The sequence below is a fragment of the Astatotilapia calliptera genome, chromosome 9, assembly GCF_964374335.1.
Source record: "Astatotilapia calliptera chromosome 9, fAstCal68.1, whole genome shotgun sequence".
Taxonomy (NCBI): domain Eukaryota; kingdom Metazoa; phylum Chordata; class Actinopteri; order Cichliformes; family Cichlidae; genus Astatotilapia; species Astatotilapia calliptera.
In genome coordinates this window covers 14,097,986-14,242,164 of record NC_137430.1, presented here as the reverse complement: position 1 = coordinate 14,242,164, position 144,179 = coordinate 14,097,986, and the positions used below count along the sequence as shown (strand labels likewise).

General features: G+C 40.5%; 1 protein-coding gene across 1 annotated transcript; it reads left to right on the top strand.

Moving 5' to 3' along the window:
• Positions 1–37,739: 37,739 nt before the first annotated feature.
• On the top strand, positions 37,740–113,515 carry ofcc1 (orofacial cleft 1 candidate 1). Its single transcript, XM_026180920.2, has 23 exons — positions 37,740–37,757; positions 41,997–42,067; positions 42,448–42,623; positions 45,009–45,113; positions 45,762–45,845; positions 47,936–48,160; positions 48,489–48,586; positions 49,984–50,070; positions 50,159–50,229; positions 51,476–51,602; positions 56,131–56,373; positions 59,452–59,600; positions 59,910–60,024; positions 60,847–61,144; positions 66,908–66,999; positions 68,793–68,938; positions 81,749–82,003; positions 84,048–84,300; positions 84,683–84,846; positions 89,983–90,142; positions 107,307–107,507; positions 112,782–112,914; positions 113,110–113,515. Exons 1-23 carry the CDS (start codon positions 37,740–37,742, stop codon positions 113,181–113,183), a joined length of 3,345 nt encoding a protein of 1,114 aa, XP_026036705.2. The 3' UTR covers positions 113,184–113,515.
• Positions 113,516–144,179: the final 30,664 nt, after the last annotated feature.

The window sequence follows — 144,179 nt, the reverse complement described above, 5'->3', positions numbered from 1 at the left end:
GAAGAGTGAATCTACAATAGGCAAGCAGCTTGGTGTGAAAAAATCAACTGTGGGAGCAATCATCAGAAAATGGAAGACATACAAGACCACTGATAATCTCCCTCGATCTGGGGCTCCACGCAAGATCTCATCCCGTGGGGTCAAAATGATCATGAGAACGGTGAGCAAAGATCCCAGAACCACACGGGGGGACCTGGTGAATGACCTGCAGAGAGCTGGGACCAAAGTAACAAAGGTCACCATCAGTAACACACTACAACGACAGGGAATCAAATCCCGCAGTGCCAGACGTGTTCCGCTGCTGAAGCCAGTGCATGTCCAGGCCCGTCTGAAGTTTGCCAGAGAGCACATGGATGATACAGCAGAGGATTGGGAGAATGTCATGTGGTCAGATGAAACCAAAGTAGAACTTTTTGGTATAAACTCAACTCGTCGTGTTTGGAGGAAGAAGAATACTGAGTTGCATCCCAAGAACACCATACCTACTGTGAAGCATGGGGGTGGAAACATCATGCTATGGGGCTGTTTTTCTGCCAAGGGGACAGGACGACTGATCCGTGTTAAGGACAGAATGAATGGGGCCATGTATCGTGAGATTTTGAGCCAAAACCTCCTTCCATCAGTGAGAACTTTGAAGATGAAACGAGGCTGGGTCTTCCAACATGACAATGATCCAAAACACACCGCCCGGGCAACAAAGGAGTGGCTCCGTAAGAAGCATTTGAAAGTCCTGGAGTGGCCTAGCCAGTCTCCAGACCTCAACCCCATAGAAAATCTGTGGTGGGAGTTGAAAGTCCGTGTTGCTCGGCGACAGCCCCAAAACATCACTGCTCTCGAGAAGATCTGCATGGAGGAATGGGCCAAAATACCAGCTACTGTGTGTGCAAACCTGGTAAAGACCTATAGTAAACGTTTGACCTCTGTTATTGCCAACAAAGGTTATGTTACAAAGTATTGACTTGTATTTTTGTTATTGACCAAATACTTATTTTCCACCATAATTTACGAATAAATTCTTTACAAATCCTACCATGTGGATTCATGGATTTTTTTTTCACATTCTGTCTCTCACAGTTGAAGTGTACCTCTGGTGCAAATTACTGACCTCTGTCATCATTTTAGGTGGGGGAACTTGCACAATCGGTGGCTGACTAAATACTTTTTGCCCCACTGTATATATATATATATATATATATATATATATATATATATATATATATATATATATATATATATATATATATATATATATATATATATATATATATATACCTTTTTTTTTAGTGGCAGTCACCGTGGTGAAAGGCTGTGGCAACTTGACAATCCAGTTCTGCATCCATGTGTGACAAGCCACACCAAAAGGTCAGTAACTTGAAAGCCTGGAAGCAGCTTCAAAGCAGAGCTCGGCACTTCTGACAGCTACATAATGTTTGTAGAAGTCTAAACCTGTTTGTGAGGTATGAAAATGGAACATTTTGAAATGGGTGGGTTTTAATGAAAACCTGCCAAGAATACCTATCGCTTTATCTTGATGGCTCAACAGTGGAAACACTTTCGTAACAATGCGTTGGGGAAAGGAGATGTTCAGTGAACGAGGCTTGTAAGTAGAAGCACTCAGGAACAGAATACTGCAACAAGTTTTCAGTTATATTCAGTAGATTTTTTCCTCATGTGAGCAGACATTATGACAAAATCACTGTCCCACTTTTGGCATGTACATATTTTAATTTTTAATTTTAGATCCACTTCAAAAATCCTTGAAAGTGCTTCAGATAATTCCCATTTAATGCAGGCAAATGTTCATCTTCCCAAAAACTCGTTATAAAGTTATTGCCTACCACTTTCAGAACAACTGGGGAAAAGCAATGGCCGTGATGCACTTGACATCCACTGACCTGTTGCCACTTTGGTATGTACTTACTTAAGGGGACTTGATTGACATCCTGATCTTAACACAAAATGCTCATAGATGCAGCCGAGCTATTCTTTACACTAAGAAGTAATCAGTACACAGGCATCAGCATTGGCTCTCTTTGTCTCAAAACTCTGCAAAGTCACATTAAACTTGGGCTCACACTTTATTTTTTATTTTTTTTGGAGGACTCTAAAAAATTAATTTGTAAGCCTGACACAAATAAACAGCTCATGCATAAATATGCCCGTAACTTTAAGACAAAAGGAGAACAGCTCTATCTTCGTTGCAAGGAAGGGATTTCTCTTCTTATCAAAGCTACACAGGGCAAGATTAAAGAGTCAAAATCCTCCCAATGTAGTGTGTAGTGTGTGTGTGTGTGTATGTGTCTGTGTGCGTATTTGCTCCTGCATGCCTGCCCCCGGATGTTCTCGCTCCTTCTCCTCCCTCCCTCTTGTCACTCTCCCTGTAGCATTATGAGCTAGCTGCCAGGCTCTCCTCTTTAGCATCCATCCATCCATCCCTCCATCTTTACCCCTTAAGGAGTCTGCATTAATCAGTTCTTTTCAAAGGAGGTCCTGCTATGGTGGCTGCTGTGTTTCCTCACATTTGTTTCCACACAGATGTGGCCTACAGTGAAGTTACACCAATTCATATACAGCGGAATCACATGGCCAGTCAATAACATTCAATAACAGCAAGTCAATTGCCTATTGATGTGTCCACTATTCAACCCAAACACTGTGTACATCCTGTGGATTTTGGACTGCATCAAGAAAAAAAAACTTCCATAAAGTAACTTAAATGAAGTATCAGTAGGGAGAGTGATAAGGTCAGTATTACAGAAAAGTAATAACAAATTTAACAAACAGAAAGAGTTGCCAATCCTCCCTGCAACAATGTTTAAGTATTAAAGCCTTTTCTTTATCCTGAAACAGTAATACAACACAAAGCCTCAGGAATTTTTCTTAACCTGAAGAAACTCTTTTGCAGGTAGTAATATGGCTGAAACATCTACTTAGAAGTCTGGAGGTTAAATTTGAAGTACTGTTTCATAATTCAGTAATGAGCAAAAACATTTTTAGTCCTGACCTTTCGTGATGTTTGCCATAGTTACAGATACAAACCACATGCAGGCACATCAGGTTTCAGCATACAGCAGCGGTTCAGGTTAGAAGCAGATTAGAAAGGGCAGTTTTGTTCCACAGCAGTCAATCATATTTGAATAAACTATATGTTCACAAGCTAATTATGTATATCTGAGTCCATTTTGTGCAGCAGAAATGAAGTTAAGGTCATTCAAGCATTGCAGGGCAGTTTCTGTCCTACTCTGGAATTTGAATAACTCATGTTCAAAATACTAAAACATACATTTGGTGTCTTCTCCTGAGACAACATGTGAACCAATTTGTGGAAAAGCAGTTCCAAAATAGTATTCATAGAAATAATCAAAATGAAATAGCTTTTGAGCACCTCCCAATAAGGCAACTTTTGGTTACCAAATTGCAGGTGAAATAAGTTATTTTTGTTTTGATTGTATTGATATGTGCCTTTTAATAACTGTTAAACCAGTTTAACATAAATAAATAAATAATTTTGCACTGCACACTGCACATGTGCAACCCTGTTACTGGAAACTATTTAGGAAAATCGAGTCGCGTCGTAACACCGAGGTCGGTGCTTGTTGATGTTTTGTATTTTTTCAGTCTTTTCTGACTAGATCGAGTATGTCAGTCTAACGAAACAAAACATATCAATTTCAGTTTCCTTACTTTATTTATATAACTTCATCAATCCTGTTACAAAAAAGTGTAACTTTAAAAAAACTGTAACAAAATGACTAATGAAAAGTTGGGCTTATCTAAAACTGAATGACTATGCAGTATCAGGGTAACTTAATGGTGATGGTTTATTCATAGCACACAGCAACTAAAATATCTTGTAAAAATGTGCAGTTAATGCCTCATCTGAGCAAGAATAACTTTTAATGATTTATTGTTAATGTCTTAAATGCATAATGGAGAATTATAAAGTAAAGGGTCTATTTCTTTTATTTCACCAGTTTTGAAGCCTAAATCATCCTCATTCTGGAATGACCCAGTAGTGGTTTGTCAAAAGTACAAGATGTAACACAAAGAAGTACCTGATGCTAAAGATAAGCCTGTTTAGACCCAATTTTTTAAAAAATGCTTATTTTTGCTATAGTTAGAAGATCCACAGAGAAATTTTTTTTATTAAAAATGTAATTTAAAGTAAAAAAAAGGAAACATAAGGGATACATAAATATACATAAAAATGCTTAAATATTGCCACAATCCCTAATGCCAGTCTGCTACTCTGAGTCCAAATCAAGCTGTCAGCGAGTGTGCCAACATGTCCAGAGGGCGTCACCACACATACTGTACTGAGCTACAAACAGACACCACTTCATGCAGTGGGTTTACAGTGGCTGCCAAAGGCCAGAGAGGAAAGGAGTATGAGGTGTGTGGAGAAAAAAAATGTGGGACTGAAAGATGTAAAGAGAAGATGAAGAGAGAGAGAAAGGAAAAGTGGAAGTGAGAATGGAAAGAGAGAGGAGAAGAGAGGATGTAGGAGATGGCATGAGGGCAGCATGAAGATTGCCCAGGACCTGACTGGCATATTCTTGGATAGCTAACAAACAGAGAAACAGAGAATAGAGGGAGGGGCGGGGAGCCTGGGGAAAGTTTGGGCCCTCAGGATGTTCTGTCCCACTGCCAGCCCCAGAAGTGTGGCTAGGAGATAGCAAGCCCACGTGCAGTGGTGCACCATACACATGCAGACATCCACACACATGGACTGACAGTGAAAATGAAGACATTGAGCAATGTATGTATCGGGACGCTTAAGGGAAAATGTCCCAAAGATACAGGGAATAAACTAAAGGTAAAAAAAAACAAAAGAAAGAAAGAAAAAATTGATGTTCACGTCTCTTGGAAGATTTTTCAGCTTCTGGATGACTCTGCATTAAAAATGATGCATTCTTCAAGTTTCATTCCCCAGAATTTGGTAACTCAGACTCTTTTCACATAGACCAGTGTGTAGTGCATCTTCAGTCAGGTCAGCTCTCTTTTTCTGCTACACTTTCTCCATCTTTATCCTCCACTCTCTCATTGGCAATGTAGAGTGGAGGAGCTTGAGGCCATGTGTGCAGGTTTGGGCCAATTATAGGGATTCTCATCAGTGCTGGGCTGTCTCTTGCTGCAGGCACAGAGCACACAGACCAGCCGAGGGTCCACATGGGTCAACCCTGTACCCTGCACATTTCTGCACAATGAGCATACCTGGGAGATGCAGTTTGGTAGACTTGATACATAAAAGACGGGGGAAAAAAACAGAAAAAGGAAAATTATTCTTGTTGAGCTCACGTACAAAGAAAAAAAAGGTGTTTTTCTTTAAAAACATAATACATATTGTATTCTAATACAACCAGACAAAAATTATGTAAACAAATGAAGAAGCTAAAAATGCTTAAATTTCCTAACGTGATCTGGTCAAAGTTATTTGTTATGTATTGTTGTCCCTCTCTGAAAAAGGACTGCTGTCACATAAAATAAAATCTAAATACAAAAGAAAAATCATGAAATTTAAATTCAGAAACACTAACTTCACAACGCACCTGTTGAAACATGAAAAAATGTCCTAAGAAAGAAACACAGAGAAGCTTTGTGTTAAAGTTGTGCCTCTAAAGGTTTCAAAGACACCATGCAAACATAAGAAGGATAGAGCAAAGATGTAAGCACCGAGTTTGACACGAAAACAGATGGATAATCCAGTCATACAACAAGACAGTGGGGATGAGATAATCTGCACACAAAGCATTTCCTCTTTAGTAAGTTATTTCTTCGAAATACGACATGTATTCAAATGTATTTCAGCTCTAATGAATTGTTATAAAATAAAAATAAAGAAAAGTTACACAAGCTTAAACATATGATGGTGTAGTAGCAGGAATTCTTGAAACAGAGCCTGTGGTTCACACAGTTCAGCCCCCCTTTTAGGCTAGAAGAAAAAGTAAATAATTGGTACCCAGTGAGTGAAACGCAACATCTGCTGACAAAGTGGTTAAAGCTCACTGTCCCAACTCCCCCATAACTGCTTCTTGCTGGACTCCTTAACACACTAATGTAGAAGTCACTGCCCTAAAAACAAATATCCACATCAGCAGATACCAGTCAATTAGGTACAAGTCAGTTTGGCTTTACCACAAAGCTAACATGGAAGAACAGGTCAGTGACTTTCTTAGTTTACCTGGAAGTAAACAGCACAGGTACGACACTTGGCTCAGGGCTTGACAACAGCAACGACAGCAATACTTCGAGAATGCGCTTTATTCAGCCGTAATTGCCAGCTTGGAGGGAAATTTGGATGAGAAACTGGATTAAGCATGACCAAATCTTCTTAAATGTGTAGAAAATCAAAGCGCAGTGAATGTTTGCCCCATACACATTGGCTGTGGGATGAAAGGCTTGGCTGAGGTTCGTGAACTAGTGCCGACACCGGGAAGGTTGTTTGTTGTCAAATTATCTGCTTTTATACTACCAGAACTTTGAACAGTGCTGGTTTGTGTGTTTGCTGCTGAAACAGAATCTCAAACATGGCCTAGAACTGTGTGTCTTGGAGAGGGAACCAAACTTGTGGCCTGTTTGGCGCGCCTGCAGTAGCGCAGCCCTTAAAGTGGATTTTGCTGGTGCACAGGATTAGCTGCGAGCAGACTCAAGCAGAGTGTGTACGTGTGTATGAAAAAAAAAAACTATGTGTGCATGTCTGTGTGTTGGCGCTGGAGGCTAGCGTGTGGTGAGGAGGAAAGATTCGCACCTCCATGCATGCTGCTGAAAACCTGCTAACCGTTGCATTTACAACTCTCAGTATGGTGAGGTAAACACATTTTTACTGAAACTGAACCCCCACCCTCCCCTCCACAGTAGATTTTTTTTTAAAGGAAAAGCAACAAAAACATATCTAAAATAGCAGTGCTACAGAGGAGGGATTCTCTTTGCCCCTAAAACAAACATTTTGGATTGCCAAATGATCCCTGTCATCCAAATGCAAACATTCCCAATACCATCAGTTGGGCTTACGCCTGCTGACAAAATGGAAAGCAAATTATGTGCGGTCACCATCTCTACAGAAACTAGCAGTGACATAAAAATATGCCCACTGAGATCAGCTAATGCTTTAAACACTCATTTAAGTGCTCTTGAATTTATTAAAACCATAATATAAATAACCATGGGTATTTTTTCACTCCTAAGAGAAGAAAAATGAATGTCAGACCCAGATTTCTATCCCAAAGTGCATTTTGGCTTGTTAGTTGAAGAGGAGGGAAGGAAGCTAGAGGAAGCTTTAAATCCTTGTCAAAAAGAAAGACATTAAGCCTGAGCAAGATGTTCATTTAGGAAACCTGGTCTGAAGGTAGGTACGACGGTGGTCCATTAATTACAATAATCACATCGTAGGTGTTAGAATAATTCATTAACTCAGATTTAGTTAAGGCTTCATTTAATAAGTCCTTGTTGGTCAGGAGAATAAGAGACAGGAGAGAGGAGGGCGGGAGGGAGACGGAGATAGAAAGAAACAAAGGGAGGGGGAAGCTTGAGAGGGAGATACAGGGTGCCTATTAAACCACAAGGCCTGGATTGTCAATTTGTGTTTGAGCGTTCCACTGGGGGAACTGTTCCATCCTTTTTAAGAGATATATCATTTTATAAACGACCAAAGGGAGGGAAATGGAGACAAAAACTGGGGGCTGGGTTGGGTGGGTGGTGGTGATACAAGGGAGGGATGGAAGGAGGGAGTTACAGAGGAGGGGGTGGTTGGATAGGGAATCAGTTTTGCCTACTATATTTAACTGACCCATAAATCTGTTTTTAAATTCCCCTCCATTAAAAAACGCCTGGGCAAACGGGAGAGAGGAGAAGGCAAGGAAAGGGAGGGCTTTTCTTTTTCGCGCCAGCTGTTAAGTACCACAATCCATGCATAGCCAGCGCTACATTTATCCTAACAATGTAATTGGTCCAGCTCCCTTGGCTGGTGGCTCAGTTACTGGCCCTCCCTCAGGCCCCCCAGTGTGTGTATGTGTGTGTGTGTGTGAGTCTGAAACTGAGGCCCTCCCTTCAGCCCTAAAATGAAGAGAAATCCCTGGATTCTACTGAGACAGAAAGTCACAGGGGGCTACGGTGGCTAGGCTAACCTTGGCTAATGCTAACATAAACTGCATGCACCTGCTAACAACCTCACTTCAGGGCTGTAAATCTGTGTGTATGAGTGTGTGCATATTTGTGCATGGAGGGCACAGGCAACAGATGAAAAAGCAAAGGAGGTATGAGTTAAAACACATATATATGCACACGCATACTTGAACAAGCTATCAGTCCTCCTACCAGCCTCTCCTTGTTTTTTTCTTTCTCTTTGACACATGTACAGTACACACACATTCACAGTCATCGCCACATGCACCCATACACACACACACACACACACACACACACACACACACACACACACACACACACACACACACACACACACACACACTGTATTGAAAGCCTTGGTGCAATTATGAGCAAAAGGACAAAAGCTTCATAGCAGCGAAAGGGTTTGCTCACTGTCTTACCTGGAGCTAAATATCTGAAGAAGAGTGGAGTAAGAGACGAGGGAGGAAAAGGGGGTGAGGACAGAGACATGGAGAGGGGGAAGAAATGGGCAGCAGGACAACAGGGCAAGACCAGAAGAGGAGGTGGTTAAACGCAACTATCGAAAGAATGGATATGATTTTTTTTTCTCTTCTGTTGTTCAGTTTCTGATTTTAGAATTTTATATCAGATTTTGACAGTGCTAAGAGTGTTGGGGAGCAAGTTTTCTTTAATCAGCATGAAAAATAATGTGAGACGCTGGGTGAGGGTTGGGAAAAACGGGGAGGTGAGGTGGGGTGGAAGAAGGGAGCATTGGGGATGAGAAAGGAGACAGGAGCTGCATAATGAAATGCCGGGCTAATTTAGAGAACTCCAGCTGGCTGAAGCCAGAGGGCCTGAGCTTCCACAACATCTGAAGCACCTTAATGCTGCACATGCACACACACTATAAACTACAAACACACACACACCCTGTCAGTAGGCTTGTGTGGCGTGGCTTTGTGTATGCCCGTTCATGTTGTTTGGTGACGGTTGATTTCATCTGGCTGGTATATGTGTGCATAAGTTTTTAGAAGGAAGCATGCTAATACTTGGATTAGAATTATTTACATAGAGTATCTTTGTTCTTTGTTTTGTGATATGCGTTTCCACGTAAACTGCGTGTCATGCAGATTTGTGAAGAATGGGAACACAATGCAATGCCATATTTTCCATTCAAAATACTTCTTCTGAATGGCTCACCATGAGATAAAATGCATATGTTTCTCTAACTGTGATTCTAACAGCAATGGCCTCAAGCTTTCCCAAAATTTCTCCCCCCAAAAAACTAAAAAGATATTCAAATTTCTTCATATCTTTTCATACAAACAAATGTAAGAGATACGGCGACACAATAGAGCATCATTTGTTGCATCTCGTGATCATAATATGGTGCATGGTATGTTTAAAAAAATGTGACAGTGCCATTGTAAAAATAAACTAACAATGACATTGACGATGAAAGTGTCAGTTACCTTTATGGTGCAGTCATTTTGAAACAATAACCCTGCCACTATTAATAATCCTGCTTTTGTTATTGATCGTCACAATCGATCTGACAGGTTCAACTTGAGGTTGAAGTAGTTCTGCTAGTATGGTTGGCCCGGCACACCTTTTCTGAACATCCAATACTTCTTTTTGCTCCCTGTCAACTTTTCAAATTTCCTCTGTTTGGGGCTCTGCTGCCTTTTTGACCCAAGGAATATGTTGGCCCTGAGAAGTCAAACGCACTTCGACTTAAGAAAACACCAGCAAAAAGAAAAATGCTGTAAAAGCACACAAAACACAACAGAAGTGCTTTTTGGAGACAATAACTTGAGTGAACAGCTGTGGAAGTGACAGAACATGCACAACACAACATGAAAAGGATTGTACTGAGACAAGCTTCAAAGGAGTAGAGCATTCACCGCTGTTTTGAAGAAGAAGATACAAGGAAGTGTTTGCTTTAATTGCATGAGTCATATAACACTGCAGATACATGTTTGCTTTTACAGTTAGCTCGTCCCGAAAAACACTTCCATCGTGTTTGGTGTGCTTTGTGTTTTTTTGGCATTATCCTATTTAGTACACTGACCTTTCAAGGACACCATAAACTTACTTACTTTCCTTTGGCCAGGTAGTGTGTACAGGTGTATAATATCTTGGCATACAAGATAACATTGAATATGTACAGTACTCAAAAAAGAGTAGTAAGGAAGAATATTAGCATTCTATTAAAACTAATAGTAATTATATTGTGAAAGTGAAACTTTTCCGCCTTCAGTTCCCAACTGCAAGGTTTGGTCTTCAACACACTGATGCCAGCTACATATGAGGCACTGAGCAGAACATAATTGGCTGAAATGTTGGAGTAAAATTCCTTTCCTCTGAGGCTACATCACAGTAATGGCTCAAAACACAGCTGGATTAGAGCCTTTCTGGTTTACAACCAATAAGGTTTCCCATCTGCAAACAATGCCCAACTATATTTTGTTGCCCTCCTCCATTTGGTTAACCTCAAGCCTTTATGGTTACCTAGGGGTGGCTTGAGGTGATGGCATTTGACTTAAGACTAGAGCCAGAGTGAAATGTTGACTAATCTGTAACATCTGGCAACCTTTACGAGAGAGAGAGAAGAGAGAAAGAGAGAGAGACTGATGTCAAGTTGGCAGGTGGAAGAGTGAGGAGCAGTCACTGTTAAATTTTTATAACCACACACGCACGCGCACACCTACGTGCACATGAAGCGACTAGACTTCCCATTGCCAGGGTGTGTTGGCTACCGATGCCAAGCAGCTCGACCTTGAAAGTTAACCAACACACATTTGTGCGGTTGTGTTAGTTATCCCAAATAAACACACCAAACACAGTCGTCATCTTAGATGGTCACTGAGTGTTTTACATTTACATGCATGTGCACGCACACACACACACACACACACACACACACACACACACACACACACACACACACACACACACACACACACACACACACACACACACAGATCATTGTGAAGTATCATGTAGTCCAACCAGTGTGTTTTGCAATTGTCGCCCTGACCTTTACTGCAAAGAAGGCACGGTGAGCCCGAGACCTGGGAGCTGTCAGCAACTCAAACACTCCAATAAATAATGTTTAGGCTTAGGTGTAAATGTATGTGTGTGGGTCTGTGTGCTACTTAGAAGAGGCCTACAGCACTGTTTCGTTTAGTTGATACTCAGAAACCATTTAATAAAACGTTAAAAAAATAGATAAATGCACAGCCGTAAGTACAAGTCAAAACAACACACAACTGGTCTATTATTAGAGTTCAGTGTTTCCTGGTTACTGCTGCTGCTGAAGTCCTGGGTTTGAATCCAGCAACTGGCCGAGGCCTTTCTGTGTGGCGTTTGCATGTTTTTCCCGTGTCTTCTTCTATGATCCAAAGACATGCAGTTGGTGGGTTTTGGTCAACTGGTGAGTCTAAAACTATTCCATAGATATAAATAGTTGAACTGTGGGGTGGGGTTTTGTGGCAACAGTTAACCATAATCTGAGCATAATTATTCAAAGCACCAGTAGGAATTGATACACAGGTTATTGTGGCAATGTTGACTTCACTTCTGCTTTCTCTACTGAGTATATGCTGTAAAACTGAAAGATAAACAAGCCTCCCCCTTTTCTCCTTGGCATTTATTAAGCATTATTTTTATTCAAGTAATTTTTCATATCAATTCTTAGCTAGTGTCAGGCTTGCAGTAAACAACCTTCCTTTGTGCTATAAAATCACCAAGCAGATCCCCCCTCTGAAATGTGATAAAGGTGGCACACAATTAAGTCTGTGTATATTATATTTTTCTTATACGTGTAAGATGAATAAGTTTGAATATGAATGTTTCCACACACACGCACAACGATGCACATGCTCTTCTTCAGCACAGACCTCCTGTCTTCCTCACACACTGAATTACTCTGATAATCACCGGAAAAATGAAACAGCTATGACACATAATGCAACATAAAAGGGAAAAACACATGCAACACACTTTACTCCATGTTCTAAGCTGTACCACGTAGCAATCACACGTTTGGTACGCACCAGGGTGAGAGGAATCGCAATAAATTGGATTTCCCAAGGATGATGGTGTGATGAAAGATTGTGTGTTTTTCTCATCTACCGCCAGTGCTGTTAGAGCAAGGCATGATTAAATAAAACCTTGCCCAAGTTTCAATAAATGCATTATAACAATTGCATTTCCTTGACAAAGATTTAGGGACTGGTGTGATGCGATTGGATTACTGGGGAACATTGAGCTTTTTTAATGCTGTTTTTGCCCTGCCTGAAGTTGAACGTACACCTCCACTTGAGCAAGTATAAAGGATTTCTCTCCTCTCAACATGTGGTTAGGGACTTTGATGAACATGATAGAGGTGGCTTTTGCTCGTTCCGTCCCCACCCTTTATGCAATGAAGAAAATAAATGACCACGCTTCTGCCTTTCACGCAATGATTTTAATTCCTATTTGTGGTTAGTGCACACACCAGCAGTGTAACAAGTCAACTGAAAGTTTCTCTCCCAGTATTGATTAAACCCCTAAAAGCTCATCTCTCTTAATCAAAATGGCATATTTAGAAGGTTTTGTTTGGTCTCTTTAAATGGACAAAATGTAACTCTACACCTTTGTAAAGGCAAACCTGTCTCTGCCTCCAGCTCCATCAACCCTCTCCATCTCTCTCCTCCATTGGAAGCTACACAATGGCTAGGTGTAGTATTGGTGTCATTTGCCATGCATGTTTGAACCAGAAAGCAATTCAAGAAATAAAAGGGTAAATTGTACATGGTTGTATGCAAACTTGACTGTGTCATGAAAGCTCATAAATCTGTTGTCGAGCCTTTCTCACGACACTGTGCAAGATGCCGGGACTGGTTCCACAGGAATTTTATGTTTGAAACCGTGAATGTCTGAAACAGGAGATTTTGTGCAGCTCCAAGTTGGGAGTGTTACAATACACGATGACAAATGTCAAACTTTTATGTATTTATTTGTTTTTTTTAATGACACAGCAATGGAGAAAAGCCTGGTATCCAAAAACAAACTTGTATATGCACCAAAAATCTTTTTGTGATTCTAGAACATAGCAACACAATTGATTGCATGGGCACATTCATGTGGTCTGTGCTGCCTCAGATGAAATATTTATCTGAAGAGTAGAGAGAGTATGAGTCATAGCAGATCTAATAGTACTGAAAGATTAGAAGCCTGTTACGCTGATGACTAATACGTAAAAGGCAGTGCATAGTTACTGAGGAAATTCAAAGAGATGTAGAGATAGGAAGAACACCCAGATAAACAAAAGGAGACGAGACAAGTTTATGAATGTGTGTGTGTGTATGTGTCACCTACCAGCGTGGGAAGATTGGGGTTTTTTTTAAATTTAAGGTCAACTGTCTGTCTTTTCATTAATTCAAGTCCACATGTTAGGAGATATAAACATACTCATGACCCAGCGCTACCCATCTGTGATTCTGGCAGGTGGCGACAGGTTTGTTAACAATACCACACCTTCTCTTTCTGCTTTCACCCACACAGATGTACAGAGTATACACTGATATATAGGACCTGTATGAACACATTACAAAAAAATTACACGCTTTAAAATCCTGCTGCTCTTGTCATCGGTCCATATTCTCCTGCCTATCTGGGTGTTTACAGGGGCAGAATAGAGGAGGACACATGACCTTGAGAGGTGTTATTGTCTTCAAAACGGTGTGGAGAATCTTTTTTGCAAGTGTTCAGGATGTTAGAAATGAAAAAAGCTGTCCAGGTTGTTCAGAAATGCCTGAACAGCCCGTAACTGAAACACAGTATTTTGGGATTTAGACTTTACAGCTTGATCATTTACTTTATGTGACCAAAATAAAAAAACACCTCCAAAGACAACATGATGTGTTAGGTAGGTTATTTTCTCTGTGTCAAGAATTTGACTCTAAATAATGGAGGTTAGTTCATATATACTGTCGGTGTTATTTGCCTTATGCTATTGTGCGACCAAACTCTGCGCAGAAAGGGTTCGTGCCATCCCTCCTCTTTGGTAGAATACGTAATTGGGCTCATAGCAAGTGTGTCCAGCGCCAAGATACATGCTAAAATACAGATCTTTCCTCTTTAAACCAGCCAAGTGCTATAGGAAACTTTCTTCACCAATACAACAGCCTTTTGACACCAGCACAGCCACCAAAGCAATAGAGATGTGGAACATGGAACATTGGTTCCCCACACTCTTACATAAGGCTTCAACAGCTTTGCAAGATTTGAAGAGATCCCAGATTACTAATTGCCTAAACTGACACTTTTATGATGAAACACAACGAGTTGGTCAGACAGTTCTTGCTGATCACACCGCAGTCCCATTCCACTGCCCAAGTGAGCACTGAAGGCCCCAATGGAGTCACGCCAAAGGAGTCCAGAGAGACGCTTGAAGTAGTCCCCCAACCCAAGAGTACAATGAAAGCACTGGAGGAAAGCAAAATGTATGGCCACTAAACCTGGAGCCAAGAGTACTGCAGTGTACACCACTGTGCACTGCTTCTTACCCAGGGCAACTCCAGAGACCAATAGAATCCAGCCTCTCTCCAAAAGATTGGCTCAAGAACTTGAACATTTAGGTAAATCCAAACTAGATTTAGCAGTTTTCTTTCAAACATAACTCACTTCTTCTTATAGCAGTAGTCTTGGAAAATATAAGTTTGTCTAGGGTGACCCTACAAGAGTCAAATTGCCCCAGACAACAGCTTGTAAAAAAAACTGCCTGTTTTTTTAACATTGTTTTAACTGGTTACATGTTGCTAATTCAACCAGTTCAGTTCCAGAATAAACGTGGTGCACCAGTGATTTAACCACAACAGTTTAGCACATCAGAGAATTTAAGCTAAAGGCTGAAACAAAGCGAGGAAACATTGCCTCTGGTCTTCTAAGTAAGATCGGACTAAATTCAAGTGATTTGAAAATGCTATAGATTAATTTTTAATGCCAGTAAGGCAGTGTAAACCATTTTAATTCATCTGTCACGTACGGGCGTGTGGCAAGCAGGGAGCGAACCCAGACACAGGACCCATCTCTTAATCTTGGCTTTATTAATGCTGGAAAAACAGCAGGAAAAGCAAATAGCAAACAGTGATAAGGCAGGTCAGGAACTGATTGACAAAGATCACACACAATTAAGAAGAACACAACAGAGAACAGAGGGAAACACAGGCAATATATACACAGGGGGTCAATTCAAGTGGTTGGGCTGTATCCTATCACAGCTGCCATAAGGTTAGAGGCAGGCAACACCGTGGACGCGTCAGCAGGTCCTGTAAAACATTCACAAATTACTAGTTAACCTAACATGCATGTCTTTGGACTGTGGGTGGAACTCAGAAAGAACCCATAGACAAGCACAGGAAGAACATTCAAACCTCGCATAGTAGGTGAATTCAAACCCAGGCAACAGTGCTAACCACCGCGCCACTGTGACGCCAACAACTACTTAATGTTTTTTAGTTTAGCGAGTGTGTGAATCTGCACTTATGTGTTGAAGATATTACATTCACAGTTAACACAAACCCTATTTCATTGCTTCATAATATGTAATAAGGTGAAATCTCATTTAAGCCATCGAGACAATGACGATTTCATAACACTAACTGTATATGCGAATACATTAATGTAAAAGTTCCTTATTGAGAGAAGCACAGCTGTACGATGTTAACAAGAGTGTGATGAAGAACAGCATGTTAAAGTGGATGGATGTTAAGTAGGCAATAGTGCAATATATAGCTTAAAAGGGGAAATGTAGGTTGTTTAAACAAAAACACTAAAGTATAAAGCTTAAAAAACACTTTGCGATGTCACATTCCTACTGACGCTTTAAAAAAAGCATAATGCAAAATATGCCTGGTATGACATGAATAAAAAAAATTGCACAGCTTTAAGCCTTAAAATTAAATGAGAAACAAAACATTGTTTACAATATGCCACGGTTATCATTATTTCAACAGGCAAATATGTGACATTATGGAATGTCATAAAAAAAAAGTGACATTGAGTGATAGCAAGAGCATGCAATTGTGTGCCACGGTGGCAAAGGCTGCTACGTCAAATCACTGCGAACTAAAGTGACACGCAGGTTCCTCAATGCAAAATAAAAATAGAGTATTATAATGAGAAAAAATTGTTTTATTAATGTTTCCCCCCTTTTCTCTTTTTCTCTCGCCGTTGGAGGCATCCAGGGTTCTGCTCAGCATACCTCACAGTTCCTCCCTACTTGCAGTCTCTCCTTGGAGGGAAAGTCAAAAGGTTTTTCATTTATCTCAGACTGAAGACAAAGCACAAAACATGACTCCCTCGAGAGACCCACGAGGAAACTGCGAACACCTTGCCCTAAATATCTGATCTTGGAGGAGCAGAAAATAGCATGCACGCATTTGTTTGCTGGGACGAAGACTTCCCTCATTCCCCAGACGCTGTGTTGTCATTGAACATTTTGCCTGTGTTTGTTAGGCATATAAAAATACATTTCGATTTTTATTGGGGAAAGAAAACACATACTACCAAGAACAAAAGATAATTGTATTGATTTGCAGAGCATGTGGAGCAGTTCAAAAAAAAGTATCTGTTGGTAATGTTTGGAGCTCTGAGATTGTGAATGTGTGTTATGTGTGCATGCATGTGTGTGTGTATTTGCTCACTTCTGTATCTGGATGTGTATATTCTATTGACCACATTTTTTTTTTTTTTTTTTACCAATGTTGACTTCCAGATATAAAAAGGCTCATTGGGTTGTTAAACTTGAATTTGAGAAACAGCTTTGAGGTATAAAAAACTAAGATGAAAGCTAAAGAGGTGGAGGCAAAAGCTTTAGAGTCCTTCTGCGGGTGTATCTGTACACTGTTCCTGCACAGTGCAGCTACATATATAGATCAGTGTGACACAGAGTTAAAGTTCAAAGCTGAAGGGAATGTGGTTTAAAGGCTGTCATACTCATTGCGGTAGCTTCCGTGTTTGTTAATGCAGCAGTAATATTTTGCACTTTGCATTCAAACCTGCATAAAAGTGCCGAGTAAGGGACTCCAATGCTTGCATTAGGCTTTTTATTGTGAAATAAAATTCGTATTTCACGCATGCTTTTCCTGCAGAAATTCATGGCTGCATCTGAACAAAGTCACAGACAACAGTTAATCAGAGTCACTGAGAGGAACTGGTAATGTCAGTTATGGCTCATGGCTCAAAGACATATTTTCTCATCTGTAGGCAAGTTAATCTCTCACTAACACACTCTCTTTTGCTGCAAGCTACACTAAATCAGATTTGCATATGGATAACTACTCAAGTGAAACCGTATGAATGTCCACAGAAAAAAAGAAAACAACAACCCCCCCAAAAAAACTAAAGAGCAAAATAGTTATTATGCTCTGTTTTGCTTTTATAATATATTCTGCCTGACTCGTTGTCTCGTTCTCTCATGTACACATGCAAAAATGTGTATCTTGTATCAAATGTTCGTGTTATTTTGCAAGATATATAAAATGAAGAAATAGAGGAGACAATGTAAAAGTCTGCCCTCTGCTGCAGCCGGAATGGCAGGCTCCTGTTTGTGCCAAGCGTCGAGTCTTGCACAGACTGGTTTGCTGCACCAAAGCAGTGCAACAAGTAATATATTAGATCATTAGTGCAAAACCTTCATCATGTGCTTTTTCTTGTGTGGGTGGGGGACCTCCGGGGAGGCCAAGCTTAGGGGGGAGACCTCCAACCTTTTCACAAGGAGGGTGACCTACAGAGGCAAAGGGGAGTAATAAGACCTTCAAAGGCAGGTTAGTTGAAGAGAGTCAGGGACAACCCACACTTAGTGCCCGCATGAATATGAAAACAAGCACAAAACTTGATGCAATGGAGCACTTAATCATAATGTTTGGGTTTTTAAAAAAAAAAATAAAAGGACATACAAGAACATATAAAGCTGGGAAAGAAATTCTCACTGATGCTACAGATGCTAAAAAAAAAACCCTCCTTCCTCTCACCTACATATCCACACAAGCACTCACATAAAGTTTCAATCTGGTTATCAACCTTGGTCTCTTGGCTACAGGGCTTGTGGGATATCCCTGCTTCTTGGCACTCATATCTAACACAAGCTAGAAAAACAGGCTTCGGGTTTGTGTGCGCACGTCTGCGCTTCTGAGTCATTCTCTGTGTGCGTTTTGTTTTTGTACGAGTGAGTGTATTTTCAGAGTACGTCTGTTTCTCAGGCATGTGCGTTTTAGACAGGCTTTTGTTTGTGGGATAACTTGTGCATGCACCTGTGCAAATGTGTGTGGATTACAGAAGGTAAAAACAGATCCACGACTAGATAAAGCTGCTGAAAAACATAAATGACACATAGAGGCGGAAACGGCAATTAGCCGGAGACTAAGAAAAGAAGAGATCCGAAAGCAACTGGTTTCTAAAAAAGCGAATCATTTCTTCTTCTGTCCATGCAACAAAAGGATTACAAAATGTTCTTGCAGAGGGCTTTTGTGTCGTTACTAAACTTTTAATCAAAGTGAAAGATAAATTTTGGATTTATATGTGAATGTATAAATGACAGAATCAAACAAAAAGCATAAAAATTTGAAGTCTTCATTCTTTTTATTTTGTTTGAAGTAAATTGCCTGAGGAGCAGAAAAAGTGTTAACATTTCGTGTTAACTCATTTCATGTTACTCAAATGCTGAATTCTGATTATGCTGCAAGTGTTCATGACAGAATTACTCAATTTACATCTTTCAACAACTATATTTTTTAGGTGTAGGCACAGGTACGTCTGTAGGTATAAGTGGGTGTTACTGTAAGTACAGGGTGTTTTAAAAAGAGTCATCCGATTTGAAAAGGCTATATTTTTCAAAGTAAAGGCGAGAGAAGCTTATGGTAAATTTTAAAATACGAATTCCAACAATATGTGTTTCAGTCATTACTAGTGAACGGCCGTGGAATGAAACCACTTTGTAATCGGATTATTCTTTTTAAAACATCCTGTAAATCTAGCACAGTTGAATTTGTATTATAAGACCACAGTAATACATTATAAACTATCAGGGTTGTGATCTCATTTTTGAGTCAAGGTTTGAAATCTCAGCAGAGATACACGTTTCCATCTCACTTACATGTTTTCCTAAGAAGTTACACATGCAACTCTAACTGCTGTTTTTACTGCCTCCTGTCTGGGCTTTGAGGTCACCTCTTACCTTTAATTAGCTCCATCCGTCTGTCCTTCCTTTCATCCATTTTTTCCCCAGTTTCCCTATTTAGCCTTTTGGACCTTGACTTTGAATAGTTCAGCCCAAGCAAGATGGACTTTAATTCTGACAGGTGTATTTTTTCCCCCACTGGATCACTTTAAATAAGGGCAACATTTATTTGAAAAATGTGGCTCTGATGATGTGTAACATCGTGGAGGATGATGCCAAGGTAGGATACATGTTGAATTATTGACGGTGTTGGTGGTAGAGCAGAGTAAGCAGATATTTGATGAAGATTTTGGATGAGATACCCTGAACAACCTGCTCATAAATGTAGTACTAAGTGCTGACGTGCCAGAAGCTCTCCTTAATTTTTTGATTACAAGCAGCATTTGCAAAGCTGCTTTGCAAACACACACACTCCCAACCTCATTCATACATTTAAACACCTAACTTGTTTCCCCCTTAATCCTAAGATAACCAGATGGTTTGCTTCTAGATACTATTTATCTAACAGCACTATTATTGATATGGATGGCGATAATGGGCAGGGGTTGGGGAGAGGACATGGTGCGGCAGCATTCCTGGTAGCCACTCAGCCAGCTGGAGAGTTAGTACTGCTGAAAGCAAAGAGACTTCCCACCCATTTTTCAGAAGATCTACAGGTACCTGCTACTGCAGCCAGTGTGTTTGTTTGTGTTTATACACTTTTTTGACTACATGAATAAGTTATTAAAAAGCAACCATGGACTAGTTAGACATAGATCTCAAACAACTGCAAGCAATGCCGGGATGTGTGTGCAAATAATCCAAATAAGTGGGCACTGAGCGAAAATAAACAAAGCAAGCATAAAATTACTAAATTTCACCATCAAAACACTGGTTAACATTTTATGACCGAAAAATCAGAATAAATCTGGACATAAAGGCACAGAATTACACAGAATTGTATTGTAATTAACCAGAAACATCATCTCATTATTATGAGTCATGGTCATGCCAATCAAAAAGGTCAGTCCTATAAAATTATATCACTTCCTTTTCTTTCAAGCAATACGAAAGAAACCGTTAACAACTGAGCTGTAGCCAAAACAAGACAGTAGGACAGTAAGATGTGAAGAAGCTAAGCGTTTCATTTTTGAGTGGAGTGTTGATAGAAACCTTTCCTCTCTTCTTTCTGATATGTGATGTCTCGTCTTTCTTGTGGACATGAACTAAATATAAATAAAAGGGCAGGGTGCACAGGTATGAGTCTGAGTAGAATAAAAATGGTAGACACATGCAGACAGATACATTTTTGATTAGCTTACTCACTGCACAGGCTGAATGGTAGAGAAGCTGTTGAATGAATGCTTGTGCATTGCTCATTTTCTAAAATTCATTTTTATTTCTCTACTCTATCACCACTGTTCACACATGTTGGTTTTCAGTTGCAATTTTTACTTAAAATGTTGTGGCGAAATTGTAGTAAGCAGGCCCCGCACCACTGGCCTCCTCTCCTTTAATAGACCTGGTTAGTCTGAAAATCTCCTTGACTCAAGTTGTTTAATGACCATGGCTAATGCTGCTGTGCTCCCTCCTCTCTTTGTCTTGTCTGTGTAGCTAGCCTAATCACTGCTGACAGTCAGCTTTGCTCTTTTATTAGCTCTGCGTCGCTTGCAATCAGTGACAGTGAAGTCAGGCAGCAGGAAGGGCTTGTGTGAACTCAACACCCACTCTGGCCCAATGTTCAGACTTGCACACACACAGACACACACATACACACAAATGTGTACACATGCATCATCACAAAAAAAAAAAAAAACCTCCCTCGTCAAATCAACAATCACGCAGCCTCTGACTTGCACACATGCAAATGAGCAGTGTATGTGCAGAGACACGCACGGCCATAAATTCATAAAAATATCTGCAGCGATGTATGTAAGCACAGACTTGTCCATACATGCATTCATACATCTACTTTCAAAATAATGGAACAGCCTTGACAGCCACTGGCCTCTCTGTATGTGGGTCAGGCCAATGCAAAGCTATATTGATTTTTTTGGCTGTGTGTCTAACTGCGTGCCCCCGTGTTCAAGAGGCTGACTGCTAACACGACAGCTAGCAAGCATATCTAAACGCGCACACACTCATTCACAGATGAGAGGTTCCACAGTTTGCTAGCCCTTCTCGTCAGTGCCCCACGAATTGGCAGACAATGAACTTATTTGATAAAGAGGAGGGCTGACATTCGAACGGGCAATTTGTGAGCGACAGGCCAGGAGAGAGGGATGGGGGTGGGAATAGGGGGTCAGGAATTTGCTTCACTCTCTTTAGAGAATGTAGCGTCACCCATATGTCCGTCTGCCATGGTGCATACTCGATGGAGTGGAAGAACAGGGATGTGAGAGTGCTCTCTCTTTTTTATTCTCTCTCTACTTCCAGCCTATTTTTGCAGGGCTGACAAGCTTTTCTCCCAACTCTGGTGCAGAGCGAAAGCTTAATGCTGTTTTGTCTATTGCATTAAACCATGGAGTGGCCATTTAGGCCACTATGTAGGCCACACAAAGCCAGAAAGAGACAACTTTCAAACCTGTGCCATTCGTAGCTGAGGTTAGTGCAGTGCACTGCTCTTTCTCAGTGAAATATCTCCCGTATTTTAAAACACTGAAATGTCACTCATCCTGAATTGCCGGAACGTTTCTTTTCCTAAAACGTGCATGCTATATTTAAGTGCTTTTCAGGGATCCCTTATTAATCCCCTTAACTGCAGGTTTGCACCTCATATTTACCACAGCTGACCTTTTGACCCTAGCCACCGGCTAACATCTAATGTTGAAATTGGCTAATTTGTGAAATGGCTGAATTTGGGGCTAAAGACCACTTAGTGCTAATGGCTGGCTCATCTGAATATAAGCGCCATGCTCAGGGGAGGGCATGAACAGGGCAGCACTGCTACCAGTGTTGGTGAGAAGTATTTGCAAGAATTTCCCATCTCAAAGAAGCTAGATGTGTCTCCCTCCCACATCAATCTGAATACCTAAGACTTTCACTGTTTCCATTATCTTGCCATTCGTTATCCTTGTGTGCTGTAGGCTTATTCTCAATTACAGCCATTTATGGTTTCTAGAGTAATTACATCAAACTTCAGTCAGTTACCTGTAAGGTGTGTTCTACTGTAAATTAATTTGGAAGTTTCTGTCTTACTTCCTTTTCATTTGGTAGTAATGGGCTGTACTTCTTTTTATGCAAGACAACTAGAGGGCTGAATGAATTTAGAAGCAGGAATCTGACCTCATGAGGGAAAGCAAAATTCCAAGAGTTCAGAACAGTTTCTATTAAAACCGGGAGACTGAACACGATATGTGACAAATGCCGCACATGGATGGGAAAAAAAGATGAGTCATTTGTTCTCTGTTAATAGGAAGATAATTTAACACATTATTACCACATTTTTTAATTAGAAACAGCTTAATTTGTGCGATGGTAATTGGAATGATGATTCAAATAGACAAACTGTAGCGTTGTGCAAAGTAACTAAAAGTAAAGTAACCATCTTAAAATAGTTTTATTGTAACTTCTTATAGTCCAGTAAAATAAATCCACTTATTGTGCAACCAAACTATCTACAGACCACCACTTATTCTAGGTACAGCTGCTAGATGTTCTAGGACAGTGGTGTCCAAACTCAGGCCTCGAGGGCCGGTGTCCTGCAGGTTTTAGATGTGTCCTTGATCCATCACAGCTGATTTAAATGGCTAAATGACCTCCTCAACATGTCTTGAAGTTCCCCAGAGGCCTGGTAATGAACTAAACATTTGATTCAGGTGTGTTGACCCAGGGTGAGATCTAAAACCTGCAGGACACCGGCCCTCAAGGCCTGGAGTTGGCCAAGTCTGTTCTAGGAGAATCTTTCCACAAGTCTTATGGGAATTTAGACTTTTTCCAGATATTTCATGTAATCCCAAACTACCTTTGGAGGTTGCAATCAATATGATAAAGTGTATATTTATTTATGGTCGCCTATCCTGCAGAGCGAATCTGGGATCAATCATACACCTTCCTGATGGTACGGTCCCTAAAACCTTATATTGCTGTATTCTGTTTCCCAAGATACAAACATCATCAAATACTAAGAACACTTTTGGAAGGAGTACGGTGCTTTTTCAGTGGAATTACACAGAAAATATGCATGATGACAGCTATACCTGAGAAAGCATATTTACTTCCAGCTTCTTCACTGTAATTTGTGTACTGGATGTTTCACTATCTCGGTTACCTTCAGCATATTTAGCCAGCCCTTCATTTGCACTCGTCATTTAGGCTAACAGCTTATTCAGCCTGTTTATGGATGGCCCCTCAGAGCTAAATTAATAGAAGAGGCTTTGGGGACCAGAGAGGAAAGTCATAAGCAAGACTGTAATGCTCATTTGCAACGCAGAGGCTAATTACCAATTTGCCACTCTCCAATCTTGTTTCATAATACTTTCACGACTCAACTTCTTTTGTGTTTTGGTGCCTGCGAGCGATGTATGACTTTTATACAACAGAGGATGCTTTGCTTCTGTCTTCTTTATAACTTCATGTGCTGGAGATATTGAGCTTATAGAGTTGCTCCACACAGGCCCACATTAAACACTGGCTCATGTGAGAGTGGTACTGTGATTGCCTTCAGATTTGACAGTCTTCCCTTCAGTTGCATTTTTTTTTTGTCTCATGAAGAAAAAGAGAGGTAGATGTGACGAAGCATCTGAGGGAAAGAGTGCAATTGGACATAAATCATCACTCTAAGCTATTCAGTGGTTAAACTTCTAAAAAGATCTTATCATTTCCTTTTGAGATTCAGAAAATGTGGATAATTTTACAGATAAGAATCTTGCGATAACAACACTTAAAAAACAGACTTTTGCAAGTTTTATTATAACCTATAGTTTACAGCAGGACAAAATGCTCAGATGTCAGGTAATCAGGGGTGATTATAAATAATAACACGCTTTTTAAAAAATATGTGTTTTTAGGGATCATAGACGCATGAAAAATATGAACTGACAAAGCAGTATAAGCACCCTGAGATACGTTACCTGCTTTTAAAATGCCTTTTTTCATTGAAGCCCTGAAAAGACAGACAGAAAAGGAATCTGGAGGGTTTACTGTATTTGACAAAAGCTTTGCTGAACACAATCCAGTCAAATAATTTTGTCAGATCTTAACAGAAAAGTGAAGTCTGATTTCTGAAGGACTCCGGGGTGACGTGTTGACTCAAGGATTAACAAACCTGAGTTATAACATGCGTTCACGAAATGAATGTTGACTCCAGCCTTTTATGTACTTTTCATCTATGGTTAAACATCTTCTACACAGTAGCTATTAATGCTGCTCATCTCACAGCAAACAAACAATGGATTACCCAGCTTTAGAGACTGCATTCTTGAGAATCCATCACTTATGACTTTTGGGTGTTAGCCCTGAAAGCGTTCATAAATAAAAATCAAATTATGTGTCTGCGTGAATGCTGTCAAGGCAAATGCCAAAACATATAGCATTAATATCTTGTTGTAGACTTTCACATTCCTATGAGAGCACATAATCCCCATTGAAACCTCTTTTTTTTGTACTGACATGAAGGAGCTGGCTAGCTAGCATATCTGGAAAATTAATTTGGGAAATCAAATTGAAAAGAAACTTGTGGTTTTCTCATAACCACTAAAGGAGCTAGCTTACAATCCTTACAGCTTAAATGTTACCTATATCCCAGTCTTCTTTCTGACTGCCTTTTTATTTGGGCTATTTATATCTGACTGCTCAGTGCTAGAAAGCTGCTAGCTTACTCTGTTACAGCTACTTGTAAAGATATGGTGTCCCTGCAAAATTAAACAATAAAGTAAACAACAAAAACCCACAAGAAGTTGCTGTGTGGGCTACCAAAATTTTCTTTGATATACTGTTTACTCACCTCTGCTATTGCCTTGAGATTAGCTAATGTTAAAGGTTATTTTGTAATATGTTCAAGATGTAAAGACACCGAGGTCATGTAGCCATATTCAAGTCACGTGTTTCTGGGAGGAGTCTTGACAGTGGTGCTCAAGCACCTGTCCTTTTGGCCTCTTCCTTGGTAAGTGCACTTTTTGCAAGACAATTTTTTTGTGGTTTTTTTTATTTTATTTCAATTTTAATCTTAAATTTTGCCCACAGCACACAATTCCCAATTCAAGAATGTAATTTCCAGCAACTATATTTTTATAATTTTGCCAGACCACACATAAGCAGCTAAGCCTGCCAATCAACCGCCATTATGTCTCCTAGCTGCTTTTTTCTGGTGAGCCAGGTAATGATGGTGTTTGCCCTAGCCTCATCCATGTGCTATCAATCAATATAATACAGCCAGCCAAACACAAGCAATGATAATCCACTTTTAGCTTATAAAAAGCAACGCGTGAGCTCAGTCAGTCTCTTTGCTTGATTGCTGAGAGAATTAGGTGATCATTTGTCTACACAAATACTTTTTAATAATTATCATTATTATTTTGGATGAAAACAACGTAAACACATCTAGTTAGAGTAGACAAACCAGGTGTCTGGTTCTGTGGGTGCTTCATGAGGTTGGGCTTTTGCTCTGAGTGGACAATGTAGCAGTACAAACAAAATGAAAGAATATATCAAAGTTCTCTGCAAGACATGAGTAGCAGCAAATTGCGTGACATGCTGCAGAGGAAAAAAAACAACAGAGACGACAGAGTTGATGCCCTGAATAGTTTGGATAATTTGCTCATCATCAGACTGAAATATTCCTAGCATTCTCCGTAAAAACATACAATTCAAAAATGCAAGTCACAAACCTAAATCAGTGTCGGTCACTGTTATCGATCAAATGTCTTTAAACCTTAAATGTTGCATATTCATTTAATGCTGATTAACCCTTAATTATCATGTAACACAGCGGTCTCCAACCTTTTTTGCGCCACGGACCGGTTTATGCCCGACAATATTTTCACGGACCGGCCTTTAATGTGTTGCGGATAAATACAACAAAATAAAACTAGTACCGGTACCGAAAAAAAGAAGATTTATTCATAACACATGTGAAAAGACCCAGGAAAACCGAGTTAACGATGAAAACGATAACAAAATAACGCTGAAAACCGATAAAAACCCTGAAAACCATACATTTCACACCTGAGCCTCAACTCTCGCGGCCCGGTACCAAACGACTCACGGACCGGTACCGGTCCGAGGCCCGGGGCTTGGGGACCACTGATGTAACATACTGCTTTTGTATTCAGCAGTTGCCACAATCCCAAGAAACAAGAGATTTGGAAAATGAAAGAAAGAGAACTACAGCAGGCAGTCCAGGGTAGCAGCTCACCTCTGTCATGGATCAGGCCAGCTATCAGTAAAGCGGTGGGAGGGAGATATATATTATCACCTATTAAACATCCTAAACAGTGACTGCAAAACACCACGCTCTGTGTGAAATAATATTTTTGTAGAAATCTGTTGATTTTTGATCTGATAGATGTTTACATTATTGTAAATAAATAAATCATTAAGTATGTAAGCCACTAAATGGTGTGATATTTTGTAGAACCTTTAATTATTTATTTTTGATTAATACTCATGTAGCCTTCTGTGGCTTGAGCAGTTTAGTTAGCTGCTGGTCTAAAAATGTGTGACAAATTTCAAGTCTTATTTTGAAAAGAACCTTTATATTACACACACACATACAAATTTCGAAATCTACAACATCTACAACAACATTGAGAGTGACACAAACAGCAAAATGCAATTTTACCCCAGAGAACTCCTAGTTCTCAATGTGTCCTTGCTTCCCTTGTGCGTTAATATGTCAGTGCACACACACAGCAGTAAACCGAGTGTTGAATCATTAACTGTAGGAAATAGATCATTAAAAGTTCAAAAGAGATCTAGGTTAAACTCACAGAGTGAACATTATACCCTTTAAAAAACTTAAAAGGCAAGAGGCAGAGGACACATAGTCTATGAATAGTCCAATGAGCTTGCTACTGCCTTCAGGGTCAGTGTTGCATGTCCACTGAAGACAAGCTAAGAGGAGTTGCTCATTGGACATTAACATTTCAAACGTACTCCTAGAAATTTAGACACACGTGTGGGTTAGCTACCAACCTCAGAGATCATGGTTGAACTCATTTGAGGCAATCAGCTGCTGTTACAGAAAGAGGTTAACCTGGACAGCTCAACTATTTCCTGGTACATTAATTAAAACAGGATATGTCCTTGTGAGCCTTTGATGAACTGATTTAAAGAAACTTCAGAAACCTTGCGTACAGTATTTTCTAGAGTCACTTTTTGAGATTTCAAAAAATTAAGCACACATCCTCTCTGAATATTTAATTAAGTTGTCTTACATGTGTGTGAATGGGTGGATGATTGTGTATAGTGTAAAGCGCTTTGGGGTCCTTAGGACCAAGTAAAGCGCTATACAAATACAGACCATTTACCATTTACCATTTACATACATAGGCATTTCTGTGCTACACAGCAGTTCTTACTGTTCACATTGAATGTGAAAGCATGACTGTCAGGAAATGATGACAGTAATGTATACTATGTATACTATCTGTCTATAATTTAATACAAAGCATCACAACATTAGAAAGTTGTTTGACAGGGTAAACTGTTGAATGTCAAGAAGAATGAACTGAAAATCCTAGAAAACCTGTTTAATAAATGATTAGACAAATTCTTAGATAAATATAAATTACTCTCTGACAGTTAATATGGATTCAGATCAAAAAGATCAACATCTCTGGCATTAATCGAATCAATTGAGGAGATTACAAATGCTATAGATCAGAAACAGTATGCAGCTGGACTATTTCAGGATCTCAAGAAAGCATTCGACACAATCAATCATGACATATTAATTAATAAACTGGAACGGTATGGGATAAAGGGGGTTGTACTGCACTGGGTGAAAAATTATTAAAGTGACAGGAAACAATTTGTGAAGCTGGGTGTCCGTTCCTCATCATGCTTGGACATTGCTTGCGGTGTTCCACAAGGCTCTGTACTGGGTCCAAAATTATTTCTTATTTTAATAATTTTGGCATCTGATATATTAAAATTAGTATCATTTGCAGACGACACAAATATTTTTTGTTCTGGAGGGAATATAAAGGAGCTTCTGGATACAATTACTTCAGAAATGTGCAAAATTAAAAAATGGTTTAACAGGGACAAACTATCGCTAAATCTAAGTACAACTAAAATAATCTTATTTGGGAATTCCCTTAGAAATGCACAAGTGCAGATTCATATAGATGGTGTGGAAATTGAAAGAGTACTTGAATATAAGTTTCTTGGTGTGATTATAGATGATAAATTAAACTGGAAGTCTCATATAAATCATATACATAACAAAATTTCAAGAAGTGTTTCGATCTTGAGTAACGTAAAACACATTCTGGAGCACAGATCCCTCCACATTCTCTATTGTTCCCTGATTGCACCGTATTTGCATTACTGTGCAGAGGTTTGGGGCAATACTTACAAGTGTTCGCTATCATCAATCTTTATATTACAAAAAAGGGACATAAGGATAATCCATAAAACTGGTTACAGAGATCATACAAATCCACTATTCTTAAAATCAAAAATTCTAAAATTCACACATGTGGTTCATTTTCTCACTGCACAAATTATATATAAAGCAATAAACAACCTGCTTCCTGACAGTATTCTAAAACTGTTTTCTAAAAGAGAACGGGGATACAATTTGAGAGGGGAATTAAATTTAAAACATCCTTGTATCCGTACAACATTAAAAAGTTTTTGCATCTCTGTGTGTGGAGTGAAGCTGTGGAACAGACTAAGTAAAGACATGAAGCAATGTCCGAGCATGGCTCAATTTAAAAAGTGGTTTAAGGATATGGTTTTTGCAGGGTACAGGGAGGAGGTAGAGATTTGATAGGGTGTCCTTGTCCAATATTTTCATGTGTGTGCGGGTGCACGTTGGTATGGGTATATATATCTGTAGGTTGTGTATCCTTTGAGGTGTTACTGGGGTTATTGAAAATGTGTATATGTGTGTATGTGTATATATGTATGTATGGATAGATATATAATAAATAAATAAATAAATAAATAAATAAAAATACATGTGACATATAATGTAATTGCAAGGAGGTATTTCTGTAGTCTGTTGATTACTAGATAGTGGAAAAGGGGTGGGATTAAATAAGCTTATGCTTCTTCCTGCTCCTTTTTGAAAGTTATTTGTAGTTGTGGTTGCTCGTTTTCCTTTTGTTTTGCTTTGTTTGTTTGTCTCTTTTTAATTCTATGTTGTTGTACTTTTTCAACATGTTCAAAATAAAGATTCAATCAAATCAATCTTTCAAACCCAACGAGTTAACAATTTTCTCATACAGTTCTAATGACAGTTAAAGTTTAAGATTGTGTTATTGAGGAAACTTTTTTTTCAGAAATGAAGTTAAACGGGAATACAGAAGGTTTTTCTAAGCAGAAGCTCGTCCAGCTTTGCAACTGTGTGTATATAATAGGAATTAAACTGTACTTAATAGGGAAAAAATGTCTGGATTTACTCTGATCTGCAGTGATCACACCTGATGTCAGGTTTTAAAACACAAGTAACTACTCCCACTATTATATATTATAGGAATAATTTAGTGTCATTACAGTACAGTTAGGATTGTAATTCAATTAGAATTTATTAATGAACATATTAATGTAATTGCACTTTTTATTGCACGCAAAGGGCATTAGATTGGAACATGCCAAAATATACAAGGAAATACAATATACAAGGCAAAACAGAGTTTGTACAATTCCAGCAAACCTTAACATCAATTCTTCTTCAAAACAAACCGAACTTTCTTGAACAAGCTTTCTTGTAATTTCTTTAAGTGGTCTTCAGGAATAGTCCTCCAGGCTTCTTTAATTGGCATTCAGAGCTCTTCTTCTTCTTCATCATCTGTGGATGTTGTCTGCTTATTTGTTCTATTCTCTGTCGAGATGATCCCACACTGCTTAAGTAATGTTGAGGTTTAGGCTCTGGGGAGGCCAATCCATGACAGATAGTCTTTCATTGTGTGTTTTTATATCCAGGTATGATTTTACTGCATTTCTGTGTTTGCATTCATTGTCATGCTGAAAAATGAAGCTGTTGCCAATCAGATGCTTTCCAGGTGGTACACACTCATTGTTGTACCTCTCTCCCGGACTTCTCCACATATATTGATGATTTGAACCAAAATTTTAAATTTGGATTTATCACTTTATAATTCTTATAAAGTGATGAATTACAAATTAAAAGAAAGTTTGGCTGCTTAAGACTTTTACACAATATTGTATGTCATGTTTTTGTTACATTTTTGATGTTTAGTTGTTCAAAAAAGTCAATAAACTTAAGCTACTTTAAGCTAAATATAACCAATCACCAAGCAGCAGTACGGTTTTATATTACATATTTCTTTTGATGTTTGCTGTGAGTCACCAAAGTTAAGTTGAAGCAATCGATAAAGCCAAACTTGTATGTTCACTCTTGTCTCAGACTGTATTTCTTATCGTATCCTATACACGCCAACCCTTTGAGCCACTAACAGAGTGCAGCCTCTGGCTTCCTGATCTTTAAAAAGAGATCATAAGTCCTTCACTCTGACATGTCTTCGCTGTATTTCAGAATAAATGGCAAAGAAAGAAAAACAATGTATTTATAGCACAAAGTTTCCTAACAATTGTCTAATTTCCTCAAGCACTTTGGGTGCTCATCAAAAGGGGCAGACTCACTGCCTGTCAAAAATAATAAATAATAAATTCTTGTCATATGGAGTCATTTGCATGTGAAAAGCCCCTTGTTGGTCACCAAAATGTTTCTCAAACACGTCCCTCTTACTCTCAATTTCTGTGAGATCATGCCCTAATGATGACCCTAGGCACACTTTTAATCACTATTTGCATTGCCCTTTTAAAAATTATTCCACTCCTCTGCACAATTTTAACCATAGAAACAGGAGAAGGATTCTTGTGATTAATTCCCTTATAGACGCAATCTTTTAGGGCCACGTCTGTTTTCTCTTTGACATTTGAGGCATTCAAAATAAGTAATGTGAAATTTTCACATGTGCTTATGGTGCATCATGTAAAGCAAGTTTCCTTTCTACAGCAATTTTTCTCGAGATTGATGAAACCAAAGTTGAGGTTTTACATGCAAGCCACTTTTAAAAAAAAATGTCACTCACTCCCGCTCTTATAGATCTACATGAACTCTATGGTGAAAGAGACAGCAAAGCGAATTCAGAAAAAAAATTTTGACAATAGATACAGAATTTTTTTTCTTTTTTGACAGAATTGCACTAACACTTACTCTTAGCAACACCTTTTCCAGTTTCACTCGCCTATAAAATCCAACAGGTCACCAATGACTCATCAAGGTTTAGGGTTACAGTTGGGTATTGTTTTAAAAGGCAGGTTTTTCTATATTAGAGGATGTTAAAATAAAAAGATGTCATAGATTTTGCCATTACAGTTTCTCTGTAAAAACGCACACAGACCCCAAACCTTGCCCTTAACACTGAATGGATTCCCAATAACCTGGTGGATGTTAAGGCATTATGTACATGCATAGGAGGCAGTTTCAGATAAACAGTATATAATACAGTTCAGTGTTTCATCCTTTTTAATTTTAACATTTAGCATAAAACAACAGGATAAACTTTTTTTTTTTTTACATCAGTTTCCTATACTTGGATCCAAGAAATAGGTTTATGGTGCTGCAGCGCCACATTCATGTTTGAGTAATCTACAGTACATGCGAATAATAATGTAGCCTTCAAGGTTTATATATTTTCCCTTCATGGGCGATGTTATTAATAGCCTCATCTTTCTTGCTGCCTTAAATACAGGGTGAAATATTTTGACAAGTCCATAGCAAAGGGAGAGAGGTCCAGGCCAAAGAAACATTTGTTTGAATTAATCATTCGATTGTGAATTAACGGTAGGTTTACATCTCGCTGGACCTTTCTCTGTAACTCTGACATCACCTTGAGTCAGTATGTGCAATTGCTCCTGTAAGTCACATCTGTGTCTATTTAGGGAAAATCTTTACAGAGATAAATTATTTTTGAGCAATGAAGGATGAATCTCTTGTGTTTTCTTTGACCTTGTGAGCAAAATACAAAAAGTAGAGCAATCGATCTCTACCCTCTGAAGATACCACAATATTGTATTTTGGAATGAACAGCGGGGGGGGGGGGGGGGGGGGGGGGGGGATAGAAGTGAAGCCAGATGAACAGCTGTATTGAGATAAACCGTCACCCCATATGCTGAGGGAAAACAATCTCTGCACATTACAGAGAGTGAAGATGAAAAAAATAAGCTTAATCAACTAACATTGATATTACTTCTGGCAATTAGGAGCATGCTGGTAATGATATGAGTTTTCAGCTGTAAATAATTATGCTGCCTGCGGGCCATGCTTTAATTCTCGGCTGTATCTATAAACAATAATCAAACCAACAGCAGCAGGCTAAAAGTTGGAGATTTGTGGTTTGCAGAGCAGCGGTTGAGGAGCAGCTTATTGGAGCCCTGTGGTGATGCTAGTAGTCAGGGTCACCTTCAGGTGCTCTCTCATCTGTACACCAGCGCGCTGTTCTATTGATCAGCCGGGATGTTTCAACACAACAGTTATACATATACAGCTGCACACAAAGCACATGCGAACGTATATGAAAGGTTTGTGCAAAGAAGTGCACATGAATGCATGGGTCCTCCTACCTATATAGTGTGTGTATGCATACTTTCTGTGCACACATGCATAAAGCTGGCATGCTTTACTCATTCTTCACATAGGATTTCCGTGGCAATGATTACAATAATACTAGGTTTAGGAAACTGACTCAGAACTAAACGTGCTTAACATGCTTGTTTACTTCAGTGCTCCTAAAATTAATACCAGTTTTAAAAGAGCAACATAGGAAAAAAAACTTTAAATGCTAGAGTGAGACTTGACAGGTAACTTTTACTCACTGTCACACAGGAAGCAGAAATCTGCTGATGTGTTGGGACTAAGATGAAGTGCATAATTAAGGAAACATATGAAAGCCAGCACCAGGCCTGAGATTAATTAGGTGTGTGTCAATACCCTCATCAATATCCGATTAGCTAATGACACATGGCCCAATGAAGGCTATTGATCTTCTTCAAGTATGCGGAGTTAATAGGTTGAAGCCCACACTCAAATGGAAAGCTGACAGAAAGCTGTAGAAACAGTTTCAATGTATTTGGGACACAGGGCCCTAAACACAGCAAAAATCTGAAATGTCCCTTCAGTCATAGACAGTCGGATCACATTCGCGTAATGTGGCCTCGTGGGATTGCAGTGATTGCTGTGACCACAACTGAACTTACTCAGCTTTGCAAGAATTCCCATTCTTTTAGTGATAATTAAAAATGACCCAAAGGATCCCCCTCCCCAAAATGAAAAAAAAAAAAAAAGACTCAATCTAGATTAATAGTGGTGGAATGGCCAACATCATAAGTTGGCCCTTTTATGATAATGATTGTAATGATAATAATGAACACTTGGATGAAGGATGAACAATCCCCTGTCCTGGAGTTGAATCCCTATACAGGTTAATTAGGTAAGATAACATCATTAGCCACTCTCATGCCTGCAAAGAGAATTAATTGGATAAGATGGAGATTTAGGTCTATATTTAATCGCATAAACGATCAATGACAGCTTAGGCAGAAAATGGGAGGTCCAAATCGGTGGGCATCTTATTTAGAATATATTTAACCAGCTTAATAAGCAAAAATAAAATTAAACAAATGTAAGTGTATTATAGATCCTGTAAATACTGCTTTTGATTCAAACATGCATTAATGATGCGTTGTTGTTCGTAGTTAACTTCTGATTGTTTTCGGCTTTGTTCATTAACCAAAGAAAGAGTGTGATACGGGTCCCCTGAATGAACTCAGAGTGTTCACAGCAGCTATCATAAACTTTTGATAAAACAAAACAGTGACTCCGTAGTGGCAAAAAACAAATGAGGGCTATTCATTGCTGATACATATGAGCAATCTCTCTTCCTCAGTTGAAAAGGCCACCAATGGCCTGATGGCTTTGCAGTCATAAATAAAACAGAGGCTGACTGTTTGTTCTAAGGGAAGCATTAGTAGTTCATGATCTGTTTTAAGGAGACATTAGTGTTAATATGCCTTATGCCAAACATGAATGGGCCAATCCGCTGGGCATTTTGTGACTATCCTTCATAGCAGCTGTAAAGCTTGCTTGGTTTTCTTTGGCTGAGAAATACATTTGTCTGCACTTTCCTTTAAATAATGCATGCAACTCGTGTGAATTGTCACATACTACATAATGGATGTTTACACAGCAGCACGAGCACTTTAACGTCAGTTTGGGAGGTTCACTGGAATCGACACTGAGCGATGACAAAAGGGGGAAGTTTCGTACTTTTGTTCAGGTGAAACTATATGTAAACATTTGTTTGAAGAAGCGCCATACTGCACTCCGCATTAATAATTCAGCCTTGTTGAGCAGTGATGCCATCTGTTAGATGAAACTATTACACAGACCAGACTTTATCTTGCCAGCTTAATGGTGTTGGTCATGGGTTGCCACAAACTGTCAGAAATGTCCTTCCCCAAAATGTGAAATTGGATAACTCACAGTTCCTGCTTCTGTCATTCATGTTGTATTCATGACAGTCATCTTGCCGCTCTCGAATAATGAATTGTGTGCTATCTTTCAAATATAAAAAGTTTAAAACCGGACGTGTGTACTTTCACCCAGAGAAAGTGAACATGAGGAGGTCATCTGACACCAAGTGTAAGGGCTTGCTGTTAGGACCTGCGTCACTATCGCCTTGGCGACTGAGGTGTAGCTAACCATAAAGAGGGAGGATTCTGACTTCACAAGGTAACATACCTCTTAATCCTAAGTAATAACAATATCTATGTATTCAGTTACTGTTATGGTGTGCTAGTTATTTGCAAAAGTTTGGCTTAATAATCCATTCAGATCAAATTACATAGTTTAGTGAAAAGCCTTCTTACCTGCTTTTAATTTACCTGAAGAGGAGCAGTTTGACAGAACTCAGAAAAAGGGATTGTTTCTTATGTTACTATAAATTTATAAAGTGCAAAGAGCACATTTAAAGTAAATATGCTGCAAAATGTTAAAAAGCCTGGCCCCTTTTTTGACTCTTATTGTCAGCCGTGTGAACTGTGTGTTTTGGGGGAGACTGACGGCTGTCAAAGAACAAGAAAAGGCTTCTGTCTGCAAGCAAATAAAATATTCTTTGGTGCGCGATGCCCTGTCTCTTTGTGACTATTGAATTACAGCCCCGATCCGTGTTTGTGGAAACGGGAAAAAAAATGTCAGGGAAGATTTCAGGTCACACCATGCCTCAAAAAAAGGGGAAGTGCCTTGTCTACTGCAAACACTGATCCCACTGTCATTCTGGATTAGGGGCTGATTGAGCTTAGCTGACTAGATGACAGAGGAGATGGTCTTTCTCAGGGCGAAAGAAGTAGATGGAAAAAGGTTGCAGGTCAAATATAGTGACATTCCTGAGGAACAATGCACACATTGCGGTATTTTTAATCAGTAGATCCATTGTTCATATTAGTGCTGTCACTATTTTAGACGTCTAGGGTAAAGCACAAGCTCCTTATTTAATATATTCAGTGTTTGAATTTATGTGAATAAAGTTTAACTCTTAAAAAGTTTTGAGAGAAAACCTTTAAAATGCTGCTTTGTGTGGAAAGGTCCAGAAAAAGTCGTGAAAAAGTTCTTTAAAAGCCGAAATATTTTCAGTTCCAAAATTTAAAACAGCAATCAATCGACGGCAGCGTTGTCTTTTTAAACTCTGAACCGAGCTGCTTGTTCCCACCATTTTGCTGTGATTGAACAGTTTTGTGGTGTGCAGGTCAAAAACAAATGCAATTGCAGGAAATCGTACATAGATCATTTAGCTGCACCCTGGCTCGTGTCGGCAGAGTGTGTTTGCATGGGTGTATTGCTCAGTAAACACATGAGTTAAATTAACACAGCAGAGAAGTCCAAACTTCTTGTCTTTTTTTTTGGATTGATACTAGCAAAAAAAAAAAAAAAAGTCCAGAAAGTGCATTAAACTTCCTGGACTTTTGGGGTTTGTTGTGCAGTGCTGTAATATATTCACATATGGCTGTTGACGGAAAGCAGAAAAGTGAGCCAGTCCTTTATATGGTTAACAACAGTACTGGCAATCTCAGTATTTGGCAGGGGGTGTTCAGTTTTAACTACTAATGGACTTATTTTTCTCACAGCATCACAATTTTACAGCCTGTGTAAAACGATTGCACACACACACACACATGCAAACACACAATGCCAGAAAAACAGTTCACCAAATTAAAAACAGGAATGTTAGGGTGTCTTTAATTCAATAAAATACACATGTACAGGAAATGCTACAAAGCACCTCTTTATCTAAAAGTATTATCCTTCTTCTGGTGATAAGCGCCATTAGACACAAATAGATGCAGCTGGAAATGTAGCTGAAAAGTTTTACTCTCCACAGTTGTTTACGCGATCGCTTTTTCCTTTTCTTTTTTTGTTCTCTTTTTTTGTGGGCCGTGATAAGGTGCATGGATATCCTGTGGTCTTTGCCTAGTCAATGTGCGCGGACCGCACACTGGCTCCGCTTTCACTGAGTTATTACGTCGAGTGTAATTTGAAACAATTACAAAAACACTGGCCCACTTGTTACAACACTCATTTTCCCTCACATATACAAACCACAGATTCAATAGCTTTACATGTTTTTCAATCACACCCAGTGGAGCAGTGTTCAGTGTGAAAAAGTATAGCATTTCATCCTAGCTCGCATGGTATGGGATAATCTTTCACATTTTGCCTGGGGTTTGTTTTGCTATTTCAGCAGAAACTTGTGCAAGCCATGTGAATTACCATAGGAAAAGACGATAAAAATACCAAATGATATTGTATCAGATGTAAATGAATAAACACTTTGAATAATCAAGGCAAATAATTTGTTATCTGTGATAATAAATGGTGTTTAGTGTCCTACATTCTCTGAGATGCATTGCAGAGATAACGGTTTTAAGCACACAAGCAGGAGGAGAGTGTGTAATGCTGTGTGTGCTGCAGTAAAGGCTTTCGTACACACATTCAAATAAACCTTTTTTTATAGCTCTAATAATATAGGCATGCTTTAAATTAAGAGGCAAATTTAACGTTTGAAATTAAGTCAATAGTAGCATCTCTGTGCTTTTTATTTAGTTTTTAGTTTTTCATGAGCCTCGGTTTAACTTTATGTTTTTTTCCACCATTTTTCACACATTCTGTTTTTTAGGCCTGGTCTAAGTTCAGAAATCAGGGTCAGCCAGTGATGATCTTTTGCAGTTTGTGGAGATGGACACCTTTGGCAGTGTGAGTACAGTTTCACTTCTGGCCCTCATAACAGTGTGACTGAACACAGCGAGGTCAAATCCTTGTACCTCCAGCTCTCCCTCTCTCTCAAGGTGCTGGAGCAGCCTGACCATTGACATTTAGCATTCCTCTGTGCTGCCTCTGGGTTTTCAATGGGGGGGGGGACTGAGAGATGCAGAGGCCAGTGCCTGGTTCTCAAGGGTAAAAACAAAAAGGCTCTTGAAAATCCCAAGGAGTTCCCATGATCCTAGGAAAGACCTTGATCCGACCTGTGTTAGATTTCCATTCCATGGATTAGGACAAAAAGAGCATATTTGGCTCATATTTACTGGCATTATTTTGGTATTTGTTTTGTATTTTTCCCTGGATTGTGGAATTGCAGCGTTTAGACGACTTATCTAAAATTTTGGCAACAATAAGAATTTACAGATTCTCTGCAGTTTGTTTTCACATCCATTCAGAATTCATGCCCTTCAATGACATTTCTAAGTCGGTACAAAAGCTTGTAGTGACATTTTATGGTAGAAAGTTTTCAAAGTCATTTTTCAAGGTTTTTTCCAGCAACATACATAATCTGTTAGCATCAAAGGAGCACACATGCATAAATAATTGACTAATTCACTTAAAGGGGGCCAGCGTAGATTAATTAAGCTTGAATACTAATTATGTTTTCTGTCTACACCAACTGACGCGGTTGTTGTTTAGAAGAAACTGTTTGGTGGGTCACAATTACCATGCACATATAAGGCTGCTCTATAAATTGAGACGGTTTCACATTTTAAGGGTAGAATTGGCTTTGTATGCTTTTGAAACAAAATGCTAACCTTATCTATACTCATTTAAATAGAGATGCTTTGTAGATGTTTTAATTATTCTTATGACATTTTATCAATATAACAATTTTTATTATGTGGATAGATAAAAAGAGACTTTGTCAACATGAAAACAAAAGTGGTCATTGATTTAGCAAGGCTCAACTTTTGCGTGTCACATCGTTTTATTGCATGGAGTTATGATGTGTAGTCGCACATATATGTATATTAATGACTTTACTCGCTGTGTGTATCATGCCCTTGGATTCAAACTGTGTTGATCAAGACAAATAAGAAATTATTTTTAGGTACAAGTTGGAGCTCAGTGAAGACACAAAACACATTATGGGATCTCTGTGTAAAGCTCTTAAAACTCTTGTCACTTCCAGAATCACTCTTGTCCCTGAATCCTTTGCCTAGTGCGCAGGGTGCTTGTCTGGAAATGGTAGCTTTAAGTAGCTCAGTGAAGACAAGGTTTTGCTGTCTACTCTCCCCTGGCAAGCAGCGCGCAGGGACAGAGGAAGACAGCTCAAAGCTGGGGCCTTGTTTACAGCTGTATGGGGAAGAAAACAGGCAGACGTAAATGAGGGTTGACGGTTTCATGAAGCACAATTGGTTGATGGCAGATTCAATGTGACTGGGCTGAACTGGGCGATGATCCGTACAGTATGCAAAATTCACTTTCTAGCTGGTCTGTGCCCACCAGCCCCTAGCAGCGAGCGGTCTTCCCCAAGCCCTTCTAGCTATGCCTTTGAATGCAACAAGAACTGAACAAGGCATTGTTGTGCTCAATTCCTTTTGACAACAATCACATTTAAAAAGAAAGAAAGGGAAAAAAGTCACGATTCTCCTTTTTTGTCACCCGTTGTAAATTATTTTTTTCCCATGTTGGCTGCAAAGTAAGCATTTGGTGTGCTTCACAGTGAAATGAGGTGGAGTGGGTGGATTTAAAGGGGCATATGTAGATGCCTTCAGATGGGAAGAGAATGGGCCTGTTGTGCTGTGCTACTATTTACAGTATGGCTGTTGTGAATGGTATAATACATCCAAATTTCTTGGCGTGTAATTTTGGTGCAGCTCCAAAAGTTTAACACATGTTTGTGCAAAGTCACAGAAAACAGCAGAAACTTTGGCTTGGGCTGGTTTTCACATTTCTCAGTGTACTGCATAGTAAGTCCTGCACCTGACCAATTAGTTGGCTTTTTTGTTTTTTTTAATGAGTCCTTTCTTAGCTTTCATGACAGAGAGCTTTACATGGCAGGATGTGCACCCAGAGTCTGGGGCTACCATATAGAGTCTAGGCTCTTTACTTGGTTACCTTATATTCAAATTGACACTTTTATTTGCAGGGCATGAAGCTATCGCACTATGCACAGTTAGAAACATGGGAACTTTTATAAATCAGAGTAATACAAAATGTGCTTTGAGGACAACCAGTGTAAAGACAAAGAAAGAAAAAAAGAACAGTGCCAAAAACCCTTCATGTTATGTGCTTAAAATGTAAAGTCTGCTATAAATTATGAAGTAAATGATATTGCAGATATTTCTAATTGGGCTATTAGCATAAAAGGTGGCTTCTTCTTAAACGTCCACTCTTCAGATGGTTTGTGGTTCAATCCCCAGCCACATGCCACAGTGTCCTTGGGAGAAACATTGAACAATAATAGCAAACATCTGTGTTGAAAGGACTTATATATGCAGACTATTAAAGATTATTTTCCTAGTCTGAAAATCAATTACAGTAGCAAACAAATCTGAAATGTTTCTAATCACAGTATGTGTTGTTAAAAGGCTGAACAACAAGCTTTTAGTGTCAAGGGGGAAAACTGTAGTGTGGATGGACATTATTTTATATTTAGTCATTAAGGATTTCCGAATTGGCTCTGAGGTTCCAATAACAATCAGCATTTTAATACCATATAAAGAATGCAAATACCATTTAGCTTGTTCAAATCACTGATTTAGTTTGCAGGATAATATTATTTAAGTTGTCTGGTGTACAAATGAGGAGTGTGTGCATTTTTCATTAGCAAAAAAAGAACTGTTTGATTAATTTTCTTCTAATTGTTGCAGGGAATGTCGATAATTTGAGTATGCACCTGAACATTAGTGCAGAAAGTTCTGTAAATTGTTTACTGAAATGTAAAAAAAAAAATCAGAGAGAGAGAGAGAGAAGAAGAAGAAGAAGAAAATGAAAGAAACGACATGGAGACATCTTCACCAATGCCAAATTTGTCTCTCATTTTTGTATGTGCAACTCAGAGAAAATGATTGGTACCCAGTCGAAAAGAAAATGGTTTTTAAATAAGTTACAATTAGATAAGCATTAATCTCAGTGGTATAAATGAATGTCTTGCTGTAGGGCTTGTTGAATGTAAAAACAGATTTACAAAAACTCCTCTTACCAGATTGGTCTGGAAGTAGTCCTCTGCTATTTTAATTGCTCTGTCATTTAGAGTTGAAATAAGCCCTCCCCACCCATTCTGCCCCTTGATTTTTCCTTTGAAATTAAATATTGTATACAAATACATGCTGTTCATGGGCATGAGCACAGTTCATCACTGAAATCTGCATAAAATGATGCTTAAAAAGCTCCATACGCTCTGAGCAACAAAGCTCTTTTATATGGCGCATTCTTATGTAAACATATCAATAACAAAAACAACTACTTATGCTTTTTACCTCGGCTTTCTTATTGTTCTGCTTGTCCGCAGAAATGAGAGAAATGTGGGAGTGCGGGGTTTGTTCCACATACTCTTGATTTCAAAGAAACCCATACTTTCTGTCTTATAGCCCTTCTTCTTTTTTCTTTCCACTTCATACCAGTGAAGACCACCTACAACTCCAAGTCGGAATAGTGTTCACTTAGCCTGTCTTTGTATTCCCCCTGCCGCCATTTATATTAAATTTGTGGCATCTTCAAGAATAAGTCCTTCATCAAAAATCTGTCTTTACCAAATGCAGGAGACCTGACATGATGTTATTTAAACACCACTTCTCTCCCTCCTTTGAGGGTTTTTAGGTTGAGTTCATGTGAATGGAAGTAATGAGAAGTGTGCCTGGATTTCCATACTCATTTGCACACCGAGACGGTGTACTCTCATGCAGCTTGTGCAGAAAAAAAGAAAGAAAGAAAGAAAATGCATAATTTTCCAGGCGCGAGTGTTGTTGCCCGTTCTTTTTAGAAACAAGGAGGGAGTATTTTAATGTGACCTTCATTACACATTCGTGTCAACTTTTCTTATCTATTTATGATTAAATTCTTTTCCACTCCTGTTGTTCAATTAGTGCTTGACCCCTTTAGCGGCGATGTAAATTAAATGACATTTCAGTGTCGTCCCATATTTAAAATACTGCGTTAGTTGCGGATCATAAATGATGATCTTCATTCTGCAGCTAATTTATTCATTTAACAATTTCCCTCCAGAAGTTACAGCAGAAGGCTCTGCAGCAACCTAAGCAGAAGAAATCCAAGTCGGCTGAATTTCTGATGGGTGAGTCCTGCTTGATGAGTTATTGCTCATAATTTGTGTAAGGATTAATTAACTAATTACAGACAAATGGCTTTGGGCTAAATTTTGCTCTTGCTTGTCAGGGCGCAATTTGTAATTATTTTAATCATTTCTTCTTCTCCTCTTTTTTTTCTCCTCCTCCTGCAAGATTCTGATTTAATTTTAACCTAATTGTGTTTTAGCATCATTCGAGGAGGATGCGCTTGAACATTTTGGGGCAGTCAAAGCACCAATAGAATTCTGTTGTTTATAAATATGCCTTGTTTTTTTCTTTTTTCTTTTAATGACTCACTTTGATGTAAGTGTTGTCCCGGCCCTGCGTGTCATTGTATTTTCATTTATGTTTCTATTTATTCTGTCAGGGAGAGAAGCGAGAGCTAATGTGGTGGGCATTGAAAACCCAGCCTTTGATGGAGAAAGAAGCACCGAGCGTTCCATTCCTCCGGTTTGGCTCGGGAGAGAAATTCGAGGTGACAGGCCAGATAGCACCCTTGCAGCTCACCAAAAAAAAATGGAGCCGCGAGCCCCTGCCAAAGAAAGAGGTGAAGCTTCATTCTTCATTAGCCTCAAATTTGTTGACAGTAGATGTGTTCCTGATCTAACCTTTCTCTCACTGCCTCTTTCCTTCTCTCAGTCTGTAGCTTTCCATTTGGGGGGCCCTTGGTCCCTGCATTCCAAAGCAAGCGTGTCCTAACAAGCAACCCTCGTATAACTTCTTCCTTCGCTGGAGAACGCTACAGTAGTGGGTGTTCTATCTCTATCTAGAAGTACCCTCGACACAATCAGCCTTGACTCCCACTCTCGGCTACATGCCTTGTGGTGGGCTGGAGTCATAGGAGAGTGCATTTACATACGCTACTACGCTATCGAGCCGATCCGCTGTCTGTGTGGTGTACTCACAACGCCCCCAAAACACAGCTTAAGGCCAATCAGGCATACGAATATGCCCCCTTATAATTCAGTATGTCAGAGAGAACTCTTGAGGAATGGGATGGTAAATTAGGATGTGTTCGAGGTTGTGAGTGTGCCAGTTTTCTCGGGGATGAGTCACATGTTAGATTCTTGATTTAATATGGTTTATTTTGCTTTCGCTGTGTATGGCTAGTAATTATTATCTATTTTGTCATTATTTTTTATGCACAAGAGGCAGAGCAAATCCTGGGTGGAAAATAAAGTTCATTCTCAAGTTGCTCTGGAAAAGCAATCATCTTTTTTTTCCTCTCCCACCATCGGCTCGCATTTGGTGTGAATTAAACACTGTCAATATCCATTATAAGGATTTGCAAGGTAGGCGACCAAATCTGGAATCAGAGAGCGAGCCCCATCCATTCAGAGAGGAGTGTTACATCTGACTGCCAGTAACTCAGAGTAGCGCTGCAATTGGACAAGGGAAGCCTGCTTTGATGGACTGCCTTCATTTTTACATGGACTTGATTAGGAAGGCAATTTATGGTTGCTGAAACACTGCAAATAAATAAAATTGAACATGCACTAAAGAATTTATAGGTTCTGAATCCACAAACTATGAATCAGTAGCACGCAATAAGCACTTCTGACTTGTGTGCCTTTACTGGAAGATCCAAACAGAAAATGTTCCATGTTTGTGACACTTTGGCCTTTTCCAGACTCTTTCATTATCTCTTGGTCTCTGCTAACAGTATCTCTGGCTGCCAAGAAGTGCTAGTTACAGATATTGTGCATGTAAGAACAGATAATTGAAATTTTCATTAGAGAGATGAATTGGAGGGCAGCCAGACTATTTAGGTAAATCACAGCTATGATTCAAAAGGCGATTCACGAAGCTACTACCATTATGCAAATTTGTATTTGAAAAAAGGGTTTCATAACCTCAGAGCTATTTGCGGAGAAATTGTTCAAACTCTCTGCTAACAATGTACCAGGATTTAACATGTGAATTTCACAGTCAATTTATGACACCATTGAAGAGTCATGTAGCAGCATGACTCTTAATAAGTATTTCAGTCTGAGTGTTTAAGTTGGAGTATGAAAGAGCAGGAAAACCTCATGCAGATATTTTACAAGAACACAAAAGAATTTCTGTGGAGTTTTTTGGGGGGTAGTGGCCGAGTGGCCAGTGGTCCTTTTATGCAAACAAACTCGCATTTTTATGCAACCAATCACTGAAGCCCTCAGACTTCTATAAACGCGCCTTGTGTGGAATATATAACATGACTTAATCCATTTTCCCCTCACAATCTGAGAAATACAAGTCAAGCAATTTAGATTGGAGCAAAATATTCAAGGCTTGCAATGATAATGATTCCAGGGGTTAAAAAAAAGCTGTAGGTGGGGTGTACCTTTAATAGAAAGTGCCCCTGAGCCAACTGATTCCCATAAACTCTGTGGAGCAGACTTGATACCCATAGGTCAGTGATTGCTAATAAGAAGTCAATGAGACATGGGCTCAAGTTATTTTCCTTTGGATCTGCTCCCCCAAACTTGCCTCCTTCTCTAGGCCGCTGACCTCGGAGTATTTAGCTGGTATTGTCTTTGAAATTCCAGGTACTTTTGGGCTTGTAGACTTTCTCATTAGTTCCTTTTGAACATGGAAAACATATGGCAGTCATATTTAAGAGATTGCTTGCCATGACCTTTTGCAGCATGCTAATTAGGCCCCAGAGCACCGCAGGCCGTGGAGAGGTGCACTGAGAAACCCAGGAGTCTTTTTCCCAGTTCTTTCTCTGCGCCTCTGAACTCCTGTCTCATCTTGGCTCTGCCTTATCTAGTAGCAGCCACTACCACTGCCCTTCGACAGTGTGGGTTTCAAAATTAACATTTTGCTTCATGTGCTTCTAATAACCACTAACCTGAACCTGTACAACTCCCTCCTTCCCCTCCCTTACCACCCCGCCAACTCCCAATCCCTCTTTCTCTCATTCGCTTTCCTCGTTGTGCACTTTCCACAGGAAATGAACGTGCGCAAAATTACTTTGACCCGTCATCGACAAGGCAGACGGACTCGGGGCATTGCAGGACGACTGGGGTCAGCGCTGAAGATGAGCTGGAATTAAGTATGCCATTCTCTGTCATAATGGTTCTCCTCGGTTCATTAAAGAGGGGTGAGAGAGATCACTAGTAACAGGCTGCCATTCGTGATGCCACGGCGGTCTATGTAAATACACCAAGTGATGGCATCACTAGATTGGCTACCCAAGTCGTTGTCATTGATGAAGGTCATGTATCATTGGTCAGTTTTCATTTCACAGTGGCATTTTCTCTCTCTCCCTCCCCCCCCCCCCCCCCCCCCTCAAATGACACGTGCAGAGCCATATCAGGAGTTTGCAGCCCCCTCCTAAAGTAGGCCTATTAAAGGCAAGCTCTTGGGAGCCAAGTAATATGCATGTTATAATGAAACCTGGCTATTAATGGAGAAGGCATTTCACCTGTATCTTTTGGATATCACTGCCGTGTAATATCAAAGGATCCACCAAATCAAATCTCATCACATGATGACAGGCCAGCTAACAGGCATGTTAATGCTCCCATTTCATTACCCCTCTACATACACTTGATTTTCACCCTTCCCCACGACTAATTTGCATGTTAAGATGCAGTTTCGATTGAGTTGGCTGATAAGCAGAAAGTAATTATTAAAGCACACAAAAAGAAATATATTTCTTTTTTTGGCACCATTCAAATATACTTGTTTGGATTTACAGAAACTTTCACTGCTGATGAAAAGAAACTGTATGAAAGAATAACTGCGTTGCTGGATGACGAAGACACCTTCATTGACTTACCTGGTATGTATCCCCTATTAGCTATACTACAGTGCCATAGTGATTTGTGGGTCCTTGATTTATTGTGATATTTAGCCAAATTTCATCCAGTTTTGCACATTTAACCTATGTGTATCACTTAAACTAGTTTGCATGTATTTTCTTGTATTGCTGGTTTAAATCATTGGTATAATTCACAGACATGCTGGTTAGTGTAGATAGTGCAGAAGCACTAAATTTGTTTTCAGACTTTAGAGATACATCTTTCTGTTAACTTCCATCTGTATTAAAATATCATTAAAAACACAATTTTGTGAACAAGAATGTCATATTTTCTTGTGTGTTCTACTTTCTAATGTTAAATGTAAATAACAGAAACCATCCACCCAAAAATATGATGCTGTATTTCCCACTAAAAGCAGCACTACCATAGAACAAAGAGTAAACTAGAAAGGGACGCTCACCAGCAGACGGTGCTTTCCAAGCAGCCCTATTGTCTCACAGTAGTCGTGCCTTTTCTCATTAGCTCAGTTTCATTTAAATATGTAGCCATCCAGGCAATACTGAGATGGTTTAAGCTTAGCATTGTTCTGGGTGAAGACAGTCATACCAGATCCTGTTGACATGACGCACATCTCTCTTGTAATTCCAGCGCACAAGTGATGGGTTTAGGCCCGCTTCAACACGGTAGAATTTAGCAGGCTTGTATTATTTCCTATTGTTTTGGATTTAGCTGTACCACCGAGATTAGCAACCCCATCCATTGTTTTGGAATGTTCATGAAATCCCACAGAGAAAGTAAAGAGGATCTTGGATTAAGAGTTGCTTCATGCAATAGGCTGAGAGAAAGGGAAGGAAAGAGAGACAGGGAAACAGAGAGAGAGAGAGCTTGTACTTCTGTACTGTCCAACACTACTGCCAGTTAGCACTTTACTGAGCTACAATAGACTTCAAGACAATGACCTTATGCAGTTGTATGGATGCCTCCCACCGGTGTAGGCTTCAAGTGTTCTTTGCAGAGGGCTCAGAGTATGTCAGTCCTGATCCTGACATTTTGTGACTGCTTCTCAGGCTTTTGTTTTGGCTTTTACAGCCTGTCACAAAGCACCATACACATTTCACAAGAAAGAACCTGAATAAAACAAAACATTAATGAAATGGACAGTGGCCAGTGTTGGAGCTTTTTTTCTTTCCTCTTTTAAGAAAAAAAATCCTGGAGAAGTCTTGTCTGTCTGCCTTGGATCTTCAGCTCTTCTTCTTTTTTATCTTGATGAATTCCTTTGCTTTGGCTTGGAGATGAAAGACCACAAAACTGGTATTCTGGTTTTCTGTAAGGCGTTAGGCGTCGCTATCAGCCTCTATGTGAAAAGCATTAAGCAGTTTTAACAGATTTGGCTCTTGCACACGTTGGACTGCACACGTTGAATATAGAGATTGTTGAAGAATACATCACATTTCTACCAATGAGCCAGCACAGCAAAACTGAAACAGAAACAGCGAGCATGATAAGCTACTGCAAACAATGCCTCTCTCCATTCAGTAATGATTTTTAGGTTACTAACTTAAAACTACTTTGCATATGTTTTTTTCAGTTTAGAGGCTTGGTCCCATTTCAGTCTGGGCATGTTAGATTAGCCTAGCCTGTAGAATGCCTTTTACTGAAATAGAGCAATTTGATGAAATGTGCTATATTCATTGATTCATCCTATTTTTTTTAAACTAACTAAAAATATATATTTTTGTACACCTCTTATAATAAAAAACTAACATTATAGGATTCAGCATTTCTTTTTTGTTCCTTCTCTAAACAAAGTCCTGCCTCAGTATAGTTTTAAGCCAAACATGTGGATGTGTGAATTGAACATGATGCTTTTTAACTGTTCACCATTGTGTTTTTGTACAAACTTCCACTTCAGTACATCATACTGTTTGCAAACATACACATATCTATCAGTTTGTGCCTGTTTCTGGATGTGCTAAATATGCTCATCCATCAGTATGTGAATGCATGTTCCAGTGTTTACGAGTGGAAATCCGTGTGCGTATGTGTGTGTGTTTGTGTATGTCTGGTTGTGCGTGTGTCTGCACATGCCCACTGATGCGAATCTCTCCAGGTACGCTGCTAGCCTCCAGGGATGAGGAGGTGTTGGAGGTGAAGGCGGGTGATCTGGTGCTTCAGCGGCGACTGCTGCTCCACAGTGGTGGTGATGCCTCGGGCTCCAGGCCCTCCCAGGCCCATACCATTGCCAAAACCCAGGCTGAGGGTAGTACTGAGCTGGGAGGAGAGGCTGGACTCGAAGCAGGGAGGATGGTAATGGGCAGAGAGAGCACTGTAAAAAGTAATGCTATCCTTTTATTCGTTTTAATGTTGATTGATCCTATACATATATACATAGTACTATTTTATTGCACTAAATTAAATGGATTATCTGATTAAAACAAATATATATTGGAGAGCAGAAAATGTCTCATAAAATCAAAGTTAAAAGTAACATGATATTATTTCAGCATTGCAAAATTAATTAATTCAATTCAGGGTTGCATGATTGGATCAATGATGCAATGGGAGACTTGACATAATATTCAAAGAATCATGCATGCTTTGGTAATCTTGTAGTTTTGTTAAATATTAGAATGCTTTTGCTGCCTCTGTAATATTTCTTGCAGTGAGGACAGCTGAGGAGGTGATCCCCCACTACACCCAGCAGCTGAAGGAGCGTGCGCGGCCTGACATGATCATGCTTGGCAGCCTTTCACTGCAGCAGGTCAGCGCTACAAAGAGGAATATCTGTGTCATCATCCCATATTCACCAGCACATCAGCCATGTCCATTATAGTGTGTACCAGTGGCTTGGCTAATGGACATAGAGTCTGTGCATGTGTGCATGTACGTCTATCTGTTTTTTGTCTCTTCACATGCCTGTTTGCAAAGTGAGTAACTTCCTTGGCTTAATTTTCTTCTTCTCATTTTCTATTTTTCTTCTTTTCTATGTTGTCCCAAACCTTCCCCCCCCCCCCCCCCCCCCCTCCCTTCTCAATCCATTTCATTTTCTTGGAAGATGGTCTCAGCTGAATGCACTCATGTTTCTTTTGAACAGCGGGCATTCAAGGTACTTCAGAGGTTAGATTACTCATTCATCCTTGACTCAAAATTAGAACATGGATTTTAAATCGATATTCTATTCTACATATGATAAGCTCAAACCATTAATTTATTTGATTTATGTAGACTCTCTTCTTCTCTCTTTCCACTTTGTTGTGCATTATTATGCATATTTGTCTCTAACAGAAGCTGAATTTCCTCGGTGCTTTACAAGTCTCACGGTCTTTTCAGGAAAAAAATAAAAGATCATGACTACTTTTCATTTTCCAAATGAGGATTTTCTGAACTAGCTTTAAGATCTGAAGCTTCTTTCAAAACAAGTGTTTGCATTCGATCAGACAGAAGAGAAATGGGAGTGGATAGAAGAACAGCAGGTTCTCATTGTGTAGGCAAATCTAGGTTCCAAAGAAACACATTAATGCATATGTAAACACAGGAATGCAGGACTTCCATCCACTGTATTTTTAGTTCTAATCCCATTTGAAAAGAGAGGAGAGAGAGTATCAAGTTACATGAATAGAAAGTAAATGTAACCGGGAAACAAAATACCCAACAATGACTTACTGTCACTCCGAAGTCACAGCAACAGTTGACTCATCTTTCCTCACTGGATAATCAGCGGCATCTACTGTGTACTGTATCAGTAGTGGGATCGGTGTTATCTTATTCGACAATAATATGTATGCGCTCTCCTACTGTTTCCACTCCCACCTCCCATTGAAAGCACATTATCCACCAGAGATTTCACATCTATTTTAAAAATAATAGCGTTTTTCTTCTTTCTCTATTCTGCCGCACAAAGCTGCTGCAGTGCGAGACATTGTCACTTAGCAGTGTCAATGTGTCTGAATGGGGAGTGTGAATGTGCTGACTGAATGTAAAACCGGCAGAAATACTCATCAAACGCTACATGTCTTTAGGGTCTGGCTCGGTATCGATTGCCTGCAGATTGCATTACAGTTGCTCCTTGTGCTTAATTCTGCCATTATGGTGCACTGCACTGTTTCACAAAGCTGCACCCAAAAGAACGCGTGCATGTGATTTTGAACATGTTTTCAGCAAGTGGCTCAGAATGGACCCCCGAAGAGAAGCGAGTGGGCAAAGAGAAAGAAAAGACTAATGGCTTTCTTCACTGGTGATTTTAAGGTAAATGATCATGTATTGTATAGTGCAGAGCAGAGATGTTGCTGTTTTGCTACATATGAGAACACAACATATCCACTTTAAATTAAAGGAGCCCGGTTCACAAAGAGACAGCGATGAGGCAGTGAGACCACAACCCATGATGAACACACTGCTTCCGTGGTAAAGTCCAGCCCATTTCATATTTCTTTCCATATGTAAAATTTATGTCACATGACTGTAATCATTAATTGTGTTGAAAGCATTTGTATTCCCACTGACGTTCGGGAAGGAATGTAATTCATGTGTCCCCCGCATGACTTCTCTTGTCGGCAGACATTGCGTTGTGGGTACTATGGCTCCGGGGCACAGAAATCTGTCCATGTCACTGGGCTCGGAGGTGCATCAATTCTTGGTCCATCCGCTTTATTCAGAGATCACACATCACATCTTGAAGCGAGAGCCCCAAAGGCAATCAGCTTAGCATGTTTAAGTTTTAACTAATTACGGACTACCGCGCCAGCTGACACGATAAAATCAAGACACCACTGTACACATCAGCATCTCGTCTCGCACCGGGTTGTATTATGGGTGGGTGGCAGTCGGACACCAGCCCTGTCAGATGAATGTGGTTTGGAGTTTAGCGAGATGACCTCCTCTCGACAGCCTTGAACCCTGTAAATTCCCTCTGATATCAATGGTGGGTGGCTATTAGACATGGGAGACTTTCTATGCATCACCTAGGGCTACATCTGCCTGAAATTGAATGAGAAATTATTTCACTTTCTCTCTCTCTCTCTCTCTCTCTCTCTCTCTCTCTATGCCTGTGAAAGAAAAAAATTAAAGAGCAGAGACACAGAGCTGACTTGTGGTTTTTGTAACAAATGTGTAATTCATTTGTTTCCACTGTTTCTAATTTAATGGAGGTTGAGTAATTGCATTAGGAAGCACATTGTGCCTTGTTGTGAACTGATGAAAGCACATGTAATACTTTTGATAGGCAAACAGAGAGGAGGGAGTGAAGGAGAGAAAGAAAAGAAAGAGTGCTCGCCTTTGATGCGCAGCATTTATTTGCTGAATTATCCTCCCTTTTACAAGCATCTTATCCCCAGTCACAGGCAGGCCAGGGCCCTTGTGATATTGCTTTATTTTGAGGAATTAAGAGAGGTGGCGAGGAGACAGAGCGAAGCAACCGCTTATTACATTACCACTGATAAGATTGAAAGGCAGAGAGAAGAAAAAGAGGAGGGGGAGAGAAAGACAGAGAGAGCGAGAGACAGTGGAAAGTGTTTTGTTGTGGTGTTATTAGATTGAGCCGCTGTTGGCTACAGAGTGGAACAACAGAGGGTCCAAAATGCAGGTGGCTGTTAACAGGGTTAGCCTCTTGTGTTTGTGCGCATCGCATACAAGTGTGTGTTTGTGCACGTAGCAGCCGCGACATCGAAAGCCCGTCACTCAGAGCGTTGGGGGAAGGCCAAGAAGAAGCGATGGCCAAATACAGCCAGATGACAGAGCTCCCAGAATCCTCCTCTGCAGCATCACGGCCCCTGTGGCAGGTAAGATCTGTTAGAGCGAGCCACACATTCACCGAGGACAGAAAGCATGTAAACAGGAAGTGACATACCCTTAATCTGTAAAAGGGTGGTCTCGCAGGAGAAGATATTGATCCTGAAGTGTTTACAAATAACCACAAAAAACAAAAGTGAATGATGTAATTTTGTGAAATCCTGTAACCTGTTAGAGTATCCAAAAAAAAAATCCTTTATTTTCTAGATTTTCAAATTTTGCTCCTGTATGTGCACACGCCTGCGCAAAGGCGCATATATTTGCAATACAGCGCTGACTAAAACAGTTTTCCTTATACAGCGTGCTAAATACGTAGTCACAATATCACTATATATTGACACAATGTATTTTTACGTAGCATATAAAGAATCTTTTTTCTGTGGGGATGGTGTCTTTGGTTTTTGCAAAATAAGTAGGAGGAAAAGGGAGCCTTTAGAGAAGAAAAAGGGGGGAACAGAGTTAGAGGAGAGAAAAGATAACTGAGTAGGAAAGAGAGAGAAGGGGACTGCAGCTTTAGTGGTAGCATCACCAGCTGTGGGAGGAGTGTGCTGTTGTGTTGCATCTGGGGATGAGGCTGCCATGCCACCGTGCTGGCTTAAAGATGTAATGAATCTTCAGTCGGGGGCTTTCCTTCCAGGGTGACAACTGGCTTTGAGGAAGGTTGTAAATGCAGGGGAGATTGTGGTATAATTCCTCAGACTGGCGTTTGTGCCCCCCAGTCACCATTCGATTATCTCCCAAATTGCTGTGTTTCACTGAGATAAAGATTTTTTATGGCTTGCTGACTTGAAACAACTAGCACAGGCAGAATAGGGGGCAAAAGAGGGAGAGGGAAAGAGAGAAAGAAGAGAAAGCAATGGCCAAACCTGCCACGCATAGTAATTTCCTTTGGTAAATGACAAAATCTTTGTTTATATGACATTTCCCTAAAATCACTGCAGCGAGATGAATCTGAAATATAAAATGTCACATTTGGCATGCAAAACTATGAAAATATATTTCTGTGCAAAATTCATGGAGGCATTTAATTTAGAACGTGTTTAATAACTAAGGCAGCCTGCATCAGTAATCCTGCCCGGAGGTCCCAAAAAGATTGTCATATTTATTCTCTCCTTTCTTCACCCCCCCCTCCTTCATTCCAAAGCCAAAAAATTTTAAGGGTAAATGTTCATTGTTAATTAAGATATACTAATTAAAATGAAAATAATTAACGAGAAAGCTTAATCTCTGAATATTAGCCCATACTTAGAAAGAAAGGAAGTTTTTGTATGTGGCATTTCCTGTCTCTATTAAGAGTGCATTTTGTGTGATCAGTCAATGTGTGGAAAGCCCTGAAAAGATATTTCAGTGAAAGGACGGCCGCTTGCCAGCAAAACCACGGAGGATCCCTCGCTGGAGCCTTTGATCTCATCTGTAGGAGTGCTGTAATGTTATGGCACTTTAGGCACAACTCAAGCTCGGGGCAAACAAACCACCTCTGATATGGAAAATTGGCTCACTTCACCTTTTACCTTCACCTTGCTGTCTCGACTGACTCCTGTGATGCCTGTGCAAGCATGTGGGCTTGATAATAACAATGCTTACAAATTGGACACCGGTATGACGTTATTATTTTTTATTCCAGTGCTTCTTTATGCTCCTTTCTCCTCCTCCTCCTCTTCCTTTCTTGTCTGCATGCATACATCTCGTTCCAGTGTGGGGGTTTGGAGGTCTTCATCCCCTCCTCCCAAATGTGAGATGTGTGGGCTAAACGGCTTTGCCACCAATTATACTAATTTCGCTTCTGCCTAAATTGTTTTAGTTGTTTTGGTATGCAAAGATGCTCACAGAGGGGAGATTGCGGGGCATTACTGCAGGGCTCAGCACACACACCCCTGCATTGCCTGGCAGAGCAATGGGGATCACCAGCCCTTGCTAGGTGAACGTGTGTGGTGCGTGACTATGAAATAGCAGGGAACAATCTCAGGTACAAACAGCACTGTGTGAAAGTGCGTGCATATGAGTATAGACACTAGCCCCTGAGTGATGCTATATCATTGATTGGAACTGAGGTCTTTAATTGCCAAGCATTCAGAATTTGCCCCTGGCGACTGGTTAACATGGTGTAAATTTGAGCACATAAAATAAATAGGAATTAGAAGTTGGACCTTAGATCATGTCAACACTTATTTAGGATAGGATAGGATGATATGTTGAGTATCACTGTGCGAATTGTATTGTGGATTTATTTACCTTCATCTGGCAGCAGGATTAGGTCAGGAGAGCTGCTTAAAACTTCAGATGGCAGCTTACAGATAGGTTACAAGTAGTTAATATTATAGCAATGTATCAGTAGTCTCATGGTAACATAACTATAAAGTTGTATTACCCGACAACTTAGCAAAGTAAGGACCAAATTTTGTGCCATCCTATGCTATAGGTTGGTAGATAAACAGTAAAATCTTGATGTTAATGCATAATTATTTCAATATCAAAAGACAATTAATCACATAATATTCTGTATTTGCAGCGGTATATTGTTGGCATGGTCACTTTTGACCATTAATACACTAATCAGGGTGAGTATTATTTACATATTAACATTCATCTTGATGCATGCTCAATCATCCAGGTAAGTAAATCTCCAAAAGTTGATTCTGTTCATCTGGATGAACATCAAAAACATTACGTCGAGATGAACAGAATCAACTTTTGGAGATATTAACATTCAGCCATTTTTGCCAACGTCATATAGATTTGGTTGCAATGGCCATGTACTCACAATGCTGTTCTTAATATAACACCCCTGCAATGACACAAAAATACTAGCCAAGAGTAGAGAATATATTAACAGAAACACAGAATATTTTCTGTGTTTCTGAGTTTCTGTGTTTAAATCTTTGCATTTTAGCAACAAAGTACTAACATGTGTGAAATATAGTGTGGTGGGGGGGGGGAGTTGCAATCCAGCTAGAAGCCTGCAGTAAATGATGTTATGATGTGAATAAGCAGAAGTAGATGGAGTCAAACTATAAGCTCAACTTTTCTTCTAGTTTTTTAAAAGTGGTATATTGGCTGATATATATATCACCAATAAGACAGTTTCTCCTGCTGGTTTTCAAATAATTATAAAATATGCAGTTACTGGTTAAATAAAATAAATATATATTTTTAAAAAATGACATGTGCACATAAGAAAGCTTATATTCCGGCTGGTTGTGGTGATCTGTGATTGCTATCAGGTGGCTGCAGTGCTGCTTCCTGTTTGATGTGTGAAATCAAAATGGCAAATGCTGTAAAGTGGCTTATGGTGCATGATGTCACATCACACACACACCAACATGCACATGCTCCACAGGGTCTCATACTTTCCAGACTCCCTTGCAAGTGCCCCTGATGGAACATGAACTCATGAGTGGAGTTGCTGTAATCTTAACCTACACTTAAACTAAACTCAAATATGAATTGCATTGAAATTTAGAAACAGCACATAATTACATTGTACAGGTTATTACAACGTTGCCATGCAAAGGCAAGCAATGGGCCAAATTTACTGTTTGTGCTAAAAAAGTAAATAAATTGTGACTAAGGGGTTTCTGTTTAAACTAGATTGACTTTTCATCCACTGCTGTTCAACAGATGCCATAGGACACAAAAGGCTAAAAAGTATCTACATTGTCGTCTGATTATGTTTCATTAGAACAAAATAAAAATGACTGTCTAGCCTGCTTAGACTATTACTCATCCTAAGCTCTGAAACAAGGCACATGTCACCAAAGCAAACAAAGGCATTTGCAAGTGGAATGATGTAGCCTGAAGGTTAACGGGATAATCTTAGTAACACAAGGATGGGGTTTTTTTTAAAACCAGTCGTCTGAATAGGGAATCTAGTTTCGTTATCAAGGAATGCTGGTATTCCCTTGAGCAAGGCCTTGAGCTTTAAACGCTGAGGGATTGAATGGAGATATGTAGATAGGAGATTGTGACTTTACTGAGCTTGTCTTTAGTGGAATCACATTTGAAACACCTGTAATCTGAGTATTTATTTTTTGAGAGATAAAAATGTAATTCTTGTTTGAAAGATATACTCGTATGAAGGTTTTTAGTTTGTTTGTCCATCTGTCTGTTTGTTTGTTCTAATGATGTTGCCACCAGCATTAAAGTAAGGACAATATTTAGCTTACATGATAAATAATACAGACGTTAAGATGCCATTTGGCAAACTCCTCAGGGGGTCTCATATATCCTCAGCAGTCAAAGACACTGTTGACAGGCAAAATCTATTAATATAATTATTAATTGCCCCGTAGTTTCCTTAGCATACAATAATTTATATTTATATTTAAGTATAGAGAAAAGCTGTTCAAATAGAATTTGACAAACTTTATTTACACTCACAGTTATTTACAAAGTTACAGAAGTCTTGGTTCAATAAGGGTGTTGATTAAATAACAGTATTTTCCCTAAGAAAATATTTTTATAATCACAGTTTCCACGAATAAAGAAAGATAATAAAATCAAGCCTGTACTTTTTTGTAGGCGGACCAGAGGACTGCTCCCCAGCCCGTGGAGGTGTGTGTGCGTTGCCTAAGAGCCACGAGGGACAGACTTCCCAGGGGTCTCTATACTGTCAGAGTGGCACTTCACAGCCATCTAGGGGGTCCGGCTCTGGCCTGGTGCAGTAAGAAAGGGCAACATGTTTGGGCAGCGTCTACTGAGCCCACTGAGCATCGGGGACGCTTCTACGACATTGACCTCCACATTAACCAGAGTCTGTTCATGGTAGCCACAATTTCACTTTGTATAAGCTGTGTTTAAGCATCAGGGCAAAGCATGGGGTGTGCTCTAATGGGGTGATATCCACTGAGCTCTGACAACAACAAAAAAGTTTCAATTTTAGTGTCATACGTCTTTTCTCTGTTGACAATAATACAACAACACACATCAGGGAAAATACACACAATCTGTCCCTGGTTGTGACTATTAAGTGTTAAGAAATAGTATAAATATAGTACAATTTTGTTTTGCAGTTGACAATTGGAAAACTTGAATTTTATTTTTATTTTTTCAAAGAAAAATGGAACTAAATATAAAATACATCTTTCACCGGGAAGCAATTTTGACACTGAGGAGGCAAGAAATTATATTTATAAATTGGTCAAACAATAAAGCTGCACGTGCTAAAAATGACAGAAGCTACAACACTGCATTTCTGGTGCTATTTCAGAATTTCTCTTTCTTCTTCTGCCTTTATTTTCATCAGCTGCAGTGAAGATGGAGCAGTTTCTACACTGAAAGGGTTATGAGAAGTTATATTACTGTAAAGGCAGCGTATGAAAATATGTCACACACAGCCTCTAGGTTTTTCTCTAGGGATCCCTATATGAATAAAACAACAACTTCTCAAACATGACATTTAATCCATGCATGTAAATCAAATCCAATATCAATTATTCATTCATATAGAAGAAATAATGTTTTATTGGAATAAAAATGGAGCACAAATGGAATGAAGCATTTCGTTTCTTTCCTGTGTGTCTTTCAGCATCTGCCACATGCTTGAGCCGGATCAAGGCATATAAAAGCAAAAATAGAAAAGTTAGGCAGAACTGACAAAAATATGTATTTGAAACATATTTTTAAAAATGTCAGCCTACATTTCCATTGCATAATAGATGACTAAATATGTTTTCCCGTTTGGTTCTTTTATTGAAACAACACAGCAGATTACATTAGATGAAATTATGCACATTTTACAACCCCTTTCCTAAACCTTTGGATATGAAGGAGCGGATCTTCTATATAAGCTGTGCTAATCTTTAAAAAAACCCACATACTTATTATAGATGGTCGATATTGACCAGTGGATTAGAACTCTTTGGTTTATTCATTCAGTGATGTGTGCACGGTACAAAAGATTCACAAGCAAAACCTTAAAACAGAAACCACTAAATGCAGTGTCCCTCTTGATCCCATAGAGTCTCATACAGGCTGAGAAAGCATTTCTTCACTGTTGTGATGGCAACTCTAAAGGCCTAGCTGGAGCATTTAGCACATGTGGACACTGTCAGCGTGCTGGTGGGTGTATTCACTGAGCTAGAGCATTCTGATAATATTGTCACAAGCTCCCATGAAACATAAAAGATGGGGTAAAATCTGGCACGAACTGAAAGCAAAACCTGGGCTCTGCGTCAGAGGTAAAAAGAAAGAGGAAAAAGAAAAAGGTTTAAGTACAGCATGGTAAATGCCTCGTGTCACTCTGCCTTCCCTCCTCTCCTCCCCAAGCCCTCAGCTGTGCTTTATAGACAAACCAGTTGTTGTTGTCCTCATTGATAGTAGTTGGAACGTTGATCAGATTTGTCTGAGACTACCAGGATTGGCTTAGCTGGTTTTCTCTCCGTCTCTCTCGCCTCTTGCCCACACGATAGCGTGCGATTTCAGTGGAGCTTGCAGTGCCTTCTAAGAGGAAATGAGGAATTAGTGATGGTAGGAGGAAGCCAGGAGCTTATTTTCCTTTCCTCTTTCTCCATATCTCTCTCCCACTTTTTTTCATTCACCCTTTGCTTTGTGTGTCTGGGTTTGGATTTAGACAGAAACAGTGCCGCTTAGTTTTGAAATGTCTTGGATATGCAGAAGAGTGGGAATGCTTGAAAAGAGTTGAGAAGGGCCGAGACTCATTTTAGAGTTTTATACCGAAAAAGGAAAAAAAAAAAGATCCACATTCTAATTAAAGAGGGGAGGAGGGGAGTGGACAGGAAGAAAATTAGGAAAGATCCTTGGAGGTATATGAATTTATTCTTGTCTTTTCCACTTTTTAAATCTTTTGTCATGTGTTGTGCTTATTGCTAAAAGATCACTTTTTATCAGTTTACTGTAAACTGCACAACTGTAGCCGTTAATTTCCCCTCAGCACTTTAAAAAAAAAGTCAACCTGGATATTTATAATAGTTTAAGTAGATCCTCCATAAACAGAGGAGCAGAAAAAAACTCTGAAGCATATCAAGTCTCACAAACCTCTCACCACATACGCACATATGCCCACGTGTCTACACAAAGGCACTGCGCGCGCACGTAAATGACTATTTATGCAGGTCACATTTCTTACAGTAAATGAATAATATGAATATCCTCAATATCTATAATCTCTGATATTATTCCATAAATTTATGTCCTGAGTCAGACACTACTACCCATCATTTCACAGGTGCATACCAAAGGCTGATTTACAGGGGGGGCGGGGGGTTGAAGAGAACGGGATACAAATGATTTATGTGTTAAAACAAGTCCTCTGCATTTTCCATTACAACTAATAAAGGGATAAAATATTTCCACCCAGTGATGGATGATGTCGCACGCACCTCACTGTCAGTTCATTTTTTAAGCAAACCCACCGTTCTCTGGGTAAATAAGAATGTATGTGTTTTCCATTGACTGCTAACCACTAACAATTTTTGCTTCGCGCAAGACACCCTTGATATTATCAGTCTGATTGATGATGGCTTCTCTGAATCACAAATTCGGTAACTGTCAGCTCACGCTCTACAACAGCAAACTCGAGTTGCCCTCTTCGCAGTGTTTGATGCCGCAGTCTTTATCACGCCGACATCTCCTTTTAGGCAATTTTCTGAGCTCGATGGGTTAGAGTGGCAGTTTAGAATGATCCTAAAACAGCAGATAAGTTACGGGAGGATTCAAGTGTAGGATGTAGATTAAAAGGCAGTTAGCATGAGATACTCTGCTGTTGATGTGTCTGCATGTGTGCATGCGTTAATGCATGCGCCCTGGAGGCATGTGCGCTCAGCTGACTGAAACTGTGAGCAACTTTCTTCTTTCCTTATATTGCTCTGTATGTTTATCCAGGTCTTACCTTCCACCTGTAATATCATCCCTTCCATGGTGCTGGTTTTCCAGCTGATCACAGCACCGGGAGACAGAAGTCACGTCAGCTCTGCGTTGGCCTGGGCAGCATTTCCTGCTTGTGGGCCAAGTCTCGGTTTGGTCGAGGGCAGGTGAGTCAAAACCACTGTGATGAACAGCAAAATGATCTTCACGTGTTTCCCTCTGTCATTCTGCGAGTTTCCCCCTAACTCAGTCCAAAGACAAGTTCTTTAGCTCAAGCGTGTTAGTTTTTAGCATGTGCACCCTGCCTCTCTGCCCCCCCAGTTACCCCAGATAGGATAACTGGTAATGAAAATGGATGGCTGTAATTCATTTTCAGAGAAAATACCTGCAGTCCAAAAAAATGCAACCTGCAACTTTTATGAGTGTTTCTCATCAACATTTCTTTGTACAGTGACAGGTTTCTGTTATGTGCACAGGTTCAAAACGCCACTGGTCAGGGGCGAGCCCAGCACACAGCTGGACCAGTTTAAAAAGATTGAAGCCCTCATCTCCTCTGATCTCGACCACTGGCTGTGCAACCTGTATTTTCAGGTGTGTGTGCAATTACGAAACCCCTTGTTCACATGTTTGTTTTGATGACGCGAACCTCTCGATTATTCTATTTAAATTCGTAATTGCGGGCAGGTACAGTATGTGCGTGTTTATTTTTTGGTCTCAGTTATAAACCATGTGCTTGTGTGTGCCATTTTTTTGTGTCTTTTTCACTCTGATCCTCTTCTTTTATTTGGAATGTTTAGGGGGCAGAACGGTGGATCTGAAAAGATGGGGGGTGGATTTTTGGATTTTCAACGATAAAAAGCTTTTACAGAGAAATTGAAAATTGGCCCCAGAGAGCAAACAAGAACCACATCTTTACCCAGCAATTCTGAAAGCATTAGAGCTGATGCATTGATTAGATTAGTAAACATCTTAATTGAATTAAAAACCAGAACAAAGCTCTCTGTCTTGGATTTGCTTCTTTATTTGTCCCTTTGACTGTGACATGTTGTTTGTATTACTGCATTATCATTACTGTTGGTACGGTTGCTTTGATTGCTGTGGGATATTTTTTTTGTATCTCTGCATATGCACAGCACAACAACAAGCACAATATTCTTGTCACATTTATAGATTTAATTGAATTGTTTTACTGCACACTTTGACAAATGCTAGTAGTTCTCTGTGCCTGCAGTTTTGAACACCTGTAATGTTATTCATACAGCAAGATGTTCTCCCACAAACAATGATGATGCAATGGAACATTATGCACATAACTACTGATTATTACAAGCTATTAATGTTCACTGAACACATATGCAGACCTCTGACACACGCAAAGCAGGCCTGTTCCTCTTCTGGTTTCTTGTGTTTTAGGTAAAGAGACTCCCACCTGGAGCATCTCGGAGACCAGAGCACTGCATCACTCTATCGATCCCCACTTCTAAACAACCTATCATTCCCCAATCTGAGGTCCACCAGAACCAGCTGCCACTCCAGCCCAAGCCCCCATCGCAGCACCAGCTCTGTCCTCAGCTCGTTCATCCCCAGTCCCAACAGCAGCCCTGTACAGACCCCAGCTGCAGAGCGGGAGATCCCTCTGTGGTACATTCTCACCGGGGGTCCCCTCTCAACCTGTCAGCTGATTCTGCTTGCTCTTCCTCATCTCTGCCAGGTAGGGCTCCGATGTTACAACCCCCAACTATGCCACAGTGTGGAGAAAATGTCACCCTAATGTCACCAACACTGGGAAAAGAAGAATGACAGGCCTCCCTTACAGCAAAGCTCCACTGAGGTGAATGTGCTTGAGGGTAGGGTTTGGTAGGGGAATGCTTGACAGACAGACATTATATTTGTTTTCTCAGTTAGATTATGTGTAAAATATATAGACTCTAATGTTAGTGTTAGCATAGGCAAAGTATCGTGCACAACATTAGCAGAACCTGATAGTTGACAGACATTTAGATAAATAAAACCACCACTTCAGCAAGCAAACAAAAACCTGGCATGTAAAGTGCTGGTTAAATAAGTCCAATCAAGCTAGCTATCGGTGAACAGTGGTTAGCCTAGCTGCCATGATTAGCACAACAAAGGTTTTGGAATTTATAACCACATTTTCTTCTTTATATTCTGTGTCCAGCTGAGCCAAACCAAACATTTTACATGCTTACATGACCTGGAAGACACACATTGCTGTGTTTTGCGGTCTGGCTTTGGTTCACTGTGGATGACTAACTTATAATTACCGAGTTCGAGCTATAAAAAGAGCTATATAGCAATTTTCTGCCAGTTGACTGAAATTCCTTCTTTAAGTTCAATACATAGTAGGTGCTTACATGCTGCAATGCACTTCTGATTACCATCTTAACTTCATCTGCCTTTTTATCCACAACTCACCATTTCAATAACATCCGGTTAGCTTTATTTTATATGATTTCTCCTTAGGAAGATAAGATATAAAACAGATGATGAAATTTTAGATTTAGTTATGAGACTTCATCTTGGTTCAGTCTTTACTGTTGCTTCAAGTCAAGGAGAGGCTTTTAGAGTTCGTGTGTTCCCTTATGTATGTGTGACCTCTTCCTGTGTCCTGTAGTTACTTCTTTAAATCTTAACACAAGCAAATCATGTTTAAGTGAGGGATGGGTGCTCCTTTGCTTCCCTTTTACAGCATGCAGAGATAATATCCTGTGTCATACAACGTAGGTATTAAGGTATCCTTTAGCTACGTAGGAGAAATGTTTTTTTATGGTTTCCTTGCTTATGTGGTGGTCCAACCCAGGTATATTAGTAGAGGGCCCGGGTTAATATAGTTTTTGCTTCATTTCATTACTGAAATGGAGTGAAGTGATATAAGTATGAATCTTACAATGTCCAAAGTTTGAGCTAAGCGATAAAAATGCTGAAATCACATATTTAATCATAACCACATTTAATTGGGGCTAATGATTTTGTTGATAATAATAATGATAATATTAGAGTCCATCTCCTTATTTTAAAAAACATACTAGTTTTAGTCATCTAGCATTCTGGCCATTGCCACAAATCAAGTGCAGACTCATTTGGTATTGATCCTCAACAAAGACGACCGGCTAGCTTCTTTGTTATTAATACACTGGCCTTTTTTTCCTTTTCTCGCTTTCTTTCTTTCTATTTTTTTGCACGCACAGCTCATCTTTATTTAACAGTCCTCAAAAGTTTCTGGGGTGCTCTGCTTTAAACATCACACAGGCTTTTTAATTACAAATGAGTTGTGACAGGTCTGCTGGGTAGCACCCTGGCCCATTTTAAACGTGATGCCGGCTGACAGCTTGGCAGTGTTCTCCCAGCAGTGAAACATGTGGAAGAAATTGGTCTTTTACATTTCACAGCTTGTCGCTTCCTCCGCTGGCTGACCTGTGACCCCCCACAGAGATCCTAACGCCCACAAGGGAAGTGTCCCCAACGAACTGACTGCCTTTCCAGAGAGAAAGAAAGAGAGCGAGGGAGGGAGAGGAGCACTCACTATGGGAGATTTATGTTCTGCCACACAAGGCAAAAGGTACCAGGTCTCTTCACCGCACACGGCTTCAAACTCTGGCTTGCACGCAGGCAGAGATGTCAACACACACGCACTCGCGCGCACGCACATTCTCACAGGTGAGGAGGTTGCTTGGGAAGTGAACCCAATCCGCAAGTGAAATAACGGATCAAAAGGTGTCCTGCACAACACCTCATCTGCGCCGTTCCCTAAGCCGACCTGACGTTTGTGCCTCATTTGCATACAGATCCGTTCATGTTGCATTACCTCTGGAGCGAATTATGGTGTTCAGATGGGGTGATACGTCAAGGTTGAATGGAGCGATTGGATGGACAACTTTAACCTAGCCAAAAATGGAAATCCAATTCAGCAAGGAAAAGAGGAACGAATTACCCCCCTACCCCACCTCCTTCTCAGTTTTTAGTCAAGTCTGAGGGTTTTCAGACATTTCTTTCCTATTTCATGCCTCCCTGTTTCTGATGTCTTCTGCGTGGAGCTCACTTTCTCTCTGCATGTAACGCCTAGATTTTCCTCATTACCCATTTGTCTCTGAGTCAGGACAAGTATATGGAGATCTCTTGTCATTGCGATAATCTGCACAGTGCAGAGCTTGACAGTGAGACTTGAAGATTGCATTCCTCGGGCCTTAAGTTAATTAATCCCCACAGAAGAAACACAGCGTTGGTGAGGTGTCTATACGGAACGAAACCTGACATCCCAAACCAAGATTATAACTCTGACGAGTTTCAATCAAAACAATTTTATGTGGGCATTAATGTGTTTCTGTTTCATATTATTATTATTAGCTATCGGATGGTAATAATCTGATTTACGTCAGTTGACTTGTCCAAGCAGAACGGAGTGTATTTGGCTTTTTACCGCAGTGATCGGCTGGAGGCACAATGGGTTAAGTGACCTTTCGCATTAACTGAATGATCCAGTTAGTATGGGTTTACTTGAACCCAAATGACTAATTAGATTAGCATCTTGTTTCATGATAGCCTTTAGTGGATCACTGTGAGCATGCAGATGAGTCTGCTGTAACTATGACACTGCTTCCTTTTTTTTCTCTCGTTTTTTGAACTCATTTATTTATTTTATCCCACAAAGGCATCTTAACATCCATCCCCTTGAGCATAGATGGTGATTTCGAGGATTCCTCATCTCATCTCTCTTTTGGAGCATTGCCCTTTACTTTCAGGATGTTTTTTCCCCCCTCCAGGCCACTCCCAGTCATCAGCATTTCAAACCGCGATGTTACATCATAAACTCTCAATCAGCCGCATGCCACTTCCTGATGATTAATTCGACAACGTTAATGTCCAACTTCCAAATGTATGCAGAAACACACATTTAAAGCTTTACTTTAGTATAAGCAGACTGCATGGGACAAACACAATGGAAGGTGAATTCCCAGAAAAGTGAAGGCTGTGTTTGATTCAGCAGGTGCGATGTAGACAGATTTAACCTGCAAGACCTACAGAATTTACCGGTAACTCCTGATATAATGGCACATAACTATTTAGACATTAGTATGCACTGCAGTGTTTGATAGTCATTAAAATGCAATGGATTACAAGAAAGAAAGAAAAAAAACTTGAGTGAAGCAACAATAAATCTGCACCGTATCATAGCAACCTCAACATGAGAGCCTGACAGACTCAAGGGTAATCCGTGAGTTGCTAACCTTCGATTCCTCTGTAAATTTGGACCAGTCATCAGGCAATTAAGGGCCTAGGTGAACAAGAACTGCCATCTCAGTCTGGTTCCATCTCACCAGTAACACAGTGATGGGGTCTCGACGGTGTTACAGGCCTCGGGCTTTTCTCTTTACTTGGCCTGTTTTTGTGTGTAAGCAAGAAAGAAAAGAGGCGCGTTGAGTTATGCGTTTTGTGAGGTAGACTCTTACATTTCTACCCTGGAAAATGTTTGTCCATATATGCAAGTTTCTACATATTAATATCTTTGCCTTTTTGTGTGTGGGTGCATCAATACAGAGTGTGTGTGCGTGTGTGTGTGTGTGTGCAGTGGATGAGTATGTGTTCTGGTCTTATAGCTCAGAGCACAGGGGGGAAAACAAGGAGTTTGTTGTTGGCCTTGGGTGCCCAGGGAGGCTGGAGTTGTGGCAGCTCTAGCACTCTGAGTTCATGGACGTAGCCTTTAGCTGTCAGAGCTGTCGATGCTGCCTCCGCACTGATTCTCGTTCCATAGCGTCTGAGCGTAAGCAAGTGGGGCCTAGTGTAATAAGTTCGTGTTTGTGTGTGTGTGATAGTACAGTCTCTGAAAAGATCCTAATCCACGGTGGTCCAAGTCTGTGAGTTTATGTGGTTGATGCTTCAGCTAATAGAGTATGAGGGGTGTGTGTATTTGTGTGTGAGAGCATTGCATTGTTCTGACTCAGACTGTCTGCACATGAGCACAGACGTAGTGCACAGAAGACAGACTTCTGTCCAATGTAAACTAAAGTCAGCAGTGTCGCTGTGTGCTATTTAATCCGACTATGCTTTTTAAAACAAGGTAGGGTAACATCCTATAGTTTACAAAAAGATTCTTTGATTTTTTGACACTTGAAGACCTGTACTTTTTTATACTCTTTATACTAAGACACACCAATTTGACACAACTTTAAAATCACTTGTCTAATATTGTGCAAGTTCTTTTCATGCCACCAAACCAGTTCTAACCAGTAAAAACTGGCACAGAGGATGTCTGAAAGTGTCCCATGGTGTTTAGATCCTTTAGTTCCTGTGGTTTGCAGGGGTGGAGTCTCTGTGCATACTATGAATGCTCGATTGGATTGGTAACAAGGGAGTTTGAAAGACCAGGTATATTTCTCAGGCTCTTATTCTCCTTGTTTGAGTCATTACTGAGCACTTTTTGGCTTAGAGTCTTCTGGAGGGGGTCACTGAAACCAGAAAGGGCCTGGCCTGCAGTGACTAACAAGAAAGAGAGCAAAACATTGCATTTAACAAAGTGGTCAGTTCTAGTCACCTGCTGTTTTAATCTTGTGGCTGGCAAGTGTGTTTATCCCAAGCCCTGATGTGACCACACAACTGAGTACACGGTTATGTAACGTCTTTATAATGTAGAAATAAAAATTTTATCCTGAGAATAGAATAACTATAACACCAGGGCAAATGTTTACCAGCAAAGGGGTGGTAATTAAAAACTACATCAGTGTGAAATCTGATTTCAGACTCTGTGAAAAATAGAGGTGAGCAGAATCTTCCTGCCATTTAAATGCAGTAAAAATTTAGCTGTCAGGAGGATTTCTGATGTGTGGCTAATATTTAAGTTATTATTACTGATATATTTAATCCCACAGCAGGAGAAAAATTATATCATTGCTGAGGCTTCCATATGTATTATATAGATGTGATTGGTTCCACGGGGGGAAAAAAAAGTTTCACATAGTGAGATTTTTACATGTATCAAGCTAAGGTTTACTTAATTGCAACCTCCAGGCAAAGCAGGAACCCTTTTTTAAATTCTGTGAATGTTAATATGCTAAATAATGCAGATCTTCGACTCTTCAAGCATGAGACACACATCTGGCGGCTTACCATTTAAATTACAGCAAGAAAAAAAATGCGAGACAGAGAAAAGAGAAAAAGAAATGGAGGATGAAAAACACTTCAGAAGAAGGGAAATGATGGGAAAATGTGTGAAAATGTATCATAACCAAAATTTAATTTATTTTTTGATTTTTCATCATTTGTAATTGCATATATATCCATATCTATATATCTTACTGTATCTCCCTATATATTTTTTCTTCCCCTTTTTTTATTATATGTGTATTAATATTACTCAGGCCTGAAATTATAATGATAAAGTGTGGTATGCAAGAGAAAACAACCTTAAATATTCTTTTCCTCTTTACACTTACTGCACATTATTTCTCTTTTGGGCGTGCAGACAAGAATTTCTCATCAGGAGCCATTTCTGGAAGCACCGGAGAGAAGAGTGATCCATGCAGGGAGAAAGCAGAGGGTGGGAATCACTACAAGGTAACACTGTGATTTAAGGGGAAGTGTTCCCACCCTTAAAATGAGCACCCTTTCTGCTTTCCCCTTCCATTCCCTCCCTTTCCTTCCCGCCCCTCTCTGCGGCCTTGCGCGCACCTCCCCGGCTTATTATCTGAGATTTGTCAAAATACATTTCACACTAACAGGTATTTTTCAGCCTTCAAAGCCAGTTTTGATCTGCTTGACAAGCCAAAGCAGCTCAAATTGTGTGAAATCAGCAACGCTAGCCAGGCCTCGCCTTTTTTTCTTCTTCTCCAAACCGTTCTAAACACGCCTCTTCCTGGGCTACAGACGACTTAAGCTAAATTAATCAAAGCCTGCGTGTTACCTGCCATACTTTGAAGTGGTAATTGCAAAATTACTCCATGTGCTGATCTGGCATTGCTGCCTCCCGGTCCGCCCCTTCCATTGTGCCTCTGCTGCGGCCTTTTGTTGTTGTGATGTTATTGTTGAGGTAGTTAGACGCCTATGAACAACATCAAGCCTCCTTCTCTCAAACACATATACCCACCACCCTTTCTTGCCCGTCTTTATTCCTACTAACCTCCTCCTGCTGATGTACAAGAGGCTCTTTGGACCACCATTAATCAGGGATGACCTGTTAAATAAATGAGTTTGTTGATATGAGGTTTTATATCTCTGCAGCCTCTGCAGACCATGTTTTTCCTTCCCCTCTTGGCCTATCTTTAAAACCTTGCTAACTCTGTCAAATGTCTTGGTTGGAACCCAGTTGTCTAATGATTAAGTGGAGTGATCTCCAACCTGCCCCAGCCTGGAAGCGCTAGGGATCAGATTTCAGCCCTTCAACCTGCAGTGCAGGCCTAATTAAAATGAATTTTCTCCAGGCGACCACTTTGCCCACAGGGCAGGAATTCAGCTATATACGGAATCCACTCTTAAGGTATTGCATTAAATTTATTGTGTGGAGACACTGGAGAACATTGTGGTATATCTCCTGCATTTCCCCCCCCCCCCCCGGTCTCTCTGCCTTTTTCTCTCACTCTTTTCCACCTTTTTATTGTGATCATCACTCTGGAATCCAAGCTTGCTTTGGCAAAGATTGCCCTATGAAAACGGATGGAGCTTTTATGGGACTCTGCCCATTTACTACTTCCTGGGCCTAGTTTATCTCAGAGGGAGAGACAGAGAGGGATGGAGGAAAGGGAAGATGAAGAAAAAAATAAAAAATAAAACGGAGAGAGGTAGAGTCAGAAAGGGGTGGAAAAAAGAGGCAGCTTGCTTATTCCAAACTGTGGGTCTCATTAACATACATCAGTGTGTATTTCACAACTTCAAGCAGAAAGGCACTAAGCCCACCCAAGGGCAACACAGGCAGGGCTGACACGGCCAGGGAAAGCAAGCCGTTAACATGTTGGCGGCTTAACAAATAATATCTGCTCCCAAGTACCTTAGTGAAAAATTTAAAACCCCACTTCCTAACTCCATTTGACTGTGTTTATGACGATGACAGTAAACGACTTGTGTGGAAAAAAACAGTGCCAGCTGCTCAAATATCACATATTTAACGCCACCATCACTGTACGCATGTTTCCCAAATGAACTCAAGTTGAAGGATGGCATGCCGTATGCGATTTTGCCGTCATTCTTGTCTCGTGTCAATTGAGGCGCGGGTGAGATATAGGAGAGGCTCCAAAGCGCCACGCACACTGTCACTGTCACCGTGTGCATCCCCCAAGATAAATTCAGAGGCCTGTTTCCTGCTTTGATTACAAATGACATCCGCATGTGTTCTCCCCGATTTCTGCTCCTCACAGAAGAAGCCAATCAAGAAGACAAATAGCTGTGGCCCCAGCATGAGCGGCAGAAGTGCACCGCCTCGGCAGGCAGACAAACAGAAGATGCAGCCTTCAATGGAGAACCTCTCCGCGGAGGAGATGGAGGAGTATACATTCTCCCTACAGTAAGTCTCACCACTCATTATCCCGGCTCAGCCTTGCAAAATTCAAATGTGTGGGGGAAAGAAAAGAAAAAAAAGCAAAAGAAAGAAAAACGTGGGTGACAAGTGGTTTCTGTGCCTCACAGACGCTGAAATGTACAGCATCAACCAGACAGACTCTGACAACAAGACGTGCCTAGAACACCTCCTTAACAGATATAGATAAAGTAGTCGAGTGTCTTTCGAGGGAAATCCAAATGAGTTTGTATGTGGTATAGCTTAAATCGCATATAACTCAATTTTAATTTCCCAACATAAACAAGGCACACTCAAAGCAATTTCCAGAGCCTGGTGGCCTCATCTGTCCCGAAGGAAAGGAAAGCACTCCATAAGAATTTGGTGAGGAATCACAGAAATTCAGCTGCCCACAATACTATCATTTTTATATTTGATACTTTCAGAAGTCACAAGTCCTCTTTTGTCTGTTAATTAAATCTGTACTTGCCTACATTTGACTTAGATCTCAAGACTGCACAATCAACAGTCAGTGTTTCTTTGTGCTTTGCTTTTCAGGACAAAATAATCAGTCGTATTTCAGCTAATTTGCTTTGTGACAGTGTCGCATTTAAAGCCAAACCAAACGCTGCTCAAGCTACAACAATAATGTCCCCGTGAATTTTTGTTGTTGTTGTCTCCCAGTCCTCTGCAAAAATGCGTGGAAATTACATTTCATCTTTATTGTGGCTCACAGCATTTGATTTTAATGAGAAAACAAGAATGTATGAAATACAAACAGAGCGCCGAATTTCAAACACCTCGGCCAAATTTGCTAAAAGCATCCAGGTAGCACCCGCATGCCCATGGAGCATCAAAACAGACTGAGAGCAAAATTGCTTATTTCAACAAGAAAAGTCTCAGGTATTTGTTTTTATTTGAATGTCAACTAAATTGAGGGGAGGAGATTACCATTACTGCACTGGGGGGGGAGAGTAAAGACAGCGAGAGAGTCTACTGTATGTATGTGCAAGAGAGACATAAAGCGAGCGCTCCCTGGAGATTTAAAAGTACCCATGTTTCCTCATTTCTGGGAGTTTGTAATTTATAGCTGCTGGTCACATATTAAACAAGATCAGAGACTACTCCCTGACATCTTCTGAACATACTGAGGGAATTCAAATGATTACCAGCGTATCCTGCCAACAAATGACGACATAGAGACTATCTTGAGGGAAAGTGAATACAAAAAAAAATAAAAAATGAACACAGAGCCCGGGCAGACTGCGCACAAAGGGACACAATTAAATGGTTTTCACGATTATTCATAGTGCCGCTTTTTACCTCTGAGCAGTTGCTGGGTTCGGTGAGATGAGACATTTCTGTCAGTTATAGGTACGGATTGTATTGAGTTGGAGACTCGGCTGTTCCCTGATGCCCTGTGAAGGTGCTGCTGCTATTGATTTCATCTTTACAAGCACACACATTACAGTATCTTTGAGCTAAAGGCTGATAATTTTATTTTATTTTTTTGCCCTCACCTAATCAGACTATTAGAAAGATACAGTGGCAGTGCTGGCTTTCACAGTGACGTTAAAGACGCAGCAGTCTCTCATCTGTCTCTCCCGCTGTGTTGTTTGACTTATTCTGGGTTTGTCTACATTACCTGAGGACTGACAGAGATGCCGACAAAAGGGATTATTTACAGATATTTTTTTATTTATTTTGCCTTAATGATGTCATCTCGCCCCGCGTCGTCTTTTGGCATTTTGGGAGCTCGGGTTTTTATCTCTGTGTCTGTGTTTATGTGCATCTGTAGACGAATGTGAGAGACAGAGGGTGTGTACAGTATTTTTTGACTATGCAAGCGAGTAGAGTATGCACACACACACACACACACACTTGCCTGTATATTCTTGTATTTTAACTGAGGAAAGGAATCATACTGAAGTGATTGAGGGATATTACTGCCATCTATTGAGCCACAAGAGACTGAGCTCATTGAGATTTTTATAAGGCATCCTGACACAAACGTGCAAATCAGATGCTCATGCATTATTAAGCAAAGACTTTGAAACAGTAAGATTCAGTTCAGACAGTTGGAGAATCACACGAGCGGTTTAACATAGTGCATTCATTTATGTGTCGCAGTCAGGAGCACTTTATTCATCAAGTAAAATAAATGCAGCGCGATGAATTGGAATGAAGTGGGCTAATGTCTTAAAGAGATCTGCAGTATGTATGGGACCTGTATACAAGTGCTTAGACTGTGTGTGCGTTACAGGTGGGACTGTAAATTAAATTAAAAAAATTTTTTTTTTTAAATGTATCAACTACATAAAAACATAATACTGATACAAGTAGAACCAAGTTGACACGAATGAAAACTACTAGAGGTTTTATGTAAAAGTTTTTTTTATTCCAAATGGTGACAACGTCATCTACTTTGACAGAAATACTGCAAAGTACATCTTTTGGGAGGAGATGTTTCCAATGGATATGATTGTTTATATATTATAGTACACACATGTATATTTTTTATTTAAAGTCTTTGTTTCATTGGGTGAGGATCAGGCTTTCTTGTGTAATTGTTTTCACATTTCCACGCTGGTGATCTAAAAAGGCATAGAAATAAAAAAATAATAATAATGAAGTTGAAAATCAAAGAAAACACTATGCTATGCACTTTTTTTTTAAAAACTGCAGGTATTGACAATTGCAAATTAGTTCTGGGCAAATGAAAAAGTCTGAAAACATGTCAGGAATGATCTTTTTGTCAAGCGTTACTGTGCCGCTGATATCTGTTTGAACACGCTTGAAAGACTCCAGCCGACCCTCCAGTTTATTTGATGTCTACAAGTGTAATTTTCAATACTCCTCTTTTTTTCTCACAGAATAGCACTGAGCAAAATCAAAGCACCTGATTCAATATGGCTGTTGTAATTCGATCGGGCCAATTTAATGCTTTTGGTCGAGGATAAACATGCTGAATTAATTTTACACTTTAAAGACTACTTTACATTTTGTGTACTCAGCACGGTGATGAGATACTAATGGTAGCTCACATTCGACCTGTGCAAACCTCATCATGTGTGATATTGACGAATTATTACTAATAATAATAATTACTATTAGTTGTTATCTGATAATATATACCTTCTTCCTATGTAGTGTACCACATACTTACATGATTATTATCAAATTGCTATAGTGTCGTATTATACCTCATCAATGTCACCCAACTGTTTTTTTTTCCTACTCTCGTTTTGAGGAGAGAAACCTGTTTTAATCAAAGTCATTCTCATATAGCAATTAGATCTAATTAGTCCAATTATCAAGATTCTAATTACACTGAAATATATCCCCTAAATCTCATATCAATTATAGTATGTGTGACTCGTCCTGATCGGGAAACATGAAGAGCGACAGTGAAGACAAAGCTGTGTTGAAGGTAGCAGAGAGCGTTTTCATTCTCTGGAGGACAACTGGCTGCAGAACTGTCCCCATCTGTCCCCAAAGCTTTTATTACAAAATGCTGTTTGGTCATCTGGGGATAAATGTCGCTTAACCTTTATCTAGTTGTTTCAAAATCTGAACTGTTTTGCTGCTAATTATGATGCCATGATTAGTTACATGCTTGTTTGTCGTCTCAGTTAGATAAGTTGAATGAATAATAATAAATACAGTTTCAGCTGTTATTGCTGCAGCTATTAAACACCACCGTTAAGTCTGGACTCAAGGAAGGAAGAAGCCACTGCGGTGACAGTGAACTAGATTAAAGTTAGGTTGAACTTTTGGTAGCACAGTAGCTCATATGCTAATAAGTCTCAAACAGGTACACAAATCCACACACACACACGAAATCAGGAGCAGACCTTGATTGTGTAGCACAGTATGTTGCTATAGTGGTGGAGTGTTATACTGTAGGTGCACTGGAAAACACACACGCACACACACACACACACACACGCACACACACACGCACAGCCTGCTCTTGCTGTGGAGTCAGAGGGAACACACTGACCTAATTTCCCCCAGTTAACTCGCCTCGTTGGGGACCAACGTTCCTCTCCACCCGTTTCCCCCAACCGAGCCTATAGGAGCGTCCCTGATGTGTATCTCTGTGTCTCTATCATTCTGTGCCCTCCATCTGTTTGAGTATGTTTCCTCGCTCAAATATAAGATTCCAAGTTAAGTGTTATTCTATTTTACGTGTTTATAACAAGGGTAACGTGCAACCCCGCAGTGCCGCACGCCTGGGAAAGACCAGCAACTGTCGTGGAGAGAAAGAAAGCTGAGCCTGAAGTTGTGTACAGAAAAAAGGCAGAAAAACACCTGAAATAACACCCAGTTTCAGGCTGTCAATCCTCTGCAAACTGCAGCTACGAATCACAACTCTGTGCAAGGGTCAATAAATTCTGATGTAATACTGGTAGGATAAGTGGGTGGAGACATGGTGGTGCTAGTCACCCCTCTCTAGCGCTTTCCAGGGCTCTTTCCTGTACTGAGAGGGCAGGGAAGTGTCTGCGCTTCTGCATGCCCAAGTACCTGCTTGCATGTGTGAAAGAGTGGCCCCTGGCTACCACGGCCCGAGTGCACATGTTAGGGGTTTTTTTAGTGGCCAGACGTGCCCTGGGTCACTTTCAGATCTCACAGACACATACTCGCAAAATCAACATGCCGCTTCCTTTATGGAAATCAGAGCTGTCACATCCTTGACAGACTAACACTGCAATATGATTGGTTAATTCACACTGATGGTGTGCATCAGTGGGCGCATACTGCGGTCCCATTGGTGGTCTGGGTCAAATGAATGCGCTTCACACTGACACGTGGGAAAGAGGGGAGGTGTCAGATACTGAAAAGTGGCAGGAGCTATATGTAAGAATATATGAGTAATCGCATATGATTTGTGCATGAGGCCTTTGTGTGCACTTGAAAAAATAGAGCTAAGCCAGAGATGGCACTTAACTTACGCTCTTCCTTTTTTCTTTTATATCTGTAATCACTAGTTCCCCAGCGTTATATAAACACATAACTCTTCCAGAAATTACAAGTTTTACATGCAGCTATGTAACAGCCAATGCACTGTAGCACAAACATGCACTAATGGACTGTGTCCTGTGCAAATAAATGTGAACTCTTAGGAAAATATTACTGACAGGCAGCTCTGATACTATAACTGACAAGCTCTCTGGATGCCGATGTAATCAGAAGTTGCAGTTGCCTACTGCAGCGTTTGTATATATATACACTGAACAAAAATATAAACGCAACACTTTTGTTTTTGCTCCCATTCCCCATGGGATGGACGTAGAGACCTAAAATTCATTCCAGATACACAATATAACCATCCCTCCCAAACAGTGGTCACAAATCAGTCCAAATGTGTGGTAGTGGGCACATCTGCTATATTGAGATAATCCATCCCACCTCACAGGTGTGCCACATCAGGATGCTGATCTGACATCATGAGTAGTGCACAGGTGTACCTCAGACTGCCCACAACAAAAGGCCACCCTGGAATGTGCAGTTTTGTCTCACAGCAAAATGCCACAGATGCCACAAGCAATGAGGGAGCGTGCAATTGGCATGCTGACAGCAGGAATGTCAACCAGATCTGTCGCCCGTGCATTGAATGTTCATTTCTCAACCATAAGCCGTCTCCACAGGCGTTTCAGAGAATATGGCAGCACATCCAACCGGCCTCACAACCGCAGACCTCGTGTAACCACACCAGCCCAGGACCTCCACATCCAGCAGGTTCACCTCCAAGATCGTCTGAGACCAGCCACCCAGACAGCTGCTGGAACAATTGGTTTGCACAACCAAACAATTTCTGCACAAACTGTCAGAAACCGTCTCAGGGACGCTCAACTGCATGCCCGTCGTCCTCATCGGGGTCTTGACCTGACTCCAGCTCGTCGCCGTAACAGACTTGTGTGGGCAAATGCTCACATTCGATGGCGTCTGGCACGTTGGAGAGGTGTGCGCTTCACGGATGAATCATGGTTCACATTGTTCAGGGCAGATGGCAGCTGAGAATGTCCCAGTTCTTGCATGGCCAGCATACTCACCGGACATGTCACCCATTGAGCATGTTCGGGATGTGCTTGACCGGCGTATACGACAGCGTGTACCAGTTCCCACGAATATCCAACAACCTCGCACAGCCATTGAAGTGGAGTGGACCAACATTCCACAGGCCACAATTGACAATCTGATAGACTCCATGCGACGATGTGTTGCACTGCATGAGGCAAATGGTGGTCACACCAGATACTGACCGGTTCTGGGTCCCCAGACCCCCAATAGCGCAAAAAACTGCACATTCCAGGGTGGCCTTTTGTTGTGGGCAGTCTGAGGTACACCTGTGCACTACTCATGATGTCAGATCAGCATCCTGATGTGGCACACCTGTGAGGTGGGATGGATTATCTCAATATAGCAGATGTGCCCACTACCACACATTTGGACTGATTTGTGACCACTGTCTGGGAGGGATGGTTATATTGTGTATCTGGAATGAATTTTAGGTCTCTACGTCCATCCCATGGGGAATGGGAGCAAAAACAAAAGTGTTGCGTTTATATTTTTGTTCAGTGTATATGCATGATGTCATCTGCACACGTTTTAGCTATTATTATCAGCAATAAACAAAGGTGGAGCAGGCCTGACAGGCATTTACCTTCTTCTTATATTTGCTTGGAGACAGTTACAGTTATAGTATCTATAAAAAAAACATGATCTTTGTTAATCCATATTTGTGTTGAGGCTGGATTCCTTTGAATGAAGCATTTGAATCAATAACAAAACATTACATCATTGAACATAATTGGCCCCCATTAGTGGTAATGTATTGTAACAAAGCCTGGGATTGGAAAAAAAGTGGTTTGAGAGTTACAGACTCCTACTCCAAAAGGCATTTCAGGCCACGTCTTCAAGTCAAACATCATCTTTGCTTTTTGTCTTTAGCACTCACTTAATTGATCTCTGCGTACCCGCACAGTTAGACTCTATAGCTCTTTATTATTTCCTTTCTTCCTCTCCCTCCCTCCTGTTAATTCTGTCTTTATCTCACTTCTCTGCCTCTCATTTTCTCCATCTTTCCCTCTCCATCCTGTCTCTATCTCTCTGGTGACAATGTCCTGCAGTTATGAAGCAAGGTCAAAAAAGTGAAATCCATTTAAATACTGATGCAACTCTCTGGAGGGCCATACATACATTCTGCAGCACCCGTCCCTGTACACCTCACACAGATTGCTGAATGGATGGATGTGGAACATTTATTTGTTCTGCATTTATCGCTTATTGTGTTGCACATCCACTGGCACCCATATCTGTATTTTCTCAGCGCCCCCCAAAAATCTAGAGAGAGAGCGAGAAAACAACAACCTGTTCTTCATTGTTGAGCACAAGGGTGGTGGTAGTTGCACCATGTGTGTGTGTGTGTGTGTGTGTGTGTGTGTGTGTGTGTGTGTGTGTGTGTGTGTGTGTGTGTGTGTGTGTGTGTGTGTGTGTGTGTGTGTGTAGCACTCGCAAAGTCAGTATGTGTTTGTCCATCCCAGGTGCATCTGCATTTGAAATGTTTCCACCCTACTTTATGGTGCACCAAGGGACCTGCCATTTCCATTTTTAATTCCCTCTCGTGCTAAGTCAGGCACTCCATAAAAACGCCACATGTTGCTCAGCAATGAAACAGCTACCTCATTTATGCATCTAAACTATTCCAATGTGTGCGAGGAGGCCAAAATGTTTTTGCAGGAGGAGTTTAGGCAATGCAAGAGTCAAGTTGCTAAATTATGGCTCATGATCTAAGACTAGTTTATCCACAAATATGAGATATGAGACGGTTACATGGTTTGACTTGTAGAGCCGTTGTTATACCTCTCATCTATGAATGTATCATAGATATTTTTACTTTTTAAAATTCTGTTGTCCATAACTTCTGTTTAATTGCAAGTAATTGGCTTGATTTTTAATTCTGATGTGTACAGGTTTTATTACATGGCAATTGACTCCAAATACCTGCCACTGTGCTCCAGTTTTGTCAATGGAGCTCGTTTAGGGTATGTATATACTCTTTGGCAGATTTGCAAAATAAATAAATAAATAAATGTGCTTATAAAACCTCAACATGTTAAGGTAGTTTCACTTGGAAAAAAATAAAGCAAAGAAAAAAAACAAATGAGAGGAGGGAGTACGAGAGAAAGAGTGAGCACAAAGTTGTATCCGATGCATTTTTTTTTTCATGCTTTCTGATTCTTTTTTTTCCTTGTATAAATAAAAGTTCTCACAAGATGATATAAAATGACTCAATTATCTAAAAGCCTTACAGGCACAGAGAGATGCTCTGTCCAAGTTGTTATTGTGCACACACACATACACGTTCGAGGTGCTTTGGAAAATGATACCGGCTTAGAAACCAATAATTATCATTTAATACATCTTGTGGGAGCGTGTTTCTTTATGGTTTCCACTTTGTAAGCTTCGTGCATTATATTTGGCCCACCTGTGCAAAGCACTGCTTCAGTGCCAGAACTGCAATAAACATCTGTACTTCTGCATGAATAAAATTTAAAAATAAATACGTTTGTTCACATAATTGAAATGCATACACGTGAATTTTATTTACACAAACTTCTGAAACTTATTTGGCAGTTTTAGTTAATAATTCTTTATTGTGATTTTTTTGCACTCGCATTATAGATCTCCTACAGAACTAAAGAAACCACTTGCATGAAATGCAAAACAGCTTCAAGAACTTTTCAAGCTTTTCAGGATCACTTGCATTAGAGTCAAATGTCAAAATAATTATTAGTATTCAAATATAACTGATAACATCCACTTCTTTGGTTTCCAGGGACAAAAGGCAAAAAAAAAGTGTTAAATGAAAAGCAAGACATAAGAAGCTGGAGCAGTGATGGCTTTGGCAGCGATTCAATTGAAACAAGTAATAATCTGTTGGGGACCCGTTTTTGTGGAGTATCCAGCTGTGGGAGGCCAGGGAGTGCCTTGGTGTGTCTACTTTGTGTGTAACAGTGATTATGCAGGTGGCATGCCAGGCTAAATTAGTTAGTCTAAAGAAGCCAAAGCGCTCCCAACTACTTTTGGGTGCCAACAACTTGTAAAATGTAACAATGTTCTGACAAAATGATAGATATCTCATGCCCGGAGTGAGCAATGGCTGGTTAACATTACACAAGTATGTTTCAAAACATTGAAACAAAAAGGCCATTTAGTTTAACATCTAAAGCAAAAGAGGATTTATTACTTTTATTATTCATTTTGTTTATCATATTGTGTTTGTTTTGTTGTAATTTAAGACAGTGATGCTGGATGCTGTTGCTGGGCTGACTGACTGACTAAAGTGATATAGGTGTTTAGTCTCGCAGCTTTGGGTGTGATGCCTGTGGTATGTTTTGATTCAGCTTTGTGGACTCTAGTAGCTTAGGTCTTCCCCTCTACATGCCCCATCATAACTATCTACACTGACAGCATACTGATGCACATATACAATGCCAATCAAATTTGTGAAAGACCACTTAAAGCACAAGTTTTATTCTGGACGCTCTCACCACTTTTAAATACACAGTTATCCCCTCACTAATTGTTCTCTGAGTTACTTGCTCTCTCTTTTCTTGGCTGATAGACAGCGTTCTTTGTTTTATTCCAGTTAAACGCATTTTGCCACTACCTGTGTCTGCAACCGTCATTAGCCAGCAATGCCTCTAAGCTCTCGATGTATCACATGGGTACTGCAAACACAGGTGACAAGGCTGACATGATGACCTATAAGTTTCTTTCAGATTACCAAAAACCTTTCACCACGTTCCAAGCCCTAGCAACGCCTTAGACCTGATTGTGTAACGCATGTAGGACAGATGACAGATACACTCCTAATTCAAAACAAATGCATTATCAGCGTTCCTCAAAAATGAAATATAAACAAAGATGTGGTATCTTGAGTCCTATCTCTTGACAGAGATAATCACACTTCCATAATCACCACAACACTTATGCATCTGGGCCACTAAGAAAACAATTACATTATCTGTCAATCTCTTAAGTCTATTTTCACAGTGGGTTTTTTTTTTTTTTTTGCTTTCTCTGTTTCCCCAACAGCAAACCGTTCATCGACTAGGTGGGAAAAGAAGTGTGGGAATTTAAAAACAATGCCGGTGGCCTAAATAAGAAAGTGACAGAAAATATCTTAATCCTCCGAATAAAGGGATAAGTCCAAGACTTTAAGTGGTCTGACACTGGAGGGTTTAAGCCATCGGGGCTACGCAGAGGGAATCTGCGGGTTACCTTTACTCCCTACAGCCCTGGAGCCTTCACACCATAAGTGTGCTATTTTAAATGGAACACCCCACTGTACTCCCTCCCCCATCCACCCTTCCATCTCGTATTACCCGTGCCGTCTTCAAGGTATAATGCATGTCACTACTTGCTTTTCGCTTTGTGCTATTTTTAAGAGCGTAGCGTCTGTTTGTTGTCATAGCGTACAACATTAAGGGACACCAGCCTGGGAAAACCAGTCCAGGAGATGCTTCTGACAGAAACACGCTAGTTAAATCTGATTTACAGGCCTTGGCACACTCAGGAAAGATTTGGAGTGGATGATGAGTCCTTTTGCAATATGCTTTGATGACACGGGTATGAAGAACAAACATATCAAAACTAAGATAATGAGCAAACAGCTTCTGGCCCAGATTTCACAAAAGCATTAAAACTACAATTAAAATATAGTATTATGTCCCATGCATGCCTGTTGAAATGGTTGGTTTCATCACTTGGCCACTGTGCCACATACTATCAGCCATTCAGAGGACAGGCTGTGATATTGAAATGAAACATCCTTCATCCCTGCGAGATAAAAATCCCACACGTCCGCCCGCTGCCTTCCCCTATTTTTCTGTATTATACTTTTGTAATTGGAGGTGCCATAATGAAATCAATTCAGTCGGGATAACAGATTTCACATCATGTTACCGGTTTCCTTTAGAAGGGGCCGCTTCGTGAAGACGTCTAAAAATATTCCTCTTTCATGCATCATCAATATCTTCATTACATGAAAGATGGACGTCAGATTGTGTTTGCTGTTTCTGCGCGATGCCAGTTGACAGGGTAGCATCTCGCCTGTGTCTGCGACACACTGCGTTTACAGGGATTTGGAGAGCATTTTTTGTACAACACAGTGAAGTTGCGATAAAGCTGGAAGTGCTTTTGTGGAGAAGCATGAGATGCGTTTGCTAAGACATCATCTTTCTATCTGCGTTTTAACTCCAAATCTTGTATAAAAGCACTGAATTGGATCTTTTTCAGTGATAGTAAACAAAGACTTTGGCTGAATAAATATATATATTTACTCTGTGTGCATGAGCAACCAGTGGTTTCACACAGGAAACACGCAGTTTATTCGCAGTGGAGTATACTTTAGTTTAAGATCTCAAACAGAGAGCTGAGTGATAACAGACTTTCATGACACATTTAGCCCAACAGGATAAATGTTATTTCAGCCAAGCTCGAACATTTATCAGCCCAAACTCTTGACTGAGCACCTTTTTTTTTTTCAATGAATTCCAACTTTTCCCACATGTACAGCAAAATATACCACTGCTCTAAATAGCATCCACTGAGGAAACTTGATTCAACTTCAGATAATTTCACACTTCACACCTCACAGCGACGGCCAAAATTATCTCTGGGTTCGAACAAAACTATGTGAGGCTCCACATTTTTGTATTAGTAGAAGCAGGGAACACAATGCACTTGTACATTTTGATGCAAGTCTAGCCCACATTTGGTAATGGGGGTGAGAGAGCAATACAATTGATTCGGTTTTTCGTCTTTAGGCAATGTACCATTTTCCCTAGATACACACTACAAAGTGAATTCCAACTGTGCTCTGGGACACAGTGGTGAGACATGGGGATGTCCACAGGCATATGCCTTAAGTCACATTGTGTGATCCTCGCCATAGCTCTACTGTAAACACCTACTTTAAGTCTTGTTCTAATTACTATCAGGCGAATGCTAGGAGTCATCACTATCACTGCTTGTTGACATGTGCAAATTATATTGAACAAAAGTCAACGAATGTTGTAAATGCACACCTAATTTACCTATACACAAATGTGAAATGTCAGGTTTTTATGTTAGGGTATTTCCTTTCCTTTCCTTTTCTTTCCTTTCCTTTCCTTTCCTTTGCTCCTGCCTCCACTGCTCCATCTGTGCACTCCTTATGAAAGGGAATAGTTGAGCAGGCCTGACAAAGGGCGGCACATAGGAGGCAGAGGTGCTGAGGGAAGCTGAGCACCGCTGAAAGGGATTCCTATCTGTTTGCGTGTCTTTGGTGTGTTAGTGAGGGGGAAAAAAAGAGAGAGCACTTGTGTATATGTTGGCAATTGTATGCGTGTGTGTGCCAGTTTGAATACTACATTTCCCTACCTTTAATGTTTACTGCATGGCTGTCGTGATGGAAATAAGCTTCTGAATAGTATGCAACAGAAAGAGGAGGAAGGATTTGCATCATTATTCAAAGTGATTGTCATAACCTCCAAATCGACTGAACAAAGTCAACACCTTTGTTCTGTTTCAGTAATCTTGCTTTATGTGGTCACCTGTGCATGAACGTTCTTATCCAGCCTGAAAGTGTGATGTAAAATTAATGAGAAAAAAAGACATTACAATGCTTTCATTGGAGGAAATCTGAGTAATGAACTCACATAATTACATACTTGAGTAATAGTATCAGTGTCTAAAAAAAAAAGAAATGCTGAAGAAAACTTCAGATAGTCATGTACAGTGTGTATGATCCTCCTCTTATGAAAACAGATCACAACTGACTGGACCTGGCTCCTGTCCTCCGTGTCTGTCTGACCGAGCGCGTCTGGCTCTCTCCATGCTGCCATCTGAGCTGGGCCTGCCGTTGCTGCGGCAACAACAACAACTGCATAGTAGCTGGCATGGCTCCGTTCAGCAGCTCGGCCTCATTATACTGCTGCTGGCTTTGATGTGGTTTCTGAGGCTCTACCTGCATTACTGCAGCCAGTGGCTCTACCTCCAGGCCATAGCAGTTCCTGTCAACAAGTGAGTTTGCTTCCTTTGATATTGCCCTGCACACACACACATGCATGGAAGAGGATCGCATGAATACACACACAGACGCGCAAAACTTTTCAAGCGCACACATTGCTGCTGACATAAATCCATTAATAAAAACGGAGGACTGACACATACCAGATAATAGTAGCATATTACCATACTGTAAATTCATTAGCATGGCCACACATAACATGACCTGAATGTAGGCTCACACACATGCGGTGTACAGTTATGGGAAAATACGATGCGGAGAGGACAACAAGCTGAGAGGATGAGGATGTGCTGTGTGTGTCTTGGTGTGTGTGTTGGCAAATGCAGGCTTGATACACCCAGATCATCTGTTTGGAATCCCCCCATTAACATTTTAACAAGACTTTCTCAATATTAACAAACCATTGCTGGGGGAGTTTGCTCACCACACAGCTTTAAGTCCCAAAAGGCTACATTATTTGGAAGGAATTTATTGTTATTATTTGGTACGCAGCATTGATAATAAACAGCAATAAGATGCCACAGAACTGTTAAATCACATTGGAATAGCATATGGTGCTGATTTAATTCATCACAATAAAAGGGCTGGCTGCAAACATGCATACAACCAGGTTTTTATTACAATAACTCAGGGGCGCAAACATCATGGAAAGTGATGGAGGAGAGCTCAGGAAGAAAAAAAAATGTGGCTGAGTGAAAAAAAAGGAAAAAAGAATGGACTGAGGGGGCGGATAGAAAACAAAAATGTAAAAACAGAGGGGGTCAACGCTGGATGACAACTTCCACATGTCCAAATCTGCTGCTCTCCCTCCAAGCATTTCTCTCTCCATGCAATGGTCAGAGCTGATGATGCCCATTGAGAGGGAGGGAGAGAGAGACTAAGTGACAGTCAGAGCGGTTGGCATGATGACAGGCATACCTCGCTTCACCCTTATATCTCACACTCGTTCCTTTTTCTTTCTTTCTACGTCTGTGTCTGTTTGTTTTTGCATTCTCCCTTCCCATAATCCATCCCGGGACATCATTGGCCTGCAAAGAGTCCCCAACAGCAAAAGTCCCTGGCCTTCGGTGCTTCTACAGTCATCTATGAGTGCTTCATTTCTTCTCTTCTTTTCTTTTACTCACTCAAGTTACAAAGCAGTAATACACTGGTCTAAGGTACTAAACATCTTGTGTTCAGAATATCCTGAATTATAAGTAAACATATACTGTAGGCATAAGCAGTATAATATTTTTGTGCTTATTAAATATGTTTTTCAATGTAATCTGTTAAGAGAGCGATCAGAAGCAGAGTGTAGCATAAATCACATTCTTCAAGGACAGAAAAAGTATGTCAAAGTTGTACTTAACTAAATGTACTTTAATTATAGCACAAAATGTCTCTTATTTTGTGCCAAAATAATAGGAAGCATTTGAGAGAGATCTTAAGATTTTTACTTATAATTTTGTCTGGAAATATAAAAAATAACACATCAAAGTCTCTTGTCTTTACCGGTCATCCAGAGAGGTAATCTCTGTTCTCTGAAATGACTTTTTGGGGCTTGAATCTCTTGAGAGATTTGCTTCAGATGAAACACCAATGGACCTCTACTGTCAGATTAATGGACAGAATCTGAGAGATGTTTGACTCTTGGAGCAAATCAGATGGAAATTAATGAGAGAAAACTGGACCCCTCCTCTCCCACCACTGGCTCTACCTCCTCCTGACTGATGGGAAGATTAAGGAACTCATGAGGCTTGCTGTAAATGGGGAGTTTAACGTACAACGGGCTTGGATAAGCTCTGCCATGTATCGGCAAAGGTGGTAATACTCTTACTTTCAGTGTCCTTTGCATCTTTAGTGTCTTTTATGATAGTAATAGGTATAAAGGTTTCCTTAACAACAGTCAGTCATAATGCCATCAAAGTCATTTGAGTGAATTAGCCACAAATACTATAATACAGTATATGGAGTTGCTGGAAACAGCTGCCCTTGAGCTGCAAAGCATCACAAGCACAAATATGGTACACATATATTGACACTTTCCTCTCATACCAGATTCCACTTCCACGCACACACGGTGGACCTCGTGTACCAGAGTTCTTTACTCCACACCCGGGAGGAGCTGGCAATGGTGGTGGTGGGTCCCCTGACCTTGAACGCAATAACGTTCCTGCTGGTTCTGATCAGATGGGGCTGTCAACAGATATTTGGCTCACTCCCTTCCTTCACGTCAAAGTTTATCATGGCTCAGGGAGTGTGGACAGTCCTCGACCCCCTGGCAGTCTTTGCAGTGGACGCCATCCTCGGGGTAAGTCACTTAAAAATAACTTGGACACTTGTGCACTTTAAATAGGAGTTCACTTTATCTTGGCAAAGTGACTTTAGATTACAAAAAAAAGAGTGCAGAGAGGGTGAGAAGCAAAATGTGCAAGGTTGGATGGGTGTCTTTTTTGGCAGCGGGTTAGATGTGTAAGGTGACTGAAATGGATTGGACATTTCTTGCTGCAGTTTCATGTAGGCAGCAACTTAAACGTAAAAAGGGAGAGAAAACGTTGTTATATTTTGACTTTTGAAATATGTGAAAGAAAATCCGTGAACTGTCTTGTGATCTTCATTTAGAAAAAGAGATTTTCTGCATCCACAGTTATAGGAAACTACTTATTATTTATTTTTAATCCTTGTCTCCTTAGCGCCTCTCCTACAGTCCTGACACACCAGTGGGGGATGCTGCCAAGCTTTATTGGCACTTCTATCAAGCTGACAAATCAGGTGCAGCGGGGGTGATCATCACTCTCTTCCTCTATGCTGTCGTTTTTCTCCTTTCCATCACCATCCTTTCCATGTACCTGCTCAGGTGAGCTACACAGTTAGAATACCAAATATAGCAAGAAAACAATTACATTATCTTAAACACAAAATGTTTTGAAGCAACTGGCATTAACATTAAAATAAATCTCAAATATTTTCTTGTTATTTTAGAGATAAAATGAATGTATTTTTGAATGTTAATTTGTTTCTGTTTTCGGTATGCTCCTAGTATATAATATGTACAATAAACGTATTTAATACTTGCTGGCTTGGTTTAAGTCAACCATCTACAAGAACTTTGTTTTGAATCTGAAAACAAGTTATATCACTTGTTAATGCCACTTGTATCTGTGGCATTAAATACAAAGTATCTTTATGAGACACCCACAAATAAGTCTGCCTTAAATTCTGTTTCAGGGGCTACATGTAGGTCAATCTGATCTCAAGTGAGCTGGGACAATAAAACCACTGCAGTAAAACCTATAACACCCCCGCAACCCACAGCACACAAATGCACAACCAGCCCTTAATCGTCCAAACCTTACCTCCTCCCCATTTAGTAAATCAGAACGATGACATTTTGAAATTGGTTTCTTTGGGTCTCAGTCACACCGGCCTAGAGACAGGTAAGTGATCTCCTGACAACCTCTATTTTCGAGGGAAACATTGTTAACAAGTGGTTAAGAAGTGGTTGCTAAAGTTTCTGCATTAAAAATCTCTTTATGATTGCTTCGGTTGCTAGTAATCACACGGCTAAAATACAGCTAGCAACTAGCTGTGGCCACCTATAGTTGGAAGTCAGCTACCTGCCTACAAACACTGGCCAACTGCTCCTCGAGGAGTAGTGAAACTTGATTGCAACTTGCAAACTGCAGGTGGAAACAGCAATCTGCTAGCAACAAAACAATCATGAAGATGTTTCTTGTGTAGGACTGTATACCTCTTCTTGAACAGCAACTTCCAGCAACCACTTGCTAACCGGAAATACACATTTTTCTTTAAGGACTAGAGGTTGACAGGGGTTGCTGGCTAGTCTCCAGGCCTTATTAAACGCAGACTACTTTAGGCCCAGAAGTAGGATTCGTCACGTCATCACTTAACGACTGGATAGTATAGCACCAGTTAATAATAATACAGTATATCTAAATGTTACTATCCTGCTTGTTCCACCCTTCATCAAGTATTTATTCACCTTTTCTGTCCACAAAAAAACTGTAAACAAAAAAAAATCAAAAATATAAACAGATGTTGATGTAATTTATTTTGAATTTATAGTTGCAGGGAATTGCTGATGGAGTTGTGCATCAAAGGCTCACATACACAAGCATACACAAACTTATTAAACACAGAATCAGGAATATACACACGCACCACACAGCTAGATTGCCTGAACATACCATTCGCTGCAATTCACTGGAAAATGGAAATCATTTCTAATTCAAAAGTTAGATGTGTTTTGATATAGCGTGAATATGGAACCCCCTTACTTTATCCGATTAGGCTGGTTGTTTTGCATGGTTGGGATCACTGCAGGTTTCATACATATTGAAAAGGACGGCGTGCGGATGGTGATGAACACACATACTCTATCTTAATGCACTGTGTGTTCCACTCATGTCTTGCAGATTGAGGTCAGCCATGTTGAAACATTTGGTTGCTAGCCTGCATTGTGATTTGGCAACTCGGATGGCTTTTTCATGTCATCTATAGACCTTTTGCTGATTAGTTCGAAAGCCCAGGCAAAACAAACACTGCTCTTTCTCAAACATTCAAAGGCATTTGATTTGACAGACTTTTTGCAATATAGGACTCACTTTAAAGGCAGGCAGGTGATAAATTACTGAATTGTGTAACTCAGTATTCATCCAAGGTGTGTTCTCTCACTCTAACATACGACCAAATTCCATTAATAGCTTAAAATGTAAGAAAGCGCCTATTGAATTAATCAGTTTGAGATTGGCAGCCAAGGAGATGGTGCCATCTAATTTCAGTGAGCGAGACGCTTATCGGGATCAGACTAAATGGACAATATTAAAACAGCAGCCGGGAATAATGACTTCTGCCACTCAGCAGCCACACGGGTTTGTACTGAATGTAGGCCACGAGGCTGAAGCAAGGCTGATAATTTTATGGGTTACAATTTCCTATTGGCTACAAGGAAGGGGCTCTGACACAGACCATGACCTATTTCTAAAAAATATGCTCCAGGCCGTATGTATAGATAGAATGGACTGTTATCCTTTTTTCTTAATTACATTTAGGAAGCTTTTATTCACTGCCTGCAAAAATACACGTAAAATACCTCTGTATTCTTTGACCCTTTATGGAAACCAAAATGAGCAGCTATAAAAGTAGTAGTGTAGTGGTAGTTCCATCAACATTTTTGCAAGACTGTAAAAGAAAAAAAACTTTGTTTGTTTCAGTTACTGCAAGTGTCTACTTCATCAGTTTCTTTATCAGTTTTCCTTCTTCATTAGAAGAGGTTTGCAAGTTTGTTTTTGATGGAACAAGATAAGAAGGTATCTTTGTTTGCACTGAATCCTTCTGTTCCATTAAATTTAGTTTGATAGGATCCTTTAAAATAAATCACACATTCTGTAAATTGAGAAATACAGTTTAAGCTACTTTTGACTGCTCCTTTGTTCACTAAGGGTTTCCACAGTGGGTATCTCTGCATGTTTGATTGAGCAGTTTTCACACTGAATGCCTTTCTTGATGCAACCCCAAAGGGATTTGTGTCACCTCCCATCTTTTGCTTGCTAGGCAAATGTGTAAACCACTACACTACAGAGCAACCAAAGTGAGAAAAACCTTTGGGTGAGATAATACTAACATATACATTAGAAAGACAAATCATTTGTGTTTTATTCTCTGACCCTTTCATCCACTGACATCAACTCGTGAACCTTGTGCTTAAACAAAGACCTGCCATGAGCCTTGTCATCCAGATCACAACCTACATGGTAAAGAATTACATACTTAAATTCAGGCCTTTTCCACACCAAAGAAATTAGCCCGTTTTGAAGCTCGGAGATGCAAAGATGGTGAATTCCTCCAAGAGAGAAACCGCATAAATGAATGAGAAGCACAATTCAAGTGTAGGATTAAAATGAATGCATGCTATTCCTGTGTCTGAGGTCAAGATTCTACAAACATCCCACTCCCAAGAGCAATGGGGAATGATGCTGAGTTCAAAGCTCCGTACCAGCTTCTTGTATAAATCCTTGCCTCCTTGATGTTGGTTTTATTTGAGAGTTGATTACCCTCTGACAGGCTAGAATCTCTGTGGAAGGGCACAAGGTCTGTTGGTTTTGATGGTCAGCCAAGACATTTGTTTACAGACATGGTGTTTCTTTTTAGGGGTTGGCTGCATGTGGCAAACGAAAAATAGCATTTTGGTGATGCGTACTCATGTGGAGGTATGAATCAATATGCCTTCTGCTGGGCAGAAAATTTTCTTGTGACTCAAGCCGGGCTCTCCAGATGCATCTGCAACCAGCACGTCCACTGTATCTGCCATCTTTGAAGCACAGCATTAACACTGAAGAACATCCCAGGATCCGACTCCCACACATTAATATTTGTGCAACCACGCAGACACCCAGCCAAACTCAGACATTTCTACACTCAGCTTGTGTCCACAAAATACTTCCCACTCACAGGCCAATTTGTTTGATTCCTTTTGCTGTTTCAATTGATGTATTAGACTTTTATAGAGCATCCAACCCAGCTGTCAGAATAAAAAGTTGGCCCTGTGCATTTCTGCAAGCTGCAGATCCACACAACGTCTGTGTTCTGGAACCAAAAATAGGTTTCATATGAACTTTTCTAGGTATGTGTGAATAAAGGTGATGTTTCAAATGCTCTTGGAACTTTTGAGGGCATATACTGCAGTAACCTATGAAATAACAAACGTATATATTTAATTACGCACCGCATTTTACATGTTTCTGCAACAGTGGAAACATTTTTTGGTTCACCATCCTCCAGCCTCCATTTCTCATAGGTGCACTTGTTTACAACCAGCGACCATGATTTAATGAACGCAATTAATATTCTTAATAACAAACTGAGAAAAAAAAAAGATTGGTTCTTGGTGGCAATGAAACAAGCAACATGTTCTCATACGTCAGTGGTAAAGCAGGTTAATTGCCAGTGACTCCTAAATTGATATACATACGTGTTTGTAGAAATAACATAAACGAGTAATTTCACTCATTAGTTGTGTTTGTGTTATAATGCTTCAGTAAAGTCTGATGATTTAAGGCGTAAATCTGAGTAAAAAGTCTTTGTTGCTTTTGCAGCTTTGCCAGTAAAGGTTTCTAGGCTGCATCAGTCAGGTTCTTGTATTTCTCTGTGTGTTTAGTCTCATAATGGCAATTTTAAATGTAATTCTTAAACACAGCAATGTGCTCGACAAAAACTAAGGACATAGCTTTACTGACTTCAGTAAATAAATACTTAGAAGTCCGTGGCCTGTCAAAAACTCCACATTCATTCTGCATCAGTCATTCTTTTTTTTTTTGCCGTGATCTGACATTTCTCATCACTGTCTGCTCCAGTGCATTTACAGTGAAGCTATATCCCCTTGCAGACATGTATGTACATACATAGAGAAATCCTCTTCAAAATATTTCCAATAAAAAAGAGTGTTTAATGGGTGAAATAGGAAAAACAACATGATGCATGTATTTACATTTGAATCCGATTGACCAAACATGGGCTGGTCAGGGACAACCAAAGGGCCAGGTGTGGCTTTACAATGCTAGGTCTGTGGTGGGCAGTACAGTTACCGCTGTATACTTTATTGGCCATCATTCATTCCCTGTCATTGGGAAGTTCCCATTCCCTTCTGTGTTTCTTTAATATCTGCTGTATTTGCAGGCTAAGTACCCTCATATAGCAAGTCGCCATTTTTTAAATCTCATGCCACTGTCGGGCATATTCTCATGTGCTCAAAGAGCTTCTTATCAGTCTTGAGTTGCCACCAGCAATTAAAAAATTATAACGCTAAAATGTAGATATGAAGCCATATTTTTTGTATCAGGAATGCAGTGCAGTATTTTATTACAAAAGGCTGTGTTTAGTCAAAAACGTTCTTTAAGATCTCCAGTCAGTCTGCTTTTGTTGCGCCGTCTTACATTTCTGAATCTTTTCTTTTTTCTCACCACACACCTTCCAGACTCCACAATGATGGTCGCATGCTGGATGTCTTTCAGCGACTCACCGCCAAGGAGGGGGTATTCTTCCTGCCTCAAGACCTTGAGCTGTCCAATCAGGAACTGAGCTACATTGTCAAGAAAGCAGAGCAGTGGAGAGGGTTCAATGGAGAGAGGCGCAAGGTAGATACATTATTGGTCTCCTTTGCTGTCTCTAAATAAATTGCATTGTAATTAAACCAATAGTGACCTGTTGGGCTAATGATACTAGTCTTTTCAATTAACCTGGTCAAAGGGGAGGAATTAACTGTGGTGTTTGTAACCAATAAGGTCTTCTGCCGTGGTGCAGGTGCTCAATGAAAGTGCTGAGCTGGGTGAGATCAGTGAGGCACTAACAGAAGCATTTAAAGGCAGCCAAGATAACACAGGGTTAGCATTCACTGGTCACTTTAAAGGAGATATTACATCCGAGAGGATGTATAGAATAGGTTCATTTTATATCATTAAATTTTCTTTAGTTACATTTGAGAAAGCTGAGAATTCATCTCAGAGGTCTTTAGCTCCGTTCTAATTAGTACAAGATAATTACCAAAACAGAAACTCAGCTAACAGGCAGCCTGATTAGTCTGTGGAAACCAATTTTCGAAGATATTTCATTAAAGAGAGACTGCTCAATCAACACACACAGTGGAATGCGTGTGTGAGATATAGTGGGCATTCCCTTATTGCGGACATTTCGAAATCATCTAAGGCAGCTGAAATAAATGCTTGTCCCCATGAAATTACTATCACGGGGGAGAGGATGACGCATGTGGCCCAGCCCCGTGTAGGTCGATGATGGTGGCACAGGAGAGGGCAGTGTATTAGCACAAAGCCTACCCCTGATGTAAAATCTTTGCATAGTGATTGAAAATGTGACTTGTTGAGATAAGGGAAATAGAATGCAGCGATCAAACTGCAGCCCCCTTTAATTTATTCTGTAGGGTATTTTAGTAGCACACTGCTCGCTACATGTTCTCCATGTTCATTAACTCCCTTGCTCTTTTCTCAAATAAGTATGTGAGGCAACGGGATGAGAGGCTGCAGTGGACTGTGGTGAAAGATGGTCTGCGCATTAGGAAGTGATGCATTATTTTGTCTAATTGTAGAACTAAAACAGAGTGGGCCAAACCAAAATGTAGTTTTTGAGGGTCGTAGCAGTTAATATCTGAACGACTACACATCAAAGTCGCGTCAAACCGTGTCGTAACAAAGTTTACACTACAAGCAGGACTGCATTCATTATGTTGCGTTCACAGCGCTGTGGAAAAGCGAATTTCGTTTCAATGAAAAAGGCAACATGAAGCTGCTATCTCATACCTGACACTTGTCACCGTGTGACAGGTGTGACATGTGATAAAGCAAAGTTAAACATTCCTGAATTTCTTCAGGGCAGTAATAACAGGGTGAAGCAGCAACCAACAGAGCCCCACAGGCAGAGACGGAACAAAACTTCAGCGGTGAACGATGCAACAAAGTGAGCTTGTTGCCGATTGTGTCAACATGGCATTAGAACTTGTGTCTTCCTCTCAATGATGCAATGCTTTGTTGGGGTTTTTTTAATCTGTAGTTACACTTTATTTTGAAACAAAAGACAGGACGTGCAACAGGAAGCAGGAGACATGAAGACAAAACAGTATGCAAAATCTTGTTTTCCTAAACAAAGTATTTAACTATGTCGATTGTGACGTGCCAGACACAGGGGAATGGATACCTTTGAAAAGCTGGATTCTTCTTGATAGAAAATTGTACAAAAACTCAGCTACAAAAGTGAGAGAAACAGAGGAATACATTTTGCATCAGCAGGACCTAAAAAATACACTTTTTAAATGGTTTTACACTACATTGCTAAACCAGATAGTATAATTGTAATCGTGTAAATGCTATTCTTTTTCTAAAGTCTTTTTTGTTGTTGTTGTTTATTGGTCTTCATGCCTTAATGAAATGCAACCCCTGTTCTGAGAGGTGACTACACCGCCATTAATGGGATGGTGATGGACCTGTTTATTGGAAGAAAATTGAGCCTTCCGTTGTTTGGAGACTTTAAAAGAAATTACATCCCCAAAGTTTGTGATTAAGAAAATGCCTCATTTAGCAGCTGATGGCCTCTTGCTGTGGTGCACTGCTAAATCATCTTTGCATTACTGCATATCCCCCTCCATGGTAACAATTACAGCATACTTCATATTATACCTAATTTGATGTTATTAAACTGATAAAATGCTAACACGTTAACATGTTCTCTGGTCTGATGAAAATTTAGGGTTATTGCATTTTAACATTTTTACATTATTCAAGCAGACCATTTTTCATCAAAATAAGATGGGCCTTACCATTATTTCATAATTATTGTAACAGTTTCTCCTATGAAAAGGGTCACTTTCCTAACTCAGCAAAGACATATCCCTATTAGACTAATTTGACTACATGCAAATTTTTGTCATTTTTCCCTCATTAACTATTTATCATAGACAGGGAAAAAATATATTCATGAAAGCGAGCAAAGGAGCAGCCCAAAAGAGCTGAAACTAATATTTTGCAACTCTAATGATTTTTTGCATCCTTAATTAGATAGAATAAGGTTGATATGATTAGGTCAGGATGTAGTGTTTTTCATTAAAAATACATTTCAGAAACTGTATTCCAAATGTGCCCTTGCAATTAAATAATGAATCTGACGCATTCCTTATTATGGACCCAATTAATATCAGAGGCAAGGGCGTAATTTTAATAACAGTGGGCTACGAGACCTTCATTAGCTGAGCGAGAAAAAGGAGGGATGAGGGGAAGGAAAAACAAGGTACCCATAGGAGCATCAAGAGTTTGTAACCAAATTTAAAACGTTATTGAAAAAGATAGAGTGAGATATTTTGAACAAATCCGATCTCGGGCTATCGGGATCTGCAAATAGCCCATGTTTCTTTTAACTAACTCTGGCACTTTTGAATATTTTTATAGTCTTAGATCCTCTTCTAACCCTGTAGAGGTGTTGAGGCTGGACCAAAGCTGAAAGAAGCTTAGCCTTAAAAGGGAAAAGAACGATTATTGCTTTTTATTTTTAACATCGCACCTCTACTGAAATGTGGTCACCTTTGAAAAGCCACTTCCCCTTTTTCCCTCTCCCCCCCTGGAAAGCAGGCAATGCATTCATCAGACAGTCACCACCACACACTTGACCTTTGTGTGGTCCATGTGCAAAAGGGCGGGTGTTGCTCAGTGCTCACACAGTGTCAGCGTCATCATGGATATACCTCCAGATTCTTCTCAGCCCGGGGAAAACTTCTCATCCCATCCATACTTAAGTAAATACATGAAACAACTCTGCTGATTATGATTCCTCCTAAACAGCTAGCTGGTATCCATCTAGGCTAAGATCATGTTAAACAGTGTGTAAATATGAAAGTTTTGTAACTGCACATATTCTGGCTGCCTAACTGTCATGTAGCACAGAAGCTCACCTGCTAAAAGAAAGCCTCTTTAACCCTCACTGAAATACAAGAGGCTTCATAATAATGGGAAAAAAACAGGGTGCTATATCTAGTCTTTAGCCATGTCATCAAGCATGATGTGTGCACTTTAAATGTGCATGTTACACATAGTGTATCATCACAGAGTTGGTTAGCATGGGTGAACATTGGTGAGCCTTCATTGTGGGCATTAGCAGAGTTTTGAGTTCTCTCTTTTTTGCCATATTTTTCAGGTATATGACAACAGCAAAATAAAATTCGAAATTCTGTTTTTGCTGTGCCAACGCAATACTTTTATTGGCCCTCATATGGCAAGATTAAGTGGCGTCCCTGTTCTTTGCTACCTGTAATGTAGCTGTTTCTGTCCTGGATGCTCTTTTCACTTCACCATTGACCTCTCGTCCTTTTGTGCAAGTAAAAGTAATGTCCGCATCTAGACCGCGCCACCGTTTTCTTCAGCCTTCAAGCTGCAAGTTTTCTTTTTTCTCTCTAACTATTGTTGAAATCACTGAGAACCTTTGTAATTAAATATTTGTAACTGTAATTGGATGAAAGTAACACATTCGTTTGTAGCACGTTACGACATTAGCAGTGAATAGCTGTTTCTGGCCTAGGCATGGGTTCCACTTTACCCCCACTTTCTTTTCCTTTCAAGCAATAAAGGTTAGGCTTATACTTACATCTCCACTCCTTAAAAGTTGTAGAACCACCTATTTTTCTATTTTGGAGATTTCTACAGACAATCATTTAAAAATTTCTGAAACGTATGATTCTATTATATGTCGGCACCTGTTCTAGAAGCTATATTGCTGAGACTTCTCCATTATTTTTAAACACATACAAATCATGAACTGACTTACCATGTAACACCTTGAAGCAAGGACTTTACAGATTGTGCAATGCTAATAATGGAGCCACCGATCAGTGCTCCAAACCCCAAAGTAAAAAACAGTCCAGATAAACTTCAGGGGCATAAAAATTAGCCCTGTAACAGGTGGCAATTTCTCCAAAAATCTCCAAACAACAGACCTGCCAAGTGCAACATGAAGTCATACCATTTTTTTCCCCCACTGTTTCTTTTTAAAGAATTTTTTTAAAGGCTAAAATTAAACCAAGTAGAATATGAGAGGCAGGTAATCAGTTAGGCTAAAAGTAGATTCTTGATGGTGTTAGCATGCTCAGCAAAATCTCTGTAATGCTCTATGTCCCCCAAGCAATGAAACAATAAAAAAAGAATCCACATTCAATAACCAACCTGCAAATGGCCTATTATTATCAAACTTGTAATTTTCACAAGGTGGTCATAAAACATAATCTCATTTTTACTTTCTCACCAATTAACTTTATATTATAAGATTCATCCATCGAGTTGTTCCATTGAGTTGCTTGAAGGTTTAAAAATTCCTCAGGTGAAGATGTCAACAGCAGGGTCCACTGACTAAGCAAAGAGGGCGAGTAAAATACTAGTATGTAGCTTTTTAATTTAATCGTGTGATAAATACAATCTTCCTTTTCCTGTGATAACAACAATCATAAAGAAAACATCATATGTTCTTCATTTGTTTATCAGATTTGCCCTGATATACGACTGATTCAGGATGATGTTTTTAAAACCTGTGGAATAAATGAATAAAAACTTCACATATTTTGCTGGTAGACGGCAATCAGTACCACAGGTTAGCCAACTAGAGGCGCATTTCAGTGATTTCAAATAAACAAAAATCTTCACTTTTTCTGTGCCGTCAGTAATGCTCCCAGCTAGTGAGAGGGCTTGCATGCTCCACATCTTACTAGTGGTGCAGTAATGAGCCCCATTAATTATGTAAAGGCAGTGATGCAGATGGACCTAATTAATTGTCTCCCGTCACCCCCTTGATTACTGTACCTGGAAGGGAGGTGTTAATTTCTGTAATACTTAAGCAGGTACGCAAACTGTTTTGTCGGAGCTACCGCTATGACAGTGACAGAGTAGAGCACCAGCTTTCCCGTTGCTGTTAATTCACCGAAAGGAAAGTTTCCCAGTGGTGGTGGTGACATTGTATTAATTGAAGGAGGGAGGGAGAGATTAAAAGAAGTGAGGAAGGAGGGAGAGAGTGGAGAGAGGGGGTTGTATGATGGCCCTGGAGATGTTTTCTCAACCTGATTGCATCAACATTTGCGTACCTTTGTGCCGTTTGTCTCTGTATGTCTAGGTAATGGGTTACCAGCAGGCGAGTTTGGGAACACCCAAGGTGTTTTGCAACAGCAGTGCGCTTGGTGGAGAGTAAACCTGTTGAGAGTCAAATGGCACAGACTGGAGTGGTAATGATAACTTGTGTCTGGGAGGCTGGCTGTTAATCATATGAGGTGTGTTCTCCATTTTAATCCAGGGCCTGTGTGTGTTGTGAGCCCCTGACCATGGAGGACTGTCAGGGTCACACTTTTGGCACCAATTACCAAGTGATAAAAATAGATTTTGAGCTTTAATCTCTTTGCAAAAGTTCATCTGGAGTCAGACAAAATAATATAGGCTACAAATATCATACCTGCCTAATCTATACAATAGCTATGAGCACATGCACGTTCTCTATTTTCAGAGGCATCAAAAAAAATCTTAATCCCATAGTTAAATAAATAAAATTCAGTCCTCAAAACACTACAAGTGTGCATGCCTGCGCACTTGTACTCATCAATCTTGGGCTTGTTCAAATAGTACAGTTAAATGAGTGTGAGCCACTTGAGATGCAAATCTAGACTCATGTAAAGAAAGAAGCTTTGGAGAGGAAGGTAGACAGAGGGAGCAGTAGGCCGTGACAGGATACACAGGAACCGCTGTCACAGAACAATAGAACCTTCAGCTCCTCAAAAGGAACCCATAACAGCAACACAGGAACCCCGGGAGAGGAGAGGAAGAGCTGAGTGGTTCACTGGCACAGGAAGGGTTTTTAGAGTCAGAGGGCAACTACTGGTCTGTAGTGTGTGTGTGTCTGTGTGTGTGCGCCTTTGTGCGTGGGATCAAAATAGTCCTCCCAACCCCCAATAAGCTCTACAAAAGAGCAATGTGGTCAGTGTGCGGGCAAGTGTACGTGTGTGTGCACGCGTGCATTTATTTGCTTGGTTGCGTGTGTATGAAGGCAAACCTGTTCATGTAGGCCCAGTATGCCTGCATGTGTGTAAACTGTCATGCACATTTATAAGTGTGACTGTGTTCATGCAAACCTTTCTGCTTGCCTGCGTGTGCATGTCACATTAGAGAGACTTCTTCAATTACAGTGGATTTTTGTTTCTTCTTTTTTTAGTGGACAGTGCTGAGGGCCCCAGTGGCCCGAGGCGATAGCGAGCAGACAGGCAAGGACAGGAGCGACACAGCAGCAAGCACAGCATCCACAGTCGGAGCATTAGGGAGCGCAATATGAGATATGACTGCAAAGGCTACATGCCTGTGTTCCTGAAAAGGTCATGGACTTTGCTGAGCAGTAATGTGTGAAAGTGGTGCACAGTGGTTAAAAAAGAAGAGAGAGGGGGGAAAAAACAGATAAAGATCAAACACATTCACCTCTTTTCCAATTCGCACGCAAGATTTTATGGACACAAATACAGAATATCTTCAGTAAAATGAGCTGACTACTTTTAAATGAAGTGAGATCATTGCAGGCTCATAAAGAGGGTTAAAAAGCACAAACCTTATCTTATTTGGGTTTAAATTTCACCACACACTTCCTTTTCTTATAGTCAACCTGCATTCCTAAACAGGCGCACAGTTCCAACATTAGATAGCAAGAGAAAGGAGAAAGTGTTCCAGTATGAACTCGTCGGTGTGAACAGTTTAATTACAGGGAGTGTCAGCTCCATTGCTTAATGTGTCCCTTACAATTAATCCAGGGAGAGGATGTCATTATCTACCAATGCCTGGGCCTGGGCAGGCTTTTCTTTCAAAGAGATGGAATGTGAGAGGGGAAAAAGAGGAGTCTAAACAAGGAAGCGCCTTTGGTTAGCAGCCTATATTATGTTCAACCTCTGTGTCAACCAAAAGGATTTAGGTAATATGCTCGGGTGTTGTTTCGAAACATTGAGTTTGAATATTTTGGACACTTGACTCTCATGAAACCATTAGTGAGGAAAAGCTTTTCCCTATAATTTCTTCATAATATGAAGCTTTGCATGTCAGCTGTCAAAACATGGGCAGCTGGAAGAGGTTAAACTGACAACAGGTTTTCGCCACTTTCAAGCCTCGACTTCTTCCTCCTCCAGCGGGCCACGTCCTAAAGAGTCCTTTTTTTCTGCTGCACTGCCATCCCCTAATGTGAAACAGAAGACAACAAATTGGACTCTTGAAAGTGAGAAAAAGACTGTAGCGAGAGCTTTTCAACCATAGAACAAATTTAGGAAGACTCGTTTTACATCGGTTAAAGAGGTTTTCCACCCAGAGCACCTGGCTCGGATCTGTGAAGCTGGTGCAGAATGTGGTTTCACCAAACATTTTAAGTGAATAATGACACAGTGAGATGCCATTATTGGAGGAAAAGATTTGATTATATCAGCTGAGGAAATGTTACAGGGCAAGTACCCTGCAGGCAGATATACTTTGCATACACACTGGGGCAATGTTGTATGTAATGCATACTCAACATACATGCATGCTTAGGTATACAGCTTCTAGCTCCACAGAGGTTTTGTGGCTTGAATTTGACAGATCAGATTTTTTGCGACTGTCTGCCGTTACTTACTTCTCCTCCCTTCACTCCCCCTTTAAAGAGTTTGACCTTGGCCGCTTCCTGTGGCCCTTAGGGGATGAAGAAGTCCTGGTGATTGTGACAGGTGTCGCGTCTTAACAGCCCCACGTGACATCCAGAGGAGAGATAGACATTTGGATTTTTTTTTCACCACATTTGGAGATTTTTTTCCCCCCTCATAAGCTTAAAGAGACAACTTAGGGTGTGTGTGTGTGTGTGTGTGCTCGTGCGTGTGTGTGCACATGCAGCTATAGTGTGTCTGAGTGAGAATGTGTGTGAAGTCTTACCACTTATTCCCAGCTCTCATTTTGGTTATTGGCTTGGATACTTATCACCTCCAGCCTTCGAGGCTTTATTAGGTGGAAGCTACTCCAAAGTCAAATTCTGGATATCAAAGGCAATACTCAACTTTGGCATCTGTCTGCAGCATCTTAATACGAAGCCTGGTCTCCTAAAATTTTAAGAACTCAACATGACATTTTGAAATGCGTCCTCGACGGAAATGTGTTTTCCCACCACAAAAGGGCCAGCATGAGGAGTCCATGCGACAAATGCCAAATGAGTAAGTTGGAAAGTATTGGTGACACAATTAGTTTGAACTTGATACACTTAATGTTATAAAGTTATGGTCCTGACTGTAGGGGCTGGCTGGAAAAGTCTAGCAAGACCCATCTACCAATCGGAAGGTCAGTGGTTTGTTCCCCAGATACTACTGTCTGCATGACAAAGTATCTTTGGGCAAGATACTGAACCCCAATCAGTTCATTTCAGTTCAATTGAAGTTATATAGCAACATTGTAAGGTCGAGACCCTACATTAATACAGAGAAAACCCCAAAAATCAAACGACCTCCTTTGAGCACTTGGCGACAGTGGAAAGGAAAAACTCAATTTTAACAGGAAGAAGCTTCCAGCAGAACCAGGCTAATGGAGGAGCAGCCATCTGTAGTGACTGGTTGGGAGCTGTTGAGCTGATTCCACAGAGGAGGGTCCTGAAAGCTGACGACTCTGCCTCCCATTCAGCTTTTAAATACTTTAAGGAAGCCCGTAGTCTGAGAGCCAAGTGCTCTGTTAGTACGGTACTCTACTATGAGATCTTTAAAACAAGATGGGGAATGATAATTCAAGAACTTGCATGTGAGGAGAAAGATTTTAAATTTGATTTTGGATTTAATAAGGAGCCAATAAAGACAGAAGCCAATATGACACACAAACCTTTCTTGGAGGTTGGGGTTGTAGCGTCGCCCCCAATGCATTCATGTGTGTGTGTGTGTGTGTGTGTGTGTGTGTGTGTGTGTGTGTGTGTGTGTGTGTGTGTGTGTGTGTGTGTGTGTGTGTGTGTGTGTGTGTGAGTTCAAATGTTGACAAAACAAAATAATTACTAAACGTTTGACACTTGATTATAGTTTCATTTATCATCAGTTCTGTTAGTGAAAATAAGGATAATAAGAAAACAGTTGAAAACTAGCTGCTGCCTGCTGTGCGTCTTTATGAGAGAGAGGTTTCTTATTCCAGTAATAACAGTAATACAGTTTATTCCTGACAGAGAGAACGAGTGCCTACTTTACTATTTCACCCTGCTTGTCAGTATTCTTAAGTATGATAAGGTTCATACATTTAACTAATGGTAACTAATTTATTTTCTGTTTTATGGGAGGTAAGAGTGAAAACTATGCTCCTTGGCAGGAGAGCGTGTATTCTGTTTCTTTATAAAAAAGTGAAGCAGTAATGAATCATGCATGAGAAATACTATAGTAAAACCCATGATCAATGGAAATTCAAATACAGAAAAAAAGAGTGTGGAAAAAGTAGCATATCATCAATATTTTAGAAACCAGCAACATTTCATAAATCATAATCAGGTGAGCTCATGACTTATCAAGAGCAGTTCAGATCCTGGTCTTAAGAGTCTTAATGCTCGTGGATACTGGTTTACGTGTTCGCCTTTCCCCGGTGGATTCATTATTTCAACACTGATGAAGATTCCGATCAACTTTAATCACCTTTACTTGCAGAAACGTGTGACTGTGAGTCATCTGTAAACATTGAAACATTTAAATGTGGCACAGGCTTATTTATCTTTTGTTAAAGTTTCAAGTAAACTTCAATATTCTCCAGAACAAACCTGGAAAAAGTGATCTCCCTAAGGCCCAGGGTGAGTCAGACATGGTGTGGCAGAAAAAAAGATGGGCTGCTATCTGAGTTGTTTACTGTAGGTTGAGAGTAGGCTTTCTGCAAAGGAGATTAGTAATGGTGAATTATGCATATCTTATTTTCTGGATTATCTCAGGCAGTCAGAGATGCTATCTCATTGTATAATCTCTTTTAAAGTCGTTTGGTTTATTCTGACTGTAAATACAGTCATTTTTGCTTGTTTATCTTTTCTAGAAGTCCAATTTAGCCTGTGCTACTTTTAGATGGAGTGTATTATTGCTTATAATCTATCATTCTTCAAGTTGAAATAAATGCAGACGGTGATCTTTGCTTTACCGGCACAGCCATGTGAGGAGGGTGGGTGGAAGCTACTGTAGCATAACAGTCATTTTGTCACTGTGCGTGTGTGTGTATACGCATGCACGTATGTGTGTCCCTCCATGCAAATATGAATGGGTGGCCTGTCTTGTCCAGTGGTGCGTTTAACCAGACACAGACCTTTGCTTCAGCCAACTCAGGCCCAACGCAGACAGTGTGCATCCATGCCATTTTCAAGCTGCTCCAATTACATCCGCTGAGCATCCACATATTGGCTAAATTTGCAATAATAGCATATCTATTTCCATTCTAATGGCTGACATTGCTTGGCTTATCCATGCATGTATGTCGGTGGTCTTTTATGCTTTATGGTTTGGTCTGTTCCCAGCCATGTGCAATGTGCTGTGGCGTGTCTTGGCTTTGGATGTGTGTGTGCTGGACGAACTTCATGTGCTGCTATGCACTGTGGAGTGCAGCAGTTTGTTACTTAGAAAAATGCTACACTAATGTGGATGCATTTTTTTCTTTCCTTTAACAGGAACTATACATGGTTACAATTTGAAATTCAGTTGTTATATTACATTTGCTAATCTCAGTGCCTCCATAGTTACTTTGACATTTGTGGTTGGCCTATTAGCTCTTTTATTAGCTGTTCCAGGATGGTGGTTCACCTCTACCAAAAGACAAATGCCAATTCTAGTAAATTCAAACAGTTTCATGCTATCGACTGGGAGTCACCTAGTTTTTATTTTTAACAGTTATAGTGTACCTGCTGAGAAATAAGGCTAATGTGACCTTGAAGACAAAATTCCTTAAGATGCAAAAAAAAGTTTTTCTTGTAAACTTTCAGATCAGTGTCGAGTAACAACAGGTTATTCATGACTTTTGTTGCTGGGTAATGAGTAATGCGATTACTTTTTAAATAATGTCATGAGTTAAGTGACTGATTTTCCAGTAACATTTCCAACATTATGTTCATAAATGCATGAAGTGATATCAGAGAATGAGCTTGTGCTTTAGTACAATTTAGCCTCTGACGTACGTGCAATGCATCTGTGCATCTGCACCACAGCATATGCACTTATTAATTCAAATTGTTGTGCTGCATGCAATGTATAATTACATGTTGGTGGTGCATGTGTCCACGAGTCCATGTTGACAGTGTGTTTGTGTTTCTACGTTCTGTCTGTATCTGTTACATGAACCCCGTGTTCAGCAACCAGGCCTTGAACCCAAGCCAGCTCTGACAGAAACGATGGTGGTGTTGGAGAGGAGGGATTGACCCTCTATAGCTTAGAGAGCCTCAATGCACAGTACACACACACACACACACCCAACACACACCCTCCTCCCCATCAACCCACAACCCACTACTCCCTGCCTCCCCCCACTCCCTGCTGCATAGCCCTAAGCGCCCGCAGGCATTGGAGATGCACGCATGCGTTGCCTTACTGTGTGGGGCTTTGTCTGTCTGTGAGCATGGTCGTATGTGTGTGTTAGTATTTATATGAGTGTTACTGTTTCTCTCCTCTCTCTCTGTATGTATGTGTGTGTGTGTGTTTGTTTGTGTGTACATGTGGACAAAAGAAGCAACCATGTCTACCTCTTTTCTCACTTGGTAATAATCACTGATGCTTCTTTCAGATCTGTCTGTGCTAACCCACTGCATTAGATGTGATTGCCTTTTGTTATAAAGTATACGGATGAATTTGTATTAAATGGTAATACCAATGAGCACTAATTCAATGTACAGTGAAAATGTGAAAACAAAATATCGCTTTAATGTAAGTACCTATGTTCAATACCACTAAATAATCGATCTATCTATCTATGACACAAAGTCTACTTCGTAAACTTAATGCAATGCAGTGATCCAGATGAAGCTTCACTGGATCTGCTGAAACGCTTAAAATGTTTCCTTTTGGATCATATCACAGTTCAGCATTTCCAGCCAACATGACTCTGATCTGGTTCACAGCGTAAAATGTATTTACAGAAAGACTGCTAAAAACCAGGTGACTCCATAAAGCTTTCTTTGTGCTCAAAATATTCCTTATGTAAGAATCTCCAAGTAACTTGCTAAGGATACCCCAAAACCAAGTCTGTACACAGACTTCTATTTTTTATTTCTAAACCTCTATAGGGCAAATTAAAGCAGTAATCCATACACACAGTTCCAGACATACATCAGTCTCTTTAATCCAACATAGGTCCTACTACTCTCCCCATTACTGGTTCTCTTACCACTATGGCCTTAAATCTCCTCCATATATCCAGATTCACTCCCATATTTCTCTCCTCTCTTCTACACTTCTTTCCCACTGATTTGGTGCCAGCGCTGTTGCTGCCTTTCTACCTTATAAGAAGCAGCATGGATCGAGCAGGTTTAGAATCAAATATTACAAATATTAGACAGCATATTTTTGAGGTAATTTACATGGTAAAAAAAAATCATGGTGGGTGGAATCTGCAGACTGAATCTGCAACTCCCCAAACCACTGACGACTGTGGATCTGAATTTGGACCAAGCAAACTTGTTGGATGCAAACAGAATTGCTGGGCAGCAGTCTTTTTGTGGTGACAGTTCATGGAAGCGGTGCTAGGTTGGGCACCGGTGCTGTAACTGCTTTGGTTGGCAAGATGTGCAAAAATGCCAGGAGCCACAGCACCGTTCTGAGCACCGGGTCCAGAACCAGCAACATCCTCTGTAGTCTCCCAAAATCCAAACCCCGTATCACCCTCTCCACTGAGTTTCAATCTCGTCCCTAGTCTGAGTCCCAACTGCAGCCGCAGCCGGGGCTTCCATGTGCGACTGACACATAAATAACCAAGCCTGTCCGCCACCCAGGCAAATTCAAATGCACCTGTCAAAGTGATGAAGCACCCACCCGCAGGGAAGCATTGTTTACATTTTCACTCCATTCTTTGCAAAAGTGAGATTCTAATTATTTTCCCACTGTAAATTAAAGCCAAGTGGGACAGAACTACAAACCAAAAGGATCACGGCAGTGGAGAAAACCCCAGCCCTTGCGGAGTAGGCGTGAGTTGGTGACGGGCGGGACGGAGGCAAGGTCAGCAGCTTTTAAGAAGGGAAGCAGAAATGGGAGGTATAGCATTCACACTGGCTGTAAAGCAAGGCGATGCAAGCAAGACGAGTCTAAGAGAACTCCAACCGGCTGGAATACATTATGCCCCTCACATTTCATACATAATAACGTGCCAAAAATGTGCTGCATTATTTTTCATACCACTGGACACAGAGTGAGACAGAAAGAGGTAGGGAGACAGAGAGAGCAAGAGAGGAGGGAAATGTTTAATTAGTCCATGGAAACGTGCAAATGGGAGGTAAAATTAGGCGAAGGTAGGAAGGTCTGGAGAAGAGAGAGTGCATGAATGGTAATGATGGCTATCTAGTTTGGATCAATCATTAAGGGATCAGGGGGACTGACAAGCCTGTTTGTGCCCATGCCTTAGGCTCCTGCTCTGGACAGTAGCCAGCCCAGCTCAGCTTGTGTGCTCATTGAAAGTTCTCCTTTCCTCCTCCCTTTAGTTGCAAACGTACACACACACTCTGGCTGCACAAGTACATCATACAGTATAAGTATAAACAAGTTTGTGCAGTTTAGTATAGTAAACCCATCATTTTAAAAATAACATTTTAATATCTAATACATGTAATTAACTCACTTGCAAAATAGTGGATTTCCACATTCGTGGGAGATTTTTAACTTGCTCTTGAGGCCCCGTGATTAGTCCCTGCTCTGACACAGTGTTTTGATCAGTTCATTACAAGGTTACAGGGTTACATTTGGGAACTGTTTTGATTGTCAGGAGCGACATGACAGGTTTTTTTTTTCATAACAATCAAATCTAGACATGGTGTTTACATGTGTCATGCCACAAAATGGAGCAAGATGTCACATGTATATGTGTATAATGGGGAAGGCCATGTAAGACAAACAAATAAAATACACTGTACCTTTCCCAGACACGCATTACCAGAGAAATGTGTCACCCAGTGGAACTGCGTCTCTCCGTCTGCCCTCTTTTTAGCTGTTATTTGCAAGTTCAAGTCCTATTTTAGGTATAAATATGGGTCGCTCTTAAAATATAACACAAAAGAATACCCTTTTAGAATGAAGTGCATTTATACTTTTATCTCTGAGCCATAGATGCCTCCGATCGCAGTTTATTTTTTATTTTGTTTGCCCTCAGACTAAAAAAGCAACAAAGCGTCATGCTGTCGGTGACAGGTAATCCAAATCCATCTGTTGCTAGACTTTATATTTGCACACGCACTTGAATAAAAATGACTGTCAGGTCAGTCAAATTTTATCACAAGTCACACTGGATTTTTTTTTTAAAGAGAACCTTTCCACAGGCGCTTGTATTTAAAGACTGATGGCTTTTCTTCTGCATTCATATGTGGTATGGTATGATTCGCTAGGTGTGAAATCACATCTTCTCCCAGAAAGACAGACAGACTATATTTGCGAACCATGGAGCCACGTCTGCAGCTGTGCCATCCCCACTTCCTGTGCCCCTGCTCCTCCCTCCCATTCCCAATGTGCATTTGCGGTAATGTCTACAAATCCTGAAATTTATGTCCCTGCTGGAAAACATGGTTTGCCGTTTATAGTCCTCCGCTAAAAGAAATAAGGCCCATCTCTCCTGATACAAGTCAAGGGACTGATGCAGACTCTATCAGATTTCTAAATACAGACCCCAACGATAAATCCTGGCTTGATTGGGTTTGAATTGGGTTAGCTCACTTGAATGCTATCTGCTTAACCCACAGCTGGCCTGTCTGCTCCATGCAGGCATTGAACCTAAATCAGTCACTTAGTGCTATCAAATGGAACAATGGTGGAGTGGAGGGAGCACTCAAGCTAGGGCTAGAAGCCAGGCTAGCACCATAACACAACACAACAGACCAGAACAGAGTAGTGTCGAGCAGACAGGCCCTCTAATGCTCTTTCCTTTTTGTGTCTTAGCAATGATGCTTCTTGAGAGCCATGGTGCATTGCATGAAATGGCATCACCCAAACCGAACACACAAACACCTTTTCAAGCTTTTGTCTCGTCTTGTCAACTGGATTTCACGTGCTAATTAGCATAGGATGGTGGCATGGCAAACATTTTAAAAAATAAATAAAAATCCATTTTCATGCAAGCCAAAATACAGACACGCAGCACACCATACCGGGGGAATTCAAGCAGGTGCGTTTAACCAAAGTGACTGAGAGCACAGAGGCAGAATTCATGGTGTTTCTATCGCCACTGTACAGCTTGGATTAAAACATCCTGGAAAGGGGCCATAATTGAGTCATAGGCACACTTCCTGTGGCCAGTAAAGGAGGAAAAGATGCTTTCTTAGCCGTTTTTTAAGACTAATGAATGACCTTAAAAATGCAGCCTGACCTCGCTGAGAACCATGGTATTGGAAGAGATCTACGTAGCTTTTACTCAGAGAGAGATGAAAACAATAAAAATCTGAATATCAACATCGATGTAAACATCTTATCGAAACAGACTGATTGCTGCCTTGCAGGGGCGCTAAACACAAAAGAAATCCAGGTAATCAGTTTCCCTCTCGTGTGGGCCGAGGACAGGCTGGAGGCAAGGCAGCTGAGGGGATTCCACAAATGAGCATCTGAATTAGCATCGAAGAGATCCATCCTAGCATACACACCCAATACACACACACATCTTCTTTGAGTGTTTTTAGCTAGTCTTATTTTCTGCACTCATAACCCGTTGACATTTCGACTCTGAGGTCTTTTTCCACTCTTTGGGTCGTGTGCTTTGCAGTTTATACTAGGCTTCTAATTACAAGAGGGGTAATAGCTCCCACTGTTTTCTCAGTGAAGCGCCTAGAGTTGTGTTTGGCTAACCGTTTCCAAGTCTGAGGTGACATCGATACACCGCCAAATTAAACTTCTCCTTCAGCTTGACCCTGCCACTCACGGCCCTCTGAATGAGTTTGCCTTTTTTCCCATATTTTTAGACGAATCATAATTATGCCGCCAATTAGAGGGTCACCTTGAAAAACTTCCTCCTTCTTTTGACTCTCTGTGTGTGGCTCAGTTTACGTGCGTGTAATGTTCACTGTTTTGGGTCGGTAGCTGTGAGCTAGACTTTAAATTATGTCTTTAAGTACAGCCACGTACACACAGGCAGAGAAAGAGTGCGTCACTGATTCAGCAATGTCACAGTCGCAGTTTATGAATATGAAAGAAAAAAGTTGATTTAAAGACTCTCTGTGAGCCAGATTTAGGTGGGCGGTGCTCGTGGCTTTACTACCTGGTCTTTCAGTTGAAGTGACGTATACAATCTGTGACCATTACACGTTCAAGACTTTACCAGCAGACACTCTCGGAGAGGAAGAGAGCTTCCATGATCTTCACACATGGATGACTTCAAGTTACATGACCTACATAACATGTTACACGCGCCGCTTGCTCCCCATGCCTCACCCTAATAGGGAAGGGCAGTACATTACAGGTGTGTAATCCCTAATATGTGCATATGGACACACAGAGAAACAACTGGTCTCTTTACATGCCACGTGGTACGTTCATATTTGTTTTGTGTTTTTATATCTTCTCATGTGTTCCTGCTGTTAGCTGGCCTTTATGTTCTTATCTCCCTCTCAAAGGTGGCCGTGTATGACTATATCTTAACAACGGAGGACCCCGTGTCAGACTCTGCAGCGCCCAGCGATGAGTCCCATAGGGATGGTACGCACATGCCAGCGGGTGAGACCAGCACCCACGTGGCAGTCTACACACTGCACCTCAGCGGGCTTAAACAAATATACAGGCACTTTCTTCGACAGTCAGATGGAGCCATCATAGAGGTGAGATATCAATGGAGATGACACTGAAGTCTTAATTTATTTGCATGTCTCCAATTTATGCAAATGTGAAACAAGAAGGAAAAAAGAGTCTGTTGTTGGAAGACGTTGCTTCCTGCTTTGCTCCAAAATGAAACTGTATAGTGATCTATACTGGATCTGAATTTATATGCCTTTAAAACCTGAAACAGGGCTCCCTCTTCTGTTGCTCTGTCCTGTTTGTTCAAAGATTTACTTCAATTCAAATTAAAGGTCTAATGCGATAGAATTTCAGATGGTGTACAAATGACAAAACATGAGACAATTGTATCATTTAAAAAAAACAGAGTTGTGTATTCCCTGAAAATTGAAGCTTTTTGCTTCATCTACATTCAGATCAGCAGTAAATAAACAAAAAGCTACCTTTGGCTGCTCCCCTATTCACAAGGCGTCATGACAACGGGTGTTTGATTTGATGTGGAGTTGCTGGGATTTACGTCATACTAAAAGAGAAATCTGTTAATGTAGATCATATTAATAAAGCTTATCTGTATATTTATTCAGTTTGAGACCATTTTAGTTTGTTTTATCTTATTCCCTCACTCTTTCTTTTAATACTTACTGACGTTGAAATTAAAGGAAGAGGGCAAGAGAGAGCAAGAAGAAGACAGAGGGTGTGATTGTTTCACTGGCCCTTGCATCACTTGGTTTATTCCCTCTGAATAGAGTAAGAATGGGAAAGGACAGAAGTGGATGCAGCAACTATTTCTTTATTCTACTTTCAGCACAATGAGAGGCAACAGTACAGCTCTGTGGCCTGAAAGGGTGAATAACTATGATTCTTTTCTTTTTGTTGTTATCCTTGGGCTAAAGCAGATTTGAAATTCTTTCTTCTTTTCAAACAGAAAATGACAGGATTTGCTTCGAGAAACAAATCATGACTGAGTTCAACATGTGAGCGTAACTACAAGCCGAAATTTAGCCGACAAAACAATTTCCTCTGTCTCCGTGTGTGTGGGTAACAATCATTTAGAATTTTTGGGGTGCAAAGATCTGCTCTGTATAAAGTCCCGGACATCGGTTTAAGTCACGACTCACGGTGACATTGGAAAATATTGATTGCTGTCCTCTAAGCACTTTTAAGAGAGACAGGCCAGAGTAACCGGCTGATTCATAGCTTGTTGCCTAATTAAAAGTAGGACTTCCTAACGACTGCTGCTGTGGCAAGAATGTTTTCCTTTCCTCAATCATTCTGTCACTCCCCTCACAACCTGGATCGTCCCAACAAAATTAATATTTTGAATGTCAACAGAGTGAGGATAGAGGGTGTCATACGCACTAACAATTAGCTCTGAGGCTCTGTTGTGCGCTAATAGCTCTCAATCATAATTTGAATGATGGAGCGCTTATGTGAATAAACACATGGCATGGTATATCTATTACTGGTGTCACACTGTCTGTCTGTTTGTGTGTGCGTAGCCTCTAGACCTGTGCATAGCAGATGAGACATCTGGGAGGATTTTTCAAACAACAAAACCGCGCACACACCGACTCACATATCCTTTCTGTCTGTGAAAAAAATAAGTTATAGTGTTCACACAAAACCTTCAGCGCTCTCCCTTCGCATAAACACACAAATTTACTACACCAATAACCTTGGCAGACACAGCCTTAGCTCACTCAGAGAAACAGAATTCATTCCCAACCTGGCAACATGCTATTCTTTAAACAGTGCAGGACGTGTCAGAGAAGCCACCGTAAGTGAAAGATAGGTGTCACAGAAAAACAGGAAAACAGGCTCGCACTCATGCACAGACACACACACATGCACACACAGACACATGCTGTTCATAATCTTTCTGTTGATCCCTTTTCTCTCTCTCTTACACACACACACACACACACACACACACACACACACACACACACACACACACACAATGTCCCGTGGGTATTGCTGTCTGTTCCTTGCAACTTCACAGGCAAAGGACCCCCAGCAGCAAGACATGCTGATGGCATCCTCTTTCACCCGCCAGTGGTGGGTATGATAGTGCCGATGTGCGGAGTTGCCAGTAGAGTACTTTGTCGCTTCCTTTTGCTTTTCAGAACAGATCCCCTCTTTACATATGCAAAACTAATCCCCTGGATATATAGACTGGTTTTATGTATAGGGCAAGATCTAAGAATCTCCAAAGGGCATCCCCAGCACTTGGAAGAACACTTGAGCTGATTTTATTAGTGCTTTATGTAATTCTGGCAGTGATATACACACTGCAGCCGGGTCCTATATACAAAATGGCTTTAAAATGTAAGGTGACTGCTGCTGAGAGATGAGAACAGCACAAATTATATATATTTATATTTATATATGTGTGTATATATATATATATATATATATATATATATATATAACATCTCAAAACATGTTTTTTTATGTAAAAAACATGTTTTGAGATGTGATGATGTGGTTACACTACAGTTGCATGGATTCTTTATTTGTGAAATTTTCACAACCAGTGACAAAAGCATTTATCTTAATTAAACTGTGTACTGACAGTACTCGATTCTCCGCCTCAGTTAGCTTAAAAGCTAATCTTACTACTTAAGGAGTCTGTTTCCATTTATTGTGGAAATATTGACTGATGCCTCATTTCCTTTAAAAACCTTTGTTTTTTCAGGCAGCGTCCTGGACATCGGTGCCCTGGAGGACTTGTTCCGCCCTTAGCCTAACATGACCACAGCTCGAGGGGCCTGTAGCTTTGCATAACGCAACACATATACACTCAAGATTTGCCTAAATGCACATTTTAAAAAGCAAGTCCCAGAAGAAGTGCCCTGAGCTATAGACACTGTAAGACACCGTTTGGAAGGAGCAAAACAGTTAGGTGTGTACTGTTTGATTTGCTGTAAAATGAACTTCTGAGCGAGAGTCACGAGAAACTAACCTATTTCTGTTGTTTATTCAGCTACTGTTGAAACAGCTCCGTTCTTTTCTTTCCTCTGTTTCCGTCCTCGGTGACACGTAGGACCAAACGGAGGAAAGCTGAAATCGTGGGTGCGTCGTAAAAATTAACTGATGCTCAAGTCTTTATTGACTTGCATATTGAATTCTGTTTAAAGAAAGTTAATATTAATGATCCATCATATGCTCTCGTTCAGTTTGTTGCCCAAGGCAGGTGTCTGTAATATGGACCATGTTGAAGGAATCTTATCGCTGAATCACAACAATAGAAAAAGTTAAAGCTACGTTCCCATCAGTGTGCTCCAATAAAAGACATTAAAGGTAAAGTGAGGTGTAGCTTTTCAAACACTCATTACCTATAAACAGATGTTCCACAGCTGCCGACTCACAAAACGCATTGCTGACAACAACTGTTAGGGCCAAAATTATGCAGGGAAATGCATCTATATAACCTAGGACCTTCAGAGAAGGACTCATAACCACTCTGTCTGGAGAAACAAGATGGCTGATGAAGAAATTAATGCAGGCAAAGTCATTATCTTCCCTCCTAAAACCACAGTGGGTTTATGTCCCCCTGTGTCGTTTTTTCTCCGGGGCTAACATTTAAGTGTCGATGGACTTATAAAAAGATAGGACAAGCCAACTGTGCTCCTTTTGTCTCCTTTCCTCCATATGGGAGGCAGCAGCATATGCAAGAACTGGCTCAGCTTCTGTAAAACTTCCATTAAAGATGCACAACTAAGGCTCTGCCAGCTTGAATATTACCTCTCTCTGCAAATTATTTATGGCTCGGAAAAAACGCTGATGATGAGCATCTCCAGCGACTTGTATAAATAAAAACACTTTTTTTTCTGCAATTTCAGCTGTGCTTTTTTTTCCCTCCCCTCTCTCTCTCTCCCTGTTCTGGGAATGCACTTAACTGTTTGTAGAAACCAAAGCTATGCAGTTTAGACACATACGGTTTCAACTCCATAACATTTATTAGTTTACCTTCCCAGCTGGACTTATGGAGTTTTACAAGTACAGTGACAAAGCAAACAAATATGATAATAATGATGCAGAGCAATGCAAAGTTGGGAAGAGGTTTCATAATAATCATTATATACCATCTCTCATTAACAGAGCTGTTTGTGTGTGTGTGTGTGTGTGTGTGTGCATGTGTGTGTGTGTGTGTTTTCCTTCCCACAGCTCAGTCCACTGTCCTTCTGCACACGACGACTCTTCACCGGACCAATATTGACCTAATTTAACATGCAGACAATATGAAGAAGTTAACCTTTTGAAAAAACACCTTGCAGCAACATTAATTGACAAACCACATCAATTCTCCCTCCTACCCCTCTTTTGTAATTACTCTGCTGCATGTTTGATTGCCGCTGTGGAGCTGAAGACCTGCGCTTCATTTGCCGTGAGGTCATCGGCAGCCCTCAGAAATATGAATTTGATTTTTACAGGAAGTGAGCGCGCTCTCTGTGTGCGTGCGTGTGTGTGATGTCGTTTCATGTGCCGCGTGTGTCTACGAGAGGCAGAGGAAAAGAATTAGGGAGGGAATGTCCTTGGCTATGTACTATATGTTGCATGAGGAGATTAATGCCTCCCTGGCAGTCATATCTGTTTAATAGGAGGACTTCCCTGAAGTACACCACAGGCAATTGTCAAGCAAGTTTATACTAATTTTAGAAAAAAAAAAAAAAAATGAGCTAAAATGAAATAAATAATAGAAAAGAAAACATTTTTTTGTCAACACTTGCAAAACTAAACTTTGAATATATAGACTGGTTTCATGTATAGGGTGCTTTTGTGCCAGCCTGCATTTTCAGCCTGACCACTTGATGTATAGCACAACCTGATAAACATTATTCTCTTCTTTTATATGCCTTTTCTTTTGACAAATGTGTGGTTCATCATTCTGTAATTGCTTATACCAGTGAGATTTAAGTTATATTTCCTATCACTGTATATAAGTAGGCCAACCCAGAGTTGTGAGAGCCGTTTCCCCTCTGGGACGAGAGGTAGTGTGTCATATAAAGTCTCCATTTCTGCTTCTCCTCCAACTTCACTCTAAGCACGGGGACAGAGGAAGAGACTGTGCATGACAACACTATTCGCAGGCCTCGAGGAAAATCGCAGTTCTTCTGCCAATCTCAGTCACTGTCATCCAAGTTCAACCTGCACTTTGTGACGCTTGATACGTTTACAGGCCGCGGGGGCTCCTGAAACAGTCGGGTTTATCATTGTTGTGCTGTTCATTTCTTTTTTGTCACCTTTTCTCGTTTATGCTACCTGGCTGATTTAAGCATGCTTTGGGTGAGTTTTTTTTTTTTCTTTTTCTGAAGGTGATGGGTGACATAGAAGGCCTCGACAACGCATCCAGCACGGTGCCCTGCCCGGCTCAGAGCTCTGACAAACAGAGGGAGGACAAAGGAGGCGACGCTCTCCAGCTACGGAAACGAAAGAAACGATTCTGGCGTGAGTGTCTCTCTCTGTTATTTCTATCACTGTAACAAAAATATGTTTTTCACAGTTAGCTCGTCACACTCAGAGCACACAACTACAGCACATTCAGTCGTCCCAGTCACCTCACCTCACACACGTTTGACTCTCTTGCTTGTGCAAACCTACCTGTTATTGACACAGTTTTATCAGTCGTTTCATTGCCCTTAGGGTCCCATCGTGTTGAGCCAATAGGAGGAAACAGGTGTGACTCCAGTTTTGCACTACAAGACCTCAATCAATGACACCAGATGGAAGAGAGAATAAACACTGAGTCCTCTTATTGATCATTTAGCAATGCACTGCAGAAGTTATGCATTCTGAATGTTACTTTTCCTGCTCTTTGTGTTAAAATCAGCGTTTATTAATCTGACAACAGCTCTCATCACCTGTTTGTTTTTTAGTAGTTACAAAAAACATCCCCCTGTTCTGTGTATTGTGTAGTACTTCAAAGAATCACAGTGAGAAATGCACTGTACTTTTCACTCTTGAGACCCTGTGCAAGTAAACATAAATGGTGTATGTGAACTGATAAGCCATCTGTGACCTAATAAAGCAAATAAATACTTCACCACCACTTCTAATGGATACAGGTTGTTAAGTGCTGGGGACTGCCTCAACACAATGAAATATGAAGATTCTTAAAGTCACTAATCAGAACACGAGTGATAAAATATCAATATTGGCCCCACATTAAGCAGGATAATATTCAGGCCAGCTTGATTTGTATTGAATATGTGTCTGCTAGCCGGTGCTTAGTGTAATGAAGTGGCTCACAAATCAGACTGTAATGGCCGCCTACTTACACATATTGCTTAATTAAAGGTTGTGAGCTTATTAGCATGTGTCTCTGCACAGGGTGGAGGGAGATGAGGATCGGGACTGCTGTCATTGAGGGCCAGGCTTTAAAGGTTTTATAGATAGCTAACCTATCATACTAAAGCCATAGCACCCCCTGCCACCCCCCTAAAATCGGATCTTAATAACCTGTCATTTTCATTGATGATGATTCTCCTTTATGGGCAGCCATTATAGATCAACTTCTGGGTCTTGCTGAATGGCGATAGCGCCCGTTTGCGGCCCATCATTATCGCGAACACACCTTACTTTTGCCTTGAAGTTGCTCCTCACCTCCATGTTTAAACCATCACAGCCCTGCCCCTATGGCCCGGTGCACAGTGCGTATGGACACACACACACATACAAGAGGCCTCTCCATCCCTATAAAAGAGGGAGAATAATGAAAGCACTTTAAGGCTCATAAGTCCATTTTTAATACAGAAAATGAAGTTAGAAGACATCGGCATACTTGTTGATAGGTTATCTGTAATTTATGCAAATGTCAGCTATTTGTTTATCACAGTGTACCTCCAGCATTCGCAGGATGTGTCAGAGTAGTGTTGCACCTTGCCCTTCTGTCTGCCTTTGACACTAGCCAGAACCTACAGAGCTAATTAGAGATCGCTCCATTAACGGTGACAGTGCTACACCCACCAATTCAATCAGCCCTGAAATGAACATTAAACAGAGACGCTGTTTTTCAGAGATGACAGGAAGCTCTTTCTCTAATTTTCTTACCTTGCTGCCTGCGTCATTTCACGGACCTACTCAGTGTCCTCTGTCTTACTTTGTTCTATAGTATATATGTGACATGACCTTGGTCTGAGGTCATCGCAGCTAAATGATGGACATATTTCACCTGTTTTCTCGTTTGCTTCGGCACGTTATTCTCTTTTTTCATATATAAATAGAGAAAATTTGATGAATGGCTCTTCTTTGTCCTCCTTTCTCTTTCGTGTGATGTTCTCTGGGAGCTCCATCACCTTTTTCTGTTCGCAATCATCAAAACAAAGCCCCGTGCAGTATTTTCTTTTCCCAACTAGGGGCAGAGGGTGCAGAAACGGAGGGGGCAAAGGTATTTCAGCGGTTCAAATATTTGATTGCTAATGACAAACACCGTTTCACAGCGATTTAAATTTCAAATTGATCCCTGGGAGCAATTATTTCTGAGGGGAGAGAAACACGCCGCTAGGTCTCTGCTACACACATTTGCTGATTTAAGTTAAAAGAAAACCTTTTTGCAGTGCTATCATAAGGGAGCAGCAACTTTTTGAAGTAAGTGCCTGCATCTGCTTGCAGCCAACCCAACCTGGGGATGTTGCTGGAGAGTGAGAACAGAGGGGGGAAAATAAAACATAAAAAGAAAAAATAACACTTTGTCTAATTCTATATTTATGTAGCCCTCAGCTTGAGGTATTCACATAAAACAGTTTGTATTCAGAAGTGCTGCCGTGATCGTTATGCTGCACGTTGAGATCGGCAACTCTTCGGGCAGGGTTGGCGGGTGCAGCTCAGCCTGATTCATTTGAATTAAAGTTGCTTAACTAAATAAAAGGGATTCAAATTCCTACTTTTTTTTCTTCTTTTCAAACCTGTTTTTAAGGCAACCGAGCATTTCTTTTGATGAGGAATTTTCTACCTTTAGTCTTTGGCATACACGCCTGGATTCTCTATTTGCACAACCCCATTTATGGCATCGCTTTGTTTGATATTGAAATTGTATTATGTCTTGTAAAGAGTGGAAGAGCTTGTTGCTTTGGGACCTTAAGAAGGTCTGAGAGCATAGAGAGTGATCGAGTGTTAATCCAAATCTTGTATTTCTCTGCACTGCTTGGCACACACTTCTTAAAATCCAAAACTTTTTTATAGAGTGTGCACCATTAGAGTCAGAAGGGTGTGCTACGTTATTTTATCTATTATTTCATGTGTTATTTTTAAAGAAAGCATCCCTCTGCTTTAGATTGTGCCAAATCAGATACAAGGCATAGCGATCTAGCTTTAGCAGCAAGTCCGCTGATCCTCTTGTCAAATGAATTTAGTAGGGTCTCCGTAAAACCTCAACACCAGTGCGATGGCAGCATTCGTGCCACTGTGGAAGAACAATATTATGCAAAACAGATATACACTCCAGACCTCTGTCAGGTTTTTATGCTCAGGCTGTATTCTTCTCCGCTGACCCCGAAAAGGATTCCCTGGTGCTTAAGCTGTGGAAAATCCACACGGTTGGGGTATGTGACGATGTCAACATCGTGCCATATTTCTGTGGCATCTGGATAGATCATGTGCCTCTCTACACACACATATTTATTTATTTTTCCTCTTCCAGAGCAGTGTCGGGGAGGCAGATGTCCTGCTCACAGGAAAAATAATTTGCAGTGGGGGGGAAAGAAAAAAAAAAAGAAAGGGGGGGGGGAGGTGGGGTGGTGAAGGGAAAAATATATGAATATGCAAATCTTGTCACAGTGTGGAACCTTGTAATGAGTGGGAAATGTTGTTGCCATCTTTCATTATGCAGAGGTCATTGCTTAATGCCAGGCAGCTGGGCCCAGATTCTTCTCTATGAGCTCCCCCCCCACCCTCACCACCACCACCACCACTACCACCATTTCTGCTGTCATCTCATAGCAACTTGAACCAAACTACAGCCTGGCAACACAGTTCACAAAAAACACACAAATGCACGCAAGGCACTCACAAACGCTACAGGTACACGACACCTGGATGTCTCCATAGCTATAAGGAAACCTAAAAGGAAACCTTGTGTTGTTCAATTTCCCGATTAAGACAACTCTGCTGCTTCTATGAAGTACTTCAGTTTAACACAATTGCATGATTTACTGTGTGTGTATAAATTATCTTGATATGTCTGCATGTAGTTTGCCAAACCACATGTGAATAAACCTGACAGCATATTTGATCAGTCAGAAATTTTGGTCAGAACTCCCGAGACCAGATCTGGTGATTATCATCTGGCTCATACGTTACACTATCACCTCAGCAGGACTGTGTTTGTTACCAAATGGGCTTCTAAGTGTGGAAACTAAGAGATTTTGAATCATTTTTAGCATATCAGTTTTACTCTTTAAAAACAAAAGTTAAGGTATATGAATACTTTCTAAAGTGACTGCTGCTGTATGTCTTGTGTTTCATTTGTGCAGAGCGATGCTTGCACAGCTTCAGAAAATGGAAAAGAGGCTGTAAAGTACGTCTCTTTCCAATCCAGCTTTCCAATCCAGCAGCTTGACCGTCTACTGGATGATCTATTGTTGTTTAAGCGGTTGCATCAAGCTCTTTGGAGCTGAAAGTTTAAAAAGTGGGCACAGCTCATAGTTGTTGTTGTTGTTGTTCCCGGCTTCCTTTTGATCAACCCTTTCATGTTTTGTAGATTGCTGAGACAGCTCACTGCTGTTCTGTCTCCTCTTGCAACAGCTTTCCTGAAATTTCCACTGGCGTCTGCCCGACATTGAGCTATGGGGCTAATCATTAGGTAAACCCGTCTCCCTCTCTCTCATGCACTCTTCAAATAATCCTGGGTTTGAATGCTAAAAATGTAATGAACTTCACGGTTCATTGTGTCTGACATTGCTTAATTAATGGGTGCATTTAAAGTACATAGGGCCCCGGTAATTGATTTATATGCATGATTTGCACATACAGCTGTTGGTTCCTGTAGGAGACTCATCACTCAAAAAGTGGCTGTGCTGATGTTAGGCTTGGTAGGTAATATTAAGATTTTTCTGTTGGCAGATCCAGCCTTGAGAGAAAAAGACCAGGTCACATGTTAGCATATTTTTTCATTTGCAATTATGAACAGCTACTTAAAAAATTAGACTTGGGCAATTTAATATCATATTCTCCACCAAAACACTTAAAGGACTCAGTCTGAGCCTGGAAATGTTTTTCATATGGAAAACCTTTGGCTCCTGTAACATAATTGGAAAAAAAATGGCAGAATATATTTGAGAAACTTTATTTTCATTAGGCTGTTCCTGACAATAGGGCTGGACCAGTTAATTCTGTGCTACCCACAGGACCTCCAGCATGCTTTGGCTTCACACCATCAGTCTGTCTTACTCGCCTCAGTTAATGCATTTGCCAAGAAGAAGTTGGACACAGGCATTACCATAAATGTCTGCATGCTGAACATGATGCATTTGAATCTGGGTTTTGTGACATTTATTTTTTCAGTTCAGTTTAATCTATAAAATAATATTTGTCTTTTATTTTGTTTTGTTTCTTAATTCTTTTTATATCTTTATTTATGCTCAGAGCCATTCTTGTGATTGCACTTACCCGTCTAAAAACTGAGGATACTGTACAGTCCAAACCGGCTTACCATCCATTCTTCTCACCCCTGACTCTATAGGAGCTTAAAACTCATCTGTTCAGGCTTTTGTGTGGTTTTTGTGTTTTATTTGTTTCATGTGTGTTCATTATTGATACCTCTGTAAAACATTTTACTTTAGGCAATATTTGTATAATCTATTGACGTCCGCCTACGAATTTATGCATTCGAAAAGTACTCACAGCACTCTAAGTTTACTACAGTAACCAGGGTTTGTTGTCTTTAAGTGACCAAGTTTAGTGAGAATCATTAGGTGGCCAGGAAATAGTTAACTAGGGTAAATGATGCGTACCAGAAGACACATATTTGAGAAGAAAACAGAAGTGTTGACAGTGTGAATGCAATTATTGTTGAAAGTTCCAGGTTTTTGTTTTATGCTGAAACACAATATTTGTAACATTAGTGTTCATCTTTCACGCCTTTATGCTTATTCCAGGCATATACAGTGTGGTCATAATTATTGTTTTCTGCAGAGATCTCGAGGTCACTGGCTCCTAACCATTATTTGGCTTCGGACAGATTCTCTGTGGAGCTCAGATCAATCTATCAAATTCAAGCATATTTCTATCACCATCAAATTGATTTTTCCATGAGCAGGCCCTTGTTGTATGCGTGTGTGCATGTGTGTGAAGTGTTTTCATGCACAGCGCATAGGGAATGCAGCCTGCAGCATGCACGAACACACACACGCACACAGCTAAATGCGCCACACAAAAAGACGCATGCCCAGGTGCACACGCACAGATACTGTACTTGTTCATTTATTCATTTCTGTAGACACCCTTTGGCATTTCTGGGAGTAAAATGCAGGCATCGGCATATTTAGCGGTCTCAGATCTTAAACGCGCGCTCGCACACGCATACAGTACACTTCTTGTTAAAGCAGACACCGAGTGAACCGTGGCCTCACCCAGGTGTCTCACTTTCTTTATTATGTACACATTAATCAATACAGACTGACCTGGCGTTGAGGCTTGCCATCTTTTCATCTTTCCCCAACACACACACCCTCTTCAACCCTCCACCCCAGCACCCATCGCTCATCTATCATTTTCCTTCCCTCCTTCACCTCTCCGCACCTGAATGCCATCAATCCCCTTCCTCGTCCATCTATCAGCTCTTATCCGCTCATTTCACTGCCCAGCCATCACTCCTTCTATATGACTGTCTCGGTCCTTGGCATCCCTTTGATTCAGGAAGGGGGGGGGGGCATCACAAGAAGTTGTGAAGAGTAAAAGAAAGAGTGCGCAAAGAGAGGTGGGGGTGTGGCGGCAGTGAATTGTGGGCTGGCAGCATTATTGTCATCCATAACGTAGCTGGACAGGGGAGGGTGATTTGGATTTAAATAATGTATTAGTTTTTCAGAGCTACCATCCACAATACCTCACAACACTGTGAAACATAATAACTTAAAGGTGCGCGTGTGTGCGTGCAGGCTTGTGTGCGAAGGTGAAGGAAAGCAAAGGAGATGAAATTGGATGTCTTTTAGATGCAAATTGAGCTGCGTGTAAAATGGTTTGATGCAGACTGATTGGGTCAAATTGTATTCCCACTGTTGTTTAGCAATAAAGGATAGAAGAAATAAAGGAAGTCGTCTTTTATTGTCCGAGTGTGCTACAAACACACGGAAAGACAGGCTGCCGTGTAGCACTGGTGCCGAGGACTTTGAGACAAAGGAGGTGGCTGGGCAGAGCGAGGAGGGCGGGAATAAAAGATTGTGCTGGAATTTGTCAAAAGCCAATAATCATTCTGGTGCAGGAGAGGAGTACTACATCAGAGTGGCAAATCAATATCGCATTACTTAGTATGGGAGTATATACAAGACTCATCAAATTGATTATTTTTGATGCTACAATGGCAGTTTCATTTGCTGGGGCCTCTCGACAACAACTACTGTTCAATTACCGGGGACGTCTGTGAATTGGGGAGAAGGAAAAAAAGAAATACAGCAAGACAAATGGATATTTATTTGACTAAAATAAAGCCTTGCCTGGTAAAGAAATGAGGAATGGAATGTCACAGTCAAGCTCTGGTTAAAAGATGACTTGTCTCATCGGACATTGAAATTTCATGAATATATTTTCCAAGGGCCAGGAAAAACAGAATTCATCATGAAGTTTGTATACAGGCCATAATGTCACAGCAAAGATTAGTCAATCTCCTAATGCACAGTGGCACTGTTAAGCATACGCCTCTCCTGACTCGCAGAGTTACAGAGTGGGATGGTTGTAGGCAGGGTGCAAAACTTTGTGCTGTTTTAGTAAAACTGTGTTTTGGGTTTCTCCTAAAAGCCTTAGAGCCCAATTAAATCTATACTCCATAAATTATAATTTAATGGGAGTAGATTTGCAGCTGTGTCGAATCTTATAAAACATATATTATCGACGCGTATGTACGCAGCAAGCGGCCTGAACAAAGAACAGAATTTTTAAAACCATTATTTATAAAGAAAAAAAGAAATGCACATCAGATGTTTCCAGTGTTTCATCCCAGGCGCTCTTCAGTTTGGACTAGTTCATCCCTAAAAAGCCCAACTGTTGCTAACAACAGCTTCTACCAATGAAGTCCTTCTCCTAATGGCTTCAAGTCTTCAATATGGGGCCATCAGGAGATACAAGGCGCAGCGGCTCCTTGGATGATTAAAAAGTCATTTCCTTAACTGTCCTCCCAGGATTTGTGGGCTTTTTTTTGTAAGAAAACATTAAATTGCTCCAATCAAGCATAAACGTCTCCTGCTTGTGGTGTAATTTGTACTGCTGTTCGCGTGGTGGGCGCTTATTTGTCATCCTTTTCCTTTGGCGCTTTTCCCAACCGCCTTGATCAACAATTAATGGTTGAAATTGCTTCCCTGTTACTTATGGCTGTGGAGACAGATGCAGCAATGCAAAAAAAAAGTAAAAAATAGTGGAAAAAGAAGTTTAATTGAACAACAGAAATGAAGTTCAGATTTATTTAACTTTATTCATACATGCTTGGGAACAATATATATATATATATTTGCCGTTACACTTTTTTCGAACAGTTATAGCTCGGAGCCTCCAGCATTATAAGTTCTGTTATTGGACAAATGCAGCATCGCATCAGCAGCAGTCCACTCGTTCTTTCCTGTCCACTCTGCCTCTCTGCTCTTCTGTCTCTCTTCCCCCACACTGTTCTTTTGCACAGTGACCTTTAGTGCTCTTTTCTTCATTGCGGGGACAGGCTGGGGCCTGGCATCTGATAGAATCAATATTCTATTATGATAGTGCGTGGAGCGTGTGGGGCTTTACAACTCTGCTGTAATAGTCTCTCTATTTCATCCCGTGGCAGCCATGGCCTGAGGGATCATCCAGGCTTCTCCAGGCTCTATGCTCCCAGCATCGCCCCATTTCCATTAACGTCGCAGGCCTCTGCCTACCAGGGGACATTCTGTGTGACCGATGGATGGGGTTGAGAATGAGTCCAGCCCGGGTGCAATGTGTGTCAATAGACTGTGTAATAGCCAGGCCTGGGTGAAATGTTAGTTAAATGGCTTTCCAGTTTTAAAAGAAACAGGAGGGATATTTGTGCTATTTCTCTTATTTTATCTTGGCGTTTTTCTTTTTTTTTTACCCTATTGTCTCTCCCTAGAGGTGATCTCAAACTAAATCAGTATATTTGAAAATACGACTGAAACCACCAAAGCAAAATGATCTTTTTCTTGATTTTCATGGCGATCAGTTATCCTCCACAGTGATTAAAGCAGTGGCAGACAGACAGTAATTCAGGATTTATTAAAAAAACAACAACAACAAAAATAGCACCCATGATTTGGACTCAAGTTAGCATCACACTCTAGCATGTAAAGCATTTTTTTGATTAGGGCAGACCTGGGTTATACTGCCCTAGCGAGGGAGTGCTAAAGTGAAATGTTAAGCTATTAGAGATCGTGACACCAGGCAGACCCCCCCACCCTCCCACCCGCACACACCATAAAAGATTCATGCCATTCACAGGTGCCTTCTCGAATAATTAACTAATGTGAGTATTTTGCTCAGCCAAATGCAGTTATCGTTCAAAAACCTGTGCATTTAAATGTCATTTGTGAGCGGACTTTTGATGTGACTTTTTAATCTGGGACAATAAACGTTATGAGGTTAACAGGACATTCGCTGTCATCTGAGATGCTTCCATCAAAGCCTGGTCTAAAATGTCAAGATTGGTTGTAAAGTGCATTACTGTTTCTCTTGGTGGGAAGTTGCTGGAATGCATAATATTTGTAAAGTCACGGAAGTCAAGAGCAGACACTTTAAAACCTATGGTCAGTGCGTAGTGCCCTTTTAAATGCCACAGACACACACACAGACATAAAAAAAATCTTTGAGAAATACCTGTAGAATAACCTCCTTCAGTCCCATTTACTCCTGATGTATGTCTTTCTTTCTTGGGGGAGAGCTGTCCCTAACAGCATACGTACGCCTCATCCCCTAGAACTCCCCCACCCGCCGCCTCTTCGTTTGATTGAGAGTTGGGTGACTGGAGGTACGCGATGAGGCCCCATTCGCCTCATATTCATCATGATGTAACCGTGAGCAACCCGGATCTAAATTACCTTCGTCTGGCATCATTCCAGCACATGCTATAAATGAGGTAATCGTCCTTGACTATAAAATTTGCATTTTCAAGACTTAATTGCTATCATTACATTTTTTGCGTAATTCTATTAATTTAACAGAATGGGGGATCAGAGGCTTTTTTATGGTTATAATTTGCAGTAAAACAATGCATTCCCAAAGTAAAAAAAAGAAAAGAAAGAAAGTCTCTAGTAGAAAAAGGATGAGCGGAGAATCAGGACAACTCTGGCCCTCGCATCACCAGCTTCCATTATCCCTTTGCATTTGAAAGGGGAGATTTGAAAAACTTGCACTCGCACGGCGTAAGGCTCAAGGATGTGTGTTTGTGAAGGCTAGCGTGAAAAGCTGTCTCAGGTTTAAAATGGGAGATGCCTCAATTATTTCCCATCGTCACATTGTGTGGGCTAACTGAAGCTTGTGTCTTAATAACATCAACCTCGGCTCTATTTTTTGCCCCCCCCTACACACACACGCACACGTTTTCAACATCGCCTTCCTCCTTTCTTCACATACGACGTCAGCTGCGCTCAGTAGTGCCGTCCCTGAAAAAAAAATATGGTGGCGAGCACGTCGGATGACACGGAACAACGGAGCCATCAACTCCCATTTATGCTTCCTGCGGTGACCTTGCCACAGACGTCTACGAGGTTCAGAAGTGCGCCAAGCTAAGTGCCAGCAACATTCTGCAACCCGCTGCACTTCCTCGCACTCTGCTGACCTTAAAAGTGTGGCCTCAATTTGGGGGAAGGCTGAAAAAAAAAACATGCGCGCGTTCTGCTTCTCCTTCTGCGTTGCACTTGTGCTGCAGTGCCCTACTTTTATCACCGTGATTGTTTACAGTTTTTCACAAAAATGGAAGTAAATTAATTGCAGATACTGCAAATCAGCTAGCAGCTTTTTAGACTTGATCATTGGGATTTCCCCAGTTGTTGGATTCAGCCAAAGAACAGCACCACTGGAGTCACTCTGGGAGAACTTGTGTATCTATTGTACAATATTTCACTTTCTTCAAAAGCACAGAGTGACACGTTACATAATCAACTGTCATTTAAATCAGCCACAATTTCTAGATTATGTTCCCGAATCTATTATTATCATTGTTATTATTATTATTATCAAGCTTACAAAATACAAAATATGAATACATGGGACAGCTTTAGTTATCAATAAATAATAGGCTGACACTAGGAATACATTTTATGTATGTAACTTCTTAAAATGCACAAGCAGCTTAAAGAAAATCCCCCGGAGGCATCTTGTGTTTCTCTAGCCTCAATGTGCTACATCTGACAACACTAGAGCTCAAAAAATAAAATAAAAAATAAGAAACAGGTTCATTATCAGAGAAATATTTCTGAGAATTACCTCTCACATGTGTCCCAGAAGCACTTTAATCCAGGGTGATTAACACTCCATGTGAGGGTTTAGTACAATGCCATATTGTCTAAATTAAGTCCAAAGAGCAGCATTGTGGAAAAATCTAGCAGGGACCGACAACATACAGCATGGTGCTGCTTTAGATCAAAGTAATGCTGGTAAATACAGACAGCGGTTCACTAAAGGGAAACGGTATGAGGATCTGGTGTTCCTTTATTCCCCATTTCCCCTTCCCCTGTTATCTGTCTCATACTGACTTCTGCTGACACTGACCAGGTGGCTTCGTCACTACGTGTTTCCATGGAGCCTTTAAACAGGAAGCAGGTAAGGTCTGACACACCATCCTCGATGCTTAACGTAGCGGTGAAGGAACACCGAGCTTTGTTTTGACTGTGTCAAGCAACATCAGCTCAAGCTTTGGGTGTGAGGCACAGAAGGCTGTTTCCTTTCTTTGTGTCTCCGCATCAGCATCTGGAGTGCGAGCGTGCTGTGTGTCTTCATCGCGGCTGGGAGAAGGTGTCAGGTGTGTATGCACTGAGAGCACTTCTGACAGGGGCGCTTTAGTGCATGTGTAGATGAAAGAGAGCGGGGCTGACTCACCTCTGGACATTGCTTTGTGGTTTAGCTACAGTACAGACAGGGAACAAAAGCTCAAGCTCTGGTCGAGACCGTTTTTTAATAATTTTAAGAATGACGTATGAATAAAACAGCCCACATAGCCTAATATGACACACCAACATCATTTCTAGGGATTCATGAACAAAACTGTAGAGTAATATAAAAAGGATGAAGGCGCGGGCGTAGTAGCCAAACCTTTCTCTCAAAAAAGCAACAGTAAGAGTATTGTTTAACCTACTCTTTAGCTGAAGATACATGAGGCATTAAGGAATCAAACGCTGTTTGAGTTTGGATTTAAAATTCTCACTCAAGTGTTGAGAGGCACAACTCTCCGTTGCCACTGATAATCTCCATCTATCAACACACTAAGCTAGCTGCGATAAAAAGTGTTATCTTTAGTGCTTAAAGACATTTTTCCAATAAAGGCTCTCATCAAGACACCTCACTCCGCACAGAGCGAGCATATTAGCCACTTTGTGTCTGCGGACAGCTCAAGCTGTTCGCTCAGATTCATTTCTCATCGCGGTACAGTGTAGCAGAAGTAGAGAAATGAGTGTTTTGATCACCGCTGAAAGAAAAAGAGCTTTTATTTAAATAAGTTGCATTAAAAGCTTTCTGCTGTCAAGCTGAACAAAACATCAACCGCTTCCAAATGTGAAGCTAGGTGGAAAAACAAGAACAAACTTTTCAAAGCTCGGAAAGAAATATGATAAGTTTTTCTTTAATGCCAAAATCAAGAGCTCATTCGACTTGGTGGAAGCCCGGCTCTTTGCATGCTGAAACAAAGGGGCATTTTCTTGATAAAGTGCTGTACTTGACATTCATCTGTTGTGCAAATTAACATTTAATAGCAATACACATTTGAATATGTTCTATCTTGACACAGTGAGAAACCCACAACGTCAACTACATACACAAGCTGAGGAGAACGAGAGATGGGTTTTGGCCCCGAGCGCTTTTGCCCACCACAAGCAACATTAATTGTTTCGCAAAAGCTAACTGCGGAGCCCATTTTTCAACATTGTTTCTTGTTTTTTTGTTTCTCCTGTAAACAACTCTTGCCTTACGATTTGTTCATCATAACTCGACAGTGGATGGCAGAAAGAAGCTTTTTTTTTTTCGTGCCCCGGAGTAACGACCTTGGAAAAAAAAGCCCAAATAAAAGGACCAGTGGGAGGATGATGAAGGCAGACGATGGTTGTGCATTTGTCAGATTTCTGAATTAAAGAGATGTTTGTGGAGTTATTGCTGCACAGATGACCAGCAGAGACTGCCATCATGCATCTGTGTTATATGCGAGAGTTCTCCAGCCAAGTTACTGACACCGTCTGAATGCTGAAGTAAGCATGCACATATCAGACTTTGAGCTAATAAAAGAAATAAATTAACATATAACATGGATTCATACACTCTTTTTATAGGAAATCCTGGTTATTTGGAAGTGCTTCCAAAGTGCTCAAGCTCAAAAGCGTGACACAATCTGTGTCTGCTGGGTGCTGTTTGTTTGGTGCTGCTTGACTTCAGCTCAAGAGGAATCTAGTCTGCCGCTCGTCAGGTGGTGCAAACTGCGTCTTAGAACACTTTTCATTGAGCGTGCAAAGATGGCAATAAGCCAAGTGTTTCGTCAAGGGTTTTTACTAAGAGAAGAGAAGAGGCCCTGAGTGTTGTATTAGTGTGTTTCTCAAGAGCGGCTAGCCCTCTTCCTCAGGTGTGACAGATGTGACAACAAAGTCAGAACAGTCTTTAGCACCTAGAGGTCAGGTGGAGGTAGACTCAGTAAAAACCTTCCTCCTGGTCAGGATCAGGTGCTCTCCTTGGGGACGGGCGATGTGGGAACCCTGATAGCAGCCCTGACCCGGTATAAAGTGTTCATGTCTGTGCGTGAGCGTGCACGTGACCACCAGAAAGGGGGCATCTCCTTTCTGATTGAGACTGATGCATGCCGATTGGTTGCGAGGCCGTGCTCAGCAGCGGCTCAGCAGTGTCAGGTGAAATTAGCAGCCGTCAATAAAAGGACCCTCAGACCTGGGGGATTCATTAGGGACAACCGCCCCCATCTCAGCAAGCTGACAGCCCTTCACACTTCCACCCTTGACTTCCAAACACACACGTGCATGGTAGACACACTCCATTCCCCTCTGTTCCAAATAATGACTCCCAGCGAAAAGTCTCACCAAGTTCAAGGAGGAGCGTGTATCCGTGTGTGTGTGTGAGTGAGTGTTTGTCAGTGCATGTGTGTCCTGGCCCTCTCTGTTTTGCCTGTGAGGACGTGTGTGATGCTACAGGGCCACTTCAGCAAACACCACACCAACTACAAAGCATCTTTCACAAGTATCTTCTTCTACACTTCAACAAGCTTGCTGTCTCTTTCAATAAGATAACATCAGAGCAGAATCACTAAAGAAGTTATCTCTCAGTTTTTCATCCTTGTACTGCTTCTTCCTAGTTTTACATTTTGATTGACAGGAAACCCAAATTAGAAAAAAAAATGTTTTGTTATGGTGTCTAGGCATTGATTTTATGATTTATACGGCACCAGGGAAAGTATCATAATACAAACTGTAGTTTGAAGTGTTGTATAGTATAGTGATAGTATTGTCCTTAGCTAACCCTTTAAACATGTGGTTAGATTAGCTAAACAGCTCACCGGATAACAAACATCCACCCAGAACCACCTCTAAATCTCACTAGTGTGCCTTTTTTCAAAAACTCCATTGCTTTTGGACAAGTGCTAAGCAAGTCAAACTGCAGCTTCATACATAAGAAACAGATGAGAGTAAAATTGATAGTCTCATCAACATCTGGCAAGGAAAATAATAAATGTATCTCCTGAACGTTGTACTGTTTTTTTCTCAAGTTTTGAAAAGACGAAAGGTCATGAAAGAGCTTCTGTGAGACAGACTTACCTGTGATAAATTGATTATGTACATTGCTTGGCAACATGGTTTTTTTGGCATTACTGAACCAAATAAAAATCCATAACAACCTTTCATCACATGCAAGTGCAGGGGACTAGACTCCTGCAGCTCTTCTTTGCTCTGTTTACAGGGTTTAGAAGACCTGGGCTATGGGAGACTTTGGCTAATCACACTTCTTTGCAGACCGTAGCAGGAACAAGAAGACTTTCACCTGTTTTTTTGGTGTGTAGGAAGCACAATATGCCCCCTGACACCTGGGCTTACAACAGGGAGGGGAGAGCTGCAGAAGGTGGAATATCTATTTAAAATTTTTCTCCTTCTTTTTTGAATTTTTAAGATTTCTATCAACAGAAGTTGAAGCTGAAGTCACATATGTATAAAGGAGCAAGGAGCTGTTTCCACTGTGTGCTCTGTTCTACCGCATACATCTAATCAGTGGTGGTATGTCTGCTCACACAGCCAAGCCCAACCTGGAAATGTGCTAATGTAGCCAGAGATTGTATATTAAGTCATTATTGGTACTACAGGGGAACCTGCCGTCTCCAGCTGGACACAGCACTCATGCTACCTGTGAGTTTTGGCGTTATCCCAGATTTGCTCTGCCGAATGAGAAACTGTTTCCAGCCGGCCAGCCTGGCCCAGTCACCCCCACCCTCCTCCTCCTCCTTTTTTTCCTTCTTCTTCTGTTTACGTGTGTCAATAATTTTTATTCCGATCCACTCTCCGAAGTTGCGTCAGCCCCTCCTTCCTTCCTGACTTTTTCTTTTCAGTCCTCAATTCCCAGCATAGATGTCTGTTTACTCTCTTCTCTGCTCTTTTTCTATTTTTTCTCTTTGAAATCGTTTATTTATTAAAGCCTCTAAAACAACTGTAATTTAATAAAGGATAAAGGGTGGTACTAAGTAGGTTTTGGTAGGGTTGCATCCAAACCTTTTATGGGGGAACACTGACAAATTATCAAATGTTGGAAAAAAGTCAGGGTCATACATTCAAATGTGTCTCAAATCTGTAGGATGAAAGGGAGTATGCGTGGTTTAAGCATGCATAGTACATCAGCAGAGGGATTTGAAACAGGCTTTTATGCCAGTTTGTACATCTGCACGCATGATCAAAGATGATGACTTTGAACTAGGGTCCATTTGCCCTCATGAGAACTCTCTTAATCCAGTGCTTCCCAGTTTAGGAGCATGTAGCTGCAACACAGAAGCTCTGCTCATTAGAATTAGAGACATTAGTTACGACCAAAGGAACTCTATTTCACGCACATCTCCCCGACTGACTAAATGAAGCTTTGCAAATCCTCTACAGCTTTTAATAGCTGCCGCTAATATTACAGGTCACAAATGATTGCACCCTGAGACTCAGATTTGGCTGATCAAACACAGACTGAGATTATCAGTGTTATTTACGCTTGTATTTCTCTGGCATAAACACGCATTTATGGAAATGCAATCCTTCTGTGGTAAGACACAGCAATGATTTATGCCGAAATGATTCATGGAAAATGGGGCGGCATATAGGCAGATTCAACCCACAAAAAAGTTGATTTTTTAACTAGCATTTCTTCCCATCCTGTTTCCCAACATAGACGTGATTCCTGCTAATGCTTACATGTGCATGTATCACAAAGGCTCAGGCTGTGTTTCGGAAACACGAGTGGTCTGTGTACAGAGTACAATGGTTACACCTTTACAAATCAATTATTAAGTCCGGACTAAATAATATGATGCGTGTCTTATTACCCAACAATTCAAAAGCTTTTAGGGGCCTTGCCAAGGAGTAATGGAGCAAACACACGTAATACCATGCAAACACACACACACACACACATATTTAAAAATCCCAAATGCACATAATTGGTTTCACACTAGCTCACACGAGTAGAAAACGCACAACTCAAATAAACACAAAGTCACAGGTACTCAATATATCGACTAATTAAAATAAAGGATTACTATGTTGAATGTGTGTGTGGGGGGGAGGAGGAGGGGGGCACCGCTGCCATGCACACAGGCAGGCAAGCAGGCAGGCAGGCCTCACATTGCCCACAGCTACTCGGTAAGGATTCCCGATAAGGAGAATTAGTCAAAACTTGGGAGCTGCCAGTCAGCGCCAATTAAACTTTAATCTTGGGCTGAAACAGGCACAAATAAATTAAACCCTTGTGAGCGGCAATGTGCGCTCTCCTGATAATAGGGGATTGAAGTCGTCTCGAAGCGAGGCTGCATGTTCCCCAGCTCAGCCATGGCAAGCAGTGGTGCAGAGGGAACGGGGGTAAGGCTGGTGACAGAGTGAACTGAAAGGAACTCTCAAAGTTGACAGAAGCATACACACTGATATGCACACAAGGACAGGAACGCACAAATGACAAGAATCCTCGATGCTGGCCAACAGAAAAAAAAAAGAAGAAATTATAGGACTAGCATAATTCGTCTAACATCCCTGATCATTTAAAATGAAGGGAATTTCCTCTTGTGCTACAAGATCCTTTGTCTTCTTTATGACCTTCTAATGCTCTCACATTGTGGATGAATCTATGCAAATATCAATAAAGTTCCTTGCACCTTTTTTTTCATGGTCCAGGCCTAAATATGGTTATTAGAAATGCTACCCAGGCATGCAATTGACCTTTTTTTTCATATCTGCATAAAGCCGATGTATTTATTGTAAATGTCTTTGGACAATCTTGGGCTGGGATCACCTCACAGTGTGTGTTGGAATTTGATAACAAAACCATGCATGATGCTCCCAGTACCAAATGGAAATGATATTTTCAATCACGTTCAGGCGTGGAAAACAGGCTAAAAGTATCAACTTATTAATAATAAAGATAGATCTACTGTTCATATCAGCCAGAGGAAATGCTTTTAATGTTGCAATATTCAAAAGTATGGTTGTCTCCATGCATGCTGTGTAGAGGGGGATATTTCATTAATATTTTTTAATGAATTAGCACCCTTATCTCTATTTCCTGTGCCCGACCTGTGCTAGCCTGGTGTTTAATTTCAAAGTCATTTTCTTGCTATATGAGCATGCAGTTTATGTATTAATGTCATGGGCCTCGTCAGCCAATGCCATGATTTATTCCAGAGTAGCGGTCACATACATTCTAATAACTTAAAAATAAGCCCCAGAGAAATGCTGTAATGAGAAAACAATAACATTAACAATATTAGCAACAATAATGAAAATAATTGCCGGTGAAGCAACAATGGTAATCACACATAGAGAAATACCTCTGTGTTTGACCGAATCGTACACAATTATCATGCATGTGTATATAATATAATTAATTCTATGTCTGAGCCTCTTAGCCTGGGGCGATCAGCATAGAATCAGTTTTGTATGTATAATAGATCAGAGCGCAGTTCATGAATAAAACAAACGTAGGGACTATGCAGCAGTGACTGTGAATGTTTGTCTTTGGACAGCAGAATCAAAGTGAACATGTAATATTGTGATAATCCATACTTGATGAATTCAAGGGGCTGACTTGCCTTAGCTAAGTTCAGCTAATTTCCAGACATGGCTTGCCTCCATAATTGAGTTTCCAATAACATTATGATTATTCCAGCCCACATGATAATTGAATCCAAGGTATTTTTTTTCTTAACACTGCAATATTGTAGATGTGTGATTATTATGCATTTGCATGTAGATTTCAGTGCCTTCCTGAAACTCATCACTTTTCTTCTAACTGGATTTCCTATATTGTAGCATACATTTGGCTCATAACAAATGACGGGATCCCCTCTCCTTATGAGCACAGAGTCAATTATTCCAAAAAGTTCATTTTTATATCAATTTTACCCCACATAATGATATTGCAAAGAAGATTCACCCCCTGAAAAGTCTACTCGAAAAGTCTACCCAGCGCCGACCTGTTTGTCATACTCATTATACGTGAAAAGTGAATATTTTTACTGTTGAACTCATCAAATTCACATCACTGCCAACACTCCTCCCGCGCTTCCAGTCTGATCCTGCTTAAGAAATGCTATCAAACTTAGACACCATGGCCCCAATGCTCATCTGTTGCATAATGTAGACTGTATAGGCAGGAATGGCGCGGGTGTGAATGTAATTTTCATCAGGCTGCTGATAGAGCCCCCACAGATCCAGCCTGTGCATACGGGTAAAGTAGGGGCACAGAACAGAGCAGGGAGCTGGCTGTTGAATATGGGAGTACTGCAGTTTTCTTTTCAGCGGCGCAATGCACTAAATCCCCTTTTCTTACAGCTCTAGGTGAACTAGTTGGCAACTTCAAACTGTACCCTTGCATAAAATGAATTTTTAACAGTGCAACGCTGAGAAGTCAATGCATTCATGCATGCATAGTAGCATAAATTGAGCACCCCCCCTACAAGACGCCAAAAAAGTGGGAAATTATTTACCATATTGCCCTCCATCTAAGCCAGCGTCACGCGCAGATTTGTAAGAAAAAGAGTTTTTATTCTGGTGCTGATCAGCACTGATATCGCGCAAGTTCACAGCAAAGAAGTGGGTGGTGTTTCAGCATTAGCGTAGCGTTAGACGCTTGCTCTGACTGCAGCTAGCTGTCACATTGGGGAATGACTGGGCAACTAGTTGATGCTTTAAGCTACTGGGCGCACATGGATGGTTGTGAATGGAAGCTCTATCCATTCTCATCATTTGGAGTAGCCACAGGGCCTGTACAGTGAGGATGGCACCAGCCAAGACATTATGCCAGAGTTTAGCTGTTGTTTTGCATAAATGTTGAATCATGCCAGCGTCCTTTTAGTGTGTAACAACAGCCTGCATTGATATTGATTTAATGCTCACTAATATTTAAACTGCCCTGAGGGATCAATACTGTTGAACATGATTTAATATGGCCTACTAGTACAGATATAAATACAGCCACATAACACAGAAAATCGATTATTTGGTCTCAGATTTAACTTTTTTTTTTTTTTAAAGAGACAACAACTCTTTCATGTCTTATTTTAAACTGAAAATATTTAATACTTTATTAAATCAAAAATGGCCGCCAGGGATCATCAGTACTGTACAAATACACCAGTAGACATTTTCCTTTCCGTCCTTTTTTAGCGGACATCTATCGTTTCGGAAGTAGACGGAATTCTTGTTGATGAGGAAGAATGGGGAAAGGAAAGGCAGAAATAACGAGCAAAGAGAGGTTGCAACAACTTTTAACAAAACATGACATGCGAATGAGTGCTGAGTCCTCATTTACATATGCTGACATTTTGCGGAGAATATTTCAACGTTGGGCTGAGCTGTAATGAACTCCTGCCAGGGAGCAGTCAAGGAATAATGTTTCCATAAAGGTAACCTGTCCACATCTCCTGCAGGAGAAAGATGTGGAGGAGGAAAAGAGACATTTTTCTCGCTCCCCCTCTCTTCTTCAATGCTGGGTTTTTGGCAACAAAGGGGTATTTTTCTTTCAGCACACTTCATCCATCTTGGCCGATACTGATTTAGTGTATTTTTCCACCCTTTTTACAGGCTAATTGCGCACAGCAATGGTGAATTTGTTAGTGGTGACACCTTGCCTACCCATTGGGAATGCATCTCATTACCGGACGCAATGTCCAGGAACATCAGATATTATTAGCTGTCATTAATCTGCCATATATAGTGAAGGGGGAGAATGGGGAGGAGAGAAGGGCAACAAAGGACACAAAGAGACAAATATGATGGCTGGCAAAGGGTTGTGTGGTAAGGTCAAAGTTCGCAAAGGTTAGCAAGAACCCAGGTGGGCTAGAGGAGGTGGTGGAGATTATGAATGATAGCGTTTGGAGTCTTAACTGAAAATAAACCTAATGATTGTTGCAGCACACAAATGCAATGCAACTTTATTTTCTCCACCTGCACACACGGCTTTAGATTTGACTTGCTCACTTAGCAAACGAGTAAAAAAAAGTAAACACTGGAATGACAGGATTTTGTTTACCACAGCAATTCCAAAAAGACAGGAACAAAGTCTCATGCTTGCTACTTCAATGCAAAGAAGAAGAAAATGACACACATATAAATGCATTCCTAGCTCATAATTTCAATAAGTAAATGTCTCGTTGCCAATGCACTTCTTTTATTTATGACTTCCAACTCCATTGTACTAAAATATTTACATCAATAATATTCAGATGATTGTATTTAATAACTTTTAGTATTAAATGTGTGTCATAATATCCCCCAATTTCATTTAAGGTGCTGTGGACTTGCTTTAAGTCCTACAGTGACTGAACAGAGAATGCAGATGTGTTTTTCTCCTTTTTTCTCTTTATAAACAGATCAACTATTGGGTCTGCTTTTGTCATGTTTCAAACTGCGTTTTGTTCTCAAATCCCATTTGACTAAAATGAATATGACAACCCTAAACTAGATTTTCAGAACAAATTCAGTCTCTTTCAATGCGGCCTGATTGTTGCCCAAAAGAGTGTGCTTCTTTCACACATATGTTTGATTTGATACAGCATCTTTGGCTGTTTTTCCCGCACAGCCCCGCCTGAAGACTGCTACATGCATACTAGATAGGATTACACCATCTAAGCAGATTTCGTTGTGGAAGGGTTAACACAGATCCCCCTGCTTTGCCGAACAAACAGGACACCATCTGAAGACACAGGAACTAACTAGGCTCTCATTAAGACCATTTTCTTTTCTTTTTTCTCTCTCCTCTAGAGTTGACGGGGGGGGGGGGGGGGGGGGGGTGGTTCTGTCCTGCTTTTTTGTGTAGAAGAAGCACGTTGCAGCCTCCTGCCGCGTCGCCTGGCTCTTTGAGTGAGATGGAGTATATGGCCTAATGACTAAAAGTTCCTCTATAAAAAGTATACAGCACAGCTCCCTGCAAATTGAGTTTCCTCTTTGTGCCAATTGAGGGTGGTTTATGTAGGCTGCGGGGAGTTCCTTTGAACTCTCATTCCAAAAAAACCTCCAGATTCCTGGGTAACCCCCCCACGCCTTTCCTATTTCTCTCCCACCAGTAGTTCAAATAGAGGAAGAGGTGGCTGCTGTCTCAGACACCCAAATTTACGCCACATTTATGCAAAGAGCAACAATCGAGACATAATGTGAGTGAGAAAAAGAAAACATGTCAAAATGAGGTTAGGATTCTTCTTTATTGGTAATAAATGAGTTTATAAATTGAACTTTATTGGTGTTTACATAAGAGCATGTCTGGAAAAAAAAGTCATTACACACAATAATGGTGTCTGTATTTAAAGTCATATCTTCACAGAAGACAAACGTCCTTTAGTTTCTTGACGGGAGAAGAAAACAAAAAACGTGGCGAAATGTGGCGAGGAATGCAACCATGACATCAGTCAGAAAATGATCTTTAATGTCTGAAAAAATAAAGAAAAATGTAATGTTAACATAATAAAGTCAATCCCTGTTTAATTAATGAATTTCTTCAAAACTAAAGCAGCAGAATAATTCTCCAGTCTCCAAATTCCTCTCCTGTTTAACTTTTTCCTCATAACGGGTTTTATAAAAAAATAAAACATATATAAATTAAGAAGCCCTGCTTGCAATAAGAACTTGCCAAGAGGTACTTGCTGCCTGTTTTTTTGTCCTCAGCTATCTTTATTGCCAAAAGCGAATGTTGGCGGCATCCCATGTGGAAGCAATGGGGGCCCTGATGCCCAGGACTCAGCCAAGTGGCAGCGTTTGTTTTCCATGTCGGGGGCATGAAAGCTGGGCTCGTTCTACACTAATCAAAACCCCCCAAAAAAGGTCTCAGTATAAATCCTGAGACCTCTTCTTCTTCTCCTTCTTTTCCCCCACCCCACCATTTTCACAATTATGCACATGCATTGCCATAAATCTAATGCGCTTTCATGATCTGTGGGTGCGGAGTACATAAAACGTGTTTGCCGGATTTGCATACAAACATACTTATTCTAAATCCCCCTCAGAAGTTGTAAATGATTGTCTTTTCCTGAAATACATCTCAGCAAATTGTATTTGGGCATGTTTATGAATCCTATTATGGCATGGGTTTTATCATATTTTGTGGACAGTGATGGCTTCTCAGCATAGCTGTTAAGAAGAGGGAGAGTTGGGCCTTGGGCGATAGACTTTGTCATTTGTTTCAGATGGGCGCTGGATTCCCCTTCATTGCTCTATGACAGGTTCACGGTACCAAGATGGATCTCCGCTAAGTCTATGCAAGAAGAGTAATTCAGTAACTACTGTCTACTGGATGAAAGAGGCTTCACTTACTGTTCATTTGGTCTTTGGTGCAGCACTTTTGAATGCATTATTTGCAAACCTTTGATTGTGGCCTTTTCAATTCCCCCTTCTTTTTTTATACCCTGTAAACATCGTGACATAATCGAGTGAACGGTTGCATAATAAGGCCTCTATAAAGCAGCATTTATCAAGTGCTGGAGAGCTTCTGGGCAGGGAAGACTAGGAAGACTTTGTTAGCTGTGCCTGAGAGGCCTGGCCTGCCAGAGAGATTGTAATATCTCCTTGCTGTGCTTCCCTGAAGCATCTGAACAGCCAGCGTAAAGTACTGATGGCATATACTATCAGGAAGTAAATAACAACCCAGGTTGGATTAGTCTTGCTTAATAAAAAAATAGGAGTACCACATCTTGTTTCAGGTAGTAGTTTTAGCTTTGAATGTTAATCACATTACTTAGTAAATCATGAACATGTCAGCAGTGTCAGGCGTTTGAAATATTTTTCTCACTGCCTTTTTTCCTTGTTTTATCTGGTTGGGCCAGCTGAGCTCATCGAGTCTGTCAGAATCAGCCATTAATTGGTGGGACAAGCTGTTGAGTGGGAAGGTCATAAACATTTCAAGTGTTATAAAACTTTCATTAAGTTCTCACGATATCGCGCCAGTGAATGACCCACTTGCTCTCTCGCTCTCTTTTTTTTTTTTTTTGTCTGGGCGGCGTTGAAGAGGGGAATGATTGCGAACAAGCGGCCTCTTTGTGGCGGAGGGAGCCTTTTTCAAACTGTCTCGGCCTCTTGACTCGTCCTAAGCCAGAGATCAGAGCTTGGAAAGTGGCAAAACAAAGGGCTGATTTAATGAGATTGTAAAACAGGCCGAGGAGAAGGAGGGGGTTACCAAATAGCCAGACTGCCAGCTCTGGTCCATTTCAAAAGGTCTTTTCAGGATCTCTTCTAAGCCGTCTCAATATGAGCAAGAGGGAAAAAAAAAATCAAAGGACTCCGAATGCTTCGACAGATTTTGACATGAAGAAGATGTGGATATTTGCCTGCTGTTTTCCACACAAAGTGGTCGCATTCCTGAAAAAAAAAAATAGCACCGCATTTCTTTTTTTTTTTTGCACTTGTGAATAAATTCCTGCAGTCAAATTAATATTACAGCAATTTGTCTCCTAGTTACAATTAGATTATTTTTTAAATGAGGGTGACTGAAAATATAAATCAATTAAGAAAAATCAATTACACTTGGAACAAGTCCTTACAACCGCTTTCAGCTTCAGATCAGTTCGCTTCTCAAAGAGTGCAAAAAAAACGCCGGGCCTTGTTTGATCTGAAAAAAATAAATAAATAAACGAACCTACCAATTATGATAGTCATAAGGCGGGACTTCTTGTTGTTTACACACACCCTATAAATAGTCACCGGCATACGTCACAAAGGAAACAACATTCTCATTCATGTCTCTGGCTTCTTACTTGCTTTTTCTCATGTTTATCGCTATAAATCTGTCACGTATCTTCTCCCTCCAAAAATCTCTGTGGAATTAGACCATTTAACCCCTCCTCAGTTGTCAGTAGAGGAGGGGGGTGAGCAGAGCAATGGTAGGAGGGGCAGGGGAGGAGAGGAATGAAAACAAGCCAGAGTTGAAGCGATAACCATCAGGGTCCTAAACCCATTATCTGGCCCCTGTCCACTGTTGAGTGTCAGGAGTCACACCCAGGTCCAAGTTAGCCTGGAGCTGTTGACCTGATGGTCTCCGCTGACATTTCCATTCAGATGAATGGCTCTTCGCTGCATGCTAGGAAGTGTCCAGTTTGACCCCTACCTGCCCCAAGATTCCCTCTCTTATTAACTGGGCTGTGGCCCTCTGTCTAACCTGTATTCTACTGCCTATCACCCCCTCCCCAGCTGTGAGGCTCTGAAGGCTGAGCCGTCTTCAGTAATAATGGAGGACAAATGAAGCCAGGCGGCCCTAATGGTGGTGGTTTTTAATGACACTGAGCTTTTGTGCTCCTTTCATTTAGACAAGAAGCGAGAGATGAGGAGGCAAACTGCCGCAGCACTGCGACAGTAAAACTGTGGTGAGTGGCGCACCCTCATTTTAAGGTTATAGGACACAGTTAAGTTCCTGGCACAGGCAGACGTGCAAGTAATGGGCTCGTTGGGGGAACTGTGCCTTGTACAGCTGTTTCTTTTATGCTCCTTAATTTGCTCGGAGGAGAAAATAAAGCATGTGATTGTGTCTTTAAGGAGGCCCATGGACTTGAGAGACCAAATACCAAAAGGACCATCATAGGTGCACTGTAGTTAACCAATGTAATTAGCAAGAACACAAGTAATCAGTCCGGGGAAGTGTGTCATTAAACGGCATCCCTCCATGATTAATTTGCCGCTCATAATGACAAAATGAACCTTCTCTGTGTCCTTAATGACCCTGGTTAATCTTTTAAAGAAACGGAGAGGAGAGCAGACAACGAGAGGGAGCAGAGGGAAGCTTGACAGCGAGAGAGGAACCAGATATTGATTGCTTCCATCAATTGTTTGCGGCGTTATATAATTTCTGCCAAACCCAAACTGGACCACTGAAATGCTATTTCAAGTGGTTTTGGAGAGTGGTTAAGCAGCAACAGACACTTAAACAGATCCAGCTCCCAGTGATCTGTTTTGTCGGATAAATCCCTCTTACAAAGAGAACAGAGGCAGCACATGGTGCCCAGCATCTCGCATCGTGCTCTCTAAAGTGGAGGTGGCAAAAAAAAGATTAGTGCGGGGAAAAAGAACCCCTATTACACGCCCCGTTGCATAATTAAACACACCTCTATGTAATTCATTCTGCAGCGGAGTACATATTTGTCTTAGTTATTTTTTCGTACGCTATGATAAAGCAGAATTAACCATTTGAATTAATCATGGGAATTAAAGCTTTTATAGGTCCTTGCGTCCAGCCAGCTGCACTGGCCATGGCCTGCCTGCTTAACACCAGAAGTGCCAAGCATATGCTCGTTGGAAGGAGGAGGGCTGATAGGAAGGCCTGGGTGGGCAGGGAGGAGGTCCCTGTGGAGCCCTTCACAATGAAACACAATATCCTCCTCCTCAGACGCGTGCAATGACTTAAACACTCCATTGTATTAAATATGAATGAGGTTCCCTATTGTCCTGGTGCGGGCGAGCGGGGAGACAGTGTTGTCGATTAGCCACATGATTAAGCAGATGACACGGTAGGGGCCACAGAGGTAAATAAAGGCCGCCTTCTGTCATTTCCTCATCCCCAAGGGGGCCCCCCCGACGCCTCTTCACAAAACTTAGCACTGTTAAAGCCAATTGACAGAAAAAGTGATAATGTATGACTGTGAAAACAGCTGAGTGACAGAAAGGAGGGAGGGGACGGACAGAGAGGGAGATTAACTGGCTTGGAAGTGGATTTGAGGGAAGGGGAGAAAGTGAGGTGAGAGGAAAGAAGGAAGAGAATTTAGAGAGGGACAAGAGAAATCCGAGTGATGAACAAATAAAACAAACAAACAAAAAAAAAACACAGAGAAGGTGATGATGTTACTGAGGAAGAGGAATGTGAGAAAAAGAGAAGGGCAACATGAGGTTGGGGAGTTACAATAAGAAGTGCCTTTGATTAAACAGGCAGGATAATTCAGTCATGCTCCATGTCAGGTGTTTATTATCACATTGTAGCATTTGCATGTGAAAAAGACGCTAGCGCTTGCTTCGCCCCGGCCCTTTTTCCTGCCTTTTGATTGGCTGACAGCGCATCTGCGCTACACTGTTGCAAAGCCCCCCTGTTAGGAGTGCATGAACCCATTCAAGGCTATTCACAGAGGGCCCAATATGTCAAACGGTTATTATTGGCAGCGTTAGCCAGGGAAACAAATAGAGGCGGAGAGCCTCATAATGAAAGGGAATAAATTGTTTTAATCAATTCTCCTCATTAATCAATTTGGAGCAATATGTCAAAGGCACAGCCCCAGATGATACTGCTGACAAGTCACATAAAGCATTATTTTGTAAATTCTTCAAATTTCAAGTAATATTAAATTAAGGGATATCTCTTTGTTTTTCCTATTATTACTAATGTTTTTATTATTGGTAATATGGATGCAGTATAAATTAAAATGTCAAAGGTAATCTCACCACAAAGAAAACCGCCAAAAGCCATAACTTAGACGATCTTCTTGTCATTTCTTCTGTAGCTATTAACCTCTCTTTACTCGCCCTTCCTTGAATCCCCATGTTGGTGAAAAGTTTGCCACTTGCATAGTTTTACCTACAATGTGTCACTTTTGAAAGATTTAACCGACTCCCCCGTCTAAGCCTCCCCCTCCCTCTACCCACAACGCCCACTAGCCCCCACCTATCCCGTCGCGGGACATTCAGGTAACTAATCTGCCTTTAAATATGTCTCGAAGGAAGCTCGGCTAATTAGTATCGGAATTTACTGCCTTCACTTTTATTGACTTGTCCTACTTCTCCGATAATTAACTAATGAGTAAAGTAATGAGCTATGTCGTTCAGTCTTGCTGTTCAATTAGGGTGCAGAATCAATTATTGAAAATAGTTTCTGATGCCAACACCGCCTGGTATGGCGATTGCATGCAGAGAGGGGACAATGCTGATATGACCAAAGGGAAGGAACGTTGTAATGTTATTAACTGCTTTGAGTGAATATCGCACCTGAAATAAAGGCTTCACCTTCCATCATGTTGAAGTGAAAGCAAGAAGTGAACCTTGTCTTGTCACGTTTTCTAACTCTTATTAATTTGTATGTTCAGAGTTGCTGACAAAACATGAGCATGCACCAGGCCTCTGCAGTATGTAACCCAACACGAGCCTCCACTCCAAAAACCCAGTGGAGCTGGAGCTGTATGAGGTCTCTCAGTAAACAAAGTGTCATTGAGGTATTTCCGAGCTTAACAAAAACATTGGGTTCATTATAGAAAATTAATTAGAGTAACACGCTCCCAAGTGTTTTGGCTGATAATGAACTCTCTATCTTGTCAGGCCAATTTAGTCTGATGCTCTTTGATAATTATGTTTACATCAAAATCAATGCCCCTTGTGATGAAATGGAGCCTATTACAATTCATCATGTGATTCAATATTATACGAAGGCAATACAATAAAGTTATGTTCTTTGTGACAGCAATGTTTTCAAAGTTGCGATGTGTATGTGTGCGTGGTTGTGGGGTTTTTGCAATCCATGTAATTGGTTATTAAGTTACTTATTCAAATGAGCAGTACTGTTAAAATTGTACCTTTTTTAGGACAAGCTTTAACGAGGCACCGGTATTATGACTGGCTTTAACTTAATGTTAAGGTTCTTGTGTAAGCTTTTATCTAAATTCCTCATTGTGCTGGTTATGTGGTCTATTAGCTAATATTACCTTGTTGTGCAGTAAGGTACAGTAAGGTGGGCCGTACATCCTCTGGACAATACAACCAGCAAGAGTTTTCAATGTTACTGCAAAAGTAGGTAGAAGAGAGGAAATTCATGAACTCATTTCCTCAATCCTGAAACAATCTAGAGTGATTACACTGACTCTGCACACGCTCATTAGGATTCTGTCTGTGCCAGTGGAGGAAATGGAGGGTTAGTTAACTTCTGCAGAATTTCTCAAGGACAAAACTGATTTTATGATAAGGAAGTTACTTTTTGGATGTGTAGTAATTTTCTTCTGCTACCCAAAGTTAGTTTCTGTGAATTTAAACTCACGTCACTTTTAGCTTCAAGTGCACTGATAAAAAAATGAAAAAAAAATTCATGCTATCTAGAATACAAGATTGTAACATGGATGTCATAGTGAGGGTAATAGTAACAGACATGCAATTATCCTGTTTGTATTGATGTCATACTTTATTATATTACATTAGAACATACAGATATAAATGTCATGCTTTTTGCTATGTTGCTTTTAAATAATTCTCCACATGATCTTATTATTTTATTTGAGTAAGCTCTATCATTTAGTCTGGTAATATCCTAACATCTATAAATATCTTTTGTGTTTGTAAAAGTAAGTTAGGTTAGAAACACTTTTTAAAATCATTAAAGCTCATTTGTTAAGTTAGTTATTAAATAGTTAAAATTCTTCTGCAAAAATTGAAATGTTTCTCCTTGAATGCAAAACCAACAATCCCCATCAAATTTAAAAGAACATACTAAACACTTTTAAAGTGACATTGTTAGATACTACTATAGTAATGTTATTAATTTAAAGACTGCTCTTGTTTGATATGTTTTCAGACAGGCTCCTGCAGCATTAACTTTACTTGAGAAATTCTAAAGAAGCTACTTTTTGGATGTACAGTAATTTTTATCTGCTAACAAAAGTTAAAGCTAAAAGTTAAAACACCGATTTTATCCGTCTGATGAAACATGAACACTTTGTGCTAATATAGGTAGAACATTTACATGGTTTACTAAACATTTAATTCAATTTTATGTAATAATATCACTTAAAAGTACAAAAATTAGACAACAGTACTAACTACTAGACCACTATAGCACTTGACTGCTTGCATTAAAATGAATACTGCCTTGATCATATTAGTGAAAGTACACCGACTGTACTGTTAGTTAGTGTATATGTTCTCCTTTTAGCAAAAGATGACTAAGTGTATTTCAAGCAGTCTGTAAGATGTGAAAGAAAATGTATAACAGATGTTATAATAGCCCGAGGCCTCCCACAAGTTATTTTTCTTACAAAACAGCACTGTTATAAAAAGGTAGCAACCCTTTTAATGGCGAAAATCTTGCAATGTGAAGTTGTAATTTTTAAAAGTAATGTTACTGAATTGTTTGTTACATCAAGCTCTAAATTCAATATGACTTTGCCATCACAGTGTAAGGCGTATAGGTGACAGAACAGGAAAATTCTACCACTTTACGACATTCGAAAAGAAGCCTGGGAAAGGATACCGGCGTGATTTAAGTAACAGTGTTGGAAAATTTAAAGGACTTGTGGATTCATGCCAGTACTGGTTGGTGTAACCGTGGTGGAAACATGAATAAAGATAGTTGGATGAACTCCCAGTTTTTCATGGCTGAGTCATTGTTTTTAAAAATGTCCACATGAAGGCACATGTATAGTGTGTCTTATGCAACAGCAGTGACAGGAACTGTAGTGTGCATGTACTATAAGTATACCTGTGTGTGTGTGCAGTTTGATTCCACTGCTTAGCTTTTCTGCTAGTAAGCCCACAGATCATAAAAAAAACGGTTCTACTGATAATTAAAGCAATGAAGTTGATGTTTGATGTTGATGAATGATTAAACAAAGACAGGAGGTATAAACACTAATTAAGTGGGTTTTGCATAACATCAGAATTATGAAAAAAAACAGGAAAAAAGCTGAAGCACGAGCATTCGGAGAGGGGAATGGGACGAAAGAGGTGGATTAAGGTCCTGCAGAAGGAGAGAAGAGGGGAAGACACAGAAACATCCCACCACAGTGTTTTGGAGGTATCAATATTCTATTAATATTCACAATGCCAGAGGTCTGGTATGGTCTGGTATGCCAGTCAGTGCTGAGCCGATGTGACAGGCTCCCGGAAAGACGCTAAAGCCAAGGACATTAAATTCCCCCTGACAGCAACCTTGGAGACCGTCCCAGGCACGCGTCGCTTCGACTGCGGTAAATCAGAGAAATAAACTCAAAAGAACATAATGGAGTCGGCTCTCATCATTATTATGACAAGCAGGTTTATTTAGTGTACAGTTGGCTCTCCTTCAGTGTCTATGCGTGTTTGTGTGTGTTTGTGCTTGCCTTGCTAAGCTTTAATGAGCCAACCAAGAGTGACTGTCAACTGTCATAAATTCCTGTGCTAAAGCCGTCGTTGGACTTTCCACGTGGTAATGCCAAAAGATTATGAAGAAATTAACTCGAAAGCAATCAAAAAGCCACACTCATAAACAAAAATTAATAAATGAACACCTAGTGCTTACTTGCAGATGAAGGAAATGTGTCATTCAGTAAATGACACACATTCACCCGGGAGGGTCATACTGATTAGATTCCCAAACCAAAATATTAGCGCATAACGTTTTTGTGATTTTATGATTTTCCGTTATTGTGTCAAATATATACATCTTCACGTCGCATTACTGCATTCTGAATTCCAGTATATGAAGAATTTATTGCAACAGAGACATCACAGCTAGCACACTTGGAACAATACAGATTTAACCTTTGGCCATTTTCTTATGTAGGGATCCAAGATGACACATTTCTCGGTAATTCATTTTGTGGCATACAGTATGTAGATCATGGGCTTTATGATTCCAGAGATGGGGAGAACCCTTATACCTCCCTGCCAACTACATACTGTATTTGTTTTTCTGATTATATCCACAAAATGAGAAATAAAACAACA

Excerpts from the sequence above, each read along its gene's own strand:
- ofcc1 (XM_026180920.2), top strand. Across the intron at positions 59,601-59,909 it reads CTCGGTTTGGTCGAGGGCAG|GTTCAAAACGCCACTGGTCA; the intron begins GTGAGTCAAAAC and ends TTATGTGCACAG. Across the intron at positions 60,025-60,846 it reads TGTGCAACCTGTATTTTCAG|GTAAAGAGACTCCCACCTGG; the intron begins GTGTGTGTGCAA and ends CTTGTGTTTTAG.